The sequence below is a fragment of the Chiloscyllium punctatum genome, chromosome 19, assembly GCF_047496795.1.
Source record: "Chiloscyllium punctatum isolate Juve2018m chromosome 19, sChiPun1.3, whole genome shotgun sequence".
NCBI lineage: Eukaryota > Metazoa > Chordata > Chondrichthyes > Orectolobiformes > Hemiscylliidae > Chiloscyllium > Chiloscyllium punctatum.
In genome coordinates this window covers 53794055-53918236 of record NC_092757.1, presented here as the reverse complement: position 1 = coordinate 53918236, position 124182 = coordinate 53794055, and the positions used below count along the sequence as shown (strand labels likewise).

The window sequence follows — 124182 nt, the reverse complement described above, 5'->3', positions numbered from 1 at the left end:
TCTATATTCTCCCACAACGTCCTTTTCATAGCCACACTGTCCAAACCCTTTGGAATCTTGAATTTCAATCAAGGTGCCTTTTATTTATCTAAACTTTGGTGAATACAAATTCTGGATTAGTGGTGCTGGAACAGCACAGCAGTTCAGGCAGCGTCCAAGTAGCTTCGAAATCAACGTTTCAGGCAAAAGCCCATTTTTACCTCGTTTTTACCTTTTTTTAGTGAATACAAGCCTAGCTTGTACAATATTTTCCTCAGAACAAGATTCTCTGTATTGTGAGTACTGCCCCAGCTGTGATCTCCCCTTTCTCTACTTTTGTATTCAGTTTCCCTCACAATAAATAACAATATTTTGTTAGCTTTCCTAATTACATGCTGTACCAGTCTTCAGCGATTGGTGCACAGGGGCAGCCAGATCATAGAGATTTGACAGCGTGGATTCCAAAAAGATGTTCCCTCATGTGGGACCGGCTAAGATCAAGGCACAGTTTAAAAACCAGGGGTCTCCCTTTTACGATAAAGTAGAAAGAAATGTTTTTTCCTGAAGATTCTGAATCTATGAAATTTTCTTCCCCAGAGATTATTGGAGGTAAGGTCCTTGAATGTGTTTTAAGACAGAGGTTGTTCAACTCACTTTTCTTCAACAATCTAAAGTTATTGGGAATAGATAGGAATGTGGAGCTGTGAGCACTATTGAATGAAGCACAATATTACTGACTGACAGCGCAGGTTTGTGGAGCAAGTTGAGAAACAATACATGATCAGCTAGTAAGGATATCAGTTGAGCTTTTTATAGCCAATCAGGACTATCTTAACTTGTGAGGAGATAAAGGAGTAACTAGAGTTTGAGAGAATTCAGACACTGGGAAGGGAAAGTGAATAGTCCCAAAGGGAGACAAATGATCACGAGCAAAGAAGAAATTTGCACTTGTCACACGCCTTTGTAGCCAAGAGGTATTCCTGAGGCTGGGTGGGGTGAAACATTGACTATTAACAGGGGTTTGGTTAGGTTGATCAGTACCTCTACTCTACCTGCTCAATTTCCTTATCTAATTGAGTGGTAGAACTAGGTGAATAGCTTAGCTGCCATACTCCTGTCCTCCATGTTCCTGTAAAATGCATTGGTTAGGTTACTCCAATTATGCTACATCCAGTCACAAATGGTGCCAGTCATTTAAACAAGAACTAATAAGAGAAGGAACTTCCTTGCATATGCCCCTCAATGATGGCATGGTTCAGCCTGTGAATTCAGCTGCTGAGGCTCAAGTATTTAGAATCCTCTTCAATCAGATCCAGCACCAATTTCTTTTCTTGGTTCTCTCCAATGGAACCATTGCACCTCCTTCAAATCTGTATTGAGTTGTGTCTTGTCAAAAAATACTAACCCTTGACCACACCATATATATTAAGCACCACTCCACCTCGGTCCATCCTTCCCTCTTCTAAATCCTTGAAGATGGTGTTGCCTCTGAAATCTGTACAGCACAGTACAGGCCGTTCAGCCCTTGATGTTTTGCTGACCTTTTATCCTGCTCTAAGATCAAATTAACCTACATACCCTCCATTGTACTGCCTTCCATGTGCCTATCCAAGATTCGCTTAAATGTTCCTAAGATATCTGATACTACTACCACCGCTGGCAGTGCCCACACCCACCACAGGTGTAAAGAACCTACCTCTGATATCTCCCCTAAACCTTCCTCCAATCGCCTTAAAATTATGTCCCCTCATGATAGCTATTTCCACCCTGGGAAAATGTCTCTGGCTATCTATGCCTCTCATCATCTTGTACACCTCTATCAAGTCACCTGTCATCCTTCTTCACTCCAATGAGAAAAACGCGAGCTCTCTCAATCTTCCTTCAGAAGACATGCCCTCCGTCCAGGCAGCATCCTGGTCTATCTCCTCTCCATTCTCTCTAAAGCTTCCACATCCTTCCTGTAAAATGGCGACCAGAACTGAACACAATATTCCAGGTGTAGTCTAACTAGAGCTCTATTGAGCAATGTAACCTTGGGGCTCTTAAACTCAATCCCAAGCCAACACACCTCCTTAACAACCCTATCAACTTGGGTGGCAACTTTGAGGGATCCATGATGGACCCAAGATCCCTCTGTTCCTCCATACTGCCAAGAATCCTGCCTTTTAACCCTGTATTCTATATTTGACCTTCCAAAATGAATCACGTCACACTTCTCAAGGTTGAACTCCATCTGCCACTCATCAGCCCACTTCTGCATCCTGGCAATGTCCTGTTGCAACCTATACAGCCCTCCACACTACCAACCACTCCACCAACATTTGTGTCATTGGCAAACTTACTTACTCACCCTTCTACTTCCTCATCCAAGTCATTGATAAATGTCACAAAAAGCAGAGATCCCAGAACTGATTCCTGTGGAACACCACTGGTCACCAAGCTCCAGGCTGAATACATTCCATCATTACCACCCTCTGTCTTCAATGGGCCAGCCAATTCTGTATCCAGACAGCCAGATTTCCCTGTATCCCATACCTCCTTACTTGCTGAATGGACCTACTATGGGGAACATTATCAAAAGCCTTGCTCAAATCCATGTTCATCATATCCACTGCTCTACCTTCATCACTGTGTTTAGTCACATCCTTAAAGAATTTAATAAGGTTTGTGAGACATGACCTGCCCCTTGCAAAGCCACACTGGCTATCTCTAATCAAGCAATGGATTTCCAAGTAATCATAAATCCTATCTCTCAAAATCCTTTCCAATAACTTGCCCACCATAAACGTAAGACTGACTGGTCTGCAATTCCCAGGAGTATCCCTATTCCCTTTCTTGAACAAGGGGATAACATTTCCCACCCTCCGATCATCTGGGACTACCCCAGTGGGCAGTGAGGATGCAAAGATCATCGCCAAAGGCACAGTAATCTCTTCCCTTGCTTCCTGTCGTAACCTTGGATATATCCCATCTTCCTAGACCTCTGCATTTCTATCTCGGGCGACCGAATCAACACGGACATTTACTATAAACCGACTGACTCCCACAGCTCCCTAGATTACACCTCCTCCCACCTTGCCCCCTGTAAAAATGCCATCCCATATTCCCAATTCCTGCGCCTCTGCCGCATCTGCTCCCAGGAGGACCAATTCCAATACCGAACAACCCAGATGGCCTCCTTATTCAAAGACTGCAATTTCCCCTCTGATGTGGTTGACGATGCTCTCCACCATATCTCCTCCACTTCCCGCTCCTCCGCCCTTGAACCCTGTCCCTCCAATCGCCACCAGGACAGGACCCCACTGGTCCTCACCTACAACCCCACCAACCTCCAGATACATCGTATCATCCTTCGTCATTTCCGCCACCTCCAAATAGACCCCACCACCAAGGATATATTTCCCTCCCCTCCCCTATCAGCGTTCCGGAAAGACCACTCCCTCCGCAACTCCCTCGTCAGGTCCACACCCCCCACCAACCCAACCTCCACTCCCAGCACCTTCCCCGGCAACCGCAAGAAATGCAAAACTTGCACCCACACCTCCCCCCTTACTTCCCTCCGAGGCCCCAAGGGATCCTTCCATATCCATCACAAATTCACCTGCACCTCCACACACACCATTTACTACATCCGATGCACACGATGTGGCCTCCTGTACATTGGGGAGACAGGCCGCCTACTTGCGAAACGTTTCAGAGAACACATCTGCGACACCCGCACCAACCAACCCAACCGCCCCGTGGTTGAACACTTTAACTCCCCCTCCCACTCCGCCAAGGACATGCAGATCCTTGGTCTCCTCCATCACCAGACCATGGCAACACGACGCCTGGAGGAAGAGCGCCTCATCTTCCGCCTAGGAACCCTCCAACTACAAGGGATGAATGCAGATTTCTCCAGCTTCCTCATTTCCCCTCCCCCCACCTTATCTCAGTCCCAACCCTCGGACTCAGCACCGCCTTCTTGACCTGCAATCTTCTTCCCGACCTCTCCACCCCCTCTCCAGCCTATCACCCTCACCTTAACCTCCTTCCACTTATCGCATTCCCAACGCCCCTCCCCCAAGTCCCTCCTCCCAACCTTTTATCTTAGCCTGCTTGGCACACCTTCCTCCTTCCTGAAGAAGGGCTTATGCCCGAAATGTCGATTCTCCTGCTCCTTGGATGCTGCCTGACCTGCTGCGCTTTTCCAGCAACGCATTTTTCAGCTCTGATCTGCAGTCCTCACTTTCTCCTAGTTTATATCCCATCTGGCCCAGGGGACTTATCTATCCTTATGTTTTCAAAATTTTCAGCACATCTTTCTTCCTTCCATCAATTGTTCGTGCGCATCAGTCTGTTTTGCACTGTCCCCATAAACGTCAAGGTCTCTCAGTTGTGAATACAGAAGAAAAGTATTCATTAAGGACCTCCGACTCCAGGCACACGTTCCCTCCACTATCCCTGATCGGCCCGACCCTCATTCTGGCCATCCTTTTGTTCCTCACGTAAGTATAGAATGCATTAGGGTTTTCCTTCATCCTACCTGCTAAAGCTTTTTGATGCCACCTTCAAGCTCTCCCAAGTCCATTCTTCAGTTCCTTCCTGGCTACCTTTTAACCCTCTAGAGCCCTGTCTGATCCTTGCCTTCACAACCTTAAGTAAACTTCCCTCTTCCTCTTGACTAGACGTTCCACATCCCTTGTCACCAAAGGTTCTTTCAACCTAACATCCCTTTCTTGCCTCAGTGAGACAAACCTATCCAGCACTATCAGCCGGTGTTCCTTAAACAACCAGGCATTTCTGTTGTGCATTTCCCCGAGAACAACTGTTCCCAATTTAGGTACTCCAGTTCTTGCTTAATAGTATTGTAATTCCCCCTCCCCATTTAAATACTTCTCAATACAATCTGCTCCTATCCCTGTCCATGATGATAGTAAAGGTCAGGGATTGTGACCGAAATGCTGTCGCACTGAGAGTTTGGACATCTGACATGGTTCATTGCCAAGCACGAAATCCAATATGGCCTCCCCTCTAGTCGACCTGTCTACATATTGAGTCAGGAACTCTTCCTGTACACACCTGACAAAAACTGCTCCCACCAAACTATTTGAATTAAGGAGGTTCCGATCAGTATTAGGGAAGTTAAAGTCATCCATGACGACAATCCTGTTACTTCTGCACCTTTCCAAAATTTGTCTTCCAATCTGCTCCTTGATGTCTCTGTTGCTATTGGGGGGTATGTAGAAAACTGCCAGTACAGTGACTGCTGCTTTCCTGTTTCCACCCACACTGAGTCTGTAGATAAACCCTCCTCAATGACCTCCCTTTCAGCAGCTATGATACTATCCTTGATTAGCAATGCTACTCCCCCATGGCATGATGGCTTAATGGTTAGCACTGCTGCCTCAGGGCCAGGGACCCAGGTTCGATTCCAGTCTGTGGAGTTTACACATTCTCCCCGTGTCTGTGTGGGTTTCCTCTGGGTGCTCTGGTTTCCTCCCACAGTCCAAAGACGTGCAGGTCAGGTGAATTGGCCATGCTAAATTGTCCATAGTGTTAGGTGCATTATTCAGGAGTAAGTGTAAGGAAATGGGTGGGTTACTCTTCGGAGGGTCAGTGTGGACTTGTTGGACTGAAGGGCCTGTTTCCACAATATAGGTTAACTAATTTTTTTAAAAAGTCTCTTTTGCCTCCCACCCCCATTCCTTTTGGAACATCCAACACCCATTTCTGCCTCTGTGATGTCCAAGCCTCCATAATGGCCACAACATCATAGTCCCAAGTACTGATCTATGCTGTAAGTTTGTCACCCTTATTCCTGACACTTCTTGCGTTAAGATAGATACACTTCAACCCATCTCACTTACTGCACCTTTACCCAATCAACTTTCTATCTTTCTTTGCCGACTCTCTGCAGGCTATTCCCTACCTACTCCATCATTTGATCATAGCTCCAGTTCCTCGCCCTGTGCCAATCTAGTATAAACCCTCCCGAAGAGCTCAAGCAAACCTCTTGCCCAGGATATCGGTGCCCCTCCAGTTCAGATGCAACCGATTCTTCTTGTACAGGTCCCACCTTTCCCAGAAGGTATCCCAATGATCCACATATCTGAAGCCCTCCCTCCTCCTAACTCTGCAGCCATATGTTCATCTGCACTTGTTCTCTGTTCCTAGCCTCACTAGCCTGTGGTACTGGTAGCAATCCTGAGATTACTACGCTTCTCGTCCTGCCTTCTAGTTTCCAACCTAACTCCCTATATTCTCTTTTCAGGTCCTCATCTCTTTCCCTACCTATGTCATTGGTACCGATGGCTGCTCTCCCTCCTCCTTAAGAACCCTGTAGTCTCGATCTGAGACATCCCTGACCCTAGCACCAAGGAGGCACCATACCATCCATTCCTCTCACCATTGAATCTCCTATCTATATTGCTGTCCTTCTCTCCACTTCCCTTCTGAGTCAGAGTCAGGCTCAGTGCCAGAAACCTAGCTGCTGTATCTTTCCTCTGGTAGGTCAGACCCCCAACAGTATCCAAACAGTATCCAAACAGTATGCTTAATATTGATGGGAACAGCCACAGGGAGTCCCTGCACTGTATGCCTATTCCCTTTCCCTGTCCTGACGGTCACCCAGCTATCTTCATCTTGTAACTTAGGTGTGACTACCTCCATATAACTCCTCTCTATCACTCGATCAGTCTCCCGAATGATCTGAAGTTCATCCAACTCCAGCTCCAGTTATCTAACACAGTCTGTGAGGAGCTGGAGCTGGAGTTGGGTGTATTTCTCACAGGCAAAGTCAGCAGGGATATCAGTGGTAACCCTTACCTCCCACATCCTGCAAGAGGAGCATACATCTTCCCTAGCTCCTATCCCCTCTGCTCTAAATTGCCAAGAGAGATTGAGTAAATTGAAAGAAGCCTTACCTTACCAACCGTGCACACATGGTCTTTTTCTTTGGTTAGAGAAGGAGGACAGGTGGGAGACACCACACGTACCTCTGGTTTAGCCATAGCCCAAATATATCAGTTCATGTGCCCAGCAATCCCAGTGTCAACGTCCACACCTGCTGAGCCTTCGCTCCATCTATTCCCAAGGTAAGTCCTTAAGAGGGAAATTTACCTTCCCAGCAGACCCCTAGTCTGTGCTGTCATCACTCCTTCTGCTGCAAATGGAGGTCCGTCTTTCATTTACATCCACGGTTGAATCCCTACGAGCAGGTTTCCAGTCCTGTCATAGTACCAAAAAACAACGGCTCTTGTCAAAGTCGCAATTGACCAATGAGGAGAGTGGTGCAATTATCACTCCTTGACCTTCTCAATACGTCTGCAGTCAACTCTGGTCCGACTGCTTCGCTGTTATCCAATTGAGTGGAACTGCTCTTGCCTTTCATTCTCAATTTGTAGTCAGAGAAATTGGTGGAGGCGGTGATGGGCCAAATGGCCTCCTTTGCATCATATCACTTCTGTGATTCTGCAAATTACCTGACTTCTGTTCCTGCAGATACATCAGTACTTCTGGTGTCCATGAAAAATTCTCATCTAATTTTCATCTCCATACTGTCCTTCAGTACATCATCTAAATGTTACAACACAGGCAGTAATTTTTACTGCAATGCAGTAAAGTGTAACTCTTTGAAGAAAGTTCCAATGGTTCCAAACCAGACTTTTGAATAACCAATCCTTGAATTTACAAATAATTAATTTGAGACATCAGTTTTGTACCTAAAATTGCAAAGGGATCTTGATCAAATGACCAGTGGAGTGCCACAAGGATCGGTGCTGGGTCCTCTACTTTTTGTCATTTACAGAAATGATTTGGATGTGAGCATAAGAGGTACAGTTAGTAAGTTTGCAGATGACACCAAAATTGGAGGTGTAGTGGACAGCGAAGAGGGTTACCTCAGATTACAGCAGGATCTGGACCGGATGGGCCAATGGGTTGAGAAGTGGCAGATGGAGTTTAATTCAGATAAATGCGAGGTGCTGCATTTTGGGAAAGCAAATCTTAGCAGGACTTATACACTTAATGGTAAGGTCCTAGAGAATGTTGCTGAACAAAGAGACCTTGGAGTGCAGGTTCATAGCTCCTTGAAAGTGGAGTCACAGGTAGATAGGATAATGAAGAAGGCATTTGGTATGCTTTCCTTTATTGGTCAGAGTATGGAGTACAGGAGTTGGGAGGTCATGTTGTGGCTGTACAGGACATTGGTTAGGCCACTGTTGGAATATTGCGTACAATTCTGGTCTCCTTCCTATCGGAGAGATGTTGTGAAACTTGAAAGGGTTCAGAAAAGATTTACAAGGATGTTGCCAGGGTTGGAGGATTTGAGCTACAGGGAGATGCTGAACAGGCTGGGGCTGTTTTCCCTGGAGCGTCGGAGGCTGAGGGGTGACCTTATTGAGGTTTACAAAATTATGAGGGCCATGGATAGGGTAAATAGGCAAAGTCTTTTCCCTGACGTGGGGGAGTCCAGAACTAGAGGGCATAGGTTTAGGGTAAGAGGGGAAAGATATAAAAGAGACCTAAGGAGCAACTTTTTCACGCAGAGGGTGGTGCGTGTATGGAATGAGCTGCCAGAGGAAGTGGTGGCGGCTGGTACAATTGCAACATTTAAGTAGCATTTGGTTGGGTATATGAATAGGAAGGATTTGGAGGGATATGGGCCGGGTGCTGGCAGGTGGGACTAGATTGGGTTGGGATATCTGGTCGGCATGGACGGGTTGGACCGAAGGGTCTGTTTCCATGCTGTACATCTCTATGGCTCTAAATGGCTCAATGGGCTGAAAAATGGCAGATGGAGTTCAGTCTGGATAAGTGCCAAATATTGCATTTTCGTATAACAAACAAGGGTAGGGCTTATATGATTAATAGTAGGGCCTCGGGTAGTGTTGTAAAACAGAGGGACCTAGGGGTGCAGGCACATAGTTCTGTGAAGTTTGCATCACCTATAGACAGGATGGTTAAAAAGGCATTTGGTCCGCTTGCCTTCATTGCTTGTTCCTTTGAGTGGAGGAGTTGCGAAGTCATGTTGAGTTTGGACAGAACATTGGTAAGGTCTCTTCTATGTCCAGTTCTGGTTACCCCGTTATACGAAGGATGTTATCAAGCCAGAGACAGTTTGGAGATTTACCGGGATGTTGCCACGTATGGCAAGTTTGAGTTATAAAGATAGGTTGGGACTTTTCTCACTGAAGCGTAGGAGGTAGAGAGGTGACCCGATAGAAATGTGTAAAGTAACGAGAGGTATAGATCAAATCAGTGGTGGTTGTCTTTTCCCTTGGAAGGGGATTTCAAGACTAGGGGTCACAGTTTTAAGGGGAGAGGAGAGCAATTCAAAAAAGACGAGAGGCAAATTTATTTACACAGGGTTGTTCGTGAGTGGAATGAAGTTCCAGAGAAAGTGGTGGGTGCGGGTACAATTACAACATTTAAAAGATATTTGGATAGACACATGAATAGGAAAGGGTTGGAGAGATGTGGACCAGGAACAGGCAGGTGGGACTGATTTAGTTTGGAATTATGTTTAGCATAGACTGGTTAGACTGAAGGATCTGTTTCTATGTGTTATAACTCTGTGACTCTATGGCGTGTAAAGGATTACATACTTTCTTGGGTGGCCCGGATTATGTGTTACAAACCTTGGATTACACAATTGAATGACCAAATATTGTGGCAATAAAGATAAACCATAGTTGTAAAGGATGAGGAAGTAGCTGGTGCAGAAACTGGTCATGCTAAGAAGACCAAACAAATGTCTGAAGCAGAATTTATTATATAGGCAATCCTAAACTTTGACTGCAGTTTGAGCAAAGAACTGTGATTATTCAAAGCAATGTTTATTGACTGAATGAACATGCAGATATAAAAGTTTAATATAATTGCAATACATATGATTCAATTCCATGTTATAACAGAGAAGTCAAAAGTGAGTGAATCTTAATGCTGCTGTAAAGTTTATTAGATTAAGTTGTTATCCCAGTGTTGAAAAATGTATTGTTGTTGATGGAAGCATGTCACTGCCTTGATTCACTTTCATTCCGGTTGCTGCTGGCTGGCATAGGTTTATTAAAATGTTTCCAGGATTTCATGATTTCAATGAGCTTTGATCTATATTTGGTGCCAGAATAGTAATAAACAATTGGATTGAGAACACCATTGAGGTAAAGGCAGAGAAGGCTTGAGTAGAAAGCAATGCCAAGTTTTTGGAAAATTGGGCAGTTGTTGCGATCCACAGTAGCAATTAAAAATCGTGTCACAACTGGAGGGAAAAAACAGATGAGGAAGATGAATAATACTGCTTCCGTCATCTTGATAGCATGCTGACCCCTTTGTTGTGATTGGGATGTGAACTTCGAATTGGCCAGCTCCCATCGGATTAATATTGTAGACACCAGCAGAGATACAAATGGAATCAAAAAAACCAAAACAAAGACTGTAATGGTTGATGACAATAAATGGTCTGTTATGTTTGGTTCATTAAAGCTCATGCATTGCAATTTACCATTCAGTTCAAAAATGTTAATTGCAAGAAAAGCTGAGCATGTGAATCCACATGTCAACAACCAGATGATTGCACTGAGGATGATGGTACATTTCTTGGTAATTCTGTTTTGAGACTGTATGGGTTTGATGATCATGTAACACCGATAGCTGCTGATGCATGCCAGGAAAAAGACACTTGCCAAAAGACTGGAAAAGGTGATGAATGCTTGGAGTTTGCACATAAAGTTTCCAAATATCCAATGGCTGTTATTACTGTAGTAAATGATCATAAGGGGATAAGTGAGTGAAAATAGCAGATCACCCACGCACAGGTTGAGCATCAAAATATCAATGGGAGTCTTCTGTTTTATACAAAAGCACAAGATCCATAGGGATAAACTATTGAAGCCTGCAGCTAAAATGAAGAAGATTGCAAGTACTGGAGGCATCATTGTTGTGAGAAACCCCTCATCCATCAGACATGTTGTATTAACAGCACCTGTAACTGATGCATTGCCCATTTCTTCAGCTGCATCGACCTAGATATTTGAAAGAAGAGTGCTATGTATTAGTATTGTTGGAAAAATATTTTTTGTTTTATTAATGTCCTAATAATTTTCTGGTCAGTTTGAAAACTGAACTTCTCCGTCTTTGCAGTTTTCCCTTCCCATTGCAGTGATTTCCAGCAAGGTGAGCTGACAAAAGGTTGACTTGAATGTTTCTAAATAATCTCATTATTTCACAGGCAGTGGCCTTCGCAGACGATGCCTTTTACTGCCCATCCCTCATTGCCCTGCAAGAGGAAATGGTGGTTGTGAACTGCCATCTTGAACCACCGCAGCCCGTGGGGTAAATGTACACGCAGTGCTGTTTTAGATTAGATTAGATCCTCTACAGTGCGGAAACAGGCCCTTCAGCACAACCAGTCCACACCGATCCTCCGAAGAGTAACCCACCCAAACCCATTCCCCTACTCCCTATTAATGTACCTATCACTATGGGTAATTTAGCATGGCCAATTCACCTGACCCGCACATCTTTGGATTGTGGGAGGAAACCGGAGCACCCGGAGGGAACCCACGCAGACACGGGGAGAATGTGCAAACTGCACACAGACAGGCACCACAGGCCGGAATCGAACCTGGGTCCCTGGCCCTGCAAGGCAACAATGCTAACCACTGTTCAGGAAGAATTCCAAGATTTTTACCCAGGGACAGCGAAGGAACAGTGATAATTGAATCAATGATGAACTTTCAAATCAGGGGAGTGTATGATTTAAAGGAGAGCTTACAGTTGTTCCTATGCACCTGCTGCCCTTACCCATTTTGGTAGTAGAGATTGCAGGCTTGGAAAGTGCTGCTAAAAGAGCCTGGGTGAGTTACTGCAGTGCATCTTGTAGAGTGCACACACTGCGGCCACTAAACATCAGTGATGGAATGAATGAAACTTGAAGGTAATGGGTGAGCAGCCAGTCAAGTGCTTTGTTATAGATGGTTTTGACATTCTTGAGTGTCATTGGAGATACATTTATCCAGGTAAGTGCAGAGTATTCTATCATACTGCTGATTTGTGGCTTGTAGATGGTGGTCAGACTTTGGGGCGAGGGTCATCAGGGTATGACTTTCCAACTTCTGACTTGCTGTTGTAGCCATAGTGTATACATAGAACCATCGAGGTCTATAGCACAGAAAAAGGCCTTTCGATGAATGGAGTCTGTGCCGGTCAAAAACTATTCTATTCCCATTTTCTAGCTCTTGGCCCATATTCTTGTATACCTTGGCATCGTAAACGTACATCTCAATTATTTCTTACATGCTCGAGGATTTTGGCCTCTACTGCCCTTACAGGCAGTGAGTTCCAGACTCCACTGTCCACTGGGTGAAAAAAAACTTACATTCCCTCTCAACCTCCTGTCTCTTACCTCAAATCTATGCCCCCTTTATTGAATTCTCCAGCAAAGTGGAATGTTCTTTCCTGTCTACCCTATCTATGGCACTTATAATTTTATACAGCTCAATCATGTCTCCCCTCCGTCTCCTCTGCTCCAAGGAAAACAGCCCCTGTCTGTACAACTCTCTTCATGACTAAAACTCTACAACCTTGGAAGCATCTTGGTGGATGGTGATGCAGATGGCTGATGCAGTTCTATTTCTGATCAGTGGTAACCCCAGAATCTTGATAGTGGAAAAATGCCATTGAATATCAAAGGGCGATATTTAGATTCTCTTTTATTGAAGGTGGTCATTGCCTGGCAGTGTGGGGTGTGAATATTGCTGGCAACTTTGTCACTCAAGCTTAAATATAGCCCAGGTCCTCCTTCATATAGATAGGTATGCACTGCTTCAGCATTGGAGGAGTTGCAAATGGTGCTGACCATTATGTAGTCATCAACAATCATCCTCATCTCTGACCTTATGATGAAGGAAAGTCATTGATGACGTAGGTGAGGGTGGTTGACCAGAGTAGAATACTACCCAGAGGATCACCTGGTGTCTTGGAACTGAAGGTTGACCTCCACCTTCCTTTGTGTCAGCTATGACTCCAACTGGTGGCAATGTTTCCCTAACTCCCACTGAACCCAGCATTGCCACGGCACTTTGAAGAGACAAAATAACTGTAGTTGCTGGAATCCAAGGTAGATAGGCAGGAGGCTGGGAGAACACAGCAAGCCAGGCAGCATCAGGAGGTGGAGAAGTCAACGATTTAGGCGCAACTTTTCTTCAGGATTGAAGGTAGGTGTAAGGGGAGCTGCAGATCAAGGGGGTGGCGGGGGTAGGGTGGTGAGATGGTGATAGGTGAATTTAGGCAGAGGGTATGACCTGGTTGGTCAATGGGAGGGATGAATCTGGTAGAGGGCTGGGAAGAGGGGGGAGGGGCTGTGATGGGAGTCAGGTGATGGGAAGGGAGGTGTTGTTCCTCCAATTTGTGGTTTAGTTTGTTGTAGCAATGGAGGAGGCCAAGGATGGTCATGTGAGAAGGTGAATTAAAATGGGTGGTGCCCGGCTGAGATGCTCTGCGAGCCATTTCCTATGTTTACGCTAGGTCTCCCTGATGTAGAGAAGACCACATTGGGAACACCTGATGCAGTAAACTAGGTTAGATTAGATTAGATTCCCTACAGTGCAGAAACAGGCCCTGCGGCCGAACAAGTCCACACCGACCCTCCAAAGAGTAACCCACCCACTTATCTACCACATGGCCAATTCACCTGACCTCCACATCTTTGGACTGTGGGAGGAAACCCACACAGACACTGGGAGAATGTGCAAACTCCACTCAGACAGTCGCCCAAGGCTGTGAGGCATCAGGGCTAACCACTGAGCCACTGTGCCCCCCTAGGTTGAAAGAGAGGCAGGTGAGCCTCTATCTCGCCTGGACGGACTGTTTGGGGCCCTGAAAGGAGGTGAGGGAGGTGGTGTGCTGGCAGGTTTTGCATCTTTTCCAGTTGCAGGGGAAGGTAACTAAGGGTTCAGGGAGTTGATGTGGAAGGTTGTACAAACCAAGCACTGGTGAAGGGAACGGTTCTTGTGGAAGGTAGGGAGGGTAAGATGTTCTTGGTAATGGGGTCTAGTTGGAATTGGCAGAAGAGTTTAATGACGATGCGTTGGATGCAGAGACTGGTGGGTTGGTAGGTGAGGACGAGGGAGTTATGTCTTTATTGCGTTTGAAGGGGGTTTTAGGGCAGTGGAATGGGGATTGGAGGTGGTGAGGTGAAAGGCTGTCTGGATGAAGGGGGTGGGGGAAACACTTTGTTCGAAATAGGTGGACACCTAGGAGGCTTGGGAGTGGAATGTCTCCTTGTCTGGGCAGATACAGCAGAGACAGAGGAATTAGGAGAACAGGTTGGAGTTTTTGCCGGATATTGGGTGGGAGGAGATGTAGTCCAGGTAGTTGTGAGAGTCTGTGAGTTTATACTAAATGTCTGTCTGGAGACTTTCGGCAGAGATGGAAATGGAGACGTCAAGAAAGGGGAGGGACGTGTCTGAGATAGACTAAATTAATTTGAGGGTGGGTTGGAAGTTGTGGGTGAAGTCGATGAACTGCTCCAATTCAACCTGGGTGCAGGATGCTGCATCAATGCAGTCATCGATGTAATGGTGTAAGAGTTGGGGCACAGTGCCTGTGTAGATACTGAAGAGAGACTGCTCGACGTAGCCGAGAAAGAGGCAGGCATATCTGGGGCCCATCCAAGTGCCCATGGCCACCCCCTGGATTTGAAGGAAATGGGAGGAGTTAAAGGAACTGTTATTAAGGGTGAGGGCCAGTTTGATGAGGCGGAGGAGGGCACTTTGAAGCCACATTTCATCAAATTTTCACAGTGAACCTAGTTGGAATTCAATATAAGTGAACTATTTTCATTGGAAATTGATGTTTTTTGTTATGTATAGTAAATCAAATAATAGACTAACAACAAGCAATACATAAATGAAGAGGTACGGATAACATTTCTATGAAAAAGGAAGGCCTGGGATTCCTCGTGAAGTTTATGATGAACAGCCAATAATAAAAAACACTAGAAAAAGGGCAAGTAACAACAGATAGGGAAAGAGGAGACAAAAGTGACCGGTGATAATTATGAAGTATATAATGGCCTTTTATGAACATAATATGTAAAAAGATGGTGGAGGGTGGTCTTACATAAACAAAGGGAGTCACCTTCAGCATTAGGAAATGGTGCAGATAATTATTGAATATTCCTCTTCCATTTTTTTTAAGGACAGGAGAGAATAGATCTGCAAGGGCACCTGAGGAATAAGTCGAAGATTTGTTACGGAAATTAATATTCTGAAAGGAAATGTTATGGAACTGAATTTCGAAGTCACTAGGCCAGGATCTACTGTCTGCAAGATTAAGGTAGTGATAGCTATGATGTGAGTTGACACTGTTGACCAAAGAGTCAAAAGTTCATCGATTCCAGCTCCAATCTGAAATGAAAGCATGTAATGTAAACTGATATTTCAGCACAGAACTGAAGTAATGCTGTCTACTTGGACAAGGAATCTTTTGGATACAAAGTTAAGTGGAAGAGCTGCCTACTCCATAGGACTAACCCCTCTTTCTCAGATCTTGGAATCCAATAGTCTAACTCTACTATCAGCTACCTCTGTATGACTGTCTCAAGCATGGACATTATCCCTTGTCTGTTCCAAATTGACCCCTGGTCCTCAGACTTTAACTGTGGGCTGTTTCATATTATAATCTTATAAGTTTCCGACCATTATGTGCCTGACTTCAACCCTATCACCCAAGCATTTGAAAGTAAACGCCAGTCGCTACTTCAGAATTACATCTGGCTCTCTCACCTCTTCTCAAGTCTTTTCCTTTCCCCTCCCCTATCTTCTCTCTTTTCCTTTACTGCCTTTCTCTCACTCACACTCATTCATCTTTTGGCTGTTCTGTCCCCTCGGCCTTTTCAGATACCTCCAAGAAGCAAGGCTGCCTAGTAATATGCTGAAGGATGCATTGACCACACAATTTCCACAATGACACATTTCCTCAGCGAATTGGGTTTGTGACCAAATCTCAGTCACAAACCCAATTCACTGAGGAAATGTGTCATCATACTATTCATCCCTTAGTAAAGTTCAAAGCTGTCCTCAATCGATAATAATTCAGGGCATGACAATAATGTGCCTGGGTAGGTAACTCTTCGGAGGGTCGGTGTGGACTTGTTGGGTCAAAGGGCCTGTTTCCACACTGTAGAGAATCTAATGTAATCTAAAAATTGTCTTTTTCCCCGCCCAAACCTTTCTAATGTAATAAAACAAATTAGAACATCCTTGCCCCCAAATTTGTTGAGATCAGCTAACAGAGCGTAAGGAATCAGTCTCAACTTAGAAATTCTGTATGATTCAGTAACTCACCAAGAACATAACTTACTCTCACCCAAAGAATTTTCAACCAATCTATTCCAAATTAAAGGTCAAAGAAAGGATTTTGCAGCATCAAATTAAAAGTGAAATGAATGGAATTAAAAGTGTGTTTTACATTTTACACAGCACCTGATCATAGGTCTCAAAGCATTTTACATTTATTGTGAAGTCCTAAGGTTTATATTAGCAAGTCAGTTGGAGATAATATGTGTAGTAAAACCACAAAAATAAACGAGCTCAATGACCTTTTTGATTAGTTTGGGAAGTGATAAGAGTTAACCCGAAAGATGAACTTGGCTGTCGTATTTCCTGAATAATCTGGATTATTTGAGTGCTGACTGCCAGACTGATGAGGGGAATGACAATGAATGGTATTATTTGAAAGGTGAGCTGAAGATGTATCAACTCAGCCGGGATCTGAAAACAAAAGACAATGAAGGGTCTTAAACTTGAGTAGAACCACCCACGTTTTGAATCCATTTGCGTGTAGATGATCCTTACAAGTTTTTAATTGGCATATGTGACAAATTTAGACAATGAATAGACAACAGAATAACCTTGACAAATTACATGCCTCCATTTGTATCCACAGTAAGTTTCTTTTGAAACTTGCATACCTGTCATTACAGGCTGCTTGAAGTTGTCACTCCACATCAACTATGGCCAACCAGGAGACTTCCCCATTCTTACCACAAAGAAATGTTGGAAAGATTTACAAGTTACGAATCAGCCTGGATGACCTCATTATTAATGCACCTTCTGTAATCATCGAGTTCTAGCGTGGAACTTGAATCCAGAACTATTGGTTTCAGAAGCAGGGCTTCCCACCCGCTACACCACAACACTTCCTCAACATGAAATACATGATGCAATATTTCCTGACGGACTTAGTCAGGATGTGCAAACTGTGTACCATTACTTCTGAAGTGTAACTGGTTATTTGGTTGTGTTTACAAATCAATCCAACCATTTCAGATTAAGTACCATGTTGGGCAGCCATACACTGAAGATCAACAGATTGAAATGTCTGGCTCTCTCTGCCTTTCATATCCATTCCTTCTATCCTGCTGCACAAGTATTCATCCTCTCCTGAATGCGCTTATTTACATTTGAATGTGGTTCTATGCACACTGTCTTCCCCCTAATGCTTTAGTTAAGTTGCCACATACAAACCTCAAAGTTGAGTTTAACCAGATTATTCAAACATACATATATTGTAGCCTGATCTCCCTTTCTCTTTCTCACTTTTTCAAATGTACCTCGTTTCATAAAACTGTTTGTTGCAGGTACTGCTGAAGTATTTATAAAGTTCCCTCTTCACACTCCTAACCAGTTGCACTAGTCATTTAAAATACTCCCCTTTCTGGTCAACTGCAAATGTCTAATGTGACTCTGGTCAGGTATAGTATCAAGTTTCCTTTGATACACATTCAGCTTTTTTTCTTTATTTTGCAAATACTGGTTAAAAATTACAAAATTGATTCACTTACCAGTTTGTGTTTTCCTGCACTTCAACTTACTCCTATGACACTATCGCGACTAATGAACATCGAAGTTTGTTTCACAATCATTCTTGCCTCTCTCAACACTGATGAAATTGTTTTTCAGTGAGGTGCTGTCAACACAATGTGTATTTTATGACCCCACTTTGCAGCCAATGAAACAGAAGCCACTGTTGCGGTGTAAGGGACACCCAGCAAAGTGATAACAACCACCGAATCTGGTGTTGTGATGCTGCTTGAGGGATAAGTATTGGTCAGAACACCAGGGATAACTCTCAATGTTCTTCTTTGCAGTAGCGCCAAAGGTTTGTTAACCTAACCCACCAGATGAGCTGATGAGGCTTTGGTTTAATACTTCATCCAAAAAAGCAGGCTTCCCCAGTTTTAGCAGGGTCCTGGCAGGGGAACCTAGACTGGGATACTTTCCTGTATAGTAGGCCATGGATAAGAAGTGAACTATTGCCCAGTTTGTCGATGCACCAAATGAAGCTGGTGCTAAGTGCAAAACAAATGCTGCTATAAATAACATAAATCACTGTAGTCTTACCAGACCAGCTCTCTCATTAGAGACAATTGACTAGTGGTGGTTCAACCTGAGGGTGACCACACCTCAGGCGAGGCAAGAGGTTGAGGAGGAGAGTCCTTCATGGTAACCACAGCTAGTGCCACACTGTTGTCATCACAGACCAAGCTAAATATTCAGTGCTACAGTACCTCAAATACTATGCTATAGAAATTATAAATAAATAAACAGGGGTTACTTGATAACATGGCAGGACCTTTCATGAATACATTAATACATTAACCTCTGTTGTCCTACTGAGATTTACTAGCAGTTGGATAGCAACAAGAGAATTTAGTTACCTCAGGTGATCTTGCCTTGCTGTAGAAAATATACAATCTCGCACTGATGTGTTGGTGATGGTGTACCTGAGACTTATGGAAATCTAATGATAAAACGTTTCTCCACATTGCAGCTAACAATGTCTGAACTCCTGATACTGCAGCATGCAAAATCTCCCTTTTGAACCATCTTTCTCCTTCCCTCCTGAAAGATTAACTGGCAAGAAGGTGCAATGTTATACAAATGGTGTCAAGAATAGACAGCAAAATGGACAGCTGCACTGAGCTGTGGCTTTTCTTGACTGCACTGCTCTGTGATGCAGAGTTAAGTCAACAGTGTGTGTTCCATTCCCTGACTGGCTGGTCACTATCACGGTCCAGCCTTCTCAACTGGAGCCTGAGATGGGGTGAAACTCCCCATCAATATATTTGTCTTAATGAGAGAGCTCTCCAACGTTCTCTGGGGCTTTGCCGACCTCTTTTAAAAAGAGCAAAGTCTGATACAGTTGATCAACAGAAAATTGTTCACTCATCAAGGTCTAATAGTGGCACTGAAAATGTGTTGCTGGAAAAGCGCAGCAGGTCAGACAGCATCCAAGGACCAGGAGAATCGACGTTTCGGGCATGAGCCCTTCTTGAGGAATCGAGCCCTGAAGAAAGGCTCATGCCCAAAACGTCGATTCTCCTGCTCCTTGGATGCTGCCTAACCTGCTGTGCTTTTCCAGCAACACATTTTCAGCTCTGATCTCCAGTATCTGCAGTCTTCACTTTCTCCTAATAGTGGCACTGTAAATATTTGAGCTTTAGGACGCAGAAAGTAATCAAATCAGAGTGAGAGACCAAATGCAAGTTATATTTCTGTACAGTGGGGAAGAGATCATGGATACTGTGTATATCATTCCAAATCAACATTTTTCTTTATTAAGCAGATAAGTGCAAGTGACATTGAATCTTCCTTATTCACCGATTGCAAAGGAAATTGAAGTTAACCCACTCGACTGTGAATCAGTCTTCATTGATGCAACTTCATGCCTCAGATCACCTGCAAATGTTTAATTTTTCATTGATGTAAACTTGATATTTATTTTATTTTTCTGTATTTTTGATCATGATCTGAAGTAGAAAATTTACTGTTTTAAAAATTAGTGATTGTGGAAAAGAGTACGGCACTTCTTAAAAGCATGTTTCTGACCCTCTTTGGAAGTGGTATTTCTACTGCTGCTTTGTTCAATCACTGTGGAAAGCAAGTTGCAGATGGCCTGGCACCTAGGGGTCATAGAGGTTACTGCATGGAAACTGGCCCTTCGGTCCAACCTGTCCATGCTGTCCAGTTTTCACATTAAAACTGGTCTCATTTGCCTGCATTTGGTCCATATCCCTCTGTACCTATCCCATTCATGTACCTGTCCAAATGTTTCTTAAATGACAACATTGTACTCGCGGAGCTGGGTACTGCAGATGCTGGAGATTTGAGTCAAGATTAGAGTGGTGCTGGAAAAGCACAGCAGGTCAGGCAACATCCGAGGAGCAGGAAAATCGACGTTTTGCGCAAAAACTCTTCATCAGGAAGCCCTTAGCATCCATGTCTTTCTCGATGGTAAATATTGCTGAGAAACATTCATTTCAGATCTCACCCACCTCTTGTGGCTCTGCACCTAGATGATCTCGTTAATATTTCAGAGGTCCTATTCTCTCCCTGGTTAGTCTTTTGTCGTTGTAATTGTAGAACCTCTTTGTATTCTCCGTTACCTTATCTGCCAAAGTCATCTCGTGTTCCCTTTTAGCCCTCCGCGTGTAGGAAGTGAGTTTCGGCTGGCAGCTGATGGGTTTGTGGAATTGTGACCAACTGCAGTGACCAGGAAGATCTGCCTGCCAATAATTGTGTGATTGACTCTGAGGTAGCTGAACAGCTTGTGGATGTGCACCATACTGCCAGCAGCCTTCAGACCTCTGGAAGGCAAGGTGGTGTCATTATCTCTTTCTGTCTCTTTCATGCTATACAAAAAACCTAAAACCTAGAGAAAGTCAATTTATTTTCCCTCAACAGTGTGGCAGTAAGCTGTGGCTTTTATCCAGAAACAAAGAGACTTCGCAATTTATGAACTAGTTGTTGCATCCTGCAAGAAAGAGAAAAGTAAATGGAGAAAGATCGATGAGCTACAAGTCCTGATGAGCAAAAGGATCATTTCAGCAAGCCCATTTAGACAAGGGTCAAGGGGCTGTCTTCCAGTTCTTTTCCCTCCATCATAACCCCAATGGTCTTTGTCTGTCTATATATGTGCGCGGGCATGTAGGGATGTTTTATAAGGGGATTAGAGTATTAACAACTAGAATGATCTCTCCACCCTGGAGGCTCCCTGCCTCATTCCTGATTAAGGGCTTTTGCCTGAAACGTTGATTCTCCTGCTCCTCGGATGCTGCCTGACCTGCTGTGCTTTTCCAGCACCACTCTAATCTTGACTCTGAGCTCCAGCATCTGCAGTCCTCACTTTCGCCAACCAGAATGACGCATCAACAGTTCATAGTTATTTACCTGTGATTAAAATTTTTTTTTTAAGTTAGTTGCTCTTGTCAAGTACCAAAACCTGGTCTGCGTGTTCTGTCAACCTGGGTTAACTCTCTTGTTGAGCTTGGGAATGGCAGGAGTGGATCAGCAGTGTGTTATCCTAGTGAGGCATGGTACTGAGGAATGGTTACAAGAGAAGGTTGACAGGATAAAGTCGATCAGCTGCAAGGTCTCATTCTGATCTGTAATTTGTTGTTTCAGGACTGAATGGAGCTGCCACAGATGTTGACGGTTAGTTTGAAAGGAAAACCCTGGATCTTGCTATGCTCCTTATGAAAGCGTCGCTGAAGCTAAAGTTTTTGCTGCCTCTTCTGGGGAAAATCAGCAGATCATTGCAGGAGTGAATTTGTTTGTTTAATCCACTGAGGCCACCCATGAGATGCAGCAGCCCGAGCACTATTAAAAAAGGAGAAAGGGATTGAAATTCTGAAGCTCCAGCTACATTCAGCCTTCACTCACCACCTGCTAGAGGTGGAGAACGCCTGGGAAAAACTCAAGAAAACACAACTGAAGGGAAAGGACCTGCAGTGGTTGCAAGCTAAATGAAATAAACAGTCACAAATTGTTGCAGCCCCCACTCCTAAAGTGACAGCAACTGAAGAGAAGCTTGTGGTGGTCGAATCACAAAATCAAAACTAACGAAACTTCTGCAGGCTCCAAAATAGCCACAGAACAAGTCACAAGGAAGTATCAGCAATAGCTTTCCTTCCCATTGCTGATTTAACCCTTAGAGAAAATGCCTGATGTTAATGTTCAGCTTTCATGCAAGTCTGCAGATCGTGATGCCACCATAATTCCTTTCTCTCTCAAAGGCTTCCAGTTTCCTCAAATCTTCATGTTTGTTCTATCGATGGTGCACTCCAACGTCCTGCTGGAGTGCTTGTGGTGCACAAGAGCAGCCTGAAACTGTGGATATAATCTGACTGCCAACAGAATGTGAGCTTTTTACCCGAGGAGTAGTTTGGAAATCTTGATTTCTTGGTCCTCAGAATGTCCTTTGTCTTTCTTTTCCTTGCCAGATTTATTTCTGGATGAGGTGTTGAATAGTACTTTTCTGTTGCTGTAACAGTAGTTGATGACATAGCTGTGCAGCTCTTCATGGGAACTTAAAGCACTCTGTGATTTTAAGCTGGTGCTTTAATCTTACCCCAGTGTGAAAGGAAGAAAAGAATTTCAGCTCTTTGTCTTTTGCTGCTTCTACATTCAGTAAATAATCCAGGTCCAGATACCAGTTGTTGTGAACAGCTGGCATCACATTGTGCCAGTGTGTTAGCCTTCCAAGGAGAGTCACTCCCAAGGGAGCATATACCTCTCACATACCCTCCAAAAGAGCTGAGAGCACAGTTGGAAATGATGTTCTTTTATAGGAGGACACAGTTTAAAAATAAGGGGTAGGCCACTTAGAACAGAGTTCAGGAGAAACTTCTTCACCCAGAGAGTGGTGGATATATGGAATGCTCTGCCCCAGAAGGCAATGGAGGCCAAGTCTCTGGATACTTTCAAGAAAGAGATGGATAGAGCTCTTGGAGATAGTTGAATCAAGGGTTATGGGGATAAGGCAGGAACAGGATACTAATTGTGGATGATCAGATATGATCATAATGACTGGTGGTGCAGGCTCGAAGGGCCAAATGGCCTACTCCTACACCTATTGTTTATTGTCAATTATCCCTTGGTGAAATGGACTTAGTGATGAAGGTGGGGGTATTAGGAGCAGAATGAACAGTAAATAGTTCATGAGGTTAACAGTTTATAGGAAGGATGAACTTGGAGGGAGTTGGAGTATATTGGTTAATAGTTGTATATTAAGAGCTAGAAAGGTTGAAGGGTTACGGAGAATGGGCTGGCAAGTGGAGTTAAGGCTGAGATGAGATCAGTGATGATTGTATTAAATGGTGGAGTAGGCTTGATGGGCTGTATTATCTGCTCTGCTCCTAGTTCCTATGGATCGCCAGTAATATGCTGATGATCACAGAATTGTTAAGGTGCAGAAGGAGGCCATTTGGCCCATGGTTCCATTATACTGGTACTGTACTGGTTCCATTACCCGGTGCCAATCTCCTGCCTTTTCTCCATATCTCTGCACATCAATTCTATCCAAATAATCACCGAATTCCCACTTTAAGTCCCTCACTTGAATCATATTTCTAGGCAGTGCATTCCAGACCCTAACTGTGTCAAAATGATGTCAGATCGCATGGAACTGAGAGTGGAAGAAGAATGCATGAAGGCATTAGCCATCCCTGCTCCACTCTGCCTCTGTACATTGTTTTACAATTAATAAATTATATTGGTTAGCACTAATATTGTGCCCAGACCTCACTGGTCCTGAGCAACTAGAGGTTACTAGTGATATTTATACAGAGGTCAACCTTTGAAACAGATTAGCTCCTTCCAGGCATCATAAGGACAGCCTGGTCATAATTAAATAGCTAAGGTGTTGCTGACGTTCTAGAAGTATTCATTGTCTATTAAGAAGTTGTATGGCTCTTGCATCAGAAGAGAGCAAAATAGGGATAATTACAAATCAGCCTGCAAATTTAGAATACCTGATTTGTTCATGATGTGGAGGGGGCAGTGTTGGACTGGGGTGGACAAATTCAGAAGTCACATGACACCAGGTTATAGTCCAACAGGTTTATTTGAAATCACAAGCTTTCGGAGCACTGCTCCTTCATCAGGTGGAATGAGGGGGAGCACATAATTTATAAGCAGAGAGATCAAACTATCGTACAAATGGTGTATCAACAGGCTGTTTAGCAAGTGAAAGGATCATTTATCATCCAATTAATTGAGGCAGAGAAATAATTACAAAAAATTAAGAATGGAATAGTGCTGGAAACAAACCAAATGGTGTGAGAGTTGCATGCTGAGGGTCTAACCAAAGTAACAAGTAATCCAAAACTATATAAAGCTGTAAGGTAAAGAACATAAGTTATCAAGGTGCTGGTATCCATACAGGACAGTAAGGAAGATTTTACAGATACAGAGCAGTGTGATGGGGTCACTTGTAGTGCAACATAAACCTAAGATCACGGTTGAGGTGGGTACGGAACTTGGCTATCAGCTTCTGCTCAGCGCTTCTGTGTTGTTGTATATCTCGAAGGCTCCCTTGGAGGACGCTTACCAAAGATCGGAGACTGATTGTCCTTGACCGCTGAAGTCACTTTCAGGACATTCACCTCCACACTACATGTAACCCTACCGTACTGTTCTGTATCTGTAAAATCTTCCTGGCTCTTTGCAGGATTGGTGTGGACTCAATGGGCCGAAAGGTCTGCTTCCATATTGTAGGGATTCTATGATTCAGTGAACATACATTGTCATAACATAAAGTCAAAAATTTCTTAAACATCTTTGTGAAGCGCTTACATATAAAAAGAATCAAGATACATTTTTAAGAGTCGACAGTATGGTGCTGGAAAAGCACTGAAGGTTAGGCAGCATTCGAGGAGAAGGAGAATCGACGATTTGGGCAAAAGGCCTTCATCAGGAATGAGGCTGGGAGCCGAGGGATTGGAGAGATAAATGGGAGGGGGTGGGGTGAAGTTAGCTGAGAGTGCAATAGGTGGATGGAGGTGGGGGTAAAGGTGATAGGTCAGAGAGAAGGGTGGAGTGGATAGGTGGGAAGGAAAATAGAGAGACATGATTGGTTGGCATCAATGTGGATTTCACCAGCTTCCTCATTTCCTCTCCACCCACCTTATCCTAGTTCCAACCTTCCACCTTGACCTGTCCTACCTGTCAATTTTCCTTCCCACCTATCTGCACCACCCTCCTCTCCGACCTATCACCTTTACCCCACCTTCGTGCACCGATTGCACTCTCAACTACCTTCTCCTCCCCCCCAGCCCCACCCCCTCCCATTTATCTCTCCACCCCCTCAGCTCACAGCCTCATTCCTGATGAAGGGTTTTTGCCTGAAACATTGATTGTCCTGCTCCTCGGAAGCTGCCTGACCTGCTGTGCTTTTCCAGCACCACACTCTTGACTCTGATCTCCAGCATCTGCAGTCCGCACTTTCTCCTAATACATTTTTAAGAGATTTCTCAAAGCAGGGCATAACATTTAAAGCATTATAACTGTGAATACAGCAATAACTGTGCAAAATGTTGCAAAAGATAAATGAGAATAGATAGTTAATGTGTTTTTGCTCATGTCACTTAAGGAGACAGTGTTAAGTAGGACATGAAAGAAGTCTGCTCCTTCTTTGTGAAGACTTCATGATGTTGATAATGAAGGGGACATCCAGGCTGAGACTTTAACAACTGACCTGAAGTTCAAAGGTGTAAGTAAAGTTCTGATACTGGTGCAATGGTTACAAACCTTCAAAGTGAATTTGGTTCCAAAGCAGCAAATTCCGGATCCATGGGTATTTTTTTCAACGTGTCACACTTTTGACTCCCTGTCAGAATGGGTACTGCTGGAGGTTATAGGGAGTGTCTCACAAAAGGCACAGCCTTTGACGGCACTGACAAGCTTCGCCCTGTATTTGGTGCCAGCATCAAAATACACAATGGGATCCAAGACGTTATTGAGATACAGGGTTAGAACACAAGCATAGTAAAGTACTCCAAGTTTTTGTTGAAGATTACAGTTGCTGCGATCCACAATGGACAGAGTGAGACACAATGCATTTGCAGGTAGAAAGCATATAACAAAGGTGCACAACACTATTAAGACCATCTTGATAGCATGTTGACCCTTTTGAGATTGGGATGTTAATGCAGAATTGGCCAATTTTCTGTAGATGAGTAACATGGACACAAGCAGGGATCCAAATGGAATTACAAAGCTCAGAAGAAATAATACAATCGTAGAAGACTATAATTGCTTCTGAATGTTTGGTTGATTAAAGCTCATACAATGCAGTTTTCCATCCACTTCAAAAACACTGACCTGACTAAAGGATGTACTCATAAGCCCACCAGCTAACAACCAGATCAAGACAATAAGCACAATGGTCCATTTCTTCATAATTCTGTTCTGGAACAGAATTGGCCTAACAATCATGTAACACCGATAGTTGCCAATGCATGTCAGGAAGAGGACACTTGCCAATAAAGTGAAACAGATGAGGAATGTTTGAAGTTTGCACATAAAGTTTCCAAATATCCAATGATTGTTGTTACTGTGTTAAGTAATTACGAGGGGGTAAGTGAATGAGAAAAACAGGTCTCCCACACAAAGATTCAACATCAAAATATCAAGCGGAGTCTTTTTCTTTACATGAAAGCAGAATGTCCACAGGGCAAGACTGTTTAAGCTTGCAGCTAAAATAAAGAAGGTTGAAAGTGCTGGAGGTATCATTATTGTGAGAAATCTTTCATCCAACAGACGTGTGACATTAGTTGCAGGTGTTGCTGATGAATTAATAATTTCTTCAGCAGAGAAGCAACCTAGAAATGCAAGAATGGGAGTCGTAGAGCTGACAGCATGGAAACAGACCGTTCGGTCCAACTCGTCCATGCTGACCAGATACCCTAAATTAGTCTAGTCCCATTTGCCAGGATTTGGCCCAAATCACTCTCAATCCTTCCTATTCATATACCCATCCCGATGTCTTTTAAGTGTTGAAATTGTACCAGCCTCCACCACTTCCTCTGGCAGTTCATTCCGTACACGTACACCCTCTGAATGAAAAGTTGCCCCTTACATCCCTTTTAAATCTTTCCCTTCTCACATTAAACCTATGCCCTCTAGTTTTGGACGCCCCTACCCTGGGGAAAAGACCTTGCATGTTTATCCCATCCATGCCCCTCATGATTTTATAAACCTCTATAAGGTCACCCTTCAGCCTCCAACACTCCAGGGAAAACAGCCCCAGCCTATTCAACCTCTCCCTATAGCTCAAACCCTCCAACCCTGGCAATATCCTTATAAATCTTTTCTGAACCCTTTCAAGTTTCACAATATTTTTCCTATAGTATTCTAAAAGCTCCTTTAAATCTACTTTCACCCTTGCTTCCCTTTCAAGAAGTGGCTTCCCTAGTTCAGAACAAACTACCATTTGCACTTGCTTCTGTGGTATGAAACCACATCCAGTCCCATCTTAAAATACCAGACACCAAACTTCTGGTTGATTCTTTAGCAATATTCTTTTCCCTTTCTGGTTTACAAATACACATGAGATGGTACAAAATGAAACCACTTACTTGTTGGACAATGTCTCGGACTTCTTCCACTTGCAGTCTGGGAATTGTGCTGAGTACTGTGGATGTGTATTTCAAGACTTGTTTCACAATTATTACTGTTCCTGGGCGCTTTTGAAACTTAAAAAAAAATTCACAAATGGGAATCCGGTGATTGCGTAACCCACCAGATGAAAATAATGGTTTGTAAATTACATCATTAATTTAAATCAATCAACACGTCAGTATGTTTCTGAATATTTCAAAATTAGTTAGTCATAAATGGAATCTTCCATTGTTGCATTAGCAGCTCTTAGAATCGGAAACGGTGTTTTGAGCCTGCATTCAATAAAATTGTGTCTGACCTGGTTGCAATCTCAGCTCCAGATTTCACCTCACCCTATCACCCCTGACTCCCTTGTCTGTCAAAAATCTAACTAATATCAACTATGAATAAAGTTAAAAGAGGCTGTCTCCACCACTTTCTGAGGAAGAGGATTTCACACTCTATCCATCCTCTGGGATAAAGATGTCTTCTCATCTCTGACGTAAATGGGAGACCTTGTATTCTCAAACTATACCCCACAGCTTTAGTCTCCCTCACAAGGCATTCACCCAGTCCAGTTTCCTTAAGATCTTCTATGTTTCACTGTGATCACTTTTCACTGGGGAAGGTGACGGGCTAGTGGGCATTGTCAGCAATCTAGACTATGCAGTAAAATTTCCCTATTTTTATATTCCATTACTTTCATTTTCCTTGCAATAAATGACTGTTGCCTTCCTTAACACTTGCTGTACTTGCATGCCATCTTTATATGGTTCAGATCCTGGATACCAGAATATAAGAAATAGAAACAGGAGCAGGCCATCTGGCCTGTCAGAACTGCTCCGCTATACAATACTGGCTGATCTTGTTGTGGACTCAGCTCCACTTACCTGCCTACTTACCATAAACTTTATTCCTTCACTGTTCAAAAATCTATCTAACTTTGCCATAAAACTATTCATCACAAGAACCTGAGACTTAGATCCCTCTCTGCCCCCAAGCTCGACGATCTCTGGTTGTCGGTTTGCTCGCTAAGCTGGTGGGTTTGTTCTCAGACGTTTTGTCACCATGCGAGGTAACGTCATCAGTGAGCCTTCAGTAAAGCGCTGGTGTTCTGTCCCACTAGCTATTCATCTGTCTTCGTTTGTTGTGGTGGGTGATATCATTTCCGGTTCTGTTTCTAGAGGCTGGTAAATGGGGTCCAAAATCAATATGTATGTTAATGGAATTCCAGTTTGAATGCCAGGCCTCGAGGAATTAGTCTGTCTAAGAGAAAGGTTGCAGTAGTGGGTACAGTGGATTCTTTCTTGATTATATGTTTTTGGAGAGAAGTCTCTTGATTAAACTTAAAATATAAGCCATAGCTATTAATTTAACCTGGGGCAGTGTTTGTAGAGGAATAAGACAGTGTTATTTTCTGGGTCTGTAGATTGTGAAGGAGCAAAAATGGCCTTTACAGTGATATGTACTTCTTGTCAGATGTGGGAGTTTAAAGAGAGTTTAAGGGTTACTGCGGATTACATCTGCCATAAATGCTGGTGGATGCGAATCTTATCAGATCGAGTGGATCGGTTGGAGAGACAGATAGTAAACGATGAGGAATTTACAACTGCAACAGTATGTGATTGATGGCAGTTATAGAAAGGGGGGAAAGTCTCCGATACAGTCACACAGATGGGTTAACTCCAGGGAGGGTGAGAGATGTTGGCACCTAGGGCAGGAGTCTTTTGTGGATATACCCATTTCAAACAGGTATGCTGTTTTGAAAAATGTAGGGGGTGATGGATTTTCAGGGGAACGTAGCACGTATAACCAAGTTTCTGGTATAGAGACTGGCTCTAATGCAACGAGGGGTATGTTGGCTTCCAAGAGATCAATTGTGTTAGGGGATTCTGTAGTCTGAGGTACAGACAGACGTTTCTGTGGCCAGCAGAGAAAAAGCAGAATGGTGTGTTTTTTCCCTGGTGCCAGAATCAAGGATGTCTCAGTGAGGGTGCAGAATGTTCTCACGGGGGAGAGGAGCCAGCAGGAGGTCATTGTCCACATTGGAACCAATGACATTGGAAGGGAAAAGGTTGAGACTCTTAAGGGAGATTACAGAGAGTTGGGCAGAAATTTAAAAAGGAGGTCCTCAAGGGTAGTAATATCAAGATTACTCCCAGTGCTACGAGCTACTGAGGGCAGGAATAAGAGAATAGAGCAGATGAATGCATGGCTGAGGAGCTGGTGTATGGGAGAAGGATTCACATTTTTGGATCATTGGAATCTCTTTTGGGGTAGAAGTGACCTGGACAAGAAGGACGGATTGCACCTAAATTGGAAGGGGACTAATATACTGGCAGGGACATTTGCTAGAGCTGCTTGGGAGGATTTAAACTAGTAAGGTGAGGGGTGGGACCCAGGGAGATAGTGAGGAAAGAGATCGATCTGAGATGGATACAGCTGAGAAGAGAGTCAAACAGTCAGGGCAGGCGGGGACAAGGTAGGGTTAATAAATTAAACTGCATTTATTTCAATGCAAGGGGCCTAACAGGGAAGGCAGATGAACTAAGGGCATGGTTAGGAACATGGGACTGGGATATCATAGCAATTACGGAAACATGGCTCAGGGGTGGGCAGGACTGGCAGCTTAATGTTCCAGGATACAAATGCTACAGGAAGGATAGAAAGGGAGACAAGAGAGGGGGGGAGTGGCATTTTTGATAAGGGATAGCATTACAGCTGTGCTGAGGGAGGATATTCCTGGAAATACATCCAGGGAAGTTATTTGGGTGGAACTGAGAAATAAGAAAGAGATGATCACCTTATCGGAATTGTATTATAGACCCCCTAACAGTCAGAGGGAAAGTGAGAAACAAACTTGCAAGGAGATCTCAACTATATGTAAGAATAATAGGGTAGTTATGGTAGGGGATTTTAACTTTCCAAACATTGACTGGGACTGCCATAGTGTTAAAAGTTTAGATGGAGAGGAATTCCTTAAATGTGTACAACAGAATTTTCTGATTCAGTATGTGAATGTACCGACTAGAGAAGGTGCAAAACTTGACCTACTCTTGGGAAATAAGGCAGGGCAGGTGACTGAGGCGTCAGTGGGGGAGCACTTTAGGGCCAGCGACCATAATTCTATTTGTTTTAAAATAGTGATGGAAAAGGATAGACCTGATCTAAAAGTTGAAGTTCTTAATTGGAGGAAGGCCAATTTTGACAGTATTAGGCAAGAACTTTCGAAAGCTGATTGGAGGCAGATGTTCGCAGATAAAGGGACGGCTGGAAAATGGGAAGCCTTCAGAAATGAGATAACAAGAATCCAGAGAAAGTATATTCCTGTCAGTGTGAAAGGGAAGGCTGGTAGGTATAGGGAATGCTGGATGACTAAAGAAATTGAGGGTTTGGTTAAGAAAAAGAAAGAAGCATATGTCAGGTACAGGCAGGATAGATCGAGTGAATCCTTAGAAGAGTATAAAGGAAGTAGGAGTATACTTAAAGAGGGAAATCAGGAGGGCAAAACGGGGACATGAGATAGCTTTGGCAAATAGAACTAAAGAGAATCCAAAGGGTTTTTAGAAATATATTAAGGACAAAAGGGTACCTAGGGAGAGAATAGGGCCCCTCAAAGATCAGCAAGGCAGCCTTTGCGTGGAGCCACAGAAAATGGGGGAGATACTAAATGAATATTTTGCATCAGTATTTACTGTGGAAAAGGATATGGAAGATATAGACTGTAGGGAAATAGATGGTGACATCTTGCAAAATGTCCAGATTACAGAGGAGGAAATGCTGGATATTTTGAAACGGTTAAAAGCAGATAAATCCCCAGGACCTGATCAGGTGTACCCAAGAACTCTGTGGGAAGCTGGAGAAGTGATTGCTGGGCTTCTTGCTGAGATGTTTGTATCATCGATAGTCACAGGTGAGGTGCCGGAAGACTGGAGGTTGGCAAACGTGGTGCCACTGTTTAGGAAAGGTGGTAAGGACAAGCCAGAAAACTATAGACCAGTAAGCCTGATGTCGGTGGTGGGCAAGTTGTTGGAGGGAATCCTGAGGGACAGGATGTACATGTATTTGGAAAGGCAAGGACTGATTAGGGATAGTCAACATAGCTTTGTGCATGGGAAATCATGTCTCACAAACTTGATTGAGTTTTTTGAAGAAGTAGCAAAGAAGATTGATGAGGGCAGAGCAGTAGATGTGATGTGTATGGACTTCAGAAAGGCGTTCGACAAGGTTCCCCATGGAACACTGATTTGCAAGGTTAGATCTCATGGAATACAGGGAGAACTAGCCATTTGGATACAGAACTAGCTCAAAGGTAGAAGACAGAGGGTGGTGGTGGAGGGTTGTTTTTCAGACAGGAGGCCTTTGACCAGTGGAGTGCCACAAGGATCGGTGCTGGGCCCTCTACTTTTTGTCATTTACATAAATGATTTGGATGCGAGCATAAGAGGTATAGTTGGTAAGTTTGCAGATGACACCAAAATTGGAGGTGTAGTGGACAGCGAAGAGGGTTACCTCAGATTACAACAGGATCTGGATCAGATGGACCAATGGGCTGAGAAGTGGCAGATGGAGGTTAATTCAGATAAATGCGAGGTGCTGCATTTTGGGAAAGCAAATCTTAGCAGGACTTATACACTTAATGGTAAGATCCTAGAGAGTGTTGCTGAACAAAGAGACTTTGGAGTGCAGGTTCATAGCTCCTTGAAAGTGGAGTCCCAGGTAGATAGGATAGTGAAGAAGGCGTTTGGTATGCTTTCCTTTATTGGTCAGAGTATTGAGTACAGGAATTAGGAGGTCATGTTGCAGCTGTACAGGACATTGGTTAGGTCACTGTTGGAATATTGCGTGCAATTCTGGTCTCCTTCCTATCGGAAAGATGTTGAGAAATTTGAAAGGGTTCAGAAAAGATTTACAAGGATGTTGCCAGGGTTGGAGGATCTGAGCTACAGGGAGAGGCTGAACAGGCTGGGGCTGTTTTCCCTGGAGCGTCGGAGGCTGACGGGTGACCTTATAGAGGTTTACAAAATTATGATGGGCATGGATAGGATAAATAGGCAAAGTCTTTTCCCTGGGGTCGGAGAGTCCAGAACAAGAGGGCATAGGTTTAGGGTGAGAGGGGAAAGATATAAAAGAGACCGAAGGGGCAACTTTTTCACGTAGAGGGTGGTACATGTATGGAATGAGCTGCCAGAGGATGTGGTGGAGGCTGGTACAATTGCAACATTTAAGAGGCATTTGGATGGGTATATGAATAGGAAGGGTTTGGAGGGATATGGGCCGGGTGCTGGCAGGTAGGACTAGATTGGGTTGGGATATCTGGTCGGCCTGGATGGGTTGGACCGAAGGGTCTGTGTCTGTGCTGTGCATCTCTATGACTCTAATTGCCATGCGTGTCTTTGTTTAGCTTGTCCCAGGATGGATGTATCATCCCAGTAGAACTGGTTTCCCTCTTCATCTGTGTGTATGTATACTAGTGATAGTTGGTCATGTCTTTTGGGGACTAGTTGGTGCTCATGTATCCTGGTGACTAGCTTCCTGCCCGTTTGTCCATTGTAATGTTTGTTGCAGTCCTTGCAGGGTATTTTGTATATAACGGACAATTCAGAGACCTGGATAAAGAACCTGTGGGACCGACCACTCTCAGACACGGAAAAAGCCATCCTAGAATGAGGGATGAACTTCAACCACAGGGTCATGGATAAAAAGGACTTCCTAGCAGCACCGGAAGCCACCTGAAAGACAAGGACTCTCAGAAGAAACCATCAGACAGTAGCACCAACCCTAAGCAGGACGAAAGAAGGAAACACCCTCAACACCCTGGAAATGAAAGTCCTAAAAGGACTCAGAAAAGACAGAAATATCATAATCCTACTGGCAGACAAAGGGCACATGACTGTCATCCTGAACAGAACATTATACATTGAAAAAGCAACCAAACTACTCGCAGATACCGACACCTACCAACAAGTGGCGATGGACCCAACTCCACAGATAGAAAACCGCATTACAGCAAACTACGCAAAGGAAGTGGAATTAACAAGACAGACATCCTGATGAATGAAACCTGAAGGATCCAACACACCTTGTTTCTACAGATTACCAAAGGTACATAAACAAAGGGTCTCCCTCAGATCCATTGTCTTACCTGCTGGCACACTGACATACAGTCTAGCAAAGAACTGCAATGCAAACAGTAACACCTAGTGAAGACGCATCCATTCCATCCATTCCACCCAGGAATTCCTGAACATCATGAAAGACACCAAGGTAGAGGACGATAAGATCATGGTTTCCTTCGACGTGACGGTCCTATTCACATTAAGAAACGTCACCCTAGCCAAAGAAAAACTGGCCTCGCTGCTAGACGAACCAAGGACACAAACATCTGACAGCACTAACTCCATCAGCAAGGACAGCATCTTCAAACTGGTAGACCCTTGCCTCACTACCCACTTTACCCTCAATGACAAGATGTACAAACAAATCAATGGGATACCTATGGGATCACCAATATCAGGACTTATAGCAGAAGCAGTTATGCAGAGGTTAGAATGAACAGCCCTTTCCACGCTCCTGCTCAAGCTTTGGGTCCGTTATGTGGATGACACCCTTATCATCACGCAACGTGACAAACTAGAAGAAACCCAGAAACGTAAACAACATCCTCCCTGGTATAAAATTCACCAATGATGAAGAGAACAATAACTGACTCCCCTTTCTAGATGTCACAGTAGAACGAAGAGCTACTGGAGAGTTGCAGACCAGTGTTTACAGGAAAGCCACACACACTGGCCAGATGCTCAACTACAGGAGCAACCATCCCAACACCCACAAACAGAGCTGCATCAGGACGTTATTTAAATGAGCCACAACACACTGCAGCATCCAGGAACTATGAAAAGCTGAGGAAAAACACCTCTAATACAGGTGTCCGATAAACACAGTCCACTGATTCCTGCTTAACAGATTGAAACAGGAAGACGCAACATGCCAGAGACTCTAGCCACCGTACCATACATTAAAGACATCTCAGAGATGACAACCAGACTAGTCCAACCCCGAGGCACCTGATGGCCCACAAATCTACCACCACACTGAAAGAGCTCCTGATGAATTTAAAGGACCATGTAGCAACAACCAGCAGAATGAACATCATATACAAAATACCCTGCAAGGACTGCAACAAACATTACACTGGACAAACGGGCAGGAAGCTAGTCACCAGGATACATGAGCACCAACTAGCCAGCAAAAGACATGACCAGCTATCACTGGTATTCACACACACAGACGAAGAGGGGCACCAGTTATACTGGGTCAATACATCCATCCTGGGACAGGCTAAACAGAGACATGCGGGAATTCCTAGAGGCCATTAATAAACATATCGATTTGGACCCCATTTACCAATCTCCCAGGAACAGAACTGGAAATGATATCACCCACCACAACAAACCGAGACAGATAAGTAGTAAGTGAGACAGAAGAGCAACTCCTCATCAGAAACTCACTGATGATGTTCCCAGCATGGTGACAAAAACGCCTGAAAACAGCGAGCAAACTTACAACCTGAGCTACAAATCTCCAAAACCTCATTCTGTAATCTCTCTCAAGGTAAATAATATTGTGTCTGTATTTTATTAAATGCTTCATTTACTCTGAAATTCCAAGAAGTTTAGAATTTATTTTAGATTCTTAGAAATTTTACGTTTAACCAAACTATCAATCTATTGTATTGATTGATTGCTATAGTCAGGTGTGGTAGCATAGTAGCAATGTTACTGAACGAGTGAATCCCAAGATGTGGACTGTTATATTTATTATTATTATTGATTTGTGGGATGTGGGAATCACTGGCTGTGCCAGCATTTATTGCCTGTCCCTAATTGCCCTTGAGAAAGTGGTAGTATGCTGCCTTCTTGAACCGCTGCAGTCCAAGTGCTGTTGATAGAGCCACAAATTACTGGGAAGGGAATTCCAGGATTTTGACCCAGTAACTGTGAAGGAATGGTGATATATTCCCAAGTCAGGATGGTGAGTGGCTTAGGGGGATGTTCCCATGTATCTGCTCTCCTTGTCTTTCTAGGCGGAAGTTGTTGTGGGTTTGGAAGGTGCTGCCAGAGAATCTTTGGTGAATTTCTGCAGTGCATCTTGTAGATGCTGCTGCTACTGAGCATTGGTGATGGAGGGGATGGATGCTTGTGGATGCGGTGCCAATCAAATGGGCTGCTTTGGCCTGGATGGTCTCAAGCTTCTTGAGTGTTGTTGGCGCTGCACCCATCCAGGCAAGTGGGAAGTATTCCATAACACTCCCGAGTTGTGGACACACTTTGAGGAGTCAGGAGGTGAGTTAATTATACAGAATACACAGACTCTGACTGCTTCATAGAGTATAGAACGTAGAAAAGCACAACATAGGACCAGGCTCTTCAGCCCACTATATCTGTGCTAGCCATCAACAAGGTTACATCAGGTGGTATACAGGGGGATCTAGCCATTTGGATACAGAACTGTCTTGAGGGTAGAACACAGTTGGTTGAGAAGGGTTGCCTTTCAGACTGGAAGCCTGTGACCAGTGCAGTGCCACAAGGTTCGGTGCTGGCTCCTCTACGTTTTGCCATTTATATTTAGGCTGTGAGCCTAAGAGGTATAGTTAGTAAGTTTGCAGATGACATCAAAATTGGAAATGTAGTGCTGGACAGCGAAGAAGGTTACCTCCGTGTGCAGCAGGATCTTGATCAGATGGGCAAATGGGCTGAGGAGTGGCAGGTGGAGTTTAATTTAGATAAATGTGAGGTGCTGCATTTTGGAAAGAAAACTCAGGACAGGACTTATACACTTAACTGTAAGGTCCTGGGGAGTGGTGCTGAACAAAGAGACCTTGGAGTGCAGGTTCATAGTTCCTTGAAAGTAGAGTCGCAGGTAGATAGGATAGTCAAGAAGGCGTTTTGTATGCTTTCCTTTATTGGTCAGAGCTTTGAGTAAAGGAGTTGTGAGGTCATGTTGCAGCTGTACAAGGCATTGGTTAGGCCACTTTTGGAATATTGCATGCAATTCTAGTCTCCTTCCTATTGGAAGGATGTTGTGAAACTTGAAAGAGTTCAGAAAAGATTTACAAGGATGTTGTCAAGATTGGAGAGTTTGAGCTATAGAGAATGGCTGAATAGGCTGGGGCTGTTCTCCTGGAGCGTCGGAGGCTGAGGGCTGACCTTATAATGGTTTATAAAATCATGAGGGGAATAGTTAGGGTAAATAGATAAGGTCTTTTCCCTGAGGTGGCGGAGTCCAGAACTAGAGGACGTAAGGTTAGAGTAGAGGGGAAAATTTTAAAAGAGACCGAAAGGGCAATGTTTTCACGCAAAGGATGGTGCATGTATGGAATGAGCTGCCAGAGGAAGTGGTGAAGGCTGGTACAATTGCAACATTTAAAAGGCATCTGAATGGGTATATGAATAGGAAGGGTTTAGAGGGATCTGGGCCAAGTGCTAGCAAATGGCACTAGATTGGGTTGGGATATCTGGTTGGCAAGGATGAGTTGGACCGAAGGGTCTGTACATCTCTATGACTCTCATCCCATCTGTCTGCAAAAAGTCTGTATTCCTCTATTCCCTGCCTGTTCAATCTGTTTAAAAGTCTCTAAAATATTGCTGTTGTATTTGCTTCTGCAACCTCTTTTAGCTACTGTGTTTAAATGGTTAATCCAGTACAATTTCTGATCAATGGTAACCCCTGAAATGTGGAGAGTAGAGGATTCATTGAAAGTAACTCTAAGTGGTTAAATAGTCTCCTACTGGAGATGGTCGTTGTTTGACACTTGTGTGGCTCAAATGTCAATTGCCACTTGTCAATCCAAACCTGGATATTATCCAGGCCTTACTGTATTTGGACATAGACTATATCAGAGGAGTCATGAATGGTGCTGGACATTATGCAATCATCAGCAAACATCCTCACTTTGGATGTTATGATGGAGGGAAGGTCAACGATGAAGCAGCTGAAGATGGTTGGTCCTAGGACACTACCTTGAGGAACTCCTGCTGAAATGTCCTGGAGTTGAGATGACTGACCTCCAAAAACCACAACCACCTTTCTTTGTGTTTGGTAGGGCTCCAATTAATAGAGAGTTTTCCCCTTGATTCCAAGTGACTGGTCTTGCTGGGCTCCTTGATGTCAAAATACACTCCAAACTTGTTATTATAACTTGAAAATTTGCATTCAGCTAAAATAAGTATGGAAGGAAAAACAAAATCAGAAAAAACTGGAAAAACTCAGCAGATCTGAGAGCACTTGTCGATGGAGAAAGAGAGTTAATGCTTCAGGTCAATGACCTTCAATCAGAAGGTAGTGTTCAAGAAGACGTGTCTCGAGAGGCTTGTTCGAAGAGTTCAGGCACATGATACACAAAGAAATGTTATAACAGGAAATGAAACACAGAGCATGTGGCTTGGCCTGAGTATCAATGCTGGATATGAATATGGATGATTTGGGTTTAGAACTTGAAACTTTCTGATAACATGTAAAGGAAGTTTGCCAAACAGCATAGAAACCTGTAAAAATGAAAACACCAGGAAGACAGAGGGGATTTTTAAACTGAGTTCCTGTTTGTCCTTTTCAATAGATACAAACTTCCTTTGCAATTACTGCAAATGAAGAGAGGAGTTTCCCAGTGTCTGAGATAACATCCCCTCCTCAACCAACACGATTAAACCAATCTCATTTCATTATTACTCTTTTTGTTGTTCAAGATTTTACAGATTGGCTTAATCTACATTCCTTGATTTACAACACTACAGAAAAAAATTACTTCAGTGACTGTGACTCTGGGATAACTCGAGGTCAGGATAAGTAATTAGAAACATAAATTAATTCTTTCCTGTTCGCTATGGCAACCTGGGAACTGCACATATTATTTAAAGCTCACTCTCTCGTGACATTGTGTGTGGGAATTGCTTCTGGTCCACATCACACATCATTTTACTATAAAATCAATAAAATCAGAGGCATTCAAATGATTTTATTCTAGTTTTGTGTCCAGCTAGTTTCTTATTTCATTGCCTTTGCGGGAAACCTCTTTCTGACTTTACCTGGTTCTTATTGAAGTTGGTTGCTTTTCCTTCGTGTTCATGTGCTCATAGTCCTCAGCCATTGTGACACACCCATGGGCTCCTTCATCCTCTGTCCATGATCCTTCAACAAACACGAACATGAGGGAGCACATCCAGTGTTGCTGATCAGGACAATTCTCTTTGCCTGTGATTCCTGAAGTCCTGCATCTGTGTCAAGCTGAACAGAATTAGGTCAGTCCTCCAAAGCTGCCTCTGCCTCTAACACCTCTTTCTCCTCATTAGTGTTGTCTTCCTCTTCCTAGTCAGTTCCTTGGGATCAAGGATAATGGCAAGTTTCCATTCAGACACTGGTATACACAAATATTTCAGCGAGTTATTATTTTAGCAGAAGCAGAGGAAATGGATTTGCAACTGGAACAATCTCTCTCTCTCTCTCTCTCTCTCTCTCTCTCTCACACACACAAAGTCTCATGAAGGTGATAACACAAACTGGAGTGAGAATCCAAACACCAAGAACTCAAGATAACTGCAATTTTAACGACAGCTCTGGATCCAGAATCTCCAGAACCAACTGTGGTCTCAGGTTAAAGCCTAATACCTCAAAAACACCGTAATGACTTTATAGTCCATATCAATTTATCTTTCTTTTCCTGTTGGACTCTACCCCCTTTCTAACCTTTGGCAATCTGAGTGTATCTGCTTACAGAGTAATCGAATTGCTCTTCCTTTCACTTTAGAAAACGTTAATTGTTTCTGGGAATTAATCAGCTACATTTTGGAGTGATATATAGCTGCACGTCAAAATGTTTTTGTTGTGGTTGACCAAGGAGATTGAAAAGAGAGGAGCTGATCACCCTTCCTCACCTAGTGGCAAACTGAACTGGGGATCACTGCTGCCCAGTATTGTGTTGTGGGGGCTGGTTGGAAGAGGAATTTAGTTCACCGGGTGTTTAGACAAAGGCCCATCTGAAGGCAGCATAAGTTGAATAGTTTCCCATCTGATCTGGGGATTATCTCCATGATAGTGGGTAACTTGTTGGAGGTGAGGTATGGTACTGCAGCCAGGAAGCTAGAGGAGAGCTTTGGTGGAGTCTTGCTGAGGTAGGATTTGTGGTGGCTCTATTCATTAGGAGATCATTGCAGATAAACATGGCAACAAATGACAAATAAAAGCTGGGATGTAGAAAACTTATGATGAGTAAAACGCATGTGGGAGATCCAACAAGCTGCAGGCACCAGTGCAGAACTCTGTGAGTTCTTCAATGCTGTCAAGGCAATCTATGGGTCAAAAGCCCATCCCACTGAGAGCCAAGAATGAAGAAAAGCTCAACAAGGACATGGAGGGGGGTCACTGCTTGCTGGAGAGAGCCTTTTGCAGGCCTTCTCAATTGTGACTCTATCCTCAATTCAAGTGTACTCAATTCTATTCTTTAGTACCAACTTGCCTTAGTCTTGAGGCTACACCCTTGTCCAGAAAGAGATTGTAAAATCCATTCAACAACAAAAGCATGATAAGGTCTCGAGAACTCAAATTATGAAAGCTGGTGGAGAACATAGCTGCCCAACATCAAATCCCCTCATCTGGGCAGCTGGAATGTAAGCGACAGGAATCTCCAACTCTGTGATTGTCAAGATGATATTCAAGGAGGAGACCAGCCCAATTGTGGTAAGTGCATGCTGTCCACCACCAGGAAGACTGTTGCAAATATCCTCCTCAACCATCTTTACCCAGTGGCCAAGGAACTCCTTCCAGGGTCACAGTGTGGTCTCATCCAAGGGTAGACGTGATCTTCATTCCAATGCCAATTCAAGAAAAGTACAAGGAATAGCACCCATTGATGCAATTAGTCTTGTACATTGCAAATGCTAATGGAGTATCTTCTTCCAAATGGTTACTCCTTCCCCATTGCCATTGTATCTAATAACATGTGGGGACTGACCAAAGTGAGAGCTGAGATATGATGGTGTTTCTACAGAGGTTTGCTGATCTTAGCCCAGACATGGGGAGGGAATTCATCTCTTCAGCTGGACACCTGAATCCGTGGGAATGCGAGGGGAGACCATGATTATCCTGGTGAACAGAACCCTCTGTAGTGTTAAGATTTCTCCATTGAACCGAGTGCTGGGAATGCTATTGAATGAGGTGAAGTGAAATCCACGTCCTTAATGAGCTCATTGGGAGAGGCAGTGGTAATGTAACTGAGCGAAGTCATGCCGAGGCTCCCTGACCTCTGGCTGTGCTAGGGCATTGTGTAAAATGACAGCTTTCAGCTCACTCATGCTGCAGGATGAGCATTCAAACAGCAGGCCTGAGCAGCTCCAATCAGGCCTGCCAATTCAGTTGGCTCTTTCCTCCACCTGCAGATTTTAATCCTACCTCAGCAAATCCCATCTCCACAAAAATTAACTCAAGTGTCCCAAAAAACACACGGAAAGCACATTGCCCCAATTCTGCTTTCCCTCAGATCAGAACCAGGAAATGGTCCTGACATGTGCACGCTGTGTTTGCAGCATAATTCCAGCCAAAGGGAAGTGCTTGAAATTAAGACTCAGAGGAAGATATGATGTGGAAGAGCCGGTGTTGGACTGGAGTGGGCAAAGTTAAAAATCACACTACACCAGGTTTACTTCAAAATACAAGCTTTGAGTGCTGCTCCTTCATCAGGTAGCTAGTGGGATAGGATCATAGGACACAAAATTTATCGTAAAAGATCAACGTGTCATACAACTGAGGTGATGTATTGAACAAACCTAGATTGCTATTAAACCTTTAATCACTTAGAATGGGATACAGGTTTCAGTTCATTTATATGTAAATCCCTAACTTTTTCAAGTCACATTCCCGAGATAACGTAAGGTTTTATAAAAAGGTGACATCTCAGCTCAGAAATGTATTAAAGGTGTGAGGTTAGAGTCTGTCTGTATTCCAACCTTGAGTCTGACTGGTTCTATTTCCATAGTAGGAATTTATAATTATGCAGATTGTGTGCTTTTTGAACAAAATAGAAATGACAAATCTGCAAATGCAAATTCACCTCATAGACTTCTGTGCGTGTGTGGCGAGGAGGGGAGGTGAAGAGAGAGAGAGAGAGAGTGAGTGTGTGCGTCTGTGTGTGCTCGATCATGTGTGCATGAGTGTGATGGAGCATATGCCTGTCAGAAGGTGTATGCGCGTGTGTGTCTGTGTGTGCGTGTGTCTGTGTGTGCATGTGTGTCTGTGTGTGCGTGTGTGTCTGTGTGTGCGTGTGTGTCTGTGTGTGCATGTGTGTCTGTGTGTGCGTGTGCCTGTGTGTGCGTGTGTGTCTGTGTGTGCGTGTGTGTCTGTGTGTGCGTGTGTGTCTGTGTGTGCGTGTGCCTGTGTGTGCGTGTGTGTCTGTGTGTGCGTGTGTGTCTATGTGTGCGTGTGTGTCTGTGTGTGCGTGTGCCTGTGTGCATGTGCATGAGTGAATGTGTGTGTGAGTGTTTGTGTCTGTGTGTGTGTGAGAGAGAGAGAGAGGACTTGAAAAAAGTTCTGGGATTTACATACCTGTATCCCATTCTAAGTGATTAAAGACTTAACAGCAACCTAGATTTGTTCAATACATCACCTCAGTTATACGACACTTTGACCGTTTACCATAAATTCCGTGTCCTATGATCCTGTCCCACCTGACGAAGGAGTAGCGCTCCGAAAGCTTGTACCTGTTTGACAATTTGGTTAATTCAATCCTTCGACATAATCAGTTCCTCTAAGATGGTCCTGCTGCTAATTTGAAACAAAGCAATACAAGTGGACAGATTATTTTAAAATAATGATTCCATTTTTAAAATCCATTTCAATAAAACTGTACAAAAATAAACAAGGCTGTCTTATTTATTCTGACTTTCCCCTTAACCTTGAAGCAATACAACCTGCAAAACATGTTGAATTTGGGCAAAAGATGGTTGGCCAAGTTTGGAATATTGCAAACAGTCTGAGCAAACCCATTAGAAACATGAATCAATGTGATACAGCAAGGATTTACTGGAATGACACCAGGAATGAGAGATTATATTTATGAATTCAAACACGTTGGAGAACAGTGAACTTAGTGAAAGGCCACAGAGAATTATAAAACATTTCAAGAGGGTAAATACAGTAAGATTAAACCAAATGGTAAAATGGAGAATGGGAGCATACACCCTAGATTATCACAAGAAAGCAATGAAAGATAGCAGGAGGAAAGCAGAGTGTTATTAAAACACAAGTGACTATCGAATTAGAAATTTAACATTAATTGAAGGCAAACTGAATAAAGGAGAACATAAAAGATATGGGAAATAGCAAGGAAATGGAGAAGATGCAGACAGCTCTATGCTCTATATCTGTCGGTCTATACCAGAGGAAGCATTAACAAATGTGTGGTTCAGATGGGCCTCTTCTGTAATCATTCTCATCAATCTCCTTGGAGTATATGAGTTTTGCTGCAAGTTGTAATCTCATGTGAAGCTTTTTTTCAGGTTTATTGCTAGTCAAAACATAATGTACAACAGTCCTCTGTCTGGTGTCTTTCTGGAAATATCCACTTGCTTAAAACACACTAAATATGTTTGAGTTAAAACAGAGGATAAATATTTCTATAAATATGTTGCCTATCTGTTCATAATTAACATCAGCAATCTTTATGCTGTTAAGTATTTAACACACAATGCTTTAAAAGGTCTACATTGGGTGGTACATCCGAAGTATACAGTCTTTTATCAGGAAGGTTTATACTCTCTGCTTTCCATGGTATATTCAGTCTGTCCTTGTGATGTTGATTGTTTTATTCATACTCCAAGTCTGTGACTTTCTCTTTAATCCAGTTCATCAGTTTGGGCACATTGCTATAAAACCCCATGAAGTTCAATCCACAGACATCTGTTCTTCCAAAGCTGATGATTCCAACCTGTGGATGTATCAGAGGAGTTGCACATGAGCACAGTATGCCTGCATTAACACCGAGGTGAGTGGTCAGAACATTTTTGAATCTCCCTGCATTCCTTCTACAGGTTCCCATTACTCTTATCATAGAACTCTTATAGGTGTGGAAGTAGGCCACTTGACCCATCGAGTCCATACCGGCCCTCTGAAGAGTATCCCACGCAGATCCTCACCACCCCCCCCCATCCCTGTAACCCTGCATTTGCCATGTCTAACCCACCTAACCCGTACATCTTTGGACTCTGGGAGGAACCTGGAGCACCGGAGGAAGCCTGCACAGACACGGGGAGAATGTGCAAAACTCCACACAGACAGTCACCTGAGGCTGGAATCGAACCTGGGTCCCTGGCGGTGTGAGGCAGCAGTGCTAACCATTGAGCCACCATCCCACCTGCTTGAAATGGAGCTCCAGGTCACAAGTACTAGTATTTGAAGGTGATCAGTGCTTCATTCACTTGTGACTATGGAACTCACACATCAAAGAGCTGATTCCCTGATTAAGCACAGCTTGGAAGGAACTGGCTCTCCTCACAGCTTTGGTTACAAGGATCATTAATGTGGGAACTCAGCAGTGCTGAAACAGTGTTGCCCACCTGAGGTAGTGATACACAGAGTGGGTGGTGAGACTATTCAGCTGGCTTTAAAACTATCTGACCTGGAAACATTGACACTCATAAAGAATTCAAATTTGGGAATAGTTTCACTCTAGAGAAATAATGTCCCTGGGCCAACAGTCTATTGTTAATTCCATCAGTTTTATTGCTAAAACTATACTTGTCCAGCAATGAGAGTTAAACATTGTGAATAAAATGGCAACATTGTAAGGAAGAAATCTGATATGAAATAATTGACAATAATTTAAGAGGATCAATGAAATCAAGCAATAACGTGGGTGGGATTTGCAAAAGATATTCACATCTTGGTAAATTTTAAATATCTCATGGTTTGGAAAAAATACAAATATACACGAGCCAAGGTGACTCACCTGGATCCATCTCTGGTTTCTCTCTGTGACGAAGGGTCCTCCAGAATCTCCTGTCAAAGTCAGTTAGGGAACTAGTCAAGTGTCAATAACCAGCATCAACAGGCCATAATACACATTAATTCTAATAAAACCGCGTCCAATTAAAAACTGCAGTTTGATTTCATCCAGCTCCCTCACACGCTGGGTATCCAAGCAAGTGCCCAGATCTCCACCATTACCAACTATAGACTGATTACTGCACAGACTGAGGCTATCTGGTCAATAACTGTCACTCAGTCCATATTCACGGAAGCAAAGTATCTGGTCACAATCACATTGCTGTTTTGGAGGCTTGCTGGCTGCAAATGAACAACAGGATTTCCTCCTTATAACATTGACTATATATCAAGGGATGCTTCTTCAGCTGGAAGGTGACGTAGCTAGAAGCAACTCTGCCCTAGTATGGCCAAGCACAACTGTAGATGAAAGGTGGGATAAAGGTCTGTGGGGAGCGGCAGAAAAGTGGAGTGAGACCAGGGTGAGATCACCCATGATCATGTTAAACGGTGGAGTGGACTCCAAGGGCTGAATTGCCTACCCCTGCTCCGAATTCCATGTATTACTGATGATGTCTGTTGGTTATTAACCATTTAGCACTTACTCATTTTACATAAACAACTTCAGACATCTTGTGGTGATGAAAAACACTATTTCAACACAAGACTTTTTAAAAAATACTTGTTTGTACAAGTAAGGTCAATTCAAGGAATTTTGTATATTTTGTGCTTTGGGAAGTATCCTTTTTGCTGAGGCAGTGGGTAAAGTTTGGTTCCTTACTCACAATGTGAGGGTATCTAAAAAATTGCCCCTTGAGTGTCTGTACAACATTGACTATAATTTTACAAACTTTCTCTTTGGAGAGCTACATCCAGTAACTCAGAGACTTTGTGTGTGTATGTATGTGTGTGTGTGTGACTGTGTGTGTGTGTGTGCGTGCGTGCCTCTGTGTATGTGCCTGCACCTGTGTGTGTGTGTGTGTGTGCGTGACTGTGTATGTGCCTGCATCAGTGTGTGTGTGTGTGCATGCCTCTGTGTATGTGCCTGTATCTGTGTGTGTGTGTGTGTGTGTGTGTGCGTGCATGCCTCTGTGTATGTGCCTGTATCTGTGTGCGTGTGTGTGCGTGCGCGTGCATGCCTCTGTGTATGTGCCTGCATCTGTGTGTGTGTGTGTATGCATGCGCCTCTGTATACCTGCCTGCACCTGTGTCCGTGTATGTGTGTGTGTGTGTATGCGCACGCCTCTGTGTATGTGCCTGTATCTGTGTGTGTGTGTGTGCATGCCTCTGTGTATGTGCCTGTATCTGTGTGTGTGTGTGTGCGCGTGCATGCCTCTGTGTATGTGCCTGTATCTGTGTGTGTGTGTGTGTGTGCGCGTGCATGCCTCTGTGTATGTGCCTGTATCTGTGTGTGTGCGCGTGCATGCCTCTGTGTATGTGCCTGCATCTGTGTGTGTGTGTGTGTGTGTGCGTGACTGTGTATGTGCCTGCATCAGTGTGTGTGTGTGTGCATGCCTCTGTGTATGTGCCTGTATCTGTGTGTGTGTGTGTGCGTGCATGCCTCTGTGTATGTGCCTGTATCTGTGTGTGTGTGTGTGTGCGTGCATGCCTCTGTGTATGTGCCTGTATCTGTGTGTGTGTGTGTATGCATGCGCCTCTGTATATCTGCCTGCACCTGTGTCCGTGTATGTGTGTGTGTATGTATGCGCACGCCTCTGTGTATGTGCCTGTATCTGTGTGTGTGTGTGTGTGTGTGTGCGTGCATGCCTCTGTGTATGTGCCTGTATCTCTGTGTGTGTGTGTGTGTGTGTGTGTGCGTGCATGCCTCTGTGTATGTGCCTGTATCTGTGTGTGTGTGTGTGTGTGTGTGTGTGCGTGCATGCCTCTGTGTATGTGCCTGCATCTGTGTGTGTGTGTGTGTGCGTGCGCGTGCATGCCTCTGTGTATGTGCCTGTATCTGTGTGTGTGTGTGTGTGTGTGTGTGTGCGTGCATGCCTCTGTGTATGTGCCTGTATCTGTGTGTGTGTGTGTGTGTGTGTGTGTGTCTGAAGATGAACATCGATAACTCGTGACTGAAAAGCCTCTGTGGCCATTGTGACTGGTACTTGTGCAGCTACAGCCCCACAAAGAGTCAATTTCCCTTCAGGAGGAGGAGGAGTAAGTTGAGGAAAGGAAAAGAAAAGCTTACCTGTACAGCTGTCTGCTGCAGCTCCTTTAGCACAGAACATGTTTTCAGTGAGTGGGTATGGTGAGTCACAGCTTCGAAAATGCTAAAAAGACAGAATCAGTGGTGGGATGTTGCACTTTTTAATCATCAGACAGCTCAATGTTTAATCATCAGACAGCTCAATGTTTAATCATCAGACAGCTCAATGTTTAATCATCAGACAGCTCAATGTTTAATCATCAGACAGCTCAATAGAACATAGAACATAGAAGAATACAGCGCAGTACAGGCCCTTCAGCCCTCGATGTTGCGCCGATCAAAGCCCACCTAACCTACACTAACCCACTATCCTCCATATACCTATCCAATGCCCGCTTAAATACCCATAAAGAGGGAGAGTCCACTACTGCTACTGGCAGGGCATTCCATGAACTGACGACTCGCTGAGTGAAGAACCTACCCCTAACATCAGTCCTATATCTACCCCCCCTTAATTTAAAGCTATGCCCCCTTGTAATAGCTGACTCCATACGTGGAAAAAGGTTCTCACTGTCAACCCTATCTAACCCCCTAATCATCTTGTACACCTCTATCAAATCACCCCTAAACCTTCTTTTCTCCAATGAAAACAACCCCAAGTGCCTCAGCCTTTCCTCATAGGATTTTCCTACCATACCAGGCAACATCCTGGTAAACTTCCTCTGCACCCGTTCCAGTGCCTCCACATCCTTCCTATAGTATGGCGACCAAAACTGCACACAATATTCCAGATGCGGCCGCACCAGAGTCTTATACAACTGCAGCATGACCTCAGGACTCCGGAACTCAATTCCTCTACCAATAAAAGCCAGTACGCCATATGCCTTCTTCACTGCACTATTTACCTGGGTGGCAACTTTCAGAGATCTGTGTACATGGACACCAAGATCCCTCTGCTCTTCCACACTACCAAGTAGTCTACCATTAGCACAGTAATCCATCTTTTTATTACTCTTACCAAAGTGAATCACTTCACACTTAGCTACATTGAACTCCATTTGCCACCTTTCTGCCCAGCTCTGCAGCTTCTCTATATCCCGCTGTAACCTGCCATATCCTTCCTCACTGTCAACAACTCCTCCGACTGTTTATATGTAATGTTTATATCTCCAGACCGATGAAGTAGGCCCTGTTTTAACATTAAGAGGGTAGCAATAGGAGATAACACTACAACTGGAGAGGCCTGGTCAGCCAATCCCTGGGGATGTTGGGAACTGTGCCCCAAAGATTATTCCGGGGAGGGGGTGGCAGAGGAGAAATTGGTGAGGGGTGGGAGTACCACACGCTTTCGGGATCTCCTCGAAGAGATTGGGAGATTAGCATTACACCAATTGCTCAGAAAGCCAGAGCAGACATGTTTAGCTGAATGACTTTCTCCCTCTGCACAGTAGAAATTCTGTGAGGCATCTCTTTGGGAACCTCGCTTGGTTGCCGAACGCAAACAGGCTGGAATGTGAGTTGAGAGGTTAAATACTTGCTCTCAACTCCTGATTACCATGGTTACTTTATTTCTGAAGGAGCACTAGCACATGGTGCACAGCATGACTGGAAACCTGACAATGCACTGAATTAAATTAGCTGGGGTGCAAGGAGGGAGCAGGCCTGCACTTTACAGAAGTCACAGAAGAATGGGTTCCTTCAGATTTTGCAAAATGTCATGGAAGAACCTGATTAAGATTTTCAATTGTTTGATTTATTGTTGTCACATACTGAGATAGAGTGAAAAATGTTTTGTGTGCTTTACAGACAGATTGTCCCATACAAAGTGCATCAGGCTAGCAGAACAGAGTGTAGTATACAGTATTACAGCCACAGAGAGTGAAACCAACATTAATATTTGCACATTTGGTCCAGTGAGTGGATTAAATCAACAATGGACCGTACGACTGACTGGTCTAACTGCCCATTGTGTACCCAACAGAAGAGCATCACCATGCTGTCAGCTAAGCCAATCAGATCTGAGTATTTTTGAGTTTGTACAAACCTACAAGTAAGGAGCAGGATGAGGCCATTTGGCCCCTCATGCCTGCTCTGCCATTCAATAAGAAAATGGCTGATCTGGTTGAGTCCTCACTTCCTCATTCCCACTACTCCTGGTAACCTTTGATCTCTTGTTAGTCAAGAATATACAGTATACAGCCTCCCCTTTATAACTATTCAATGACCCCACCTGCAGCACTCTCTCTAGGGAAGAATTCCTATGAATAAGGATGCTGTGGGGGAGAAAACTTCTCAGTTCCACCTTTTATTTTTGAACTGTGTCCACCAGTCCTAGTTTCTCACAAAATATCCTTTTAGCATCCACCCTGTCAAGTCATCCCAGGGTCATATATGTCTCAACAAAATGACTGCTCCTGTGGACAGCTCCAACCTGCCCAACTTGGGAGCCATGGTAGCTCAGTGGTTAGCATTGTTGCCTCACAACACGAGGGACCTGGGTTCTCTTCCAGCCTCAGGTGACTGTCTGTATGAGTTAGCATGTTCTCCCTGTGTCTGGCTGGGTTCCCTCTGGGTGCTCTGGTTTCCTCCCGCAGTCCAACAATGTGCAGGTTAGGTGGATTGGCCATGCTAAATTGCCCTGTAGCATCCATGGATACGCATGCTAAGTGGATTAGCCATGGGAAATGCAGACTGACAGGGATGGGGTGGGGGGGTGCTCTTTGGTGGGTCAATGGGCCGAATAGCTCCCTTTCACAGTGTAGGGATTCTACGAGCTTTTTACCAAAAGAGAACATGCACTCTAGTCAAATGCTGAACAAACAGGAGTCTGAGGGAAAAGAAATGCAGACAGAAACCAGAAAACCACATACCTGTATGTCCACTCGTGCATGGTTTAAGTCAAAAGATGATATACGTCCATGTTTCTTATAGTATCCCCATCCAGTGATGTAACCTGATATTATCTTTTGAATTCTCCCACCATGACTTGTCAATAGACCATCTGGAATGAAATGTTAATAGATAATTCAGCTGCAAATATTCAAAACGCTTCCCTCCCTTAATATGCTTCGGGATTTGAAATTTGTCGGGAAAGTGGCACCGTTAGCTGGTGGAACCTGGAGAAAGTTTAGAAAAACTTTATTCAGATGTTGCTGGGAATGAAGGGTTTGAGTTACGAAGAGAGGTTGGATAGGCTGGGACTTTTTTCTCTGGAATGTAGGAGGTTGAGGGTTGAATTTATTGAGATTTATAAAATCATGAGGGGCATAGGTAAGGTCAATGACCAAGAGTCTTTTCTCGAGGGTAGGGGAGTTCAAAACTAGGGGGATGTACTTTTCAGGTGAGAGGAGAAAGATTTTAAAAGTACATGAGGGGCAACTTTTTTTTTACACAGAGAGTGGTTTGTGAGTGGAATGAACTTCCAGAAGATGTGGTGGATGTGGGTACAGTGACAACACTCAAAAGACGTTAAGATAGACACATGAATGGGAAAGGTCTGGAGGGATATGGGCCAGGAGCAGGCAGGTGGGACTAATTTAGTCTGGGACTATGGTTGGCATGGACTGATTGGACCGAAGGGTCTGTTTCATGTGCTGAAATGACTCTATGGTGGTAACCTAAGGGTCTTCCTCCACAAACTGTTTTGCCAGTTTGCTTGCCTGACATTCAGTCTTAGGGGTAGGAACACCAGTGTGGGTCAATACAAGCCCAGAGCCTGAAAATATGTATTTCTCACTTGTGGGACATAAGTGTCACTGGCTGGGCCAGCATGTATTTAGTTGCCTTTGAGAAGGTGGTGGGCCGATGTGAAAAGTGATCAACCAAGATTGTGATAATCTCATGTAACATGGGAAAAGTGCAAACAGAAAAATTGACACCCAGTCACCGTGACTCGGCATCTCTCCGGTGAAATTTTGGGGAGTCTGGGTCATCGTTTTTGATCCTTCTCACTGATTCTTTCCCCTGAGCACTATCACAGGCTGCTCTTGGCCACATTTGTCTTCCATTTGTCTGCACACTGCAAAACCTGTATCCTCTCAATTGATATTACCCTCAATGTTAAACTACCTACCCCCACCTTCATAATATTGGGCACCTGGAGCAGCTCCACTTCAGTGGCTAAAACATACATATTCATCACCTTCATGCACAGTTCTTTCATTGTTCTTTATTGTTGGTTTCCAACTTCTATTGCCTTGTTAATATTAGTTCATTCATATCACTGCTGCCCAGATCCCAAGCAGCACCAATCTACTCTTCAGTAACTCCTGGCCTACAATGGTGCCCTGTCCTTTAATGTTACTACTGTAGAACTCTCCTCTTCATGTATGAAACCCTTCATGGCTTTTTCCCCTCTGTAAGTGTAACCTCCACCAGTCCTATTATCCTTCTAGAGTACTTGGTTTCTCCCATTCTGCTTATTTGTCCATCAATCCTCTCTTCTCTCGACCTTTTACCTACCATGCCTTCTGCTGCCTAGGCTCTGTGCTCCACCCTTTCCTCCCTTCCATCTCCTTTAAGATTTCCCTTTAAACGCTTCTGACCAAAGCTGTTGACCTCCTCATTGTTTGGTCCAATGTCCACTTATTTCTGAGTTGACCCCGATCAGATGCCACTTGGCATGGCTGTGTAGCAGTTGTTAGACATTGAAAAGCACCAAATGGAGGGAATCCAGTCTCGAAGTTTCCGACATTTGGTTCAGACTGAAGGAGGATTAAAACTGAAACATTGACTTCCCCACCTCCTGATGCTGCCTGGCTTGCTGTGTTCTTCCAGCCTCCTGCCTGTTTACCTTAGATTCCAGCATCTGCAGCTTCTTTATCTCTACTGAGATTTTCCAGCAATTTGTTTTTCTTTCTGATTTACAGCATCTGCAGTTCTTTCGCTTTCTATATAAATGTTCTCTTTTCTCTATGTGTGAGATTATAGTTTGCCCAACACCGTGATATCTATATCACGCTAAATGCTAAACAGTGAATACAAATCACTGATCATTATGCAGGCTAAGACCAGGAACAGCAGAAAGAAAAATGGAGATGAACCCCACGCGGTGGCACAGTGGTTAGCACTGCTGCCTCACAGCACCAGCGACGTGGGTTCAATTCCCACCTCAGGCGACTCTCTATGTGGAGTTTGCACACACGTGTGTGTGTGTGGATTTCCTCCAGGTGCTCCAGTTTCCTCCCACAATCCAAACATGTGCAGGTTAGGTGAATTGGCCATGCTAAATTGCTCGTACTGTTAGGTGAAGGGAATGGGTCTGGATGGTCGCTCTTCGGAGGGTCAGTGTGGACTTGTTAGGCTGAAGGGCCTGTTTCCACACTGTAAGGAATCTAATGTAAGAATGTTAAACCAAGATGTCAGAATCTGACAGCTGATCTGGTGCAAGTTGTGGATCTGTTGAGATTCTTTGCTTAAAAAAAAGGAATCTTGGCAAATTGTATTACCTTCGTAATGACAGGCTTCATCCCAGCTACCAGCTGCTGAGGAAAGGATCTCTGCAGTTTTCTTTGTGCAAGGTAGACAGACTGGTCTGCAAGAGATAAACCGAGGGATTGGTTCAGCTTGGCTAGAATGGTACTTCACATAAATCTTGGGTGGGGCACGAGATCACATGAGCTGCCCACTAATTTTACCCTTTCAGAATGAATAAATATTTTGCTGCTGTTTCACTCCCAAGTTGTAATAAATCTATATCCTCTCACAGAGGAAAGCAAGTCATGGAGGTGAAATTAATTTATGATTGCTTTTCCCCTCTTAAACTTGAGTAAGTCTGGTCTTGCTTGATTTACTCCCTTTTTACCCCTGTCCCTTCCTGAGGTGCCAGAAGGGATATTCCTCAAACTTTGGTTTTAGGCTTTCAATTTTTAAAAAATAATCCACCTGCAAATCCTTGAAGATGAAATTAAAGGTCAGGTTTATAAACAGGATGTTCAAAATGTACAGGGATTGCTTTGCCCCATTAAGGGGCAATTATGCTCTATTTTGGGATGCAGCTAGTATCTTGCTGGTGGGGCATGAGCTGCCCCACATGGTGTGTTAGGCATCTATCCCTACCCGCACCGTGATGGGCCCTATCGCTGTGTTACACACCCATCTCACACCTCTGTTAAACCCTGGTATGTCACTGCAGTGTGGGAGAGAAAGTGGAGGTAAGGGTTACCAGATCAACTGTGAACAGAATCAATGGACCAAAAAGCCTCTCCTGCTCTTACATCTTCTGATCTGTGCCGGCAACCTGTGGAGGGGTCACCCTTGTCCCAGGTAGAGGATGCGAGGCAGCCCCACATTGGGGAGGCTGTACCCTGGTTTGTTTTGAATTTGTTGGGGAACCCACTGACAGGAAGTGGCAGTAAACCCTGTGCCAACATTGCAGCTTTGCCATCATGTGCCAGACTTGTGGAGATGAACATCTCTGGACACCACGTGCATTTATTTATCCACTTGGACTACAATGGTGCCTGCTGCATCTCCTTGCTGCTGCTCCCTCAGTTCTCCCAGTGGTCTCACATTCAAACACGCTCCCTCCTCACTCTCCCACTCCCTCACCCAGTAGTGTCAACAGTGCTGGCTCCTCACAGTGGTCTCACAGTGTGGGCCACTGATCCCCATTGGTGTGGACTACAGCTCTCTGTGCACCTCTCCTTCACCCTTCCTGCACAAACCCACCTCCTCTCCCTAACTGGTTGGCAAATGTGGAGGTGTCCTCTCCATTGGTCCCCTCCTGGAGCAGCGCCCCCTGTCAGCACAGCACTGAGCTGTGCAGCTGTTTGAAAACTGGTGAAGGAGCAAACTCCAGCTGCAGAGAAGGTCAGAGGCTGGCAGCAATGGCAGCTTTGACAGGACAAGGTGGATTGTCTGGATGGTAGGCCGTGAGTTCGGCAATGCCAAGGACTGGTACCAGACTGGTGAAAATGGTGCATTAAGTTGGAGGCTGAGCAGGAGAACTCATTGGAAGATACACTTATTGACCTTGCCCACCCATGTGAGGTCACTTGTGGCACTTTTGTAAGCTCAGTGGTCCACTTTGAGGTACAGGGTAAGGCCATTCGTTTAGGTTCTTTTCCTGAAAATATGTCAATGACGTGGGCACACATCAGCTCGGATGTCCGAGAGTCAGGACACTCAAACCCCAGGCCGATGAGGTCTATTTTACATTCTGTCCAACCCCACCCTGATGGGGCACGGAGGAATTAAGGGGGTGGCGAGATGACCAGCTTCCTGCTCAGTCTCTGTAATCAGCAGAACAGCTAACATCTGAAAATAGAGAACACACAAGTCATAGAGTCATCGAGATATACAGCATGGAAACAGGCCCTTTGGTCCAACTTGTCCATGTCAGATATTCTAAATTAATCTCGTCCCAATTGCCAGCATTTGGCACATATTCTTCTCAACCCTTCCTGTTCATAAACCCATCCAGATGCATTTTAAATGTTGTAATTGTACCAGCATTTCCTCTGGCAGCTCATTCCATACACACACAACCCTCTGTGTGAAAACGTTGCCTCAAAGGTCCCTTTTAAATCTTTCCCCTCTCACCTTAAACCTATGCCTTCTAGCTTTGGACTCCCCCACCCCAGGGTAAAGAGCTTGTCTATTTACCCTAGCCATACTCTTCATGATTTTTATAAAGCTCTATAATATCATCCTTCAGCCTCTGACACTCCAGGGAAAAAAGCCCTGGTCTATTCAGCCTCTCCCGATAGCTCAAAGCCTCCAAACCTGGCAACATCTTTTCTCCACCTTTTAGTTTCACAACATCCTTCCTACAGTAGGGAGACCAGAACTGCACAACCAATGTCCTGTCCAGCTGCAACATGACCTCCCACCCCAATGCTCAACAGACTGACCGATAAAGGCAAGTATATTAAACATAACACTGAAGGGTTTCATGCTGCCCAAACCATTAAACATAGAAAATAGGAGCAGGAAGAGGTCATTCAGCCCTTTGACACATTCCGCCATTCGATTGAGGCCAATCATCCAACTCCATCCTCCCTTACTGCTTTCGCCCCGTACCCTTTGATCCATTTAGCCCGATATCTAATTGCTTTTAGAAAATATTGAATATTTTGGCCTGGGCCAGAGATATCCACTCTCTGGGTGAAGACATTTCTCCTCATCTCAGAATGGCTACTGTGGGCTGATGGGTGGGAATGAGGAGGCCATTTCTGAACAATTGTGTAATAGCGAGTCAGGGAATGGGGCACAACATCTGGAAAGGGTCCCTTTGCATTTCAGGGGGATTCCACTCCCAAGATAGAACCACACCCTCTCCTCTCTTAGCTTTGTTCCTCCTTGCCTGGCCTCCAAACCCTGCCCCTTTCACCTCCCTCACTCATGCCCCCTGATTATTTCCTTGCTTCCTGTGCTGTCTCCCTGAGCCTACCGCAATACCAGCTGTGCCCACTGCTGTGTCCTAGCGCTGTTGAGCCCTCCTGAGGATGGAAGTCCCCTTCCCAAATTGGTTAAGACACCCACAGCTTCTGGATTAACACTATCTGTGTCTGTGTGGGTTTCCTCCAGGTGCTCTGGTTTCCTCCCACAATCCAAAGATGTGCAGGTCAGGTAAATTGGCGATGCTAAATTGCCCATAGTGTTCAGAGATGTGTAGGTTAAGTCAAGGATAAATGTAGTGTAATAAGGTAGGGGAATGGGTCTGGATGGGTTACTGTTCGGAGGGTCGGTGTGGACTTGTTGGGGTGAATAGCCTGTTTCCACACTGTAGGGGGATTCTATGATTCTATGCCTGGATTGGCAGTTGTGCAGAGAAGGAAGCAGCCACTAGTCCTGTTTCCTTGTCTGGGTATAAGGATCCACTTGGTTTGCAGCAATAAAGGAGCAACAACTAATAAGTCTTAACAATAAGAGGCTCTCATCTTAACAACTGGAGAATATGGGTCCACAGTCTCGCAGATTCTTAGACGTTCTGCTTTATCCCACCCAAGCTAATATGACGTGATCAGAGTGGGTGGCATTTAATTCATTTCCCGGTTGAATGAGCCAAAGAACTGAGTGGAACTGAGGAGCAGAACCGCTCTCAACCAGCGTGAGGCGATGCTGAGGTCGAGAATGTGGAATGGGTTCCTCCGCGCTGCTGGACAATTCTTGCAACATTTGCCACCAGCCCATAAAAACCAGCCCTTAGTGTTTCACCACAGCCCCCTCTCCTTGTGCTACAATTCGCCACTCATTCCCCAAACTGTCAAGTACCCTGAATAGCAAATTATTCAGAGAGCGTACCAGTGGCTCCACCGTAAGGTCATCATTAACACAGAGAACTGTAGAGTCATCTTCCCCACTGCAAGCTTTATGATTGAGTACTTCACAGACATTGCCAAAGTATTTCTCTTTTAATCAGTTACTCTTCCTTTATTCTTCCGTTTACTCTCCTCATAAATTCTATGGCATTCTGATACTCAAAATGAGTGGCAGTACCTCACGTGAGAATCAAATATGATGGGCTCTTTAGTCTTCAAGAGAGCTATGTCGTTGCTCATCTCTGAGGGGCGGCTAAAGTTTTCATGGATAATCACTTCTTGCACAAGTATTTCTTGCAAAGTTTTCTTTCTGCTGACTGAGCCTGGAAGAAAGTGTTCAGCAGTTAGATTGCCATCTCTCAGATTGGATCACAGTTTACAGAAGAAACCCAGTGTTATTCCCACTGAGAATTTCTGTGATATATGAACAGTGTGTTGCATTTTGAATAATGGTGCAAAAATTGGTAAAAGAGAAAAATAAACTTCCATTGATCGCAGGGAAATCAAGGCTCCAGTATTCTCACTCAATATGCTGCATGGGATGCTTCTGGATTAATATAACTCGTATCTGCCTGGTGTGGTATTTCTGCAGAAAGGAAGCTGCCATTCATCCTTGACTGGGGATAAAGGCCCACTTGGTTTGCAGTGATAAAGGAGCAACCACTGATTACTCTTAACAAGGAGAGGCTCTTATCTTAACAACTGGAGAAGATAGGTCTACACTCTCGAGAATCCTAAGATGTTCAGCTTTATTCCCACCCATGTCATTGTTGTGGGAGGGAAAAGAAAGAGTGAGGGCAGAAACGGGGCGACATAGTGGCTGAGTAGCTTAGCACTCCTGTCCTACAGCACCAGAGACCCAGGTTCGATTCTGCCCTTGGGTGACTGTGTGAAGTTTGCGCATGTCTGCGTGGGTTTCCTCTGGGTGCTCCAGTTTCTTCCCATGGTCCAAAGATGTGCAGGTCAGGGTGGACTGGCAATGCTAAACTGCCCATAGTGTCCAGGGATGTGCAGGCCAGGTGGATTAGCCATGGGAACTGCAGTTTTACAGGGATAGGGATGCTCTTCATAGGTTCAGTGTGGACTTAGTGGGCTAAATGGTCACCTTCCATTCTGTCAGGGTTCTATGATTCTATGCCAATATGGTGTCATCAGATTGGGTGGAACTTAATCTCGAGTTGTATGAGCCATGGAACTGAGGAGCAGAACTGCTCTGAAGCAGTGTGAGGTGATGCTGATGGAGAGAGAAGTCAAGAGTGGACATATTACATCATGTAGCACTGTCCCCATCCATCACTACCCTCCTCTACCTGGCTGAGCTCTAACTCCACCTGCTTTGTTCAGGTCATTGGTGTGACCATGGGTCTATGCATGGGCTTTTGTTATGTCTACCTCTCTGTTGGTATGTGGAACATTCCTTGTTCCAGTCTCTCTCCAGACCTCACCCCCAACTCTTTCTCCTGTATATCGATGGCATCATTGGTGCTGCTTCCATCTCTCATCTGGAATTGGAAACATTGATCAATTTTCACCCCGCTCTCACCTTCACCTGAACTTGAAAAGTCCTCTTGCTCGATTTCCTTTGACTTATCCCTGAAACTGATTTAAATAAAAGCACACCAGCTTCTCCCCAGAGTCTCCCCTGGACACCTGTGGGTTGTGTGAAGGGGACAGAGAACTTTATCTTCTTTGTAAATCACTGTGGATTCTTTTGCATTTCCTGTTGCTTTTTGTTGTTTATATGTCTATTAGAAGTGTGGAAGTAAGAACAGGAGGAGACCATTCAGCCCTCTGACCCTGCTCCACCATTCAATTTGATCATGGCTGTCTTTCAACTCACTGCCCTGTTCCCACTTTCTCTTCGTATCCTTTCATCCCTTTAGTCCTGAGAACTCCTCCTTGAAAACATTTAATATTTTGACTTCAACTGCTTTCTGTGGTCGAAAATTTCACAGGCTCACCATTCCCGGGGTGAAGACATTTCTCCTCATCATAATCCTAAATGGCTTACCCCAGATTCTTAAACTGTGACCCTTGGTTCTGGTCCCCCTGATCTTCACAAACATGGGGAGGTGATGTCCAACTGGTACAGTCACTGCATTATTAATACAGAGACCCAGGTAATGTTCAAGGTACCTGGGCTCCAATCCCACTATTGGAAATTGTGGAATTTGAGTTCACTCATGAACGCTGGAGGTAAAACCCATCTTGTTCACTAATATCCTTTAGGGAAGGAAATGGCCATCCTTACCTGGTCTGGCCTACATTTGACTCCAGACTATTGACTTTCAACTGCTGTCGGATTGGGCAAGAAATGCTGGCCTAGCCAGTGATGCCTGCATCCTGTGAATAAATTTTAAAAAATCTTTCCTGTGCTTATTCTGTCTGGTCCTGTCCAAACTTATAGGCTTCTGTGAGGTACCCACTCACTCTTCTAAACACCAATTCTCTTCATACATCAGGTTCAAGAACAGCTTCTTCCCTGCTGTTATTAGACTTCTGTTTGGATCTCTCAAATTTCAAATCTAATACTGATCTTGCTTTTAGTGCACCTTCTTTGCAGCTGTAACTTTGTATTCCTTGTTCTGTTTAATCATCCTCTGCCTGTACTGCATGCAAAACAAAACTTTTCACTCTACCCAGGTACGCAAGACAATAATAAATCAAATCAAATCAAAAGTCCTCCCATCCCAGGAATCAGTCTGGTAAACCTTTGTTACACCCCCTCCATAGACAGAACATCCTTTCTCAGATACGGAGACCAAAACTACACACAATATTCTAGGAGTGGTCTCACCAAGGCCCTCTAGAATTGCACTAGAATTTTGGAGATCACAGTCGGTCAGGCAGCATCCATGGAGAGAAAGCAAGTTAACATTTTAGTCTAGGTATCCCTGGTCCTGCACTGAAATCCTCTCACTATGAAGGCCAACATAGCACTGGGTTTCTTCACTGCCTGCTGTACCTACATATTTACATTCAGTGTCTGGTGTACAAGGACATCCAGGTCTTGATGGACCTCCTCATTACTCATTCAATTACATTTGCTTGACTATTTTCTGCTACCGAAGTGAATAACCTCTCTCATGTATCCACAATGATCTTCCAGAATACTGCACCTCTGACAACATAGCACTCCTTCAGTACTGCAGTGAATTATCAGTTTGAACATGTGCTGGAGTCTGGATTTGGGCTAATCTATTCACTAAGAGGTGAGAGTGCTGTCAAATAAGGTAAAAACAATGACTGCAGAGTGCTGTCAAAGAAGCCAGATTGACAAATTAACTTGCTCCTTGAAGGATTGGAAAATGTTTTGAAAAGGTTTGAACCTTACCAGCCTGTATAGTCAAGTCATCAGCCATTCCCTGAGTGATGTTAAAACAATGTGCAGCAGAGAGAATCCAGCGTTTCGAGATAATTGACCCACCACAAAATTTCTATTTAAAGAAACCACAGAATATAAAAGTAATTAGCAGACCAACGTGAAAGAGAGTGCTACATAGATGGAAGTCTAATCCTTGAAAAGTAAACAGAGGCCCCAGCTAAATGTTTGGAATGAATGTTGAGAATATTAATACTATTAACGAAGACAGCAAGTAAAAGTAATTAACTTGGTCATTGTTTTTTTTCTGGGATCTTCCTGTGCTTTGAAACAGAGCATGAAACTCACAGGAACTGAGCCGGTCCTTAAGAAAGAGAGATGGAATCACCAGGAGTGGATGAATTGATGAAACACGAGATATGATGGAGGGAAGGAGACAGAATAAAACCAGAGAGAGTATGAGGACATTGAAAAACAGATCACAAAAGCACGAAGAAAGGTCAAAGAAACAAATAGTATGTGGAGCACAAATAGAAGTAGAAGGACTTGGGAAAAACGGACACAACCCCCTGTGCATCTCACAGGACGGTTAAAACACTGGGAGAAAGGAGGAAACCAATTACTCCAAACATTGGGCTGTGCAAGGAGCAGGGAAGGAGAACAGCGCCTCAAACAGGGAAGTGTCAACAATGAGTGGAGTACTCCTTTTTCTTTTAATCTCCTGGTTATACTTCTTCTTTATCCCTACACTACTACCTAATTGTGGTAGTGCTTATATTTCCCCCCAGCACCCATGGTGTGTGTGTGCAGGTGTGAGCCACAGTGAGAGACACAAGGTGTACGAATCTTTATTCAGTTTCCACCACCAGGAAGAAAGGAAACACCCAAGTGGCCAGTGACAAGCACTGCCCTTCACATCAAAGGGCAATGCTGTGTGATCAAACAGTGAAGGGGAGGGCAGGGGTTAAATCAAAATAGAGTTGGAGGGGGAAATAATACACTCCACTCCCTGCGGCACCCACCTCTCCCCGAACAACTCCAGGGTGTTGGTGGAGACCACGTGCTCCTTCTCCAAGGACACCTGGGCTCTAACATAACCGCAGAAGAGGGGCAGGCAGTCGGCCCCAATGACCCCCTTCCCGGCCCGCTGCCTGGACCTTTTTACGGCCAGTTTGGCCAGGCCCAGGAGCAGTCCCCTGAGGAGGTCCTCTGAATAAGTGGAGTATTTTGGACAGCCACACACCAGTGAAGTGAATTAACACCATCAGAGGGAAAAGAAAAGGAGCAGTGATAAATGAGACAGACTTCAACTAACAAGGTGAAAGCAAGGACAGCTCTTGGAATTAGTAAGATACTGAAAGTCCTGATTGACACTGTGGCTCAGTGGTTAGCACTGCTACCCCACAGCACCAGGGACCTGGGTTCAGTTCCAGCCTCTTGTCACAATTTCTCTTGGCTAACCTGTCCATCTTTTGGACTGTGGGAGGAAACCCATGCAGACAAAGGGCGAACATGCAAACTCTACCCTGAAGGTGGAATCGAACCCAGGTCCCTGGCACTGTGAGGGAGCAGGGCTAACCACTGAGCCACCATGCTAGCTTTTTAGAATAATTTAGAATACTGAGTACCATTCTGGTCTCCCTGCTCTTAGGAAAGATGTTAAACTTGAAAGGGCATAGAAAAAAAATTACAAGGACATTGCCAGGACTGGAGGGTTTGAGTTGTAAGGAGAGGCTGTGACTTTTTTCCCTGGGGTGTTGGAGATTGAGAGGTGACCTTTTCGAGGTTTATTAAATCATGAGGGGAATAGACAAATTGAATAACCAAGGTTTTTTTTCCCCAAGGATAGGCGAGTTAAAAACTAGAGAGCATCTGTTTAAGGTGAGAGGAGAAAGATTTAAAAGGGACTTGAGGGGAAACTTTTTCACACTGAAAGTTATATCTGTATCAGATGAGCTGCCAGATGAAATGGTAGAGGTTGGTACAACTACAACATTTAAAAGACACTTGGATAGCTACATGGGTAGGAAAGGTTTAGAGGGAAATGGGTCACACACAGGCAAATGGCACTAGTTTAGTTTGGGAAACCTGGTTGGCATGGACGAGATGGACTGAAGGGTCTATATCTGTGCTGTATGACTCTAAGTTTGGTTAGTAGCTTGTTTGAAGTTTTTGACTTTTGTTGCTGTTTTCTTCAGATGTTCCTGGAAGGATAAAGACCTCGCAGGTCAGGCAGCATCCAAGGAGCAGGAGAATCGACGTTTCGGGCATCAGCCCTTCTTCAGGAATGAGGAAGGTGTGCCAAGCAGGCTAAGATAAAAGGTAGGGAGGAGGGACTTGGGGGAGGGGCGTTGGAAATGCGATAGGTGGAAGGAGCTACACTGGCACCACCCCCACCTTTTCCTCCACTACATCGATGACTGTATCGGCGCTGCCTCGTGCTCCCACGAGGAGGTTGAACAGTTCATCCACTTTACCAACACCTTCCACCCCGACCTCAAATTTACCTGGACAGTCTCAGACTCCTCCCTCCCCTTCCTAGACCTCTCCATTTCTATCTCGGGCGACCGAATCAACACAGACATTTACTATAAACCGACCGACTCCCACAGCTACCCAGACTACACTCCTCCCACCCTGCCCCCTGTAAAAACGCCATCCCATATTCCCAATTCCTTCGTCTCCGCCGCATCTGCTCCCAGGAGGACCAGTTCCAAAACCGTACAACCCAGATGGCCTCCTTCTTCAAAGACCGCAATTTCCCCCCAGATGTGATCGATGATGCTCTCCACCGCATCTCCTCCACTTCCCACTCCTCCACCCTTGAGCCCTGCCCCTCCAATCACCACCAGGACAGAACCCCACTGGTCCTCACCTACCACCCCACCAACCACCATATACATCGTATCATCCGTCGTCATTTCCGCCACCTCCAAACGGACCCCACCACCAGGGAAATATTTCCCTCCCCTCCCCTATCAGCGTCCGAAAAGACCACTCCCTCTGTGATTCCCTCGTCAGGTCCACACCCCCCACCAAACCAACCTCCACTCCTGGCACCTTCCCCTGCAACTGCAAGAAATGCAAAACTTGCGCCCACACCTCCCCCCTTACTTCCCTCTAAGGTCCCAAGGGACCCTTCAATATCCACCTCAAATTCATCTGCACCTCCACACACATCATTTACTGCATCCGCTGCACCCAACGTGGCCTCCTCTATATTGGGGAGACAGGCCGCCTACTTGCGGAATGTTTCAGAGAACACCTCTGGGACACCCGGACCAACCAACCCAACCACCCCGTGGCTCAACACTTCAACTCCCCCTCCCACTCCACCAAGGACATGCAGGTCCTTGGACTCCTCCATCGCCAGACCATAGCAACACGATGGCTGGAGGAAGAGCGCCTCATCTTCTGCCTAGTAACCCTCCAACTACAAGGGATGAATTCAGATTTCTCCAGTTTCCTCATTTCCCCTCCCCCCAACCTTGTCTCAGTCAAATCCCTCGAACTCAGCACCACCTTCCTCACCTGCAATCTTCTTCCTGACCTCTCCGCCCCCACCCCCACTCCAGCCTATCACCATCACCTTAACCTCCTTCCACCTATCACATTTCCAACACCCCTCCCCCAAGTCCCTCCCCCCTACCTTTTCTCTTAGCCTGCTGGACACACTTTCCTCATTCCTGAAGAAGGGCTCATGCCCGAAACGTCGATTCTCCTGCTCCTTGGATGCTGCCTGACCTGCTGTGCTTTTCCAGCAACACATTTTCGGCTCTGATCTCCAGCATCTGCAGTCCTCACATTCTCCCAGGATAAAGACCTATCCAGACATACTCCCTGGTATGGGATGAAAACATTGAAGAAAGCCAGATGGATGCTGTTAAGTCAAGTAGATAAATTTAACAATATTTTGTTCTTTGGGATCTTTAAAAGATGTTCACTTACTTTGTTTGGTAAATTAATGAGGACATGCCATGGCCAATCATATTCTTTTGATTTCATACCACCAAAGATTCTCGAAACAGGTCTCTGTATAACGTTCCCTCGGATGCCACAATCTGACAGCCCTCTGTTACCTACAACAAATAAAAGAATGGAATTTAGCTGCAGCATTAACAAGGAACAGCAGAATGCAAATTAAGCTATGAATTGAAATTGGAATCCAAATGATCTGAGTTGCTCCAGATTAAATTAACTTTATAAGCACACTGTGGCATGCAGTAGGAGACTACATGGGAACTCAATAGTAGCTGTTATGGGAAGATGTAGAGTGAAAATCTTGATGGAGCTTTCTCCCCTAGTCATCTGCTGACACTCCCATACGGGACTTTACTGAGGGTGCCAATATTCCCAGGAGGACAGAAGCGAAGACGATAAAGTAGCAGAGCAAAATCAGCTTGCTGAATTTCTGGCTAAAATGCAGCTATGGGATGTAAGTCTCAATACTGATAGAGGGGATTAAAAACTATAATCACTGGTGAACTGTGTGAATGGTTATACTAATGAAAGCAATTCTGTAACTCTGAATTAATTTATCTGAATTAATAAAATTATAATTAATTTACAAATTAATTAATTTACAAACCTCTCGAGAGCCAATTATTTCCCCTTCTCGTCACTCCTCCTCCTCCACACACAATCCTGACTTGGAATTATCTCACAGCTACTGGGTTGAAAATCCTGAACTGTGGGTGCTACTACACCTCATGTACAGGCCAAAGTGTTATAGAGATTCTCTTGGGAGTTTGTGTGGAGCCTATAAAAGGCCAGTACACACATTGCCTGCCCTTGGTTAAGGATGAACGTATATCTGACTTTGTGTGAATAGATGTTGGTTATCTATAGGAGAGGCAACTCACTCAGCAAACTGCGTTCTGCTGGGAAAATAGCATGGGATATGATTTTCCATTGTTGGCACCGAGTGAGGGGGCAGTTAGGTTGGTGTCAAGTCTTAGAAGCCTCTAATCCTAGAGGTTGAGGTCTTCTCTTCAAGGGATCTGTGAAGGAAGGTAGTTCACACTTGCTTCTCATGAGTGGCGTGGTCAGGGCGGGTGGAGGCATGAGCAGGTGGGTAATGTTCAGAGGGCCAATCCCTTGTCAACCACGCCTCCCCCACTTTTGCCTCTGATTACCCCAAGAATGGGCAAATGGAGATGCACTCATGAAGGGGGCAGGGCACCCCAGTTTTCCAATTGGTGCCGAAGATAAATGGGGAGTTGATGAGTTGAGGTCTTTAAGTGACTATCAATAGATCTCTGAAGAGGCTGGCTGACTAGTGAGTCCAGAAAAACCCAGTGGACCTTCTTGGCCAACACTTAATGGCTGAGGTGTCAACAGGAGGTGAGAACCTCTCGAGAGCCAATTATTTCCCCTTCTCGTCACTCCTCCTCCTCCACACACAATCCTGACTTGGAATTATCTCACAGCTACTGGGTTGAAAATCCTGAACTGTGGGTGCTACTACACCTCATTCACTGCTGTCATTCAAAAAGACAGCTCACTACCACTTTACTCAGGGGATGTTCTCCTGAGAATTAATGGAGAATAAAGTAAGCCCAACCAGTGAAGTCCACATCCTATGAATGATTCTATAAAAACGCCTGCTGGTTTAAAATTAAATCCACATTCAAATATGAAGTGGGGAGTTAAAGGTGTGAATAGCCTTTTAAAGACATAATACTTACAATATGAATCAACTTCTCTACCTCAGAAAGAGAATATTTTAAAGTTTTAATTTTCTTTGCTTTAGGTCGTTAAATTGTTGTTTGAGGGGAATGTGCCAGATTTTTCAGGGAGTGACGATCACAATCCTGTGGTTTTGCATTGAGAAATATTCTGGATTTCTGGCAGGAGATTCCAATCACAGCTCCATTGGAAATGGAGAGCATATACAGTCATAGAGATGTACGGCAGGGAAACAGACCCTTCGGTCCAACCCGTCCATGCTGACTAGATATCCCAACCCAATTTAGTCCCACCTGCCAGCACCCGGCCCATATCCCTCCAAACCCTTCCTATTCATATACCCATCCAAATGCCTCTTAAATTTGCAATTGTACCAGCCTCCACCACTTCCTCTGGCTGCTCATTCCATATACATACCACCCTCTGCGTAAAAAAGTTGCCCCTTAGGTCTCTTTTATATCTTTCCCCTCTCACCCTAAACCTATGCCCTCTAGTTCTGGACTCTCCCACCCCAGGGAAAAGACTTTTCTACTTATTCTATCCATGCCCCTCCTAGTTTTGTAAACCTCTATAAGGTCACCCTCCAACACTCTAGGGAAAACAGCCCCAGCCTGTACAGCCTCTCCTCATAGCTCAAATCCTCCAACCCTGGCAACATCCTTGTAAATCTTTTCTGAACTCTTTCAAGTTTCACAACATCTTTCCGATAGGAAGGAGACCAGAATTGCACGCAATATTCCAACAGTGGCCTAACCAATGTCCTGTACAGCCGCAACATGACCTCCTAATTCCTGTACTCAATACTCTGTCTAAGAAAGGAAAGCATATCAAATGCCTTCTTCACTATCCTAGCTACCTGCAACTCCACTTTCAAGGAGCTATGAACCTGGACTCCAAGGTCTCTTTGTTCAGCAACACTCTCTAGGACCTTACCATTAAGTGTATAAGTCCTGCTTAGATTTGTTTTCACAAAATGCATCCCTTTGCATTTATCTGAATTAAACTCCATCTGCCACTTCTCAGCCCATTGGCCCATCTGGTCCAGATCCTGTTGCAATCTGAGGTAACCCTCTTCGCTGTCCACTGCACATCCAATTTTGGTGTCATCTACGAACTTACTAACTGTACCTCTTATGCTTGCATCGCAATCATTTATGTAAATGACAAAAAGTAGAGGACCCAGCACCGATCCTTGTGTCACTCCACTGGTCACAGGCCTCCAGTCTGAAAAACAACCCTCCACCTGTCTTCTACCTTTGAGCCAGCTCTGCGTCTAAATGGCTAGATTAGATTCCCTACAGTGTGGAAACAGGCCCTTCAGCCCAACCAGTCCACACCGACCCTCCGAAGAGTAACTCACCCAGACCCATTTCCCTCTGACTAATGCACCTGATACTATGGGCAACCTAGCGTGACCAATTCACCTAACCTGCACATCTTTGGATTGTGGGAGGAAACCGGAGCACCCGGAGGAAACCCACACAGACACGGGAGGATGTGCAAACTCCACACAGACAGTCACCCAAGGCTGGAATCAAACCTCGGTCCCTGGTGCTATGAGGCAGCAGTACTAACCACTGAGCCACCGGGCCGCCCCTTTAATCCATGCGATCTAACCTTGCTAGCGAGTCTCCCATGGGGAACCTTGTTGAACACCTTACTGAAGTCCATATAGATCACATCTACCTCTCTGACCTCATCAATCCTCTTTGTTATTTCTTCAAAAAACTCAATCAAGTTAGTGAGACATGATTTCCCATGCACAAAGCCATGTTGACTATCCTGAATCAGCCCTTCCCTTTCCAAATACATGTACATCCTGTCCCTCAGGATTCCCTCCAACAGTTTGCCCATCACCGACGTCAGGCTCACTGGTCTATAGTTCCCTGGCTTGTCCTTACCACCTTTCTTAAAGAGTGGCATCATGTTAGCCAACCTCCAGTCTTCCGGCACCTCACCTGTGACTATCGATGATACAAATATCTCAGCAAGAGGCCCAACAACCACTTCTCTAGCTTCCCACAGAGTTCTAGGGTACACCTGATCAGGTCCTGAGGATTTATCCACCTTTATGCATTTCAAGGCATCCAGCACTTCCTCCTCTGTAATATGAACATTTTGCAAGATGTCACCATCTATTTCGCTACATTCTATATCTTCCATATCCTTTCCCACAGTAAATACTGATGCAAAATACTCGTTTAGTATCTCCCCCATTTTCTGCAGCTCCACACAAAGGCTGCCTTGCTAATCTTTGAGGGGCCCTATTCTCTCCCTAGTTACCTTTTGTCCTTAATGTATTTGTAAAACCTCTTTGGATTCTCCTTAAATCTATTTGCCAAAGCTACTTCATGTTCCCTTTTTGCCCTCCTGATTTCCCTCTTAAGTATAGTCCTACTGCCTTTATATTCTTCTAAGGATTCACTCGATCTATCATGTCTGTACCTGACATATCTTTAAACTGTCAGAACTCTGGAGTGCAAGAGAGTCAGGCGAAGTTAAACCCATTCCCTTTTCACAGCAGTAGTTTGCCTGCTATGTGCTTTAAATGTCTAGTGGCACAGGCAGCCAGTTCAACAGATCCTGTGAAGGGTACGTATGTAAGATAAGCATGAGGTTAAGGTGTTAGTGGGGTAGGGTGGGTAGGCTACAGGTACAGAGGAGGCCAGGTATATAGGCACTGAGTGGGTCAGGTGCCATGCAGATAAAATGTCTGCTGTGTATGATGCCAGGTGGGTAGAGTGCCATGTGGATAAGGTGCCAGGACACCAGGTGGGTGTGTGTCAGGGCACCACTTGGTAGAGAACCAGGTGTAGGATGCTGGGTGTGTATGGTGCCAGGAGATAAAGGGTGCCAGGACACCAGGTGGAAGGGTGCTGGGTATGTATGGTGTCAGGACACCAGGTGGGTTGGTTGTCAGGTGTATATGGTGCCAAGGCAGGTCCGTGCTGGGTAGGCGATGGGGTGTTTAGGATAGATCAGGGTGGGTTAGAGGTCTCAGGTTGGTGACTTTGATGGTGGGGGTCTGGTCAGGTCCAAAGGTAGAAGGGGTATCGAATCAATCAGCTGACAATGGGCGGAGTCAGATTCAATGGAGGGGAGATGGGGGTCAATTCTCATGGGGAGGGGCAGTATCAGATCCAGCATTTGGGAACTGCATGTCAGACCGCAGGGTGGGGCAGGGAGCTGTTAGGTCAGTGTCTAGGCATGGAAGAGGTCTGGGGGAGGTGCCATCTGGGGAGTGTGTGGTTAGGTGGTGGTCAGTTTAAAAGTCATACAGAAATTAGACTAACCTTTTAATTGCTCAATGTTTCCTAGAAACTATTCACTCAACTGCAGTCAAACCCTCTGAATTCTTTGATTTAAATGGATACATTTGGAGCATTCCAGATGTAGGGAATAGCCCAGTGGAATCTATTTCCCAGACAATTCCTTTGGGTGTCCACGTACATTTCCCATCTATGCTGCAGAAATCAATATCGAACCATTAGAAAATCCGCGCCAATGCATGTAAATGTCTTTGAATACCTTGAGGTACAAAGGAGTAATTATCTAACTGTAAGGAACTAACAAGGGGGAGATTGGATCAACTTCAACCAAAGCGTTGAGTGTGTGGTGCTGGAAAAGCACAGCATGTCAGGCAGCATCCAAGGAGCAGGAAAATCAGCAAAAGCTTTTCATCAGGAATTCTTGATGAAGGGTTGTTGTCTGAAGCATCACTTTTCCTGCTCCTCGGATGCTGCCTGACTGCAGTGCTTTTCTAGCACCACACACTCGACTCTAGTCTCCAGCATCTGCAGTACTCACTTTTGCCTAATTGATCTCAACCAAAGGGTTGGCAGTCTCACTGGAAAATTAAATGATTAAAGGTTAGGCTGTGTGGTAATATGTCCTGCAACGTTCTATGCATCTTACGTCCAATGTTTCAACATTATCAATTCCCTATCAAGCTTAAATCACTGAACATTGACTGCTCCCTTAGCAGGAAGTCACCAACATAAAGGATTGGGTTGATAACAGACTCCAATTTGTCACTATGCTCCACCTAGTGGTGGCATTGGCCACCAACGCATCCTTTCTGCACACATTGCTAGATCCATGTTTTACAAACAATTAAATTATGGATTTGGAAGCCTCTAAATGTATATTTAAGTAAAGATCAAGGACACACTCCAATGACTAGAAATAACACTCAAAGATGGTGAAATATATAACTAGGAGGAGGCCATTCAGTCCCTGAAGCCTGTCCTACTGTTCTCAAAGATCAGACCTGATCTACCCCAAGCCTCAACTCCTTGATATTTCAAAAATCAATCTACCTCCTTGTTAAATAGCGATTGTGCTCCACAATTCTCTGGAGTAGAGAGTTCCTGACGTTCATTACCCTTTAGGAGAAGAAATGCCTTTCTATCTAAGCTTTAAACTAATGCCTCCTTATTCTGTAAGTGTGTCCTGTGATTCCTGGTTGGAATGGTCAGTTTAAAAGTCAGCCAGGAATTAGACTGACTTTTTAATTGTTCAACTTTTCTCAATATCTACCGTGGAAAGCCCCCTCAGAATCTCATATGTTTCAACAAGGTCACTCCTCATTCTTCTTAAACCCTGTTGATCTTAATAAAGGCTTAATCTGTTCAGCTGTTCTTAATAAATCAACCCTTTCATTTTAGGAATCAGCCTAAGGAATCCCTTTTGAACTGTCTTCAATGCCAATATATTTTCTTCTTAAATACTGGGATCAAAATTGTACACAGTACTCTCAATGCAGTCTCACCAACAGCGTCCAGAAAGACTTATCTAGTTTTAAATTCCAACCCCTTTGCATTAAAGGCCTCAATTCCATTTCCTTTATCTATCGCCTGCTGAACCTGCAGACTAATATTCATGTGTAACAGCCAGATTCCTGCTCTTTTCATCTAAGTAATAGCCTGCCCTTTGATCCTTCCCACAAATGTGCAGAGCTTCATACTTCCCTACATTACACTCCAGCTGCCAAATCTTTGTCCACTCAATTAATCTGTGCCCACCTGCAGATTCCTTATGTCCTCACTATAACACGTTCTTCCACCTTTTTTTGGATTGTCAGGAAAGTTAGACAGAATACATTCTGCCCCTTCTTCCAAGATAGTAAATACTTGAAGCCCTTGAACTAATCTGTGACAGTCCAATAGTTTTGTCTTTCCAACATGGAATCAGCAAAGGAGCATCCCAGCAGAAAAAGGAGGAGCCATCATCATATATAATAGGAGGAACTACGGCAAAGAAGCATACTGACAACTGAACATCCAGGTGACCGAAGAACACACCCGTCTACTGAACAGACTGATCAAGACCTTTGATCCAGACCCTCAGAATATTCTACGTGCTCTCATCCTGTGTACTCCTTACACAGGAGACTTCTACTGCCTTCCAAAGATACATAAAGCCAACACACTTAAACATCCCATCGTAACAGGCAACGTGACCCTGTGTGAGAACCTCTCTGAATATGTCGAGAACATCTTGAAACTCATTGTACAAGGAACCCCCAGCTTCTGTCGTGATATTACAGATTTCCTACAAAAACTCAACACCTACAGACCAATCGAATCAGGAACATTCCTTGTCACAGTGGACATTTTAGCACTCTACACCAGGACCCCCACAATGACGGCATCACTGTAATTGCCTCAGTACTCAATACTAACAACTGCCAATCTCCAAGCACCATCTCAAAATGCACCCGCTTCATCCTCGACTACACCATTTTCAGCTTTGCCAACCAGCTCTTCATTCAGACACATGGAACAGCCATGGGGACCAAATGTGCACCCCAATATACCAATATTTTCATGCACAAGTTCAGGAAAGACTTCTTTGCTGTGCAGGATCTCTGACCAATGCTATACACCAGATATATTGATGACATTTTCTTCCTTTGGACTTGTGGTGAGGAATCACTGAAACAACTACATAGTGATACCAATAACTTTCATCCCACCATCAGACTTACCATGGATTACTCTTCAGAATCACTCTCATTCTTGGATACATGCATCTCCATCAAGGACAAGCACCTCAGTACCTCACTTTACTGCAAGCCCACGGATAACCTGACGATGCTGCATTTTTCTAGCTTCCACCCTAAACATATTAAAGAAGCCATCTCCTATGGACAAGCCCTGCATATAGACAGATGAGGAGGAACACGCCAGGCACCTAAAGATGCTGGAAAAGGCCCTCATAAGAATGGGATACGATGCTCAAATCATCAATTGCCAGTTCCAATGTGCCACAATGAAAAACTGCAACAACTTCCTTAGAAGACAGACACAGGATACGACTGATAGAGTACCCTTCATTGTTCAGTACTTCCCAGGAGCAGACAGACAATGCCACGTTCTTCACAGCTTTCAACGTCACTGATGATGCTGAACATCTCACCAAGATCATCCCTAGGCCCCCACTTATCATCTTCAAACAACCGCCAAGCCTTAAACAGACTATTGCTCACAGCAAACTAACCAGCCTGCAGAACAACATCGACCACACAACCCTACCATGGCAACCTCTGCAAGAACATGTCAGATCATTGACATGGATACCATCACACGTGGGAATACCACCCACCACATACACGAGAGATACTCATGTGACTCGGTCAATATTGTCTGTCTCATATGATGCAGGCAAGGATGCCCCAAGGCATGGTATATTGGCGAGACCATGCACTGTCTGCAACAACGGATGAACAGACACCGTGCAACAATCGCCAGACAGGAATGTTCCCTCGTAGTTGGATAACACATCAATGGTCAAGGACATTCAGCCTCCAATCTTCAGATAAGCATCCTCCAAGGCAGTCTTCGAGATACCCAACACAGAATCACCGAGCAAGAATAGTTCTATACCTATAAAGACAATCTCAACCGTAATCTTGTGTTCATGTCACGCTACATGTGACCACGCCACATTGTTGTATCTCTTCAATAATCCTTACTGTCCTGTTTTGACACCATCATCTTGATAATTGTTATGATCTATCTATGTTAATTAGTCTGTAATGTTTTGGATTACTTGTCACTTTGGTTAGACCTTTGGCATATGACTTTTATATGAATAATATTATTCCAGTTATTTAGTTTGCCTCCAATATCACCTTAATTCTAATCATTATCTCCTTGCCTCAATTAATTGGATTATTAATCATCCCTTCACTTGCTATTCAGCTGTTGACATTTTACTCACACCGTCTGACACTTTTGATCACCTGTTGAGACTTATTATTCAGCCAGTTGACACTCCACGCCATTTGAATGATCTTTCGATCTCTCGGATTATAAATTCTTTGCCTGTGTGTCTTCACTTCACCTGAAAAAAGGAGAGCACTCCGAAAGCTTGTGATTTCTAATGAACCTTTTGGACTATGACCTGGTGACATGTGACTTCTGACCTTGTCCACCCCAGTCCAACACTGGCATCTCCACATCAACCTGAAAAAGATGCATTAATCCCACCTCTCTGTCTTCTGTGTGTTGACCACTCCCACCATGTGAAACAACCTTTTATGTGACAACGTATCGAATGCCTTCTGAAAACCAAATATACTATATTCATCAGCTCCCCTTTACCAACTCTGCTTACTATACTCTTAAAGAACACTAGCAATTTTGTCAAACAAGATGTCTCTTTCATAAAACCATGTTGACTCTGTCTGATTATGTCAAACTCTTCTAAATGCCCTGCTACTTATTTCTTGATAACAAACTCTAGCACTTTCCCAATGACAGACATTAGGTTAAATGACTCATAGGTCTGTCCTTTCTGTCTACCACCTGCTTCTTGAACACCCTTAGGAGTTCAGTGCGTTCTGAAATATTTCAACCTGCGCTCTCTCTGCAGCCATTTCTTTTAAAACCTTTGAATCCAGGTCATCAGGTTCTGGCAACTTGTCTGCCTTCAGCCTCATTAATTTGTCAAATGGTTTGTCACTTTGTGACAGTGAGTGTCATGGCTCATTCCACCTATTAGTACCTCACTGATCCAATATTTTGGGGCTGTTTATGGCGTCCTTCACAGTGAAGATAATGCAAAATACTGCTTTAGCTTATTGAACATTTCCTCTGCTTCCTGATATTAATTCCCCCGTTTAGTACTCCAAGGCTCCTACCACGTACTGTAGCTACAATTTCTTTTCATAAACACATAGAGGATCTGACTGTTGCTTTTTACATTTTGTGCCAATGTACTATCATAATCAATTTTCTCCTTTTTTTATTAGCTTTTTAGTCACTCACTGGTTCTAAAGATGCCCCAAACCTCTGGCCTACACTAGCTTTTGCCACTTTGTATGTCTTAGCTTTTGTTCGGATAGTCTCCTTGACCATGTAGAGTGTGTGATTTATAATTAAATCTTTAATATCGTTTATTGTAAATCTACGTGCTTGGTTTTTATGGTATTGAGTTAATAATATGTGGGTTTGCTGTGCGTCTGAAGTTAACAATTTGGGGCGGCACAGTGGCTCAGTGGTTAGCACTGCTACCTCACAGCACCAGGGTTCCAGGTTCGATTCCAGTCTCGGGTGACTGTCTGTGTGCAATTTGCACATTCTCCCCATGTCTGTGTGGGTTTCCTCCCACAGCCCAAAGATGTGCAGGTTAAGTGAATTGGCCATGCTAAATTGCCCATTGTGCTAGGTGCATTAGTCAGATGGAAATGGGTCTGGGTAGGTGACCCTTCAGAGGGTTGGTGTAGAATTGTTGGGCCAAAGGGCGTGTTTCCACACTGTAGGGAATCTAATCTAATCATTAACTTGTAAGCATTTCTTTTCCAATGTTTTTTAGCACTCATGGGTTTTTGAGTTCCTTGGTTGGGGTTTTAAGTCTGAACATGACAAACAAAGTCCAGCTTAAAAGCTTCAGGAGAGGCTTGTTTTAAACTCAAGGGAAACACCCATATCCTAGAAAGAGAGCGTTTTTTCTCAGTTTTACTTTAAGTTCTGAGCAGTCCAGTTAACCCTTTGGGTGAAGATGTCTGTGTAGACCAGTGTTCATATGAAGGGAAGGATATAGTAAATCTAGATGACCTCAGTGTAAAGAGTTACTGAAAGTGTCAGACCACACATGTTGGGATAAAACCCTAAGAAGGTTACTTAAAGTTGAAAATGTTTAAGCTCAGATATCCAATAGCTCCAGGAAGAAGCTATCTGTAGTTCTAGTCTATAAGTTAAAGTCATGAGTGTTTAGACCTAACGTCATACGGTCATAGAGTCATTCAGCATGGAAACAGGCCCTTCAGTCCAACTCGTCCACATTGACCATGTTCCCAAACCAGCCTAGGCTCATTTGCCCATATCCCTCCAAACCTTTCCTAATAGTGTACTATCCAAATATATTTTAAATTTTGTAACTTTATCTGAATCCAGCACTTCCTCTGGCAGTTCATTCCACACATGAACCACTCATTGCGTAAAAAAAGTGTGTTTTCTTAGATGTTTCTGCTCTCACCTTAAAAATATGCCCCTAGTTTTAAGCTCCCCCCACCCGAGGGAAAAGCCCCCTGCCATTGACCTTATCTATACCCCTCCTGATTTCATAAACCTCAATAAGGTCACCCCTCAAACTCCTACACTCCAGTGAAAAAGCTCTCAGTCTATCCAGCCTATCTTTATAAGCCAAATCCTACTGAGGCATTGGAGGTAGCACTTGAGTGTGACCACTACACAGGTGTGTTTTGGGTACTATACAAAAGCTATTTTGGTTTTTAGTTGTTACATTTTGGGATTGGTAGGATTATACTTTTACAGTGTGTTAACAATCATGGAATTTGTGCTGAAGTAGATAGTTTGATTCACTCTAGTTTATCTTCATTTATTGTGTTCATAAACTTGTGGTTTATTTTTAAAAGTCTACAGCATTGCATTCTTATGCTTCAACAAGAGACCAATTTGTCAAAACCAGAACAAAATATGATCCATCAACAACTTTGAACTGAAATTCCTCAAGTCGCCAATACTCAGTACAGATGTGGTCACCAGAGACTGCAGCATCCACTAACTCTCACACACTACAGATGTAAAACATCACCTCCTCACTTATCTACATTCAATTTAATTCATTCATTTTAATGTTAACTATTTTAGAAGTGAATTCTTAACTGTACTCTACAGCTGTAAGAATGTCTCCTCATTTAAACAACTAGGCCAACCAAAAGAAACACTGACAAAATACTCAGCACTCATCTACCACACGTTAGCACACTTCAGCTCTGACAGATAGAAGTTGAAGAAACTCTCTGCTGCTGAGTTTTATCATCTGTCACTGTTGTCTTTCTCACGCATGTTTCAAACCCAGTTTGCTGACTTTGACTATCAGTGCGCTGAAGGCTGAGAGCCATCTAAATAATCCACCCCGGCTGCTATCTCCTGAAGACCTGCTAAATAATCTGGGTACATCTTTAAACTAGCTTGACGTTAGACTCAGAAGAATCATCCAGTTAAGCCTGGAGCCAATTAAGTTATAATCTTTCAATTGCCAAACACCATTTCACTTTACTGGGTGTTAAATTGCTTCATCTATCCTCCCAGATATGTATGCATGTGTTAGTCTGTTTGCTTGTGTGCGCACGTTAGTATGTCTGTGTGTATTAATGTGTGTCTGTGTGTTATTATGTGTATATATTATTGTGTCTGTGTATCATTGTCTATGTGTCTGTTTGTGTGTGTTATTATGTGTATATATTATTGTGTCTGTGTATCATTGTCTATGTGTCTGTTTGTGTGTATATATTAGTGTCTGTGTATCATTGTCTATGTGTCTGTGTTTGTGTGTGTTATTGTGTGTATATATTATTGTGTCTGTGTATCATTGTCTATGTGTCTGTTTTTGTGTGTGTTATTGTGTGTATATATTATTGTGTCTGTGTATCATTGTCTATGTGTCTGTGTTTGTGTATGTTATTTTATGCATATATTATTGTGTTTGTGTATCATTCCCGCCTCAGGCGACTAACTGTGTGGAGTTTGCACGTTCTCCCCGTGTCTGTGTGGGTTTCCTCCGGGTGCTCCGGTTTCCTCCCACAGTCCAAAGATGTGCAGGTCAGGTGAATTGGCCATGCTAAATTGCCCATAGTGTTAGGTAAGGGGTAAATGTAGGAGTATGGGTGGGTTGCGCTTCGGCGGGGCGGTGTGGACTTGTTGGGCCGAAGGGCCTGTTTCCACACTGTAAGTAATCTAATCTAATTGTCTATGTGTTTGTGTTTGTGTGTGTTATTGTGTGTATATATTATTGAGTCTGTGTATCATTGTCTATGTGTCTGTGTTTGTGTGTGTCATTGTGTGTATATATGTTTGTGTGTGTTGGCATGTTTGTGCATGTGTATCATTGTCTATGTGTCTGTGTTTGTGTGTGGTACATGTGTATTACATTGGTACTGATAGCCAGACTACTGCGACCACTAGGACTCATAACAGCACACAAACCAAAAGCCACTCTCAGACAACAACTCACCAGAACGAAGGACCCGATACCCAGCATGAGCAAAACCAATGTAGTGTACAAAATCCCATGCAAGAACTGCACAAAACACTACATAGGACAAACAGGAAGACAGCTAACGATCCACATCCACGAACACCAATTAGCCACGAAACGACATGACCAGCTATCCTTAGTAGCCACACACGCAGATGACAAGCAACATGAGTTCGACTGGGACAACACTACTATTATAGGACAAGCCAAACAGAGAACAGCCCGGGAATTCTTAGAGGCATGGCACTCATCCACAGATTCAATCAATAAGCACATCGACCTGGACCCAATATACCCACTGCAACGGACAGCTGGAACTGACAACCGGAAGCGGTAGAGACAAGCCACTATAAATGCTGGAGGAAACAGCACAGAAGCGCTTCACAGGAGGCTCCCAAGCACTGAGGATGTCACCTAGACAGGGGACGAAACGTCTGCGACACAAATTCCCAGCTCGGTGAACAGAACCACAACAACGAGCACCCGAGCTACAAATCTTCACACAAACTTTGAATACAAAACTTATCACTGACAGGGTATTCCAAGACTCAATCATCCAATTTATATGGAAACAATTCAATCAATGATTCATTAATAAATCACCTGGATCACATTGGAAGAATGCCCATTGGCCCAGATGGTTGTTGGTCATAGAGTCATAGAATTATACAGCACAATGCCTTCTCCATTGACTGTGGCTGAGATACTAGACGGTTTGGGACAAGTTACTAATTTCTGAACAGAATTCTACGCAATGTAACTCAATTTACCATACTTTCTCTGCATTTCTTGTGCTTTTTCCAAATAATGGTAGGTTGGTAGGTAGAAGACATGCTGGTAATATTTCGTTGCTGTCATCGTCATAGGTACCAAATGTTCAAGATAGTTTTTCAATACATCACCAATTCCAATTGCAAAGATATCTGTCGGGAGAGAGGGACAGCTGATTAGAAAGATTGTAGAGCTAAGCGTGTTGGCATTATTCAAGGGAATCCCTGGGTTAGAGAGAGACTCATTTGGGAATGAAGAAAAAAATAACTTTAAAATAACTTGCAGATTATTCAGCCGTGATTTCTGTGCCTGTGCACAGTGGAACATTACTGTGTCTGTGTTCCTGCTTCCAGGACGGTAAACTCAACTCTCTCAGTCAGCAATAAGGCGTACAGGAGGATGACAGATGTGATTGGTCAGTTGGCTGTGAGTGTACGACACTTCAATTGACCTCAGTGCTTCTAATCTCGGGTGGGAAGATCAGCTAAAGCTGCCAGTACTAATTCCTGCTCAATAGCTTCAGTGGGGAAAGTTGAGGCTTCATTCGGTCATGATACCCTCTGCATTTTAATGTCCTGCCGATACTCACTGAGGCCTAACATGGACACTGAAAGGTGTATCAAGAAATGGCCAGATTGAGCCATTTCCTTCAAGGGAGTTGGAAAGAAAACTTGGTGAGTCGGAGCTGCAGTTATATTCACATCACCCATGTGTTCCTGTGTTCTAAAGATATGGATAATGTTCTGCCTGTCTCTAGAGAGAACTAAGATTAATTCAGTCTCAATCTATCCACATAAATCAGGACTTTTAAGCTGTTATTAAAGCATTATCATGATGTAAGACTGCATGGTCTAGTGCTTGTGGGCTTTATGGGTGTCACTGACTCCATTTAGACATGCAAACAGTTAATGTTAACTTGAGGACAGGCACCAGCAGAACATAAGCATTTTCTGGTGCTAAGAACCCAGAGTAACCTGACCAATCCAATCCAATTAACACAGAACTGACACACCCCCTATTGCAACTTGGTGCTCCATTTGCTGAATTCAGGCTGGTGCTAGATTGAAGAGGCTGGAAGCTGTCCAACTATAAGGAGAGGGACTGGAGAGGCATCAAGGGGCATGTTCAGGGAGAACTCAGCACGGTAACAGCTATTTCTTCAATGAAGATGGATGCAGCAAGAACAACTTATATCTTGACAAGTCCTGACTTAAAATGGTAATTGGGTCCTATGTACATCAGGAGACTCTGATTTTCAAATTTAAAGGAACCAATTTCCACAAACAGGTAGATGATTCCATCGTCTACCATAATACGCTGTACGACAGTGACAGTGAGCAGAGGGCCCATGTTAACTCAAGCCCATTTGGAGACTGTTTATCTCATTGATGTCAATCAATCCTGACAGACTAGAATGGGCTCCATCTTTATTTGGACAGAAGGGAATTAATAGGTGTTTTTAGGTAAAGCTTTTTCACAACTATCAGACTTGGGGCTACTGTAATGCAAGACATGGAAGAGCCAGTTTTGTACCCAGCGAACTTCAATGAGCAACAATATAAAAATGACCAGGGTCATTGGTTTGTTGTGATGTTGATTGAGGGATAAATATTGGCCAGAGCCCTGCAAATAACTTCCCTGCTTTTCGTCAACAAAGTGCCATGGGATTTTTACATTCACCTGAGCAGGCAAATAATGCCTCAGGTCAATGTCTCATTGGCCAGGTAACCCTGCCGACAGTGCTGAGTTAGAGTGTCAGTATTGATCTGTGTGCTCAAGTATTCACTATAGAGAAGAATGATGTAGGCATAGAAATCAGGGAGGGACACTGCAATATACTTGAACAAATTAGCATTGAGAGCGAAGAGGAATTAGTGGTTTTGGTGAGTCTGAAAATGGATAACTCGCCAGGCCTCGATGAGATATATTCCAGGCAATGGAAGGAGATTGCAGTGGTTCTGATGTTCATGCTCAGATCCTCTCTGGCCACAGAAGAGGTGCCAGAGGGCTAGAGGAGAGCTAGCATAGTACCAATATTCAAGAAGGCAGGTCAGGATAAACCAGAAAATTACAGGCCAATTAATCAAACACCAATGTTAGGAAAACTATTGGAACCACGTTTGAAGGACAAACTTGCCACTTGGAAAGGCAAAGATAAGTCAAAGCATGGCTTTGTCAGGGGGAAGATCATAGCTAACAAATTTGATTGAATTTTTCCAGGAGCCGATTAGATGTATAGGTGAGAGTAGTACAGTTGACGTAGTCTACATGGACTTCAATAAGGTTCTAGATAAGGTCTCACATGGCAGACTGTTTAAGAAGCTAAAGGCTCATGGGATCCATGGAAATTTGGCAAATTGGATCCAAATTTAGCAATGTAGCAGGAAGCAGTGGGTGATGGTCAAAGCTGAAAATGTTTTGCTGGAAAAGTGCAGCAGGTCTCCAGCATCTGCAGTCCTCACTTTCTCCTAGGTGATGGTCAAAGGGCAATTTTGGATTGAGAAGCCTGTGCCCAGTGACATTCAACAGGGCAGAGTGCTGAGTCCCTTGCTGTGGTTGTGTGCATTAATGATCTAGACATGAATGTAGGTGGTTTGATCAATATGTTCCCATATGTCACAGGAATTGGTGGTGTGGTAATTAGTGAGGAGGAAAAGCTTTGGACTACAAGACGATATAGATGGCTGGTCAGATCGGCAGAATAGTGGCCAATGGAATTTAATCTTGAAAAATGTGAGGTGATGCATTTTGGGAGGACTAACAAGATAAGGGAATTGGATGGTAGGAGCCTAGGATGTACAGAGAGTAAGGGGACTATGTCCATAGCTCCTTGATGGCAATAGGACAGGATAAGGTGATTAAGAAGAAATGGAATATTTGCCTTTATTAGTTAAGATATTAAATACAACAATAGGGGGGCTATGTTGGAGCTGAACATTACGTCAGTCAGTCCATGCACAGAGTACTATTTGCAGTTCTGGTCATCACACTATCAGGAGACAGAATTGCACAAGAGGGGGAGCAGAGGAATTTCACCAGAACACAGCCTGGGCTGCAATGACACAGCCAGGAGGGAAGATTGGATAGGCTGGAGCTGTTTTCTTTAGAACAGAGAAGGCTGAGGGTGGGATGAGATCTGATTGTGGTGTACCAAGTTATGAGGAGCATAGACAGGTTAGATAGGGGAGAAACATTTCCCCTTAGTCAATGAGTAAATAACCAGGGGACACAGTTTTATGATAAGGAGCAAGAGGTTGCGAGGGACTTTGAGGAAAATCTTTTTCACCCAGACAGCAGTGGGTATCTGGACCTCACTGCCTGAAGGGGCGGTAGTGCTGATATTTAAGATACATTTAGATGAGCATTTGAAATGTTATAGTATACAAAACTACGGGTCAAGTGTTGGAAAATGGGATTAGAATATTCAGATGTTGGAGGACCAGCATGAATATGTTCGGCTGAAGAGCCTCATTTCACGCTATAACATTCTATGACTTTAAACTGGAGCCTGAAACTTGAACTTTGAGGGCAACACAGGCGTTAGCAACTGAACCACAGCTGACACTGGTTAGAGGTTACACTGGTGGTTTTGTCAGTTCTGTGGATCATGTTTGTGTTATTTAGTCAACTAGACGGATTACCTAGATGATCTGGCAAGTGGGAGAACAGATTTGAAATTTTCTTTGTGACAATGTAAGGCGCCGATGCTCCATTGTACCGCCCTGTTAAAAGAAAAGACAAAAATGGAGTATGTTGATGCAGCAGAGAATTACACATTATGGATAATAACATGCATGGCAGAATACCTGAGTGTGGATACCTTAACATTTACCTGTCCACATGCTGAGGGAAGAATATATTCCCAAGATTCAAAATGAGAAAAGGTTAAAAGAAAGTTCTGGGGGATCCAAGATGGCAGCAATCTAGGAAGATCGCGTTGCAGAGCTCCACACCGCAGCACAAGCGGGACGAAGTCTTAACTCGCTCCACCTGGACCACTGCGATATCCTGGGACTCTGGAAAGGTCAAAGAGGTTCAGGAAATGGTCAGAGAGCAACTTACCTCGGTTTTCACCGTCCAGGGATGCCGAAGAAGGTAGGAGGTACATCTGAGGCTAGGCCCATGGCCCAGCCTGCAGGCTCGTCGGACTCAATTACCTACCAGGCCCTGGTGAAGGAGCTTGCGAAATCTCGCGAGATGTTGGGTAAGCAGATAGAGGAGAAGCTGGCCCCGATCTCTATCATGTTTCAGAAGAATGGACAGCGGCTGGGAGACCTGGAGAAAAGGACAGATGCGGTAGAGCTCAGGGTCACAATGGTGGAAGCTGATACCGGTTCCTCCAAGGATAGGATCCAGGCCCTGGAGACTGAGGTCCGTAATTTTCTTGACCAGGTTGATGACCTCAAGAACAGGAGCAGGAGAAAAAAATATTCGGATTGTCAGTCTGCCGGAGGGTAAGGAAAGTGGGCAGCCGGTGGAATTTATTGAGGACTGGTTGCTGAAATTCCTTAACTTGGAGGCTGGACTGGGAAGCTTGAAGATCGAGAGGGCTCACTGGGTCATGGTGCGGAGGTCAGGTCAGGGTCAACGTCCTTGTCCTATCATGGTGCGGTTTCATCATTATAGAGATAAGGAGAGAATCGTGGAAGCTTCCAGAATCCCAGGGAAGGATTCAAAGGCCGTAGGTTATGAGGGCTCTAAGACCATGTTCTTCCAGGACTTCTCAGTGGCGGTGATCCAGAAAAGAAAATCCTATGACGATGTCAAGAAAAGACTGAGGGATCCAGTACTCCCTGAGGTATCTGGCGGTGCCTCACTCACCTTAGATGGATTCGTACATTTTTTTCCCAAAAATGTCTTTGTTCACATTGTTATTTCAAGGTGTATTTTCTTTCTTTTCTGCTTGTGTTTGTGGTGCGGCTCTAGCTAGGAGGAGGGAAAATGGTTGGGATGGCTGGATGCCTATTTATGGGCATTTAAATGCTCTGGCTGCAGTATTGGCAGCAGGATGGGAAGTTGGGTTTTGGGATGTGTAGATGCCCCCTTTTCAGCACCACTGGTTTGTTTTTTGGTTTTTGTTGTGTATAGTCTTTGATAGCTTTGAAGGCTTGTTAACTGTAGTGGTTTTAGTTTATGCATGGTTTGGAGACCTGGTGTTGGACTGGGGTGTACAAAGGTAAACATTACACACCACCAGGTTATAGTCCAACAGGTTCATTTGGAAGCACTAGCTTTTGGAGTGCTGCTCCTTCACCGGGTGGTTGTGGAGAATAAGATTGTAAGACACAGAACTTACAGCAAAAGTTTACAGTGTGATGTAACTGAAATTATATATTGAAAAAGACCTGGATTATTTGTTAACTCTCTACACACACACACACTCACACACTCACAGACCTATACCCCTTTACACTCACACACATATACACATACACACACTGTCTCACAGAAGCTCATACTACCCACCCCCCCCACCCCACACATTGTGTGTGTGCTAGTGACACATATACCCACTAGCACACACACAATATAAGTCTTTTGGGTGAATTTGTACTTGCAGAATTACATTTTATTTTTCTCAAAAACTGCATGAATTCATGTAAGATCCTGTAAATCCTTTTTTTAGAAATAGAACTTTTTAAAAAAGTTATATTCAGACAGAGGACACAGGGGGCTAACACCTTCAACATATTATCTGGCTAACATCAATTGTTACAGTTAACCTGAGAATGTAACTTTTTAAAAAAAGTTTTGTGATTTACATGTGAAAGAAGTGAAACTATCATGGTCATTCTAACAGATGAAAGACTCAACAAACAATCAAAGTATTTTTCAATGTATAATTTCAGTTACATCGCACTGTAAACTTTTGCTATAAACTCTGTGCCTTACGATTGTGTCCTCCACAATCACCTGATGAAGGAGCGTCGCTCCGAAAGCTAGTGTGCTTCCAATTAAACCTGTTGGACTATAACCTGGTGTTGTGTGATTTTTAACTTTGTACACCCCAGTCCAACACCGGCATCTCCAAATTTAAAAACAGTTCTGGGATTTACATATGAAAGCTCTGAAACCAACATGGTCATTCTAAAAGGAGAGAGACTTAACAAACAATCCAGGTCTTTTTCAATATATAATTTCAGTTACATCACACTGTATACTTTTGCTGTAAATTTTGTGTCTTATGATCTTATACTCCACAACCACCTGATGAAGGAGCAATGCTCTAAAAGCTAGTGCTTTCAAATAAACCTGTTGGACTATGAACTGGTGTTGTGTGATTTTTAACTTATATGTAGTTTCTATGTTTGATGGATCTTGCGACACTAAGGCTTGGTGATTTGTAATTCAAGTTCCTCCTCTCTGGAGTCTAAATGTTACAGCAAAAGGTTCTGGCTAATGACTTGTTTAAATGGTGTACCTGGAATGTCAAGGGGAGTCACTCACCAATTAAGAGGAAAAAGGTACTCTCGAGTCTTAGAAAGGAAAGGGTGGATATTGCTTTATTACTGGAGACACACTTGGATGATAGGGAGCATTTGAAACTAAAGTAGAATGGGTTTGATCTGATTTACTTTTCATCTTTTGATACCAGAAGTAGAGGAGTGGCTACATCGGTTAGGAGGAATCTCCCATTTAAGTTACTAGAGTGTGTTAAAGACACACACAGGTTTGTAATTCTTAAAGCCCTGATAAACGGGAAAGGATATGATTTTTAAATATTTATTGCCCTCTGGCCTATCCCCTCAAATTTCTGGTAGCTGTGTTCTCTAAACTGATCAGTCTCAAGTCCCAGCACATCATTATAGGGGGATATTTTAACTGTCTCATGGATCCCACAGTAGACAGGTTGCCCAAAGGCCCCCCGATATCCTCTGTACAAACTAAACAATTAGTAGATCTGTGTGTGGAGTTAGGGTTGGTGGATGTCTGGGGGTGTCTCCACCTTACAGGCAGGGATTTTATGTTTCTTCCCAATCCACACAGACGTCACACCAGGATTGATTATTTTTCTGAGCCCCGTGGCAACCCTGGACTTGGTGGCATCTTGTACGATTGGTCATATTACCATCTCTGGTTATGCTCCAGTGTACTTCTGGTTAAGATTAAGGACACTGTAGCAGGTCCGCGACACTGGCGAATGCATCCCTTTATCCTTATTGATAATATGTTTGTTCAGTACTTCTCTAAGGAATTCAGGGCGTTCCTAGACATTAATTCAGGTTCGGGTAGTAGCCCATCCATCCTTTGGGAAACTGCGAAAGCCTATGCCAGAGGGTTAGTTATTTCCTACTCTGCCAGTAGGGAGCAGCAGTGTCTGCTTGAAGCACGGTAGAAGGCAGCCAAGAAGGTTTACTTTGACAGGTCCTCGGTGGCTAAGCTACAGAGGCTCACAGCGCTTCAGTCTGCATTGAACTCCGTGCTCATGCAGACAGCAAAGCAGGAGCGTACTTTCACAAAGCAAAGGTTATATGAGCATGGTGACAAACTGGGCAAGAAACTAGTTGCCAGGAAAAGGAGTGCCTCTCAATCCATCATCTCAATCAGGGAAGGGTCTGGGAACCTAACATGCAATTGCAAAAAGATTAATGTGGCATTCCAGAGATTTTACTCTGAATTATACCAATCTGAGGGTTGCAAAGAGTGTCAGGCCAAGATGAAGTCCTTTTTCAAGGATCTGGAGCTCCAGCTCCCGGGTGTAACCCCCAAACAAGAGTACTTTCTCAATGCCCCGTTGTCAGAGCAAGAGGGACAGGAGGCTGTGAAGCAGCTTCAGAGTGGAAAGGCACCCAGTCTTAATGGAGTTCCCAGTGAATTTTATAAGGAATTCATAAGCATATTATCAGACCTGATGCTCAACATGTTCAATAACTCATAGAGTCACGATCATTTCCCGCCATCTCTAAGAGAAGCCAATATTCCACTTATTCTTAAAGAAAAGGAAGGTCCCGGAGGACTGTGTTTCTTACAGGCCCATTTCACTCTTAAATATTGACTTTAAAATCCTCTCTAAGACTCTTGCATTAAGGCTGGAAACTGTGTTACCTTCTATTGTTAAAGAGGACCAGGGCTTCATAAAGGGCCACAGATCCTCCAAGAATGTTAGGAGGCTGCTTTATGCAATTCAAGCATGTCAACAACAGTCCATACAGGGAATGGTGATTTCTCTCTAGATGCAGAGAAGGCATTTGACCGGGTTGAATGGCCAAATCTTTTCTATACTCTGGAGCGGTTTGGCTTGGGCGAAGCCTTTATAAGATGGGTAAAGGTTCTCTATGGTGACCCTCTCGCTGCGGTCATCACCAAATGGGGTGCAATTTTAACATTTTTAGAGGCAGCTGACAGGGCTGTCCCCTTTCGCCATTGCTTTTTACGTTGGTGATTGAACCATTGGCAGAGGCCATTCATAGGGATCCCAATCTATCAGCTACAGAAGTGGGGTCAAAATTACACAAGATTTCATTGGACGTGGACAATGTCCTCATAGTTTTTGTCAAATCCAGCAGTTTTGATGCTTCGCCTGATACAATGCATCAGCTCGTTTGGCACCTTTTCGGGGTACAAGGTTAATTTTGCAAAGCCAGGGGCTATGCCAATGGGTGGTCTTATGAAGGAGCTAGTTCTTGAGGGTGACTATAGATTCCCATTTAAGTGATCACAGGGGGGTTTTGTGTATTTGGGCATATTCATCACTCCAGCTCTTGTTCGGTTGTTTAAAGCTAATTTTGTTCAATTATTCGACAAAACCAAACAAGATCTTTAAAGATGGGAGGCACTTCCAGTGTCATGGTTGGGTTGAATAGCACTTATTAAGATGAATTTTCTCCCCAGTTTGATGTACTCTCTACGGATGCTCCCCCCGATTTTCGATAAGCAAACATTCACAAGACTGAACGTCTGGTTCAACTCTTTTATTTGGCATCATAAGCGGCTCCTTATTAAATTAGCTAAACTGCAGCTGCCTCACAGATTGGGGGGAGTGGATCTTCCGGACATTAAAAGCTACCAACTAAGGTCACTTTTATCTTACACAAGTGATTGAGCCTGTGGGGACCCTCTTTCAATATGGCTAGATATCGAAGCCTCCCAGGCAAGGTACCCCCTTACTGGTTTACTGTCTTTGGACAAAATAAGGACAGTTAAGGAATATTGCCATAACCCAATAGTTATCAATACTGTGAAAGCATGGAGGGCAATTTGGCAGAAGGAAGGCAATATTGGCAAAACATCTTTTCTTACACCTGTAGTGGGTATGTCAAGTCTTCAACTGGGAATGATGAACTCAGAGTTTAAACTCTGGCAGCTAGGGGTGTGTCTTGCATGGGTGATTTATTTCAGGGAGACACAATGATGTCTTTTGATCAGTTAGCTCGGAAGTATGAGCTATCGAGCAGGGACCTCTTCCATTTTTTCAAGTTAGGGCTTTTATTCAATAAAAGATTACACTTTTGACTGATGCCTACAAATCTGACAGAGAGGGGAGGGTGCTTAGGGCTAACAGTACACTTTCTGACAGCACTTTATATCATCAATTGGGGGGGGGGCGGCCCCTCAGATGAGTTCAATCGACTCGGCAGGGTGTGGGAGAGAGAGTTGGGTGTTGAGGTCTCCTCAGAGGCATGGGAAGATATTCGGGAAAATGCAAGAAAGATATCAATTTGCAATAGGACCCATGCGTTACAGTTGAAGATTCTCCACAGGGTCCACTTGGCTCTGGATCGTTTGTCAAAATTTAAAGTAGGGGTATCTTCAACTTGCTCCAAGTGCAAGGTTGGTATGGGCACTCTTACCCATTGTCTCTGGTCCTGTGGTAGGCTTCAAACATACTGGAGCGCTGTAGCAGGTGCAATGGAGAGGATTTTGGGTGTAAAGATGGAGAAGGACCCGATCTTTCCTCTTCTTGGCCTGCCCAATGTGTTCCCTGTCGATGCCCATAAGGAAAATCTTTTCAACAACCTCACTTGCTGCACAAGAAAGAATATCTTGCTAGGCTGGGTGTCCGAAAAACCCCCGGGCTGATCAGGTTGGCGTGAGATTGTTATGGAGCATATCCCATTGGATTTTCTCACAAGTATGGTACACCAAAAGACTGAGACTATCAATAAGACATGGTAGCCCTTTTTGGACTACCTGGACACGGATTTGTCTGCCACACTAACAAGGGCTTTTATATAGCCGTAACAATTATGCTTTATGAGTCCAATATCCAGGGATGAGGAACTGTGAACATATGAAAATGTGAAAAGTAATGCCCTTGATATTCGAGAATTAGTGTTTTGTTTTGCTAAGCTGTATTATTATTATTTATTATTCATTTAGTTAAGTAGTTAGTTGGGTTTTTTTATATACATATTTATACATTTCTACATGAGGGTGGTTTGGGCTTTTTACTTTTTTTTGGTGTCCTTTCTTTGTATTTTTATTAGATTAGATTAGATTCCCTACAGCGTGGAAACAGGCCCTTCGGCCAAACCAGTCCACACCGACCCTCCGAAGAGTAACCAACCCAGACCCATTTCCCTCTGACTAATTTAGCTAACACTATGGGCAATTTAGCATGGCCAATTCACCTGACCTGCACATCTTTGGATTGTGGGATGAAACCGGAGCACCCGGAGGAAACCCACACAGACACTAGGAGAATGTGCAAACTCCACACAGACAGTTGCCCAAGGCTGGAAATAAACCTGGGACCCTGGTGCTGTGAGGCAGCAATGCTAACCACCGAGCCATCGTGCCACCCAATTGAATTGTATTGTTTTGTATTTGTTGTAATATTTTTTAAAAACCTACTTTTTAATAAAAATATATTTAGAAAAAACTGAAAATTCTTGGAAGAAATAAAACAGCATCAACGATAAATGAGTTTATCAAGCAGAAAATTCAAAAACATGTTCCGAAAGCCCTCTCTGTGGTGAAAAATGAAATATCTTACCAAAAGCCGAATTAAAGATCTGGGTTTTAAGGAGATATGTGAGGAGAGAGACAGAGTTGGCCAAGTATGAGGGCTGGCAGTTTAGGTAGGGAATTCTGGAGTGCAGCTCCGTATCTGATAAGACAGCTCATTGTGTGTGTTACATTCTGCTTTTGGACTTGAACAACCCAATAGGAAGCCCCCAGGTAACGAACAGGTTCCATTCCCGAATACTTGCAAATTAATTTGTACACAAGATGGGACACAATACAGTGCAGTATAAAATATCCATTCAGAGTGAACAGGAGGCATGTTACTCTAAGTACAAAGTTACCTTCTTCCTTCACATTTTCAAGGTTTTCCTGTTTTCCAAGCAATTTCATTTACCAATTTGGGAACTTGTAAAACACTCAATGTTAACTACTTTGTTTTCCTAGCTCTGTTGTGAGATGTGAGTGTTATTGGCTACGGACAAGGTAACTGCAGATGCTGGAATCCAAAATAGACAGGCAGGAGGCTGGAAGAACACAGCAAGCCAAGCAGCAACAAGAGGTAGAGAAGTCAGCATTTCAAGTGTAACCCTTCTTCAGGACTGGGGTTGGGTGTAAGGGGAGCTTCAGATGGGGGGCAGGTGGCGATGAGGTGGGGATAGGTGAACACAGGTAGAGGATAGACCTGGTTGGTCAATGGGAGGAATGAATCCAGTTGGTAGTTGCAAGGAAGAATCAATCACAGGAATGGGAGGGGGGGTGGGGGGTATGGGAAGGGATTCGGGGAATGGGAAAGGAGGTTATTTGAAATTGGAAAACTCAATGTGAGTCCTCTGGGCTGTAGGCTGTCCAGGTGGAAGAAGAGGTATTGTTCCTCCAATTTGCAGTCTGATTCACTGTGGCAGTGGAGGGGGCCAAGGATGGTCATGTTGGAAAGGGAGTGGAAAGGGGAATTAAAATGGACAGTGACTGGTTGGCCCCTCTAGGCCCGGCTGCAATGCTCAGTGAACCGTTCCCTAAGTTTACGTTCGGTCTCCCCGATGTAGAGAAGACCACATCGGGAGCACTTGATGCAGTAAACTAGGTTAGAGGAGAGACAGGTGAAACCTCTGTCTCACCTGGAAGGACTGTTTGGGGTCCTGAATGGAGGTGAGGGGGGCCGAATGGTTGCAGGGGAAGGTACCAAGGGGTTTGAGGGGAATTGGTAGGGATAGTGGCATGAACCAAGGATTGGTGAAGGGAATGGTCCTTGTGGAAAGCAGAGAGGAGTGGGAGGGGAAGATGTTCTTGGTGCTGGGGTCTAACTAGAGTTGGCGAATGTGCTTAAGTATGATGCGTTGGATGCGGAAACTGGTGGGATGGTGAGGTCAAAGGGGAATCTGTTTTTATTGCATTGGGGGGTGTTAGAGCAGTGGAATGGGGAATGGAAGTGGTGCAGTGGAGGGCTGTCTGGAAGACAGAGTGGAGGGAAAGCATGTTGTTCAATATAGGTGGACATCTAGGATGCTTGGGAGTGGAATGTGTCCTCGTCCGAGCAGGTGTAGCGAAGACAGAGGAATTGGGAGAATGGGATGGAGTTCTTGTAGGATACTGGGTGGGAGGAGGTGTAGTTCAGGCAGTTATGGGAGTCTGTGGGTTTGTCGCTAACATCTGTCTGCAGACTGTTGCTGGAGATGGAAATAGTGAGGACAAGAAAGAGGAGGGAGGTGTCCGAGATGGACCAACTGAATTTGACAGCGGGGTGGAAGTTGTGGGTGAAGTTGATGAAGTGCTCCAGCTCAGCCTGGGTGCAAGACGCTGCACTGAAGCAGTCATTGATGTAACGGTGGAACATTTGGGGCACAGTGCCTGTGTGGGTACTGAAGCGGGAGTGTTCGATATAGCCAACAAAGAGGCAGGTGTAGCTGGGGCCCATCTGAGTGCTGAAGTTGGAGGAACAACACCTCATCTTCTGCCTGGGCAGCCTAAAGCCCAGAGGACTCAACATTGAGTTCTCCAATTTCGAATAACCTCCTTTCCCATCCACTGACTCCCTTTCCAGACCCTCCCCCTCCCTTCCATTCTACTTACCAACCCTTACTTGCAGCTACCAATCGGATTCATTCTTCCGATCGACCAACCAGGTCGTACCCTCTACCTGCATTCACCTAACCCTACCTCACCACCCCACCTCTTCTCCACACTGTCCCCTCCATATGTGTAGCTCCCCTTGCACCTACCCCCAGAAATGAGGAAGGATTGCACCCAAAACATTGGCTTCTCCACCTCCCGCTTGCTGCATTATTGACTAGGCCAACATTACATGCCGCAAGGGCAGTTAAGAGTCACCCACATTGCTGTGGGTCTGGAGACACATATAGGCCAGACCAGGTAAGAATGGCAGATTTCCTTCCCTTAAGGATATTAGTGGTCAGGTTTAACAACAGTTGACAGTGCTTATGTGCTTTTCATTGAACTAGTTTTAAAAAAAATATATTTCCAGGTTTTACTGGAATTCAAACTTCACCACCTGTCATGGTGAAATTTGAAATGGTGTCCCCAGTACATTAGCCTGGAGTTCTGGATTACGAGTCCAGTGAAATCACCACAATACCACCATCTCCCCCAATCTTTCAATATACAGGATAGCATGTTTTAAAAGACTTTCAGATGCCTTTGATTTGAAATGTGCATTATCTGAGTCACCTGGACAAATGAATTAATTAATGCAAGCACATATATATGAGATGTTATATAGGCCACACACAGATTGTCAATAGAGTCATGAAGCACAGAAACAGACCCTTTGGTCCAACCAGTCCATGCTGAACATAATCCCAAACTAAACTAGTCCCAGCTGCCTGTTTCTGGCCATATCCCTCCAAACCTTTCCTATTCATGTACTTATCCAAATGTCTTTTGAATGTTGTAACTGTACCCAGATCCACCATGTCCTCTGGAAATTCATTCCAGACGCGAATCACTGTTCGTGTGAAATATTTGCCTCTCATGTCTTTTATAAATCTGTCTCCTGTAATGTTGAAAATTTGCTTCCTCATCTTGAAATCTCTTACCCTAGGAAAAAGACATGCGCCATTAACACTATCTATATCCTTCATGATTTTATAAGGTCACCTCTTAACCTCCTATATTCTAGTGAAAAAAGTCATTCAGCCTTCTTTGTAACTCAAAGCTTCCATAACTGGCAAATCTCCTCTGAACCCTCTCTAGCTGAATAATATCCTTCCTATAACAAGGACATCTGTACACATTATAACTGTGTGTGCATGACTATGGTCTAGGCAGAGGCAGACAGACACTGTGACTCTGATGAGCCTGCACGGGCAGTCCAGTCTTGGAGCAGGTTGAGCTGAACTTTCTGAGGGAGAAACTGGATACCAAACTTGGTTTTCAAAATGAATGTTTGCTGGTTTAATTCACTCAAGTGTGACATGAGAGGCAATAACTATTGAGCTTGGGGGAGGCGATGGCCTATTGGTATTATCAGGTAATGTTCTGGGGACCCCCAGGTTCAAATCCTGCCACGGCAGATGGTGGAATTTGAATTCAACAAAAGTCAAAAATCTACTGATGACTGTGAATCCTTTGTTGATAGCTGGGAAAACTCATCTGGTTCACTAATGTCCTTCAGGGAAGGAAGCTACCATCCTTACCTGGTGTGGCCTGGACCCCAGACCTACAGCAATGTGGTTGACTCTCAACTGTCCTCTGGGCAATAAATGCTGGCCTAGCCAGTGATGTCATCATACCATGAATGAAGCTTAAAAAAAAGCTTGTTGTTTGTTTTTTATGAATCTTGATCAGCATCAATGTTCTCACTTCTGTCTTGTCCAGTCCCCAAAATCCCAATCCCCAGTACAAGTGATTAGATTAGATTATTTACAGTGTGGAAACAGGCCCTTTGGCTCAACAAGTCCACACCGACCCGCCAAAGCACAACCCACCCAGACCCATTCCCTTACATTTACCCCTTCACCTAACACTACGGGCAATTTAGCATGACCAATTCACCTAACCTGCACATTTTTGGACTGTGGGAGGAAACCGGAGCAAACCCACACAGACACGGGGAGAATGTGCAAACTCCACACAGAGAGTCGCCCGAGGCGAGAATAGAACCTGGGTCTCTGGCGCTGTGAGGCAGCAGTGCTAACCACCGTGCCACCCACAAGTGCTTATTAAAACAAATTCATCATCATGACCAAACACCTCACCCCACTCCTAACACTCCCTCCCATTCTCCCACCAGATCCCCCCACAGACTCACCTGCTGTGATTATAATGATGACCTGTTTTGGAATGGCTTGACTATTTCCAGCATGAAGATTGAAGGTTCTGTTGATGGAGGAGTAGACCACCTGCATTGCTGAACCTGTGTTTCTCCCACTATTATTGTAATAGTCTTCAACATCAAAAAAAAACATGTTAAACTGATGAGCTTTAAAAATCAAACTCTTAACCTTTCCTGTCCTCCTTTCCATCAGAGACACGTCCAAAGTGAGAAGTATCAAACAGAATGATGGTGCAAGCTAAAGACAGCCACTAACCACCAACAGTGAACCGAGGATGAAGAAATGATCAGATAGTACTGCCCTTGAGGACAAGAAAGGAACAAATCTTTGTAGTCATGTTAACTGGCCTGAACCGGAATTTACTTGTCCAAACACAGCAGCCACCAATGCTGTGCACTAAGAATTCAAACCATTGATGCAGCAATGGAACTGATCCAACTGCTGGAAGATGGCCGATAGCTTGAGAGAGTTGAAAATATCTGTTTTTTTGTTAATTATCAGATTTAAAAGGTAAAGACTTAAAGTTGTCTCACACGGGTGGATCTGCCTGAAATTCTTTGTTTATTTTACAGACTTTCCTGAGGTGAAAGGGACACTCTGTGTCAGTCACAGACTGAGTAATGTTGATGAAGTTACCCATTCTTCATCAAGGAATGACTTTACCTACATGTATATTTACAGCTAGCATTTCATGCCCACTGCATTTGCAGCATTTTTCTCCTCTATCTTTCAGGTCTGTGTCTTTTACAGCTCCATATAGTGTCACCACTATTCCCGGGCAGAATGGAGCCTGATCAATCCTGACTGGAGAGCACACCACTGGGAACCAGAGCTTCTCAAACGTCTTGTTTGCTGACCCTCTGAATAGAGGCAGGAGACATAGTGGTCACCCTGCATACGATCTACTGGCCCTACCTGTTTACATTTGCCACTGCAATTAAAAAAACTCCTCAGAATTAATGGCAGCTGATGTCAGCCATAAACATCCTGCTGTTTTTCTGTAGACAGACTTTTCTTGCTGCTGCTCGAGCCATTCTCTGACTCTGTCACATTGATATCAATATTCACTCTTCATACCTTCCTCATATATTCTTTTCATTTATCTACATAACCCACTGATGATCCATGGTATTATCTGAAGGATTCTGTTAAGCAGTCTGCAGAATATTTCACATAGAGTACTTACTGTGTGATTGCAGTAGCTTTTAGCTCTCTATCTTTACCTTTCTCTCTATATTTTCCAACTGTGTTGAAATGCATGATACTGTCTCAGCCTTCAGTCTGCCAAGGGGGGATCGTGACCATCCATTATCCTTCCCAGCTGCTGCCTGAACACGCTACATATTTCTATAATCTCCTGCTTCTCATCTCAGACACAATGGACATGATGCCACTAACCTCGGTATTCCATCTGTGACATTCTTTCCATCACGACCTTCGGAGTGAGGTTTTCCTGGATGTCTGTAATCACGACAGGATATGATCCAAATGTGATCACTTCAAATCGGACCAACTCGTTTATATCTGATACCTAATGCATAGCAAGCAAAGAGGATTGTTCAAACTAAATATTGTGCCGTGTTCCTTGTATCATTCCCTCTTTGATATCTTTTCAATATTCAGACAAATTTGAAAGACAGAATTTCAATTGTGGAATGTCTCAGATCTCCACAAATTATCAAGTACTTGTTCTACAAACTAAATACTGGAAATATTTTGTGTACAGCAAAGTCCCACAGATTGAGTTATCAATGTTGATTGCTGGTATAGCCTTTTAAATATTGTAATTGTACCAGCTTCCACCACTTCCTCTGGCAGCTCATTCCAAACATGCACCACCCTCAGAGTGGAAAAAATTGCTCCTTAGGTCACTTTTAACGGGCGGCACGGTGGCACAGTGGTTAGCACTGCTGCCTCACAGCGCCAGAGACCCGGGTTCAATTCCCGCCTCAGGCGACTCTCTGTGTGGAGTTTGCACATTCTCCCCGTGTCTGCGTGGGTTTCCTCCGGGTGCTCCGGTTTCCTCCCCCAGTCCAAAGATGTGCAGGTCAGGTGAATTGGCCATGCTAAATTGTCTGTAGTGTTAGGTAAGGGGTAAATGTAGGGGTATGGGTGGGTTGCACTTCGGACGGGGAGTGTGGACTTGTTGGGCTGAAGGGCCTGTTTCCACACTGTAAGTAATCTAATCTAATCTAAATCATTCCTGTCTCACTTAAACCTATGCCCGCTAGTTTAAGACTCCCCAACCCCAGGGAAAAAGACCTTGTCTTTTTATCCTGTCCATGCCCCTCATGATTTTATAAACCTCTATAAGGTTACCCCTCAGCCTCCGACACTCCAGGGAAGACAGCCCTAGTCTATTCAACCACTCCCTATAGGTCAAACCCTTCAACCCTGGCAATATCCTTGTAAATCTTTTCTGAATCCTTTCTGGTCTAGCAACATCTTTCCTACAGCATGGAGACCAGAATTGAATGCCGTATCCCAAAAGTGGCCTCATTAATATCCACAACATGACCTCCCAACTCCTATACTTAATACTCTGAACAACAAAGGAAAGCATACCAAATGCCTCCTTCAGTATCCTATCTACCTGTGACTCTACTTCCAAGGAAAGCTTGCACCAGGTAATGGGCTATCAGGTGGTATTCTTGTCGAAAATTGCTCACTCTTCTGGAAGCATCTAGGAATCTAAAGAGAACTCCAAGTTTCTTTGGCCCAAACCATTTCCTTTCCTCCCCCACCTCGTCTGCTCTACAGTCACCGAAAGGAGTTGTCCATGAGAAGTTCAGAAAAGTCAGTAACATTGAGGTGATAATGATCTACTAGCTTCAGCTGTTTCCCTCTCTTTGGCTATCCCCTGGGCCAAACTGTTTTTAAAATCACCCAAACTCACAAACCCCCCTATCCCTGAAATCAAATCCTCTCTCCTATCTCTTCCCTCCAATGTAATCTTATACAATTCACCTACTATCCCCTTGACTCTAATTCCCACAAAACCATTGAACAGCCAAGTTCCTTGTCTGGTCTCCAGCCAATATTCTCACAAGGAATTAAGGGCTACGGGGAGAGTGCGGGTAAGTGGAGTTGAAATGCCCATCAGCCATGATTAAATGGCAGAGTGAACTCGATGGGCCGAAAGGCCTTGCTTCCACTCCTATGTCTTATGGTCTTATGATCTAATATTGTTAACGGCTATCAGTTCAGGTATTGCTCCTCTCTTCTCTTCAAAAGTACCCTCTCCTCAGAATACAAACCCTTGGCTCCTTTGCCCTTAGAAACTATAATCCCATTTGCGTCCTCTCTTTCCTCTCCAAAGTTCTTGAATACATCGACTCCCAAATCCGAGCCCATCTTTCCTCCAAATCTGTGCTTGAATCCTTCTAAATTAGATTTGCAACAACTCTCACAATATTGAATCAGTCTTTATCAAAGTGATAAATGACACCCAGTATCACAGTGAGCAAGGTATACTATCTCAACTCGACCTACCTATCCATTTGGACTCTTCCCTTTCTCTCCAAAGCTTGTTCATGGTTGGTTGGCTGAATGAGACTGTCCTTACTTGGCTCCATCCCACCTATCCAGTCACAGCTGTAGAGTCACTTCTAATGGCTTCTCTTCCAGGTCCAACCCTGGTATCTCTAGTGTCCCTCACGATCTATCTTTGAACCTCTTCCTATTTCTCATCTATGTGCTGCTCCTCTTCTACAGTGAAAAGACAATGTTTAATTTTTACAGGTGCTCTGACAACATGCAACTCCATCGCATTATCTCCCTTTTCCCTCTCATCCACTCCAAAATGATCAGATCCAATGCTGGGCAAACTGAAATTTCCTCCAATTAAATTTGAGAAGATTGAGCCATTGTTTCCAGTCCCTGTTCCATTTCTGTTCCCTAGCTATTTCTGTTCCATCCCTTTCCCAGTCTTTTTTCAATCTTGGTCTCATTGTTCACCCTGGAGTAAGCTTGTGACCACATTTCAGTGTACTTATTGTACTTATTGCCACATAGAACACCTCAGTTCTCTCAGAGCATCTGCAGATGAAACCCTCATGCCTTTTTTACTTTTAGACTTGACGATTTTATCACACTGTTCACTGGTCTACCATGGAATTTCCCAAATTCCCATACCTGTTGTAAATTTGAGGTCACCTAAAACTTTGATACCCATGTCTTTACATATACCAATTCCCGATGACCTATTCCTGCCCTCTCTAACATACACTGCTCTCCTGGAAAGCAATGTTTTGATTATAAATTTTTCATCTTTGTTTACAATTTCCTCCATGACTTTGCTCCTTCCTTATCTTTGGAATCTTCTCCATCTCCATAACCCTCCGCGATATCGGCATTTATCAATTTCTTGCCTCTCCAGCTTCCTTGATTTTAATTGTACCTACAGCAACTTGGGCCCTGAACATAGAACAGCACAGAACAGGCCCTTTGGCCCACGATGTTATACTGAGGATTAATCCTAACGTAAAATAACTTAACCTACGCACCCCTCAATTCACTGCTCTCCATGTGCATGTCCAGCAGTCGTTTAAATGTCCCTAATGACTCTGCTTCCACCACTACCACTGGCAACCCATTCCATGCATTCCCAACTTTTTGTGTAAAGAACCTACCTCTCATATCCCCTCTATACCTTTCTCCAAATATCTTAAAACTATGACCCCTCGTGCCAGTCAATCCTGCCCTGGGGAAAAGTCTAGCTATTGACTCTATCCATGCCTCTCATTACCTTGTATACCTCAATCAGGTCACCTCTCTTCCACCTTCTCTCCAGAGAGAAAAGTCCAAGCTCAGTCAACCTCTCTTCAGAAGGCAGTCCAGGCAGCATCCTGGTAAACCTCCTTTGCACTCTCTCCAAAGCCTCTGTATCTTTCCTATAGTAGGGCGACCAGAACTGGACACAATATTCCAAGTGTGGTCTCACCAGGGACTTGTAGAGCTGCAGCAAAACCTCGTGGCTCTTAAACTCGATCCCCCAGTTAATGAAAGCCAAAACATATACCATATACTTTCTCAGCAACTCTATCCACTTGGGTGGCAACTTTGAGGGATCTATGTACTTGAACACCAAGATCCCTCTGTTCCTCCACACTGCCAAGAATCCTGTCTTTAATCCTATAATCGGCATTCAAGTTCAACTTTCCAAAATGCATCACTTCGCATTTATCCAGGTTGAACCCCATCTGCCATTTCTCAGCCCAGCTCTGCATCCTGTCTATATCACGCTGCAGCCTGCAGTAGCCCTCGATACTATCAACGGCACCTCCAACCTTTGTGTCATCTGCAAATTTACTAACCCACCCCTCAACCTCCTCATCCAAGTCATTTATAAAAACTACAAAGAGCAGAGGCCCAAGAACAGAGCCCTGCGGGACACCACTCACCACTGTCCTCCAGGCAGAATACTTTCCATCTACAACCACTGTCTTCCTTCTGTCAGCCAACCAATTCTGAATCCAGACAGCCAAATCTCTCTGTATCCCATACTTCCTACTTTATGAATGAGTCTACCTTGGGGGGTACCTTATCAAATGCCTTGCTAAAGTCCAAATACACCACATCCACTACTCGACCTTCGTCGACCTGTCTTGTCACCTCCTCAAAGAACTCAATAAGATTTGTGAGGCATGACCTGCCCCTCACAAAGCCATGCGAACTACCTTTAATCACACTTATCTTTTCCAAATAGTCATAAATTCTATCCCTCAGAATTCTTTCCAAAACCTTGCTGATCACAGACGTATGACTGACTGGTCTGTAACTGTCAGGGATTTCCCTATTACTCTTCTTGAAAAAAGAACTAACATTTGCCTCCTTCCAATCCTCCCGTACGACTTTCATGGAGAGTGAGGAAACAAAGATCTTCGCCAATGGCTTTGCAACCTTCTTTCTCGCTTCTCGGAGCAGCGTAGGATAAATCTGATCTGGCCCTGGGGACTTATCAATCTTAATGTTTGCAAACATTTCCAGCACATCAACTTCTTCAATTTCGATCTGTTCAAGCCTATATCCTAGCTCCTCAAAGTTCTCATTCAAAACAAGGTCCTTTCCCTTAGTGAAAACCAAAGCAAAAAACCCATTTAGAGCTTCCCCTATCTGCTCAGACTCCACACACAAGTTCCCTCCGCTAGCCCTGATCAGCCCTACCTTCTCCCTGATCATTCTCTTATTCCTCACGTATGAGTAACATGCCTTTGGGTTCTCCCTAATCCTATTTGCCAAGTCTTTCTCGTGCCCCCTCCTGGCTCTCCTCAGTCCATTTCTAAGCTCCTTTCTAGCAAGCCTGTAATCCTCTAAAGCTGTGCTAGATCCTTGCTTCCTCCACCTTACGTAAGCTGCCTTCTTCCTTTTGACGAAAAGTTTCTCTGTTCTTGTTACCCAAGGCTCCTTCATTTTGCCCCTTCTTACCTGTCTCAGAGGAACAAATTTGTGCATCACTCACAACAACTGCTCCTTAAACAGTCTCCACATGTCTGCTGTGCCCTTTCTATGGAACATTTGCTCCCAGTCTGTATTTCCCAACTCCTGTCTGATAGCATCATAATTTCCTTTTCCCCAATTAAATATCTGTCCTCGGTAACTGCTCCTTTCCTCTCCAACGCTATGGTAAATGTGAGGCAGTTGTGGTCACTGTCGCCAAAGTGCTCTCCCACCGCGAGATCTGACACCTGTCCTGGCTCATTTCCGAGCACCAAATCCAAAATGGCCTCTCCCCTTGTTGGCCTGTCTACATACTGAGTAAGGAAACCCTCCTGAACACACTTGACAAAAACAGCTCCATCCAAATCATCTGCACTTAGGAGATTCCAGTCGATATTGGGAGAGTTGAAATTACCCATAACAACAACCCATCTGCACTTTTCCAAAATCTGCCAGCCTATGAGTTCTTCAATCTCTCTACTGCTATTAGGGGGTCCGTAGAAAACCCCCAGTGAGGTGGCTGCTCCCTTGCTGTCCCTAACTTCCACCCATACTGACTCAGCAGGCAAACCTTCCTCAACAACCTTTGTTGCTGTAGCTGTGATGCACTCTCTGATTAGCAATGCTACACCCCCTCCTCTTTTTCCACCCTCCTTGTTCTTTTTAAAAGTTCTAATCCCTGGAACATCAAGGAACAATTCCTGCCCCTATGAAACCCATGTCTCCATTATGGCCACAACATCACAGTCCCAAGTACTGATTCATGCTCTAAGTTCTTATTTCTGATACTCCTTGTGTTAAAGCATAAACATTTTAACCAATCCCTTTGTTTTATCACATGAGAAACCTTCCCGATAGATTCACTACATCCTGTCACTGCCCCATCTACAACTGCCCCCCTCTCAGATATGTAGCTCTAATTCCCAGCCCTTTGCCAAACTAGTATAAACCTTCCTGAACTGTAGAATTACCTTATAATCCCTTGAAGACATTATTTAAAACCTAATTATTTGATAAAGCTTTTGGTCCTGTTCTTATCTAATGTATTTCAGAATTATTTTTTACTGAAATCAACCTTTAAGACATTTTATACCATTAAAGGGACTGCAAATGAGTATTGTTATACAGATAATTTGTAACTCAATCTCCAATGATTACATCTTTGGTGAGTGACAAAGTTTAAACGTATTTACAATGTTCACAGAACTCAGTGGAAGACCCAAGACTAAGCAAATTGTCAATGTGTATCATTCTTTTGTACAATTTGGCTGTAACTCAGCCTTCATGCTGGTCACCTTTAGAACTTGGGAGACAGTTCCAAACTCTTCCAATCATACTCACCCCATTAACAAAATTCTTGACAAATTTAAAAGACCTCACAAAGTTTTCATTTCCAACAGTCCTTGAAGCATCAATGACAAAGAAGACATCAACCTTTCTCTTCTGACCAGGGATTTGTGCCCCTGAGTTCAGATCTGAGGAGATATAAACACATATATGACTGAAGACAGCAAAATTGCCATGAGTACCTTAAACGGGGACATCCTCTGAGCTTGTTTCTGACAGAAGCCTTCTTTATTTATTGCTGAGATTACACCTTTATTGAAATATCAGTTAAGAGTTTGATCTGCACAGATGCCAAAGGATGTGTGTCCTGCCACAGTGTTTGTCTATCCTGTACCAACATTGACAGAAATGGTTCATGGAATAAATCCACTGAATGCACATTCTGCCACCTAACCGCAACTGCTTGGACTAGTCTGCTCAGTAAATTCCCACCCATAATCCTTAAAATAAAGGCCAGGTTGACAATTAAACATCATATCCCAAACCTAACCTCTCCATAAGCAGCACCTCAGGACACAAGCTGGTAGAAAAACTAGCAATAATCAGAATGAAAAGAAGATGTGCATTGATCCTACCTCTGTTGCGTATTGTTGACTGCAAGATGTCCAATACCTCTGCCAGATCCCCCACATTATCAAAAGCATCTTTGCCTATTCAACAATGAAATGCAGAATCAGGAGATGGCTTTGTGCCATTGAATAATAATTGTTTATTAACATTTTACTTAGTGTGCCTCACTTTCACTGTACAAGCAACCTTATGCGGTAGGATATTAAATCGAGATCTTGGCAACCCTTTCCATTCAGGTTTGCCTTAATGATGAGTCCAATAATGGTGTCTCAACATTCAGTGTATCAGGGGATTATTTTTAGTTGCACCTCCAGTGAGTGTGTAACAAGGGCAGCATAGTGGCTCAGTGGTTAGTACTGCTGCCTCAGCACCAGGGACCCAGGTTCAATTCCAGCCTCGGGTGACTGTTTGTATGGAGTTTCTACATTCTCCCTGTGTCTGTGTGGGCTTCCTCTGGGTGCTCTGGCTTTGTCCCACAAGCCAAAGATGTGCAGGTTGAATTGGCCATGCTAAATTGTCCCTAATGTCCAGGGATGTGCAACAGTCGGGGGAATATAGAGTAGGAGAATGGATCTGGGTGGTTTACTCTTCAGAGGGTCAATTAGATTAGATTACTTTCAGTGTGGAAACAGGCCCTTCGGCCCAACAAGTCCACACTGCCCCGCCGAAGCACAACCCACCCATATCCCTACATTTACCCCACACTAAACACTACGGGCTATTTAGCATGGCCAATTCACCTAACCTGCACATCTTTGGAGTGTGGGAGGAAACCGGAGCACCCGGAGGAAACCCACGCAGACACGGGGAGAACGTGCAAACTCCACACAGTCAGTCGCCTGAGGCGGGAATTGAACCCGGGTCTCTGGCGCTGTGAGGCAACAGTGCTAACCACTGTGCCACCGTGCCACCCTTAAATGTGGACTTGTTGGGCCAAATGAGCTGTTTTCACACTGTAGGAATTCTATGATGTGATGTAGTCTCCTTGCTTGTTCTGCCTTAACTTGAAAAACACCTGAATTGAAGGAGATTGAGGGGTGGTCATGATCTCTCAGCTTACCTCTAGGTATTAATTATTAAATGAATTCCAGGCCAGATAGGGAATTATCAATCTCGTCAAAATCCTTCTCTTGACAATACAATAATTTACAGAATGGAAAATTAAATTTCCCTGCCTCCAACCAACCCAAAGTCCCTTTTTAATTTCTTTTAGATGTCAACATGTTTTACCAACACACCTCCATAACCCTTATGTCTTGGGTAGGATTTGAACCCAGGTCTTTGGGCCCAGAGGTAAGAACACTATCACTGCCCCACAAGAGCCCCTTCAAGTCCCATTTATAACTAGGCTCACCAAAAAGCACTTCCAACTTCTACCTGTTTATCCATAACCTTAACAATACACTTAAAATGACAGCTCCATAAATGGCTTCAGTATTTACACTGGGATCATCCTGAAGTGTAATCAGTGAGGAGGGAATTCTCCATTTATTTGCACAGGTTGACATGTATAAGTATACACTGGGGTAGGCTTGGACCAAAGCTCAAAGCCAACCACTTGGCCAGATGCACATGTTCTCTGGCTTGACGTTGAATTGCTCAATTTGATGGAGTAGAGAACATTACATTCAAACCTGTCCCATGTGTTCCTTCAGTCAGGTGTTAATTCCCTCAGTTCGCCAGCACTGAAAGGAGCAGTACCTAGTCACACTAGCTCAACTCATCCTTTATAAATCATTGGGTAGGTTTCTTTTTATTGTTTAATACTGGGACACGATTATTTTGGAATGTCAAGGCCTTACAGAGAATGCTGAAAGTTGCAAGAATAATACCAGGAATGAGGGACATGGACAGACTGGAGAAGCTGAGGTTGTTCTTTAAGTATAGAGGAATGGTTTTGAAATAAATTGTAAATTTATATATAGACGCAGGAGTCATCATGAGAGGATTGATTGACATGACTCAAAGTTCATATTATTAAGCTGGAGAGGTTTCAGAAACAATTTATCTGGATGTTGTCAGGAATGAGGGTTTGGTTTATAAGGAGAGGCTGAATAGGCTGGGACCTTTTTCACTGGAGCGTAGGAGATTGAGGGGTGACCTCATACAGGTTTATAAAACCATGAGAGGTATAGAAAAGATGAATGGCAGGTGTCTTTTCCCTAGGGTGGTGGATTTCAAGGCTATTTTTAAGGTGGTTACAAAGGCCTAGCAACGTCACTTCTTCCTCAGGTAGCTGAGGAAATTTGGCATGACAGCAAATACCCTTGCCAACTTTTATAGGTGCGCCATCGAGAGCATTCTGTCTGGATGGATCACTACCTGCTATGGCAACTGTACCATTCAAGATCAGAGACGGTTACAGAGAGTGGTGAACCCGGCCCGGACAATCACAAAGGCCAACCTCCCATCTATAGAATCCGTCTCCCAGACCAACGTCAAGGAAAGGGCACCAGCATTCTCAAAGATCCATCCCACCCTGGCAATGTTTTTCTACAAGCTCTACCATCAGGGAGAAGGTACAGAAGCCTGAAAACACGCAACAGCCAGTTTCGCAACAGTTTCTACCCTACTATTGTTAGAATACCGAATGGACTCATAAACCCTTCACATTTGGCTGTATCTGTGTTTTTGTTTTTGACGCTGTTTACCTATTATTTACTATCTATGCTACTTAACTCCGTGATCTGCCTGTATTGCTCCCAAGACAAAGCTTTTCACTGTACCTCGGTACACGTGACAATAAATTCAATTCAATTCTTTCTAGAAAATTGGGAAAATTAACCAATTGTTATTTAAGGCAATTATCTTTTTGTTTACAAGCTGTGAGCTGGAATGTACTGGCTGCAAGGTTTGAGAAGCAGATTTACTGCTCCTTTTCGAAAGGGAATTGAGAAAAACTTGTTGAGAAAAAGCTTGCAGACTGAATGAAGGCAGCTGAGAGGTGAGACTCAAAAAACTGAACAGAAGAAAACTCCCTCAACCTGGGCTGAAGCTGTAGCTAATTGATATGACCTCCCATTGTCCTCAAGAAATTCTGTTTTCAAAACGAATTCTAAGAAAACTCAGAACAAGACTAAGCCGTTAAACCTCTTGGGTCTTTTCCTCCACACAATTATATCACCACTGACTGGCACCTTATTACTGCATTCCCTTCCTTTTCATAGCCCTGATAGCCAGTGCTGTCCCCTGTGTGCCTTCAGTCGTGACGGAAACCAACATGTCATTTTGAAGGCTCACTCATACTGGCAAATGGTTTGAAAATTCCCAAAACCCTATTCTGCAAATGGCCGACACGTTAAACCACCTCTTAAATGTAACTGTGCTATTTGCCTCAAATACTCCATGGAGGAATAAGTCCCATATACCAGTCATTTTCTGGTTTGGTGACACTGTACCTCAGTGGTACCACTCTCACTGAGCCAGACAGTTGTGCATCTAAGTCCCATTCCAGATCTTGAACACTTACACACAAGGCAGCGCAATGCAGAGGGAGTGCTGTACTGCCAGAGGCATCGTCATTAACCAAGCTGTTAAACCATTTCTTGTGTGCTAGAAAGGTTCAAGGCACTATTTCAAGAGAAAGTAGGGGAATTGTCCCTGGTGAACTGTGTTTAATTTTGTGCAGATAGAGGTCATTCATCCTGAATTTCACTGAAATATGCATATAAAGGCACTTAAACCGGGGAGTGGTCGAGTAAGGAGGTATATGCTTGTCATATTTCTTACTGCAAATAAATGTAAGACTGGATTGGGTTGGGATATCTGGTCAGCATGGACGGGTTAGACCGAAGGGTCTGTTTCCATGCTGTACATCTCTATGACTCTATGACTATGACTATAACATGTAAAAGGTTGGTTATGTCAAAAACTTCAATAGTACCCTCACCAATTGGCTTTCTGAAGTAGAAGAAGCTGACCAATATTTTTATAAGAAAAGGGAGGAAAATGTTTTACCCCTCAATAAAACAGATTATCTGCTCCCTTCCACATTGTGGGAGCTTGCTGTGCCAATTGGTTGTTGCCATTTTCACACAACATTGGTTACAAAATGGTTTGGCAAGTCCTGATGTTGTGAAAGGTGCTATACAAATGCATGTTCTTTTTTCTTTAAGAACAGTCCTCTTGAATCCCTTGTGGCAAATAATCACACTGGAGGCCCACTAGATGTAATAAAGGATTTAGGATAAATGAGATATAAAGAACTTTACTTTCACACCGAGGCTGTACTCCAGACCATTGACCGGTTTCTAAGCACGTACGCTGTGGTGAACCACGTAGAATGTACGTGCCACATTTATACCGGACCGTTGAAAGAATACCATAATTCGTCCCTTCCTTCCTTCCACCAAAAGGGATTCCAGGGTTGGAGCAGAACATGCCTAGATGGAAAAATACAATCACTTGGAATATCAATTCCTCCGATAAGAAGAGAACTTGGAGAAATAAGTAGCGACATCTTGAAAAGAATCCATATTACAGAGGAGGTGGCCCTGGAGGTCTTAAAACGCATGAAGGTAGATAAATCCCCAGGACCTGATCAGGTGTACCCTAGAAGTCTGTGAGAAGCTAGGGAAGAGATTGCTGGGCCCCTTGCTGAGATATTTGTACCATCGATAGTCACAGGTGAGGAGCCTGAAGACTGCAGGATAGCTAGCATGGTGCCACTATTTAAGAAAGGTGGTAAGGAAAAGCCAGGGAACTATAGACCAGTGAGGGTGAAGTGGGTAAGTTGTTGGAGAAGATTCTGAGGGACAGGATTTACATGTATTTGGAAAGGCAAGGATTGATTAAGGATAGTCAAGAAGGCTTTGTGTGTGGGAAATTGTGTCTCACAAACCTAATGTTTGAAGTGACAAGGAAGATTGACGAAGGCAGAGCGGTGGATGTTGTCCATATGTCTAATTCAGTAACATGTTTGACAAGGTTAGCTGGTTAGCAAGGTAAGATCACATGGACCCAGGGAGACCTAGCCACTTGGATACAAAATTGGCTAGAAGCTGGAAACAGATGGTGACGGTGGAGGGTTACCTTTCAGATTGGAGGCCTGTGCCCATGGAGTGCCACAAGGATCGGTGCTGGGTACACTTTTTTTTTGTCATTTATGTAAATGACTTGGATGTGAATTTAGGGGAAATGGTTAATAAGTTTGCAGGTGACACCAAAATTGGAGATGTAGTGGGCAGCGAAGAAAGTTACTTCAGATTACAATGGGATCTTACTCAGATGGGCCAATGGGCTGAGAAGTGGTAGATGGAGTTTAATTTAGATAAATGTGAGGTACTACATTTTGGAAAAGCAAATCTTAGCAGGACTTATACACTTAATGGTAAGGTCCTAGAGAGTGTTGCTGAACAAGACAACTTAAGATGTAGGTTCATAGTTTCTTGAAAGTGGAGTCCCAGGTAGTTGGGATAGTGCCGAAGGCATTTAGTATGTTTTCCTTTATTGGTCAGAGCATTGAGTATAGGAGTTGGGAGGTCATGTTGCAGCTGTACAGAACATTGGTTAGGCCAATTTTGGAATACTCTGCACAATTCTGGTCTCCCTGCTTTAGGAAGGATATTGTGAAATTTGAAAGGGTTCAGAAAGGACTTACAAGGATTTTGCCAGGGTTGGAGGATTTGAGCTACAGGGAGAGGCTGAACAGGCTGGGGCTGTTTTCCCTGGAGTGTCAGAGGCTGAGCAGTGACCTTATAGAGGTTTATAAAATCATGCAGAGTGTGAATAGTCATGGTCTTTTCCCCTGGGAAGGAGTGCAAAATAGGGGGCATAGATTTAAGGTGAGAGGGGAAACATTTAAACGCACAGAGTTGTACATGTATGGAATGAGCTGCCAGAGGAAGTGGTGGAGGCTGGTACAATTGCAACATTCAAAAGGCATCCAGATGGTACATGACCAGAAAGGGTTTAGAGTGATTCGGGAAAATGCTGGAAAACGGGACTGGATTAATTTAGAATACCTGGCCAGCATGGATGAGATGGATCAAGGGGTCTGTTTCCATACTGTACACCTCTATGACTGTGACATAGAGCCAGATTCTGATTTTAATTTTAGACTGGGTCAGTCAAACTGCCTTTCTGAAACACCGCAGTTGAGATTGAGTCTTTAATGTGTTCACACAAGAATGGGAGTACTTTTCCATCTTTGATTTCCATTATTTCATCCTGGATTTCTGGGTCAGGTTAAGCACCTCATATGCCAATACAGAGCTAGAACAGTGTTAACCCTATTTTTAAAAAAATCTACACCCATGCTTGCTCAGGTCAAAGTGGGCAACCTGCCAACTTTGTGTACCACCTAGTCTGAAGGTTGAAGGTGTTGACCCAAGTGGCTACCTTGTCACTGAGAAAATTGCCTTCAATCTCTGTGCACCAAAGGAGGTGCCAGCAGTGGTTTGGAGACCACCTGATCAAGTCAGCCTATTCCTCTTAAAGGCAGCCTGTACCATAAATAGAGGCAGCATGAAACATTAGGACTGCAACATAAATTATTACAAATTATTTCAATCATTTCCAGAGATATTGGAAATGCAGGTGAACAGGAGAAGCATTGTTTTGGTGCCAGGGTTTGGTGGGGTCGGGGTGGAGGGGAAGGGGGATAGGAGCAGTGGGGTAGTTGAGATGTTAGATAGAGGAGACCCTCAAGCATGGCCCTCTGTGGGGAGTAGGAACAAGTGACCAGGAAATAGAGATTTTTCCAATGTCTATGACCACATCTGTGTACAATAAAATAGCCAGTTTGGCTGCTTATCCTGGAATGAGGGGTCTGCTCTATGAGCACTGATGAAGTAGACTCGGTCAATAGTTCTTCAAGTTTAGAAGAATGAGGGGTGATCTTATACATAGCCTATGGGGTGCGTTGGGTCGATACCAGGCTGGGATGTCTAAGAGTTAGAGCTCATAGCCTCAGATTGAGGGTTATTGGGGACTGAGGTGAGCAGAGATTTCCTTACCTGAAACGTTATGACTGTTCGCAATTCTTTATCACAGAGAACCACAGATCCACAATCATTGACTAGATTCAAAATATGAGAAAGTGAGGACTACAGATGCTAAAGATCAGAGTTGAAGAGTGTGGTGCTGGAAAAGCACAGCCGGTCAGGCAGCGTCTGAGGAACAGGAGAATTGACATTTCGGGCATAATCCCTTCACCAGGAATGATATGCTTTTCCAGCACTACACTCTTGACTAGATGCAAAATAGAGACTGACTGTTCTTCTAGATGCTATAAGAAGCAAGGGGAATAATTCAAAGCACATTAATCATTACCGTTTGACTGACAGAGCAGTTGAAAAGGGCCAAATGGCCTGTTCCAGTTCCTTACATTATGTTCAGATTTATCACTTATTTTTTGGAATCTTGCAGAGTGCAAATTAGCTTCCTGTTTTGTCTAACATTATGCAGTGATTGCTGTTAAAGATATTTCATTGCCTGTGAAACTCACTAAAATATGCTGGGGGAAGACAAAAGCATTAAATACATTAAACCTGCTTCTCTTTCTTTTAGTAACAATGACATAATGCAGTCCGTTCTATATGAAGCAGTTTGGGATCTTTCTGGCAGATGTGACTATACAAATGCAACTCTTTCTTTTATTGTAAAAACAATCTCCTATTTAAGCAAACTTAGGAACAGAAGGAGACCATTCAGCCCCTCCAGCCTGTTTTGCCATTTAATGAGATCATGGCTAACCTGTGTCCTAACTCCATGTATCAACCCTTAGCCCCTATCCCTTAACACCTTTGCTGAACAAAAGATTATCTATCTCAGATTTAAAAATAACAACTGATCCAGCATCAACTGCCATTTGTGAGTTCCAAACATCTTGCATTCTTTGTGACTAGAAATGTTAAAATGTAAAGTTTTATATGTTAAACTTATCTTGTTATCTTTAGAACTGTATGGAGTCAACCTGCTACAATAAAGGATACCCAACCATGGGTGTGATTAAGTCATCTCAGCTGCTATACTGTGTTACACTGGACAGCTAATATCTTCAAACTAAGGTCTGTATGTAATGACTAAGATATGATCAACCGTATGTCTGTGCATGCGACAGTAATAAAAATCAAATCAAATTAGTCATTTCATAATTCACAAGGTTATGGTGTGTAATAAAGTAGTTTTCAATAGTGCAGTAAACAGATATCTTAGCAGTGGGCCCAGAAGTAATTGTCACTTAAATGTCTCCTTATAACTGAGTTAGACAGACGACTGAGCCTGGGGATTATGTACAGGAACCCCAGGAAACAAACCTCAATCCTGACTGATTATTTCGGTACCACCATCCTGCTCTTAATAAGACAGTTGTTCATTTGAACAGCAAAAAAAAAGACATAAAAGCAAATCAACACCTTCAGTGTTACATCTTGGCAAATTCCCACTCCACTGCCCATTCGGTAAACAAGTGCATGTAGCTGAGCCAATCAGCAGGTATCCATCATAGCACTGAAACGTGATGGAATCATTGACTTTGTATGCAGTCTTCACAGGGTCAAATCTTCCAAATTCAAAATGCTCCGGTCTGAGGCATCTCATTTCTGGAATGATAGTTCAGGGGATAGTTAAAATTGATTACATCGGAAGCCATAACATTCCCTACCTAGGAATGACAGGAGCAGAAAATGTTGCAAAAAATTCAGCAGGTCTGGTTATATCTGTTGAGATTCCTGTAGTAATTGGAACGAGGGTCAGCCAGGTGGACCTCATAGAATATTAGTTAGTTTTGAGAAGATTTGTAGCTCAGGTTGAGGTTTGCTCGCTGAGCTGAAGGTTAATTTTCAGACATTTCATCACCATACGAGGTAACATCTTCAGTGAGCCTCTGGACGAAGCACTGCTGATGTTTCCTGCTCTTTATATGTTTGGGTTTCCTTGGGTTGGTGATATCATTTCCTGTTCTTTTTCTCAGAGTGTGGTAAATGGGGTCCAAGTCAATGTGTTTGTTGTGTGTCCACAAACACATTGAATTGAACCCATTTACCACCCCTTGAGAAAAAGAACAGGAAATGACATTACCATAGGAAACGACACCACAGCAAATGACATCACCAACCCAAGGAAACCCAAATATATAAATAAAAAGCAGGAAACATCAGCAGTGCTTCGTCCAGAGACTCACTGAAGATGTTATCTAGTATGGTGATGAAATGTCTGAAAATTAACCTTCCAGCTCAGCGAGCAAACCTACATCCTCATAGAATATGTTCCCTGACTAGACCAGATTAACAGCTCCAATCAGGGTGCCCTGGCTGACAGATAAATACAGGAGTATCAGACATCCTCACACTCTGAGAGCTGGCTCTGAGGGAGCTGGATCAGTGTTAAGGACTCTCCACGTGTAAATAAAGGGGGACTTGGTGATGGGATACCGCCATCTGTGGTGTTATTTCAGTGGCTTTAAGAATAAAGCACGTCCTGAAGATACTCACTCGCAACAGTCGTCTTTAAGTTGGTGTAAGGTTTTCTTACATCATGCTGTTATTTAGGAAGCTTGACTTATTCGATCCTGCTATCAAAGATTGGGCCCAGTATGTGGAAAGAATGCAAGATTCCTTCCAGACAAAAGACATCGGGGCAGGTGAAAAGCAACAAGTAATTTTCCTGACATCTTGTGGGCCTGCAGTGTTTTTGGTTATTAGGAGCCGAACTTGCCCTGAGGTACCATAACTAAAACCTTTCAATAGGAATATTACAAACCCAAACCTCCTGTAATTCTGAGACACGATCACTTTTACTTCCAATTTGAGAACCAGGGGAATCTGTATTGGGATTCTTGATGAGGTTAAGATGACTGGCAGAGGCATGTGACTTTGGTTTAATCCTTAATGAGATGCTGAGAGACCGTTTGGTATGTGGGATTAATGATGTAACCATGCAGAAGCATCTACTAGCTGAAGCCCAACTGGTCCTCAAACAGCACAACAACTGGCTTTGTCATTGGAAATTGTGGCCAGTGGAGCTTTTGAATGACAGGGTAGTCCGATGGAAGTGGACAAGCTCGCCAGTCTGATTGAGCTTGGTGAACCCTACTTGAGTGAAGTCAATTGCCTCACTCAGGACATATCCTGAACAAAGAGACTCTAGGTCGGCCCACAGGAAAACCCAGAACAAAGCCAAGCCTCGGCCAAACGGTTAACATTTTCTCAAGGATCTGGGGAACGTTTACAGATTATGGGGACAACTTTGGATCCGGTCTCTTACGAGAAGCAGCTGGTTCAGTTCCCGCAGATTGTAGTAAAAGGCTCAGGCCCAAGCTGGATGGAGCAAAATTGATCGAGAAAGATTCACCTTGATTGGCTCAACATTTTTCAGTTAGAAAATGGCTGCCTGAGTGAAGTCCACATTAAATACCTGGAAGTTTTTCAGGAAGGTTGAGGGACTATCAGAGGAGCCAAGCCTTGCATGTTGACCAGGAAGCAATTCCATGAGTGTGTAAGATCCACCCAGTGCCATTTGCCTTACGGGCAAAAGTAGAGGCAGAAATCAGAACGCTGGAAAGTGAAGAGATCATCAAACCCAGTTCAACTTGTGGAATGGGCAGCACCGGCCGATCTGATAATGAAGCCCAATGACTTGGTTTGCCTTTGTGGGGATTTTAAACAAATGATAAAGCACTTTTCACAGCTGAATAAATATCCAGTTCCTCAGATGGAGGATTTATGCATGATTTGGAGGAGCCAGTGTTTGACTTGGGTGTAGAAGGTGAAAAATCACACAACACCAGGTTATAGTCCAACAGGTTTATTTGGAAGCACTAGCTTTTGGAGCACTGCTCCTTCACAACCACCTGATGCTGGAGCAACGCTCTAAAAGCTAGTGGTCCCAAATAAACCTGTTGGACTATAACCTGGTGTTGAAGGATTTCTACACAAAGCTAGCACGGGGGAGGGGGGGCGCGGAGGGGGGGGGGGTCTGTCGTTCACGAAGCTGAACATGAACCACATGTACTTGCGATTGTGGTTAGACGATCATTTCCAGACGTATGCTACAATTAATACTGATAAGGGTCTGCAGCAATAAATGAGACTGCTCTCTGGGGTATCGTCAGCCTGTGCAATTTCTCAGCAGACAATGGAGAACATTTTACAAGGTCCTCCCCATTTTCCTAGGTGATGTGCTAATAACAGGCAAGACGATCAGGATCACTTATAGAACTCAGACATTGCCCTTAGCCACTTCTCTCCAGGTGGCTGTATGTCTTAGAAAGGAAAAATGTGTGTTCCAGACACCCCAAATGACCCATTCATCAACAAGACTGGGTTACACCCATTGGAAGATAAAGTGAGGGCGATCAAAGGATCCTATGTCAGTACCAGAGCTTAGGTCTTTCCTTGGACTGGTCAACTATTACAGAAAGTTCATACATAACCGTGCCTCCAGACTGATACCTATGCACCAACTCACGAAAAAGGGTGAGCCTTGGAAACGGTCACATAGCCAAGTCATAGCCTTCAGGGAAGTGAAGAAATAGTATCAGCCTCTAAGGGGCTCAATGTTCTTAGTCATTGTGGATGGTCACTGAAAGTGGCTGGGTGTGCCTAGAGTTCATTTATCAAACACAGGGATAATGACAGAAAAACTGTCAGCGTCTTTTGCAATACATGGATTTCTGGAAGTATTGGCACACTATGATTGCAAATGGGATCTGGGATTGACATGCGATGCCTCCCCATATGGTAATGGGGGAGTATTAGCTCATAGATGGCCCCAATGGAGGGGAATGCCCAGTAGCACATGCTCCAGGGCTCTAGCTAACGCAGAGCATCAATACACTAGATAGAGAAGGAAAGTTTGGTCATATTTGGAGTCAGGAACTTCCACCAATACCTTTACAGATGTAAATTTGTAATAATAATGGACCACAAACCCCTGCTAGGTCTACTTGAAGAAGAGAAGGCAGTACCACCCACAGTATCAGATAGAAGTCAGCGGTGTGCTCTAATACTAAGTGCATATAATTATAAACTGGAACACCGTCTGGGAGGCCAAGTAACAAATGCAGATGCATTGAGCTGCCTCCTGCTGGCAGACACCCCCCTGGTGGTGGCACCACTGGAAGAGTCCGTAATGGGTTTAAAGTTTCTGGACACTCTTCCACTCACAGCTGGAATATCAAGACTTTGGGTGCAGGTTTAATGGAACAGCTTGCAGCTTCATGAGATACCAAACTGTCCCGGTTCCTATTTGATTGTAGGACCACACCCCATGCAACTACAGGGATAGCTCTAGCAAAGTTGCTAATGGGGAGAAAACTCTGCACCAGGTTAAACCTGATCCTCCTGGAACTGTGGAGGAGGGTGAAATGATATCAGGAATGCCAATGTCAGATACAAGACTCTGCTAACCGAGAGAGATGGTGTCCCTCATGGAAGGGAGCTTGGTGTAGGAACCATGGCAATGGGCCTGTATGGATAAGAGACGTGCTCAACGCAAGGTCAGGTCCGGTGACCCATAAGGTTTGGCTTAGTGTGACAGTCCTGAACATGCATGTGAACCACATAAAAGCTGCAAACAGTGCAGGAGCATAACATGCCCAGCTCCTCAGAACAGTCAGAGTGTCTGGCGAAACCTATGGATTCTCTCTCTTCATCAAATGTTGAAGATACCTCAGAATCTAAGATAGACATAGCAGATGTTGCCTCTGTTTGCCAGCTGAAGAGGAGAATTAATTTCTTCCAAAACATTCTGGGTGCAAGAAGCGAGCCATCATGTGTTACACACCGTCCGTATCCAAGGCTGAGTCAGAGGAACCTTACCCGGTGCTAAGATGCCCCAGGAAGTGCTACAAAAACAAGAAGCAGCCTATATCTTCTGACTCAGAGGTTGGGGGGAAGGGAATGTAATGATTGTAATGAGGTTAGCCAGGTGGACCTGATCGGATATGAGTTTCCTGATTTTGGGCTGTTAATCTGGGCCAATTAGGGAGCCCTGGCTGACAGAGAAAAACAGGAGTGTCATTCCTTCCTTCTCTCCGTACTCTCCCCCTTCACCGTTGCCCCAAGCATTGCCCTTATCAGGCTTTGCTTGATCATGTTTCACTCGCCACATGGGGGCTTTCCTGGTGGTAGAGAATACAGAATAAAGTCTTTTTAAAATTGTCTCACTATATACACACAACCACCGGGGGCTTGGGGAAAATATAAGCACTACTGCTGGGCCCTCTTCAGGTGTGGAGGTAGTGTAAAGGAAATAAACCAAAATGTCTGAAATTTTCCTGACTCCAGAAACTGGCTCTGATCTTGCCGGTAGAGCAGTAGATCAGTGGATGAAAATGGAATGTTTGGAGGGATATGGGCTAAGTGCATGTAGCTGGGACTAGTTTAGTTAGGGATTATGGTCAGCACGGGCTGGTTGGACAAAATGTCCATTTGCATGCTGTCAGACTGTCTGACTCTGAATAAATGCGATGGCTATCTGTAGCTAAAGCGTATCATGGAGAAGGGAAGGTTTTTCAGGTTCTATTCCATATCTGGGAGGAGCAAGCTGTGCATTTAGCATATTCATTAACTAACTGGTGTCAAATTAATAAATCTAACATCGGACTATAAAGATCAGGGGGATATGAAATACAAGTCATCGTGGAATTGAACTGTCTGGGCTCGGTGCTTGGTGGGTATAATTTGGACGACCCTGTGTAATTGAGAAAGGCATCTACAAGGGGTAGTTGTGAAGGGCCAGATTAATATTCATGGATCAGCAGTAAGTCACAGTAAAAGCAGTCTACTCAAATGTCGAGACTACACTTGGGGTTACCCAAGGTCAAGACCAATTATCCAAGATTGATTTGATAAGAAGGTACAGCCCCTTCAGATCTGTTTGAATAATATATATTGACCTTTAACTTCATTAGTAATGACATTGTGCAATGTTGAGGAGTCAGATCACTGGAAAAGAGATTTCAATATTCTGAAGACAAACCTTTGCATTTCGCTTCGTGTGCTGTTTCACGATAAATATTTCTGAGGACACTCCAACTCCCAAACTTGGTGCAGTATCTCCAACTGACTGGATAGGGTCGGAACCCGTCAGGGCAAATATAAGTCATCACGCTGCCTTCGACTGGATTCGCTGGCCATTCAATACTTCCTCCTTTAATGACCTCATCAGTGCTGCAACGCTGAACTTCTATCATATTATCCATAATTGTAAAGAGCACAAGATTGGAGATGAGTACATTTATCACTTCCATTATTAGTATTTATATTCTAGCGAATCTATTCCTCTCTACCATGAGCATATCCATCTCTCAATAATGAAATGTAATGATATTGGAGGAGAAAGATGATCACATTACAATGCTCCTGTATCCTCTCCTGAAACTACATATGATTGCACAGATTTCACATACTTTTCTCAAATAACAGTTTGTGCATGTTGGGAACTGGGAATACGAAGCTACTTGGATGCTGCCTGAACTGCTGTGCTCTTCCAGCACCACTAATCCAGAATAAAATATTCAGTCTAAGGCTTGTTTGTATTGATCTGAATTAAAGAAAATGACTTGCGCCACGCAAGCCTTGAGTTAATGGCTGTTTATTTAATTTATTAATGCTGGGAAGGAGTTCACTATAGGTGCAAGTACAGCTACAAGGTCAGCCATCTCACTGAGTCTGGGAACATACATGCAGACACTAATATGAAAATTAAAATGGATCCAGACTTTTAATATGTGACAAAATGGCTGCTTGGGTTATAGCAAATCTCCTGCAGTGCACGAGCCTGTGACTAAGTCATTTTGAGTGTGGTGAACTGTCAGTACTTCTCTCTAGAAGACGTTGATATGTTAATGATCAGGAAAGCCGACCTTGGCTGATTTCTTTTGCTACTTCTTCACCAAAATTGTCACAATTTAGTGACTTAGTCTAACGACCAGTCTACTTTCACTTTGCAGTTTCCCACTCATAGGGTATTTCTAACTCTTATAAGGGCTATGTATGTTTTTTCATGTTATTAAGATCTGGGGACTGAAATGAGAACGAGCTGTTTTAAAAACCAGTGTGACCGCAGGTTTGAAAAGCAAATAACCGGACGACCCGTAGCGGGCTTCATGCAAATGATACTTGAACTTTGAAATGATGCCAACTATACCCAAATCCAGTTTGGTATATGTACCACAAAGACTTTGGTCCCAATACTGATCCCCAAAGAAGATCACTTGTAACCAATTCACTGCTAGTCTCAGTATTCAGTCTTTTAACCAATTCTGCAACAGTACTGACCCTTCAAACACAGGCTTCAATTTTATGACAACCCTATTGTGTGATCCTTCACTAATATGCAAGCATATATCTACATTCGTCATCACCCTGTTACTTTATCAAGTTAGCTAAACACAATTCCATCTTTAATCATGCTGGCTGCTATTATCAACCCAGAATTCTTTAAAGCCACAATTAAGCTCTCTCTCTAAAGGTTTCCTCACAACAGAAATTAAACTGACTGGTCAATAGTTGTTGGGTTTATCTTTCACTTTTTTTTTAAAAAAAGCAGGCACATAACATTTGTACAGCTTCAGCCATCTGGAACCCCTAAGGATTGGAAGATTGTGCAGTCCCACACTGCTCTCTGCAACCAGATGCCTTTTCGACTTCCAACCTTGCTTATTTCTTGTATGCGATGTTTCTACTATCTCCTCCCTTTCTGTGACATTGTCAACATCTGCAGGGAAGATAGTTGCAAGGTATTCATTCGAACCTGGTGTCCTCTCTCTCCAGAATAAACAGTGATTTCAGGAATTAATCAGCCCCACCCTTTCATTCTCCTTTTGTTACATGTTTCCAATCATTATGTTCTCATTCATATGTTCTGCTGCTCTAATTTCCTTCGGGTTCTCCTTCATGCTTTCCATACTCAGCTTAGCTCTCTATCATATTATGAGCAAATAGCCACTTGGTGGTACAGAACCAAATGAGAGGAGAATGCTAAATAAAAACTGAAAGAACAACGGATTCTGTAAATCAGGAACAGAAATGACTGGAAAAGCTCAGCAGGTCTGGCAGCACCTGTGGACAGAAATCAGAGTTAATATTTCAGGTCAAGTGACCCTTTCTCAGAACTGGGGGAGTTCTGACCAAGAATCACTCGACTCAAAACGTTAACTCTGATTTCTCCCCACAGATGCTGCTACACCAGCTGAGCTTTTCCAGTCATTTCTGTTTTTGAGAGGAGAATGCTGATTGTTTGGCAAGTGGACTCTGATTTGTGCAGACATTGTCAGTGAAGAAAGTACCAGTTAATGATGATTGACAGTTAACTGCCAGGTATGGTTTAAATTTTAAAATTACCAAACCAGAAGCAACCTGCTTCGTATATCTATGATTACTGTGTACAGGAACATTTAGGATGAACATAAAATAAACAATGCTACTTTGAAGTCTAAGCCTAAAGATAGCCCTCGACTTTGCCTTTTCCTCAAATTATCTATAAAGAGTCCAAACTCATAGCGTGGTATTAAACCAGATGATTAAAGATTACAATGTTAAACACTTTCTATTTTCTAGTTTATTGAATAGTAAGTGTCAGCATCAACTCAGAAAGTGCCACTTACTGCACTCACATGGTATTTTCCATTTTCCACAACAGCTATCCATGACATGAGAGGTAACTCTGAGTTCACCGCTGGAGTGCTAGTTATACATAGTGAGCCAACACCAACATAGAATGGATGGAGGCTGCCCAGGACAAAGGAACCCAGCAAGTTGGAATGTTGTGTGCAATTCTGGTCTCCTTCCTTTCAGAAAGATGTTGTGAAAGTTGAAAGGGTTCAGAAAAGATTTGCAAGGATGTTGCCAGGGTTGGAGGGTTTGAGCTATAGGGAGAGGTTAAATAGGCTGGGGCTGTTTTCCCTGGAGCATTGGAGGCTGAGGGGTGACCTTATAGAGGTTTATAAAATCATGAGGGGCATGGATAGGATAAATAGACAAAGTCTTTTCCCTGGAGTTGGGAAGTCCAGAACGTGAGGGCATAGGGGAAATATATAAAAGAGACCTAAGGGGCAACCTTTTCACACAGAGGGTGGTACGTGTATGGAATGAGCTGCCAGAGGAAGTGGTGGAGGCTGGTACAATTGCAACATTTAAAAGGCATCTGGATGGGAATATGAATATGGAGCATTTAGATGGATATGTTCGGGTGCTGACAGGTGGGACTAGATTGGGTTGGGATATCTAGTCAGCGTGGACGAGTTGGACCAAAGGGTCTGTTTCCATGCTGTACATCTCTATAACTGTTTCTGTGCTGTACATCTCTATGACTATGACTAAGCAACAGCTAGAGGTAATATTCACCAGCTAGTGGATTTTAATTCAGCATCCTCCAGGATTAAGAGCTAATTGTGCAAACCTATCGGGCTACCTAACATGCTGAAAACAAAATACTTAGACCAATTTTAAAAACTGATCCAAAATTGCGAGTACATTAAAGCATTAAGTTTTCTATTAAGTACAAATGTTAGGACCAAACGGATAATTAGACCTGAAACCCGCCTTCCTCAATGAACCCTTTCTCCAGCAGCCTGTTCCATCCAATCATTAGTTCACTTTGCTTCTTGATTTGGGTCTTTCGCTCTCTCAGCCTCTCTGGCTTTCTGCTGTTTAAACCTTCTTTAATCCAAGGAAAATAAAGATCCATTGCTGTTAGATCAGACGCTGTCACCTACTAATCATGCAATCAGTCACTCGAAGCAACTATAAACAATGATTTAGGTAAGATTAGATTCCCTACAGTGTGGAAACAGGCCTTTCGGCCCAACAAGTCCACATCGACCCTCTGAAGAGTAACCCACCCAGACCCATTTCCCTCTGACTAATTGATTTAACACTATGGGGCAATTTAGCATGGCCAATTCACCTGACCTGCACATCTTTGGACTGTGGGACAAAATTGGAGTAAATGCAGGAAACCCACTCAGACACAGGGAGAATGTGCAAACTCCAGACAGACAGTCACCCGAGGCTGGAATTGAACCTGGGACCCTACTGCTGTGAGGCAGCAGTGCTAATCACTGAGCCACTGTGCTGCCCCCCTAACCCCAATCTCTCCAAATGATCTGTCCCATGCAGTTTATTCCACTGGCAACTTACAGGGGATAGCATAGTTTACAGGGACCACTGCTTTGAAATACTGAGATCACTGTTGGACATATCAGTGCACAATGACTGTGCTCTCTTGCCTCTTGAGAATAGCAAGCTGTATGTATGCTTAAATACCACAGAAATGAACCTCTTTAAAACCTCTTATTTGGGATAGGGCATCACTAGCAAGGCCTTCTTTACTGACCATCCCAGCTGCGTTTAAAATGATAGAGATGAGTATTTATCTCGAACCACTGTAGTCCAGGTACTGAAGGAACTCGCACAATGCAGTTGGATAGGGATTTTCTTCATTGTATCCATGCTTTTACCAAGCCCAGAGTGAGGCTTGGAGGAGGCACTCCTAGCACAGTGCTAATATTGCTATCACTGGCTATTTTTGAGCCCCAGCCTGGATATTGTCTAGCTCTTGCCAACATTTAGACATGGAATCTTTTAAAATTAACAATTAATCGGTCATAATTATGGAATAGAGTTTCAATCTCCTGTCCTGCTCTGTTCGGAACAGAGTTATTTCCTAACTTCACTCCCGAAAGGCCTTGTTCTAGTTTTGAGCTACATTCTCTAGTCTTTGACTTCTCAATCATTTCTGATAAATCAAATAAATCAAAGCACGTAAACCAAAAATGATTGGGAAGTCAAAGATTAGAGAATACAGCTCAAAACTAGAACAAGACCTTTCAGGAGTGATTCCCCTCTTTTGGTACGTCATTTTAGAAACTTAATTTTTAACATTCGAATAGTTTCATAAATCCTTCCAGTCGGGGACAGAAGAATGTCAGAAAAATGTTCATTCTGTATTCACAAATGTCCCCAAAAGTAACTTCTGGGCTTCGATCTTCATCATTGGGTTGCTTTATTGAACTGCTCTATGTGAGGGAGCATATCTTTCTAGTGTTTTTGGAGTATGGACAGAAAAATGAGCAAACCAGACATGCTTTCAAAAGAGGAAGGGTGAAACAAGAACACAATGTAGGCCCAGGAGGCTAACGTTCTGTCTCCCTTTCTGTGAAAAATTGCCTCATCCAACTCTTTGTCAAAAGAGCTGAGGAGAACCAGAGTCAGTTAAAGAAATAATTCAAGAACCCAAAGGGATAAAAAGGTCCTAAAAATGACTAAGTAACTAGTGAGACTAAAGACTGATCATTACTGTGCAGATAAAATTCTGGAACCAACTCATCTAATTTAGTGATTTTGGACCAGTTTTCTTTTTCCTACATTCTGCTATTTGTGTTCGTCTGTTTTTCTTTGAGTTTGAGAGAGTTTTAAAGGAGGGAAGAGTTTAAGTTACACAAATTAGAAATAGTGCTCTTTTGCAGTTCTCAACGTCAATGTTAGAATAAAGAGTTTTTTTATTGTTACTAAGAAACCGGGTGTGTTTTGTTTTTTATTGTGGGTAGCAGTCAGTCAGAGACAAATTGGGATCTTTGACTGTTCCAGCAAATTTAACATTTGTGGCAACTGCAGGAACAGTGAGATTTGATTCAAGCACACTACCTCGATGGGCTGTGACATCAACTTGATTGAGACTACATTGCGCCAATGAATGGGTTCTGTTAACATTTACACATACTCTCTATGATACATGACAATACACTGGCATTGACATTAACCAGATCTTAATATTAGCCCAGTATGAACAAACTTCAATGCTTACCTCTTCCCAGAAGAAAAAATGAAGATCAAATCCTTCAACACCCATTGGGAGAAGAAATGATACTGTGGTCAGTAACATGTTTGGTCTGCATCTCTAATGACAAGCCAATGTAAGATTTATCTAGACAGCCTGTCTTCCCCAACAGAATTCACTCCCACTGGACTATGCCACACTTACCCAGGTCCAGACCAGTTGACTATAGGATTGGAGAACTGAGGCTTGCTTTACATACTGAGGACTACCAGAGTTCAATTGTTAAAAACCACACAGCTTAGAAATGGAGCAGGAACTAGCAAGACATTTGGGAAGCATTTAGATGACCACTTGTAATGCCATAGCATGCAAGAGGTCTACCCTTATTCTGCAGCTACATTCATGCCCGCATGTCCTTAGCAAGAGTGTACAGTATCCACAGTGGCTCAGTGGTTCGCACTGCTGCCTCACAGCACCAGGGTCCCCGGTTCGATACTAGCCTTGGGTGACTGTGTGGGTTTCCTCCCACAGTCCAAAGATGTGCAGGCCAGGTGAATGGCCCACAGTGTTAGGTATATTAGTCAGAGGGAAATGGGTCTGGGAGGGTCAGTGTGGACTTTTGGGCCGAAGGGCCTGTTTCCACGCTATAGGGAATCTAATCTAATACTTTTAAGAGAGATGGGCACTATGGGGGTACAATTTTTCCTCTTCTGTTCCAACTCCATCTTGATTTAGACCCCTCACTCTCTCCCGACCTCTCCCTCAACTTTGATGGTTTGCATTGCCCTTAACAAGGTGTGCGATGTAAATTAATCAATTGGAGAACACGGGTGCAAATTGCCTCAGGTGATTTAGCTTTGGGAAACGCCATTTGGTTGTGTTTGGCAGCGCTTCCAGATACAAAACATAAATCAAGGCAATGGGCCAAGTGGGATAAGAATAGATAAAATCTTGACAACTGGAAAGGACATGATGGGATGAAGGACCTTTCTGTGTGCTGTAATAACTCTGACTCTGTAATGCTCTGCTGCTTGTCCATTTGGATCACTCATCTAAGACAGAACTTCACAAGGTCTTCCAAAGTTATAACAGTGAGAATCATTCACATTGGTGACAGTTCAATCCTCAATTAAAAAGCTGGTTAATTACCCTTAACATTCAATGTTGTTACCATCACTGAATGTCCCACTATCAACGTTCTGGGGGGTTATCATTGACCAGAAACTCAACTGAACTTGCCATATAAATACAGTGGCTACAAGAGCAGAGGCTAGGAATACTGCAGTGAGTAATGCAGCTCCTGACTCCCCAAATCATGTCCACCATCCACAAGGTACAACTCAGGAATGTGATGGAATATTCCCCACTTGCCTGGATGAGTTCAGCTCTAACATCATTCAAGAAGCTTGACATCATCCAGGACAAAGCAGCTCACATCTCTGGCACCACATTCACAAACATCCACTCCCACCGATACTCTGATGCAGCAGTGTGTACTATCTAAAAGATGTGCTGCAGAAATTCACAATACAGATTCTCAGACAGCACCTTCCAAACCCACAATCATTTCCACCTGGAAGGACAGGGCAGCAGATACATGGGAACACCAACATCTGCAAGTTCCCCTCCAGACCACTGACCATCCTGACTTGGAAATATACTACTGTTCCTTCACTGTCGCTGGGTCAAAATCCTGGCATTCCCGCCCTGAGGGCATTGTGGGTCTATGTACAACTTGTGGACTGCAGCAATTCAAGAAGGCAGCTCACTACCACCTTCTCAACAGCAGCTAGGGATGAGCAATAAATACCAGCCAATCAGTGACACCCAGAGCCCACGAGTAGATTTTAAGAAAAGAAATTCCTGATGTACTAAGGATGGTTCAGTTATCACATTATTCATTCTGCTGTGGAGTTGACTTGGTTCTGAATTTTCATCTTTGAAGCATTTTGAAGCCTCCTTATAGCACAAGCCATGGAATACCCTGCTGTATCACTTCCAACAAATGATTTGAACAGTGGAAAACTCCTATTCCAATAGGTACAGCCTAAGCAAGCACCAATATTGTATCATGTACACAAATCTCATTAGGCGAACAACTGAACAAAGAAATTAGTACAATTAATGAAGTTAAAATTGAATACATCACTTAGGAAAGCACAGTACCACACATTACAGCTGGTAAGACTCCAACAGTTAGCAACAGCATGAATTCCATAGCCAGTCCATTCAGCCTAGCCCAGCAAAACGATGTGCTTAACTGGCCAGCCATTAGTAGAGAACAGAGTGCAAAATCTGATATTGAGAATGCAGCCTGCAGTGTACAGCTTCTATTGGTTAATGATTACTGTCGGATTAGGCTGGAGACAAATTTTCTGAGCTACTACCAACCGTTTTCTGGAATGTTTCAATTTGATGTTTACTTTGTTGTGAAAGCAGTAATCATTAATCTGTCCACACAGCAGGCAAGAGGGAACGGAGCTTGGCGATTACATTTCTGGTAATCTCTCTGAATCAATACATCAACAAAACACACTTCTTTCTCCAGCACACAGCAGACCAAATACCAACCAACCCCAATGGTTCTGTACAAGAAGGTGGGGAGCAGCTGGAGTTTCTGAATTAGAATTTAGAACCCCTGGTGTGGAAGCAGGCCATTTGGCCCAACAAGTCGACACCGACCCTCCGACAAGTATCCCACCCAGACTAATCCCGTACCCTATTTACATTTCCCCTAACTAATGCACCTAACCTACACGTCCCTGAACATTTTGGGCAATTTATCATGGCCAATTCACCAAACCTGCACATTTTTGGATTGTAGGAGGAATCCCAAGCAGACTCCACACAGACCAGTCACCCAAAGCTGGAATTGAACCCAGGTCCCTGGTGCTGTGAGGCAGCCGTGCTAACCACTGAGCCTCCCCACAATTATTATATGGTGCTGGGAAAATTTGCTTATTCTTTTCAGTGGGAAGGGAAAAAGTTGTTAAACTGTGGACGGGGAGCAGGGATGCCGGATGCTGGGAGTCTGTGCTGCCTTCATTCATCTCCAGGCTATGACTGAAGAGACAACATTCAGACTGCCCATTGAAGAATGCACAGTTGGATGGGAAATAGGGTCCTTGAGTCATCTAAAGTGCAATCACTGACTGAAAGTTCTGTTGCTGGTGGATTCCAGCTGTACATGTGATAGGGATCAGGCCAGAAATATTGAAGATTCTCTTGTAGTCCAGTCACATGAGTTTTGGGGATCGTATTGTGGGGAGGTCTACTCCACTGGCTCCATGATCCAAGGTTGTTGGTAGGAGATCCATCGGAGGCAAAATCTGGATTCCTCATGCTCCAGCACAGAGTAGAATCAACATGGCTTTAACGCTGTGAACTCTGGACATATCTATATCAGAAAATTTAGAGGATAATCAGCCTCAACCTACTGCCATTCATCATCCACCCTGTTTCAATGAACAGAATTGTTCAATGATTCTTGGAAAGAAACTTCTAATTACCTTGTGATTCCCCCACCCCCTTTTTTTTGGCAGCTAACCCCTGGAAATTAATCTCAAATTTTGGAAAATTCCAGAGCAACTCTAAGGGATTGGGCAATCCCAGGTAGCATTGCTGCAGGTAATAATGGTCTCACTTCAACAAACCAGCAGGGCAGCTGGCCAATTTGTGGCTCTGTATGAGATTTTGGGGAGTGGCAAAATCTGTTTAAAGTGCCTCTTCATTTGGTGGACCCAGGGGTAGACAGGTAGACGTCATTCACTCCATT

General features: G+C 43.8%; 2 protein-coding genes across 2 annotated transcripts; both read right to left on the bottom strand.

Annotated features, from left to right (window-relative positions):
• Positions 1-9847: 9847 nt before the first annotated feature.
• LOC140491237 (hydroxycarboxylic acid receptor 3-like) lies at positions 9848-27412 on the bottom strand. The gene is made up of 2 exons (XM_072589208.1): positions 27383-27412; positions 9848-10982 (listed from the first exon to the last, which is right to left on the bottom strand). Exon 2 carries the CDS (start codon positions 10962-10964, stop codon positions 9975-9977), a length of 990 nt encoding a protein of 329 aa, XP_072445309.1. The 5' UTR covers positions 10965-10982; positions 27383-27412; the 3' UTR covers positions 9848-9974.
• A 15079-nt stretch (positions 27413-42491) lies between these two features.
• On the bottom strand, positions 42492-122688 carry LOC140491356 (complement factor B-like). Its single transcript, XM_072589425.1, has 18 exons — positions 122574-122688; positions 114606-114812; positions 109040-109225; positions 104894-105064; positions 100688-100762; positions 100107-100240; positions 93726-93858; positions 92303-92437; positions 80772-80852; positions 77130-77282; positions 63112-63242; positions 59176-59278; positions 56020-56164; positions 52026-52111; positions 49449-49579; positions 46621-46702; positions 44398-44447; positions 42492-43377 (listed from the first exon to the last, which is right to left on the bottom strand). The coding sequence occupies exons 1-18, from the start codon at positions 122677-122679 to the stop codon at positions 43255-43257; spliced, it is 2232 nt and encodes a 743-aa protein (XP_072445526.1). The 5' UTR covers positions 122680-122688; the 3' UTR covers positions 42492-43254.
• Between the last annotated feature and the right edge of the window lie 1494 nt (positions 122689-124182).

Coding starts and splice junctions, on each gene's coding strand:
- LOC140491237 (XM_072589208.1), bottom strand. CDS start 10,964: ATGGGCAATGCATCAGTTACAGGTGCTGTTAATACAACATGTCTGATG.
- LOC140491356 (XM_072589425.1), bottom strand. CDS start 122,679: ATGGCTGGCCAGTTAAGCACATCGTTTTGCTGGGCTAGGCTGAATGGA. Junction 46,703..49,448: donor ATGCACGAGTGGACATACAG/GTATGTGGTTTT, acceptor CTGTCTTTTTAG/CATTTTCGAAGCTGTGACTC. Junction 44,448..46,620: donor TGCAGCAGACAGCTGTACAG/GTAAGCTTTTCT, acceptor TGACTTTGACAG/GAGATTCTGGAGGACCCTTC.